Source organism: Poeciliopsis prolifica, unplaced genomic scaffold, assembly GCF_027474105.1.
Source record: "Poeciliopsis prolifica strain line A6 unplaced genomic scaffold, Auburn_PproV2 SCAFFOLD033, whole genome shotgun sequence".
NCBI lineage: Eukaryota > Metazoa > Chordata > Actinopteri > Cyprinodontiformes > Poeciliidae > Poeciliopsis > Poeciliopsis prolifica.
The window spans coordinates 4026810-4169904 of record NW_026562408.1 but is presented as its reverse complement, the minus strand read 5'-3'; the positions used below and the strand labels follow the sequence as shown (position 1 = coordinate 4169904).

The 143095-nt window shown below is 37.8% G+C and overlaps 1 protein-coding gene across 3 annotated transcripts; it reads right to left on the bottom strand.

The window, feature by feature from the left end:
* Nucleotides 1-48469: 48469 nt before the first annotated feature.
* LOC129373484 (transcription factor COE1-A-like) lies at nt 48470-141949 on the bottom strand. 3 transcript variants are annotated; one of them, XM_055051440.1, is made up of 17 exons: nt 141378-141949; nt 140650-140806; nt 139861-139924; nt 137995-138050; nt 128517-128590; nt 123650-123718; nt 77381-77462; nt 76414-76555; nt 75245-75378; nt 72848-72974; nt 62874-62962; nt 57228-57293; nt 56989-57151; nt 56337-56519; nt 55426-55623; nt 53096-53164; nt 48470-49299 (listed from the first exon to the last, which is right to left on the bottom strand). In XM_055051440.1, exons 1-16 carry the CDS (start codon nt 141503-141505, stop codon nt 53097-53099), a joined length of 1800 nt encoding a protein of 599 aa, XP_054907415.1. In that variant the 5' UTR covers nt 141506-141949; the 3' UTR covers nt 48470-49299; nt 53096. The 3 variants fall into 3 exon arrangements, with proteins under 3 accessions (XP_054907415.1, XP_054907416.1, XP_054907417.1); XM_055051441.1 differs by having other exon boundaries at nt 139861-139921; XM_055051442.1 differs by lacking the exon at nt 53096-53164.
* Between the last annotated feature and the right edge of the window lie 1146 nt (nt 141950-143095).

Sequence of the window (143095 nt, the reverse complement as noted above, 5' to 3'; positions counted from 1 at the left end):
GATATTGTTTTCCTAGGAGATCTTGCAGTAAATCTCAGCTTTCAAGTGTGTTTGCAGAGTTCGGCAGATCATCTGAAGAGTTTGATTTCATTTTATTGGGTCTTCGCTGTTGGGATATTTTGCGTATTCTTTTTGATATTTTCTATTTGTCCAGCAGCAGCTTGCTATAGAGATTCAGATCTAAGCCTATGCAGGTATTGATATTGTTGAGGTTGTGATTGCACCACACCAGTTAGTGAAATCTGCTGGTTTTACTTTGGTGACTGACCAGCTTAGTGGTTCTGGTTGTAACTGAGAATGCTCCAATGTTTATGTTTACTATAAACTGAGGTTGCTTTTTTTCTTATCTGCCTCTCTGTTGTGATTGTGGAGAGGTTGCTTGTGTTTTATTAGTGTAATAAGAAGGGAAAGTAGTAGTTTTAGCTTTGCAATTCCTACACCGACGCACCCAAAAAGTAGCAAAAAGGATGAAGAAATTTAAAGGGACTCCATTTACAGCTGAACGTCTAGTGAAAAAAACTAAACGTTGAGACCCCGGTGTTGGCCTCTCTGATCTAACTCAAGACTTTATTGCTTATTTTTAAGAGTAACAACAATGTGGCACAATCATATTTACTTGATTTGTTGCACCTTTTAAACTCCGTCCAGAGATTTTAAGGTCCACAAATCAAATGTTGTCAGACACTCCCAGATTGTGGCGCAAGAGCAGAAGTGACCGACGTTTCTCAGAGGTTGAGTCAAACCTATGGAAAAGTCTTAGTTTTACATCTGGAAAAGATAGACTTTTAATCATTTTAAGGCTCTTTTAAAGACCCACATCTACACTTTGGCTTTTAGTTCTAGTTGAACAAATTATTTTAGTTTTTATTGCTAAACGTTGTACTTATTTAATTAATTTTACTACTCTGTTTTACTGTTTTATTCTACTGATGGTTTACCCCTTGAGAAACACTTAGGTTAACTATTTTAAATGTGCTACAGCAATTGCCTTTGACTTGACTTTTCCTCTGCTGCTGAAGTAAAACATGCCCACAGCATAATGCTGCTGTCATCATTTCATTAAGGTTGAGCATGTTGTGTTTGGGTGATGTGCTATGTTAGTTTTATTTTTAAGTAAAAAAGTTTTAGCAAATATGGCAGAAACACAAACAAAATCTTTATGCTTGGTGTCCATGAGCTGAAAAACTTTGTGGTTTCATTATTTTGCTGCAAGTAACTGAGTAAAGTTCATTGATAAAGTGTTGCATGCCATAAATCATATAATTTAAGGTGCACATAAGTTTAAACAAGAAAAGTGAAATTTAACACTGAACCGATGGTAAACGTGGAGGCTCACATGAAATTACCGTAATGCCATTTTATGTCGTTTTTTAAAACTTCTTCCCTTCTTTGTTTAAAACAAACAACGTTTGCAGGGTAATGTGGCTCAGATCTCAAAATGTAATATAGCATAACTGCTAGCGTCAGTGGGAAGCATGTCTTTATTGGCCTCACAGGGTTATTTGTTTATGTTTTCAGCTGTTCTTCATGCATTGAAAAACGTTGGCTCTGTCGCAACCAGTTCTCTTTTATAAATTAGACCCCCTGATTCCCAAAGAATTTACTTGGAACAATCGAGCATATACACATCCACCAAGCTTGTGATGTACAAATGGGTCTTACATGATGCAGAAAGTTCAGCTGAGCCAAGAGCGCCATAAATGACTTTGAACACTATGTTCTCTTGCTTTCAGTAAACCGTAGCAACAACAACACAGCTTTAAAATACAGCAACGACATATGAGTCAACAAGGAGGTGCAGACAGGGAATGATATGGGATGGGAGTGGAGTGGGGACGGAGGAGGAAATGGACAGAGCATGTGTTTGTGAGTGTGTGTTCTGTTCCCTGGAGTCCACCCTGGAGATCGCTTGGGAAAAAGACCTCTAGGTCTGCCTGAGGTCTGAGCTGGTGCCAAGAAAAGCAAGACTAAAATAGAGGGGAAGGGGAGCGAAGGAGAGACTTTCTATCTGAGAATCAAACACATGTTGGAGAGAACTGGAGGGATGGAAGATGGAGAGGGCGTGAGAGGAAGAAGGAGCAGCATAGATGAGGAAATGGTGTGAACAAAGAGTTTTACATCTGAGAAGTTACGTATGGAAAATAAAAACATTCACATGCTGTCTCACACACTCTCAGATTGGAACCATATGCCGACAGAGAGAAAACTGGGAATGGTTTGATTTCTTCCTTGCACTGGGATGCAGAGTGGGCGAGATACAGAGGGGGGATGGAAAGCACCCGTGACTGTAGATGATGATCAGCCATGGGAAATTCTGGGTCCGCTGCGCTGCGTGGACAGGTCCGGTCCATTAGCAGCAAAGCGCAGGAGGGGACTTCCTCTGTGTGAAACTCACAGTTTGAGCTCTGCTTCTCCGAAAAGTCAGGCACCACAAATGTTTTAACTGATGGGCTGATTAAATTTATTATCTCTACTTATATTTTATCACAATCAAATGAGGCTGTTTCTGCAGCTCAAAATGCATCATAACTACACCCACATGATCACTAAAGGTTTTGTCACCATGGAGACATAAGAAAACTATAACTTACATCAGAGACCAGTGGATCTGCATTGTTTATGCAGATGTATTTTTAGAGATACTCTGTGTGTGTGAGAATTGAATTTTGATCAGTTTTAGACGTCACTGAGATGAGAGTTTGGAAGTGACTGTGAGAGAAAAGAGGGAGTGAGGGAGAAATGCAGCTGATCTGCTGCAGATGCTCTCCTCCGCTGGGAACAGGACATAAGGTTGATCTTTTGTGGAAAAGAGTGGTTATTCATGGGGTGTGGATTTATAAACAAGAGAGCAAATTGTTGCTTAAAACAGGGCTGAAGAAGAGCCAGCATCGGGACAAAGCAGGTATTTTCTTACATTGTGTTATAATCACTGACTTCATGGTAAATTACTGGAAATGTTTAATCCAGAAAAAACAAAACACATGATCTGTAAATCCAAAGCAGAAAAAAAAAGATTTTCAAAGGGTTTTATAAATACAAAACTGATAAGAGTGGCATGCATATATTGAATCCCTTTTTATAATCTGATAAAACCTTAACAATCATCCTCTAAAGGCAGCTAGTAGTCTACCTGTGTGTAATTTTAGCTCAGGATAAAAACAGATGTTCTGCTCAGGCCTCAGAGGTTTGTTCATGAAGACCAAGGAACACAGCAGAAAGAACCTGTCTGCTGGTTCGTCCAGCAGACAGGTTAAAAGAAGGTTTTGTTGTTAAACAAAGGAAACAAAAATCTGTGTAGACTTTTGTATCCATAGCATTAATGTAGTGCTTATTGTAAAATATGCACATTGAATGATTAATAAGTTCAGCAATGGTATATTTTTTACAGATTTCCTTCCTGAAATGTGACATAATTTCCAGAGCTTGCCTCTTGAAACTGCGTTTGGTTTGGATATATCAGAAGTTATAAAGTAGGGGTGTCCAAACCTTTTGCCCAGTGGGACAAAATGCCCAAATCAAAAACGTGAAAATAATTTTTAAATAAACAGTTAATTGTGGCTCAGAAATGAACCAAAAAGTCTATACTATACAATGAACAAAATAATTGGATCTGAAACATAAATAGATACTTAGCTGTTTTCTTTATCAGAAGAAAGGTGCACAATTTTCAAAAATACTTTTGTTTTTTATTTCTTTTTTGGTCTATTCTCCGTAAGAAGAACTGAATGTTTGTTACTCTTTCCTCCAAGATGGTAGCCAAGGTTTGTGAGTACAGTTTGCATACATTTGTTGTGCTGTTTCTAATGAAACTAACACAAAATGTGGTAAGAAAGAATGTTCAGAAACATTTTATTTGAAGGGGTATGAGTAAGACTGACATAACACTGTCATGAATATGAAGAAGTCTTCATAAATGTTTAGGATTGTTGTCATGAAATGTAATTACGTAAATAATGACACTTCTAATGCAAAGCTTACACTTTTAATGGAATTTAAATGCAAGTTTTTATGCAACTTCGCTTTAAAAGTGTATTAAATGACACAAAGTTGACACTTTTAATGCAACTTTGCATTAAAAATCTCATTATTTACCTAATGGTATGTTATAACAACAGTCATAAACATTCATGAAGACTCTTTCATGGTTGTGATTATGACATGTGAGTCTTATGCACACCCTTCAAGTAAAGTAAAGTTTTTCATTTTAAGAAGATTTCAGTAAAAAGTTTTTCTTAAAAAGTGTCCATTTGAATCAAATTCTTGCACTTTCTGGTCGTATTTGTGTGTCACACTAAATCATTTTGAGGACCTTAACTAACTTACATGCTTTACTGTGATACTCCTGTTTTTACTTTCATGTTATTCGCTTTGCCTTTCTCCCTTTAAAATCCCTGATCTATGTCTTCCTTTGTTATTGGGAAAATTTTGCTTTCATTTATTTTGCACTAGACATGATACATTTTCCATTAAACTTTAAATCTAGCACGACAATTCTGTAGAACAAAAGTACTTCAATCTCAGAGTCCATCAGTTTTATTTTGTTTTCAAAGCCAACATTGTTATTTATACAATAGCTATACCTCAACCTTAACAGGGGTATGTTAATTAAAATTCTTCATCAAGTCAACATCTCCAAGACAGAGGGAGCAGGAATTTGGCATTCGACACTCAAACAGTACAAAAGCTTCTCTGTTTTTCTTGTGACTTGGAATCATAACTCTGAGCCCTATTATGTCTCCTCTACTTTAACACTGCGCCCTAGGCCCTCAGTTGTTATTCTAAATCTTTGCTAATTGTCCAACCTTGGCTTAGCTCTTTCCATCACCTTATGAAATCCAGTTAAAGTAATTAATGTGCATAATGTGTGTGTGCAGTGTAGTTTTAGTGGCTGGCCATATCAGTGTATTTGGGGCATGGTTGTGTAAACAGAGTGAAGTCACATACGGGGATCATTTCCACTTTCCCTTACATGAACAATATTATTGTAAACTATCTGTGACCTAACCTTCTCTGCTATAACTTTCCTGCTGAACAAAAACACATGTGGCTGGTTTGCAGAAGGCTGGCTGCTTCTGCAGCCCTGGGTTGCTGATTGTTGACATCATGGCGTCCCGGTGAGAAAACGGCAGATAGGACTCACTCCGGGTGCTTGTAAAGTGTAAACTTTGAGCTGTGTTTTAGCTTCCAATCATGAAAATAATTACATAATATTCCCAGCAGGTTTCATTTAGTTTTCACAACTGATGATTATGGGTTTACTACATTTCTTCATCTTCCTCTGATGATTTTTCAGCCAAGCTGACAGTTAATGTCAGTTTTGTACATTTGTACATGTATGTGCCTGTTCCGTGTTTTTTCAAACATGCAGGGAAATGGGGAATGAGTATGTATGTGTGTGCAGTGAAGGCTGATTTTTTAGGTTGGACAGGAAATGCCTGTGCAGATGGAACAGTAATGTGGACACCATGAGAACGGCATACAGGAAACAGCCTACACTGCAGCTGCGAGTGTATCATTAACTGCAGCAGTTTGCTGTAATAGCCAGGAGAGCCAAAACATAGGATAGACTCAGTCAAATGAGATAAATGGCACTGCATGGCTGCAACATGTTATGCCTCACACCTTAATTAATCATATTTAAGAGCATTTGTGAAACAAAAAGAAGGGATCAGTCAGTTTTGTCTGTGTTAAGTGACCAATAGTTATTTTTTAAATGCAAATGTTCTTTATTTCATACGTAACTGAAGCTACCGTCGTATCTTGCCAAGCATTTTGGAAGATATGAAGATGCACGAACAATTCACGGTAGTCCCACATGTATAGAATATTAACTGTCACCTCCAGAAGCTCAGGCCAACAGGGAGACCATTTGTGGCGTCTCGCTTTCATTTAGTGCCGCATTGGAAATTAAGACACTGAATCTGATCATTGGATAATCATTGAGTACTTGTATGTCCAAAGTTTCAGGACATGACTGGGACCCAAAAAATGTCCCCATGTTTGTTTTAAAAATTAAAATAATTCAGCCCGTAACTGTGTTAAAAAAATGTCAGCTCCACTCAGAGAGATTTTTATCTTGGGAGAGAAGGCCACAGTGTCTCAATTCCCGTCTTGTGAAAGTGGATGTCACAGAAACTCTGCTAAATGTCTGCAGTCTTATGAAATATAGTGTTCATACGAATACACAACTATGCTCATGGTTGGACCATATGTCCATGTTAACTAAAGAGTTATCCAGTGCAGAAAATTTAACTTTTTGTGGCAAAGCAATGATTCACAAATATTACATAATAACAATAAAAGTAAGTTGAAAGCTAAAATGACTCTTGATGTCCCACAAAATCATTTCTTTCCACACGTTTAGACCCAAGTACACATATGTATAACAGGACAGAACAAGAAGTGACAAAAGCTTTCAGTCTTGTTTGAAGTAGTTCATGCATATTGGGACAAAAGGTCAGAGTGCCATTGCAGTGATGTCAAAGTTTTGTTTTAATGGTTCACTGACTTTCTAGGACTGATGTTTTCCTTCTGATTGCCTCCAAGCTGTCAAATAATTATTTGCCAATATGATCACATATTAGGTTAAGAGACGCACGAGTTTCAGTTTTGATTTCAAGCTTTTAGCAAGCCATTTGAGTGAATCTTCACCAGCGCAGACAGAACCTCTGCATATCGTAGCTTGAGAATATTGTTAAATCACTGCAATATGCGGCACATATATTTTTTTCACAAGGTGTTTGAAAACATTCAACTGGTCTAAACAACCCAAAGCAGTCCAGCTCTAATGCACAGGTGTCAAAAATAACACCTGACTTTTAAATATTACATTTTAAATCCAAACTCATGCTGAGTGCACATTCTCTGCTTTTTTGCACAGTTCCCAGAAGTTTTCCTTCCAGACTTACGTTACCATCTCTGAACAATTAAACGCTGTGTGCAACTCAAATTCGTCACCACTAAAGCATTCATCATGGTCACTGTTGTTGTTTATTATTAATTTTCTGCTTACTGGTTGTTTCCCATTAACCTGCTTGTTGATAAAATAAAAGTTAAACCACATATGTTATTCTTCAATGTTTATTATATCTGAGGTCTTTAAAGCAGATGTTTCTGCACAGTTTATAGCTTTTATAAATGACAACCAGCCATTTTAGCTGCGACAGATTGTGCAGTGATGTGGCTGTTCCGCTCACAGAAGGCAGAAAGTACGCAATCTGCAATCAATTTTTAGTTCAAATAGAAAATGAGCGTCTTCTTTTATCATCAGAAAAAAAATTTAGATTTAGACAGATTTTGTCCCATTTGGTCTTTCTTCTATTTTTGATCTACATATTATCATGGAGAAAACTGTTAGGCAATCATGCAAGAAACCACCGACTCCCCAAGGACTGAAAGGGGAATTCTGTCTTTCCCTGCTAAATAACTTTGAGGGGAGGCAGCAATTTCTTTTCTTTTTTTTTTAAATCACAATTTGGTATTTTCTTTTAAATCAGTTGATGACTCTGACTTTCAGAGATCACTGTTGACTAAATTTATTAAGTATTTTGATAATTATGAAGCTAAATGACCAGAAAATGCTAAAATCTCTCATATATTTAAATTTAATTGTGTTAAAACTTCCCTTTAACATGTAGGGTGGACTTATTTCAGAATGCTTATCTTTACTCTGTGTATTGTTAGTGAGTGAATCTTTTGTCAATAATACACTTAATTTGTGATTAATAGTAATTTGCTCTTGTGACTCTTCCCATTTTAAGTATTCTGTTTGCTGTTATTCAAAATTAATATAAAACCTAAAAAATAGAGTTGTATGGATTTTTCTTTTTATATGATAAATTTTGATAGATCATAGATTATTGATTCATTTATTAGTATTATATTTTATGCACATCGTCCAAGAGTTCACACATTTCTTGTTCTAAAAAAAGCTATTTGTAATGATTAAATTTGAAAATCCCAGGTTTAAGAGGGATTTCAAAGAGACACTCGCACTCGAAGAGACGCACGAACCCTCTTTGACACCAGTTTGATTGACAGACAGACAGACAGGTAAACCACAGGGCATTCCAAGGCTGCTCAGGTATGTGTGTGTGCGCGTGTGTGTTGCGGCCTCATCACTATTCATCAGGCTTCCATGTATTTGCGTCTCATCTGCATACCCGTCCAACAGGGAACATATTAGCATTAGACAGAGAAAGAGTAAGATGGAGGGAAGTAGAATCACTTTAATTTTTAACAAGATGAGATGAAGGAGACACAAAGAGCCAAGTACCGCTGGTGCTGCTGCTGCTGACATAGCCAGGAATGAATCAACAGAGAGGGTCGGCTGATGCGGGAGGTGGGAAGCAACACCGAAAGAGGAGAAGCACTGCTAGCATCAATCACAAGACAATGACTTACATTGAAATGGTAACAAACTCCAGATATCCAAATGAAAATAACATCAAAGACAATCTTATGTTAATGTTAGCTATTGATCTCAGTGTCGCTCTGGCTCACTTAGTCATCATGTGTTTGCAAGAACATTAAATGCTCATAAATAAATAAGTGTTATAAACAAAGTAGTGCAGTCACAATGGAGTCAATATCTCATTAGTGGACTGCATAGAAACAGGAACCAGAACAATTTTACACACGATACCCGCCATAAATCTGGCCAACATTGTTCAAGAGCATGATTTGTGTTCAGCTTTCTGAGTTCTTGTTTACATTTTGAATGTAGAGGGATTTAAAATAGATTTGAGTAGATTCTTCAGTGGCAATGACCCAATGATGGCAGCTGCATGAGAACCATGAAATAACATATTTTTGTGTTTGGAAATGTACTATATCTCTGTGTTTAGTCACAGTTCGGATAAAATCATATTTTAGATGTCTACTACAAATCATTATCATTGAAAAACCTTCACATAACACTAAAAACAGAAAGTCTGCTTACATATTATGTATTATGCAGTCAGAATAATGTCAAACAATAGATTTTTAAATGTTGGTGTTGATATTATGGATGACAGAGCAGATGACGAATTTCTCCTTTTATGAATAATTAAATTAATGTTTTTTCGTGGCCAATAAGATGGTCAAACAATTTTGCTGGCCATCTTTACAAAGAGAAAGCTTCGTAAAACCCTACTGACCTTTATAAAGTTTTCTCCAAGAAAAAGATACAAGACTGTTCATTGTTATGCACAGTTTTACACACATTACATGTGCTCTGCCACACCATGTAATGAGAAACAACATTATTATTCAGAGTTTCAGGCAGTCCCTGTTAGTTGTGGAAAACATTTATTTATAATCTTCGTTTTATTTTTTCTTGGAAAAAATAAAACGAAGACAACAAAAATCAAAGATAAAATTAACAAACAAAATGTTTCAACATATTTATTTACGAATGAGCCATAACTGATTCCATTTCCTGATGTCTAGGTAATTTAATCAGTTTTTAGGTAGGTTAAAAGCTCCTCTGTATTTCTGTTTCACAGTTTCTGTATTATAATGTCTTATAAATATACACAGATCATTGCAGGAACCCAAATCCAGACATCCTCCAGTACAAACACTTATCTTGAACTTCTCTTACTGCCAGATTTATTTAGCACCAGCTCTCAGAAGTCCATAGAGGGACTCAGTGTGTTCATTTCAATACCATAAAAATAATTAGTATCCTTCACACCCTCCTGGACTCTTCATCTTTTTCACCTCCATTACCCTGGTGGCCCAGACCGACCTTCATCTACCACATTTCTGTCATATTCAAACCTTTTATGCATAAAATCCTCTTCTGTCTGTATTCATTCAATGCCCTTTGCTGCTTGCACACGTTTCATCACCTTAACACTGCATTCAGTCTGGTGTCAAATGTGGAAGTTATGTCAGAAAGTTCAATTTGTTCTGATCACAAGACAAAAAAAAGGCTTTAAACATATTAACTAAACCATCAAGCTGTCAGAAGATCTCATGAATGGTTTGTTCATGCAACTTTCTTCAGGTTTTGTTATATATATGATTCTGGCTAAAGAATACAGAACAAGTGAAGAAACCTGGGTGTTGTTTTGGACTGGGCTATACATGAAGAATGTAACTAAATCAGTGTACCAACCTTTTCAATTGATCATGCAACTGCTGGCCATCCAAAATGTGAATAGAGTCCTGAATGACACAAGGAAAAAGATTATACCAGTTTCTCCTTTAATGCACTGCCAAGTTTGTTAAATAATATATTAGAGAATTCTACTTTTGTTTTTGTAATACTCTAAATGGTCTATATTTCAGATTTACTTATCAAATAAGAACCATGGATTCCTCAGGTCTTCTGCTTATTCGATGTTCCCAAGACCAGAACTAAATAAAGTGAAGTGATGTTTAGCTTCTGGGCTCCTCAGCTCTGGAGCAAACTCCCTGAAAACATGAAATGTGCAGAAACTATTGATTCCTTTATATCAGGACTGAAAACACTTTGCTTGAAGCTTTCAATTAATGGTTTGAAAACATAATAGTTTATGTTCAGTTTAGTTTATGCAATTCTTTTATGCTTATGCCTTGTTCTTTAAAAGAGGCTTTTCTTCTCTTTAAATGTCCTGTAATGGATGTTGCATTGCCCTTTGTACGAACAATGCTCTGTAAATAAACTGGCTTTGCCTTGAACTCGAGGTTGCTCGACTGCAGGGGATATTCTTGCTGCGTTTCCGACTTTGGAAAATCCTCTTTGTAAGTAAGAATAGAAAACAGCATCATATTACATACAAATGAACAGTTTACATGATGTTGGTGTTGTAGCTGCATGACCAAAGCAATGCTTTCATATTTATCAAATTGTAATGCGCTTTGGCTGGCTTGTCAGATTGAAACTATAATTTGGAAGCTACAATCTTTATGAACGTACTAAACATACTTTTCTTTGTGACCACATTTCTATAATAAAATATTTCTTCTTATTGATCAAAAGTTGTATTCTAATCTTAAATATCAGCAGAACATTATTAGAATTAACAGAAATAAAGACATAAAAACATCTCCCTTGGTGTAATTAGTTGATATAATGTGTTTCTCTTAGTGAAGTGGATACTAATAAACAGGATTTTAAAAAAAAATATTCTAATTAATTGCAAACATATGACTTTTTGCAATTGAAGATTTTCCTCAGTTTTGAAAGAAAATAAATTTTAAGATGAATAAAAACAATAAATACTTAATTTAAATCAACATAAATCAACATATGTGTAAATTTGAAACAATATATTGCTGTTTTAAGCAAATAGTTTCTTTTTCTTTCCAAATTATTGTCCATCAGTTTGGACTAATAGACAAAGAAAAGTGTGGATACAGAAACGATTTGTATTTGGGTGTATTTGTCCTTTAATTATATAACATAATCAGAATTTAGAAAATGAATGGATGGATGTTTTCTTTGCAAAATATTGAATTTAATTTATGATCTAAAGGCTTAAGTATAAAGCACAACTTAAGTAAAATAAAGACTTGAACTGAGTATTGTATTGTTAAATATTTCAAAATTTTGCCATCAATCTAAAGTTTGAATTGATTTTAAATCCCTCTAAACTAAATGTAAGTTTATTTTTGGAGTCTGATTTATGATGACACTCCTGCAGTGATACTTTGGGTACAACAATCAGCCGTTTATTAGAGATATCAAATATTCCTTTTGCTATTTAAAGCAAAATAAAAAATCATAATTTAGGAAATACATTGTGTTTACATAAGAAAGAACTTTTATGGAGTTTTTTCACACTAAATGATTTCATCCATGTCGAAGGTTTGCTGCAGACAGTGGAAAATCAGGAGAGCCAGTGTGGAACCAGGCTTTACAATGTAATGGAAAAAAGCCATTAGTGAAGCAGGAAACTGCTGGAGCACAGTCACTCTTCTAGAGTTTTGATGCAGATATGCTACATCTAGGATAATATTCTGCTGCTGTGTTTAGAAAGTAGTTTTAGAAATCCCAGTTCGGTTTTTCTAACTTATCAAGTAATGTTTAATTTGATAATGTTTTAAATCTCAAACAGGGATTACCAAAAATGTCCCTAAGGAAACAAATTCCTCTTATTCCTGGCAGTGGGGGTGATTGTGTTCTTCTAACAAGTTAATGTGCATTACAGCCGAGTGGTTCGTTTTGGTGCCTAATTGTATGCAGAGAGCTGCAATTTTTTTTAACTTATTAGTCTGCATTTAAGCAAAAGTAAAATAAGATTCTTTTTGTTCACTTCAACTATCACGTGTTTGAACATAAAACCTTGTTGCACTGTTAGCTGTTGTACATCTGAACATTGTTGTGCATGAACAGATTCAGGAGTGGAGCTCACCTGGGCGATTCTGCTTTTTACCCGATGAACTAGAAGTTTTCACACTTTTATGCCATTTGGGAATGAACAAAAAATTACTTCGGGTTTTTCCAAGGGTAAACTTTCGGTATTTCACACAAAAGAGAGATGCGACAACAACACTGTCCCTCGAGGTGAGATTTGTGGCGGGTGTGTTTGTGATAATGTGTGCCTGCATGCTGGAGTTTAGCTGTTGCGCTCATAGAGAGAGTTTTGTTTTGTTTTAAACATCAGAATGTAAACTAAAACGTCACGTCCAAACCAAAACTAGCAGCCTGAGTAGGAGTTTCTGCACCATTTTTGTTTTCTTGTTTATGGTTCATGCAGCAGACATAAGCTGAACTTTTCTAAGATTATAGAGGATTGGATGGATTTTATTGAAAAGTAACATCTTAGTGTAAGAGTTACATCATATTTAGGCCACCTAAATTTATTTAGCTTTCAGTGACTAGAATTACAAATAACGTTGCAGTTGGTTAAAGTTTCTGACCCCTTTAAAAAAAATCTAATTTCAATATCTGGCAGCTATTTATATCACTGTTTGTTTTTAAACAGTGAAATTACAGTTTGAGCTGCAAAACAAAACAAAATGCCTAGGAATGTTTCATTCAAAATGCCTGACTTGTTGAGCTTTCTGGTGACAAAAGCATGAAACACATGAATGAGAGCAGAACTGTTTAGAGTTTGGTCTGTCTAAAATACAGTTTATGTGAACAAACACAAAACAAAAGATGGGAAAAGATGCATAAAGAAAACAAATGCTGATAGAAAGTCACAAGAAGTCCAGTTAAAGTTTGACATGATCGTCTTGGACGTCATGGACAAGCATGTCAAGTGTCATTAATGTGTTTGTTAAGTCGTCATGGCTGCTCTGCATTCTAATAGTAAATTTCAGATCGACATTATCAAATTTGACAAAAGTGGAGGAATTTGCAGAACTTTAAATTCCCTGCAATGGAAGGAAGTGATCTGTGTGGACATTAAATACATGTCAGACTGTGGACAGAAAGTTCAGCCATTTCTATCGTCTTCATTTTGTTTTTGTTCCTTTCACTGATCGGATGTAAGCTAACCTAGAGTTGCTTTTTGTACCATAATAAATGAAACACTAACCAACATTTTGATATGTAATGACGACACTTTGAAAAATGCAATGTTTCAATTGTTGATCTTTGTGTTTTTCTGATGTGAAGCACTTTGAACTGCCTTGTTTCTGAAATGTGGTATACAAATAAAATTTGATTGATTTGATTGATAAACTGTATCACACTGAAACAAACAGAAGGCAACAAGCAGAAGGAACTTATTTATCCTCGTATTTCATGTTGAGCATAAATGGCCTTTCATGCTATTTGTAGCTCAGCTGAACAATCAGTCTACTCAGAGATATGCAGTTTTAGCTGCAGGCTCTTAATGTGCTAGTTTATGAACAGTTAGAGGAAGAAAATACAATAAATTAGTGATTAAAATGTAAAACAGTTTCAAGAAGGAACTGTATTTCTTGCTTGAAACCGTTTTTAGCTTCTCGCCTTTGTCCGACATTGTTTTCTAGTTGCTGTGTTTGAGGGCTTATCAGTTTGCCTTTGATTTAGCTGTGTCTTGAAAGCTTCACAGAAACCCCTTCTTCATCAAACTCTCAATCTTCTCTTCACTTGCTATATTTCATCCTCCATCCCAGTGGGCCCATCGATGATGATCTGGTCCCCTTGTACCCTTCCAATCCCCTGTAGTGCCACTTTTAAACATGTTGAGGCTCCCAGAGGATGTGGACTGTGTTGGCAGTCCCTTTGGGGCTGGCACTGATACGTTGTCATCTCCTCTCTCTCTCTCACTCACATGCACACACTTTTACTCTCCCTCTTCAAACAGCAGTGGTCTCAGTGGGGCTGCTATTGAGCATTGCTGCTCCATGCTGGGTACCTGAGCAGTCAGTGATACCGGGGGCAAGGGCAGAGTGTTAAGTAGTGCATGCGTGCATGTTTGTCACTTAAGTGGGGTTAAAATGTTAAGTGGTGGATTAATTGGTTGTAATTGTGTGTATAGTGCATTAAGGTCGGTTGATAGAAGGAAAGGAAAAAAAAAACAGCAATGGGGGCTTTTATGTGTGACCCTAAAGCAACAGAGAAGTGAAACTGGTAGAAATAGCATTTTAACTGTACCATCCTTACTCCAGCAGTCGACATCGTTTTATAAATATCTGCACTTGTTTGCTTTTCATGCCCCCCTACTCCAACCACCCCATCATCAATCTTCCTCTCTTTTTTTTTTCTTCAAGAAATTTGTCCATCTGTGCCCAAAGCTGTTGCGAAGCAGCTCTCCTACTTTTAGAAACAGGAGTTGGCGAACAACGGTCACCACTGGAAAAAACACGGCCGCTTTCCGCAATCGGCCTCGCTCCTCCAGAAATACACACACACACGCACACACACACATGCACACACACGCACGCACACGCACACACACCCGCACACACTCTCTACAGTCTACAGCTTTCCCCCAGTGATCTCTGTTGGCTGATTTGGTATTCAAGTGCTGTTGCAGGCCCAGCAGGCCTAAAGCTCTCTTTGTATTGTTTTATTACCCAGGGGCTAGGTCTTGCCACACACACACACGCAACCACCTCATACACACACACACATCCGCACACACACACGCACTTTCAAACTGCATAGATAGCATATAAAAGAAAAGCAGGATTAGCATATTAGGGTATTAACATCCTGTCTGTCAGTTGGCTACGTCTGGTTTTCCTTCTCTCTTGTGCGGCGTCAGAATTTGAGACGTAGGAAAAGGAGGAGAAATTAAGGAGATAAGGAGCCAAATGATATCGAAGAGGAGTAGCTGTTCAACTCCTGTAAAAAAGGAGACAGATGGCCGACTGACTCCTACTGAGTTGTCAACTAGCCAAAGCTGAAAGAAGGAGAGAAGGGGATTCTTAGAAAGGAGGGAGATGAACCTTTCCTCCACTTTTTCATGTCCTCTCTCAACCTCTCACTCAGTTTCGCTGCCAGCTTCAACTCTCGCTCCCCATATCTCTCTGTCTCTTTCCTTGACCTCCTATCAGTCTCTCCATTCAGGTCCCTGTTTGTGTTGCTCATCAGTCAGAGGTTACTATTCTTCATCTGTACTTTGTTTTTTTTTTCTCTGCGTGTTCAGTCATCTCTCCCACTCACCCATCCCTCGTTTTTTTCTGTCAATTAAGATCCCTCCTGCTCCAGGAGTGAGTGAGCTGGCCAAGTTTGGATACGTTTACCAAAAGAGTAAAAAAAAGGGAAGAAAGGAAAAAATGGAGAAATGTGGGGTCAGGGCAACCTTGTAGGAGACAAACTATAACTTTTAAAGAAGCATGATTAAGACTGCAGCTGCTTTTTAACAGCATGTTTGTGATAAAATTAATTGCTAAATGCAAAATATGACACTTAGGTGGTTTTGTTGAAAAGGGCAGTTCTATGTATCTTCCAGCCACATAGCACAGTCAAGTGAATAAGTTTCCTTCAGTTGTTATAAAAATGCAATGTCTATTAAACATGACTTTAAAAAAATTTCACCTCAATTTTCTCAAATTGGGCCACTGTCTCTTTAATTGCTGCTGCTGCTAGTCTGGAGGAGTTGAGGAAAGGTGCTCTGTGAGGCAGAAGCTCAATTTCTCCAAATACTCAGCAGATATAAAGTTGCCTACAGCCCTATATCTGTATTCAAATACATAGATACGTTATATCTGTTTATAAAATATACATGAACAGCAAAACAAAAGTATTGTACTGTGTAACATTTATACACTAATGTCAGAAACAGGATTTGACTCATTGTCTTGGACTTGAGTATCCTGAACGATCATTATTTTGAGCTAGAGGCCATTTTGTGGTTAGGACATTCCTTAACACCTCTCCATGAACTAAAAATAATAATAATAAAATATACTTTATTACTCAACATGGCATATCCAAGGCCTCCACACACCCTGTCCAAGCGGATAAATTTATTCTGTTTTCCAGAGTAGTGAGAACAGAATGACTTCACACAACTTTCACATCTTGTTCTCAACTTATCAACAGGGCAGATCTCTTTTTTTTAATCATTGTTCTGTCCATTGTTTTTTTTTTAATTATTGTTCTATCATACTCCTGGATCTGTTCTGGTGTATGATGCAGTGGAAAGCACACACTCACTCACTTCGTGTGGAAGAGCCGGATCCCAGTTAGAAGCTTTTTTTGGGCCAATATTAGCTGACTCAGCAACATGCTGATTCAAAGAAACTATCCAGAGTGTGCATAACTAGGTTTAGATAAAAATAGTCACTGTGATTATGCTGTTTCCACAAAGACTGCATGACACCTGCATCAGATGCAGCGCTGCAGGCGGCAGCAGCTTCAGGCGCCACCTGAATATTGCAACACCTGCAAACTGAAAGCACCATTTATATCTATTTTGGATACATTTCTGTACTTTGACTTGAGTGAGTTTTGATGTTTGACATATACTTTTAAAGAAGTGATTGTGTAATTTACAAATTATACTTCGACATTAACAATGCACTGAAGTGACTAACGGCAAAACGAAAGTATTGTTCTGTAGTTAGGATCTAAACTGAATATGTGATTGGATCTGAACAGAACTTGGACTTTATTGGGTTCCATATCATTGGTTGGAAACTGAAGTGTGTTTAGTTATCATTTGTTGTGAACTAGAGGTATATAAACTAAAATGTTTAGAAATCTGTAGGTAAATCTGTTAGACATTAAATTCCTTATTTTTCCTGACCTTAAACTTTTGTTGCATTAGGTTGATATTTGAGCTTCGATGGTGTCCTTGCATGCTTAACCCAACAGGGGGCAGTATGGGTCTGTCAATTTAGCCCTTCAGTAATGACAATATTTTAAGCACCGTGAAAGGCCTTGAAAATGTGTAAATTTTTCAAGGAATCTCCTCATTAATATTTAGAAGGTAAAAAAATTATATAAATTTAGAGTGATAAATCAAAACAATGTGAAGATATGAACAGCACAAAGCTTTAGTTTTTACCTGTTTTTGTTTGTGATATTTAGGATTTATCTCTTAGAGTGATTTGATCTAATGAAGCTTCAATTAGTCTCTAAAAGGTGATTAACTTTTTATTTAACTAACACTCATTTCCTCACTTTATATGTGCCACACTTTATTAATCCTGACAAATAAAGGTTTATAATATTTATACTGAAAATCCACCATGTCTATGTTTCCGATGCTAATATTACTCAGATTCTTTTATCCATCTTAACTTTGTTTGTATTCATTAGTGCTTTCTGTTGGAGCTTCTTCACAACTAAAAGGCTGTTTGTTTTCTGCCAATACAAGATATTTGTATCTCCCTGGTTGTGTCTTCACACTGTTTGTGTTGAAATAATTTTTTCGGCTTGCTACAGTGCAAGAACGCATTTGTGTGTGTGTGTTTGCTTGCTTCTTGAACACACTTTAGTCTCTGTGATGTTACTGATGAGGAACAATAAAACGACAGCCGTGAGCTCTGTAATGACAGTGCGAGACTTCTGTCACTTTTCAAACGCGTTCGCATGGAGTGTGTGTCTGCGTGGGATTCTTCCAAGTGTGTGTGTCCGTGTATTAAATGTGTGCGTAGCTTATTTGTCATCTGCCAAATAAGACAGAGTATCTTTCATCCGTTTCCTCTCATCTCAACGTTGATAAAAAACATAGTTGTGTCTGTGCAGACGTACATGGACTGACACACGACAGCACAGAGGCTGGTTGTTTGTCTCAAAATGAGCCCATAATTATACTGCTTGTTTACACTTTGTCTCCGAACTGAATGCAACAAAGTGTTGAATCTTGTTTTGTTTTTGCAGCACAAAAATAGTTTGCCTTGTCTCTCTGTAATGATGCTCCACATCACTGTCACCCTCTGAAAGCTCGTGTGTAACATGCATGTTATTCCAGCTGAGGTTTTGTAAGTGTGTTTATGTTGTGCGTGTGTGTGTGTGTGTGTGTGTGTGTGTGTGTGTGTGTGTGTGTGTGCTTCCAGTCGTATTACTCTGAGTGTGGGTGAAAAGACGATCATCGAGAAACTGTGGATACTCACCTCCAAGTGGGACAAATCAACTTCTTTTACTCAGCTTGTGTCCTAAGCTTGTCAGTTTCGCAACATGTGCTAAAGCTGCCACACAGATGAGAATTGGGAATAACAACAAATAAGCAAATGAAAATAACTGTGGCAATAGAAATACAGTATTGCATCACCTTTCTCTGAGTTCTTTCCAGAGATCCATCCTTCTTCTCCATGAACTTCACCTGCTCTGACAACATAAATTTTGACATAAACCACATTAAATGGCAGAGAAATAGTACTTAAAGGGGAGGTCTTGTGTATAATCATCTTTTTGAGCTTTATATTATTGTATTATGTTATTCTCACATCAAAAACATACCTTTATTGTCACTTTGATTCTTTCATGCGTATTTGTGGAATCATTCAGGGTTTCCTAAAAGCTCCTCTCACAAACAATGTCTATTTCCACAAAACTCCTCCTTGGAGGCAGCAGAGCTTCCTCACACAGATCCTCCAGACTAGTGGCAGCAGCAATTGAAAAACACCTGGTGAAACTGCTGCTTTTATCATACAAACTACTTCTGAATTCGCCGCTTCTAAAACATTTTGGAGCAGTGTTGTTGCATTGACGTGCTGAAGGTGGAGTGTTGAAAAGAGCAGGAGTTTCTGCTGAAGATGCACATAGGTTGATAAAAATATGTCTTTCCTATTAAACCAAACACACAACTTTATTTGGCCTGGGCCATTTAGGACTTTATCATGAGTACGATCGTCAATGCTCTGTTTGGACAAGTCCTCGTCCAAACAGAGCATTGACTCGTGTTTTAGTTTCAGATGAATGTTGATGTATAGCTCTTAACACTCTGGTGTTCAGACTGAGTATGTATGCATATAAACCAACCACAAACAGGCCACACAACCTCTCACATACATATTTATTAGAGGAAACAGGTAAAATGTGTCCAAATGGAAATCCATGACTTTTATAATCCAGAAAAAGCGACACTAAGTTGGCATGGTCAAATAACCAAAGTGCCTCTTTATAAAGAATGATACTGAAATCAATTTTAATGAAAGACAGGGAAAACAGAAGGTAGTTACCCAACAATGAATATGACCTCAGATGTTATGCACTTTTCTTTCTTCACTCTATTTTTTCTCTTTCTCTGTCTTCTTCCCTCCGGCTACCTTCTGGCTGTCCCCTGGGGCATCATGGGTAAATGTGTTTCAGCAGTGGAAGTGGTGGTTTGTTTGTGTATGTGGGTTTTTTTTTCAAGTTGTCAATGAGTGTGTATTGGGACTAATGAGTATTTCTACAGCTGTGGTCCTACAGACCCCAAGGACTGTTGAGAGACAGACAGACAGATAGATAGATAGATAGATAGATAGATAGATAGATAGATAGATAGATAGATAGATAGATAGATAGATAGATAGATAGATAGATAGATAGATAGATAGATAGATAGATAGATAGATAGATAGATAGATAGATAGATAGATAGATTTTTGCAATAGTCTGATCAATAACTGAAGATGGGATAACTGTGCATATATATATTCCTAAATTTGGCTGAGAATCCACCAAATTCTGGAAAGCAAGCATAAATAAAGTAACTAACAGGAATTATTACAAACTTCCCATCTGGAGAAACTACTTCCAGAACAGGAACAATTACTTTAGAAACTCAACCCAGAACAGGAATCAAACCTATTAATTAGAACAAAAAGATCCAGCGGATACTTACTCAAAGCAGAGCAGGAATTAGAACAAACGTAGAATCCAGATAAACTCCTGACAGTAGGAGAACATTGCACATTGAATTGCCTTGTTGTTGAAAATGTGATATATAAATAAAATTACCTTACCTTAGTTTTCTGTCAGTGTCAGGTCTTCTACTGTTGCCACCAGTTTATTTGATTGGTTTTCTATGTTAATTTGGATTAAAAGTGGGTATCATATGCCTCCAGTCATCATTGTTATGTTGTTTATTTCCTCATTAACAACAATATATGACACAGCAATAAACCTCTGATTTCATAGCAAGAGTTAGTCATATTAGGCAGTAAATCAGAATAGTAAGGGACTTAAAAATAAGAAGTGAATCAGGTTTGCTCAGAAAACTCAAAATTTGAAAATAGCCTCTGAATTATCTGAGTATTGATAAATAAAAACAGAACACAATGATTTTATGCTCGAATGTCGGCTGAAACACTGAAGGAAGGCTAAGATGATATAAATGGTAATGTTTTTTGTTTCTCTTGAAACAGGAAAGCGACATTGTTCTTTTTGCACTATGAATAGACCACTTCAGCTGTGCAGCCTTCTCACTCACTAATACGTAAACACATAAATGCACGCTCACATGCATTCGCTTGGCCTGGGTGGCCACAAACGGACGACTACAGCTGCCCTTACGCTTGGCCCAGTTGATGAACTGGAGCTCCAAGTTCAATGGCAGGACTTAAAACCCTTCCAGTCCACACCACAGACTGCTGAACATCATTGAAGAGACATTTAGACCAATTTGCTTAAGCCTCTGTGGTGTGTTTGCACTTAGTGGTATACTGGGAGAGCAGAGGATTAAGCCCTCTGTCTTACAGAGTATTTAATAAAGCTAACTTTATTAAACCTTTACTTAGATTATATGTATGTTCAGAGGTGAGCAGAATATCCAAAATGTACTCAAGTAAAAACAGCACTACTTCAACATATTTTTACTAAAAAAAAAGTAAAACGTAGTCATCAAAGACATAACTCATGTAAGAGTAACAAAGTATTTGATAAAATGTGTATTCAAGCACTGAGTAATCGATCAAATTGTCAGTTGTTTAATGTTTAGAAATTACATAATTAGACTCTTCAAAATATAAAGTTAAGTGTAAATTTTGGTATCTGAAGGACCAAAATGACAATAATTAATATAAGTAACGAAAATAAACTCAGGCAAAAGAATTTTGTCCAATCAGTTTCTTTCAATAAAAAACTTGAATAACTTTAACAAATCTGCTGGTCTCAGTCTGCTGAGTTTTTAGTTAAAACATGTTTCTTCTTCATTCAGTGGATAGAAAATTCTGAAACTTTACTCAAGTAAAAACAGAAATTACTCAAATAAAAGTAAAAAGTACAACATGCTAAAAATACACCTAAAAGTAATTTTTTCAAATAAATTACTCAAATAAATGTAATTGAATAAATGTAACTAGTTACTACCCAACTCTGTGTATAAGCACAATTTATTCTTCTTTAATAATTTAAATATTAAAAAGGGATCAAGGTAATGATGTGGAGTAAAGGTCTGGAGTCATAAGGCATGATAGTTAGACAACCAGCCATCATCAGCTGTGCACAAGGTCACCTAGTTATTTCATCTCACAAACGGAAATTTTCATCAAAGTAATTATTGTCCAAACATTTCTAGAATACAATGGAAAAGCTATTTGTAGTGTAGAAATTCTCAAAAAACAAAAAACATCCACATGCAGGTAAATAATAACCAATAAAAATGGAAATGCTGAAGAAACTCGATCCATTTTATAAAATCAGCTAAAAGCTGAATTTGGCAAGGTGATTATAAAATAACTTAAACAACCAATAACATACAACAGAGACCGCTGTGGCCTAGCCTTGCAGTTATTGATCTTGTGTAACTGACGTTACTAATGATGTAGTGTACAGTTTGATATGGTTTGTTTCTGCTCTGTTTTCATTATCGAGCCACATGAAGGAGAAGACAAATTAGTGAATCATGTTGCAAGCCTTGAACTGTCTATCAAAAACATTGCTACAATAAATGATTGCTACATTTAGAAACTTACATTTTTTTGGACAGCAATCTGGATCTACATCAAACCCAAACAAAACGTAATGGCTCTGAATGTCAAACTTTAACTTTTCTTGTCCTAGTTGAATATTTAGATGATGTGAAACATTACATTTTCAAATTTTTGTCCATCTGTATATTTTTGAACAGTTGCAACTTACAGCCAGAACTAAATGCATCTAGAGAGAATAATTTGCAGCTTGCTTTACAAAAATCATGTGAACTCTGCATGGAGGCCACATGGTCTCCTTATAGATAACTGGGTTCTCTCCAGGTACTCTGGCTTCCTCCCACAGTTCAACACGGTTGGGTTAATTGGTCACACTAAATTGCCTTAGGTATGAGTGTGGACATGGTTGTGAGAGTCTAAACATTTAATTTTGAAATTAAACTGTATAATCTTAATATAATAATACTCCTATGAGACTTGTAATAGAAGACTCTTTATTAATATGTGACATGGTGATAAAATAAACATTTTCGAGAGCAAACATTTAGGATTACTGACTTAAAACGATGCATTTGTGAAATCTGAATGCATGTTATAAATGTCAGCATGGTTGTTTTAAACTCCCATGCATGGTTTTGCATGTGTTTTTTAAACTACCGATATTTAGGTTTTCTTTTCAAGTGTGGCAAAACATAGGAGTCCATCTCCAATGCCTTAAACTTGGTAACTAAATTATTTATTAATTTAGTTACTAGTTACTAACTAACTTCCTGTTTACCTAAAAATGAATCTGTGCATTTAGCCCACAGGTAAGGCTGCTTGGAGACACAGTGGTTAACACTGTGGCTTTGCAGTAAAAAGCTGCCAGGTCTTTCTTATTTCCTTCAAGGATAAGTGAGTATAGATGATGGATGTCTGGACCCCAAAAGTATAACAACTAATCTAAATGCACAAAATCGGCACTGTGCTGGGATAATGGCTTGTATATGCAATTTTCTGTAAGTTTCCCTGCTGTGTTGACAACTGGCACTAAATATCATCTTCAACTTGATTTATGACTCCAAGGGGTCCTGACAACTCGCACTATGTGACACTAGCAAAGTGTGAATGGGTTTCGTCATGATCTATTAAAATATGGACTCTGTTTCCAGAGTGTAATCCTGTTGGGAGAAGATACTGCAGCAATTAGTGGAAGATAAACCAACTAACAGAAAACTACTGAAATTTGAATGACTTACTTACTGCATGTTATATTTTTTTGTTGCTATCACAATACTTTCACAGTTTCATGTTATCACTGTAACTACAGCACAGTCTGATCGCTTTTATTCAAACCAGAAAATATATAATTCCTCCTGCATGTTGAAATATTATATTGATTATATATGTAGATTTTCATACACAGTCACTGGCTTATCAAATCAAATCGACGTCTTTCAGCCAGACAGTTTGAAAACTTGAGGAATTTTTACTTTAATTAAAACAAGTTAGATAAATGTAAACTCAGAGACTGCTAACAAACAGATTGTATTTTAAATTTTTTTCACATTACTCTAGGAAAATGTAAAATCAACAGTTTTCAGAAGAATTCAGTAAATGTAATTATTGTATTTCCTGTTGCTGGTATTTGCTGGTTATCTTGTTATGATGTGTCCTTTGATGGGAAACTTGCTGTACTTTTAACAAACATTCCCTAACAGCAGTTGCTGGGACTCCTTTAGTTTCCATGTAACTACTTCCCAAATACCCAGCTTTCATTTTTAACAATTTATAGAGTCCCAAAATATGCGGCACTGCAAGATGAAACTGTAAGTCTCTCTAGAAGTTTATCTGGAATCGTTAAATTGAACTGCAGGAACAGTGTGACCTGAGCTTTTATTTTGAAACTATTTTAAAACCTTTGTATGCCTTGATTACAGTTAAAACTAATTATTTAGTTTGTGGGAAAAATAAAATCCTGAATCCCAGTTTCCTCAGTCTAGTTGAAAAAAAAAAATCTTTTGTATGATTATTTTGCTGGTTTTTGGAAGGGAGCTGTGAAAATGACCAGCTTTGGTTTTACTTTATTCACTCTGCTATTGTCTGACATTGTGTCCAGATGACTTGAATATGATCGACAACAGAAACTTTAGCGTCTATTGTATGCTAAAGGTGTCCGTTAAAGCTCAATGCTTACGATTTTCCTATTTTGTCTCTGGGTACACAGGCATTCATACCCGGTTAAAGACCTGAAGACTTTCAGACCTGAGGAGTAATAAATAACAGTCATCAAGTTGGTGGAAACGATCCAGGAAATAGGAGTTCCCCCTTTTTTCCCCATTAGGTGGTTATTGTCACTCATTACAGGCTTCATAATAAGAGCAGGAGGGCCCCTCAAGATAAGGCCATGTCCTGTAACCCCGAGACCAAACCTGGCAACCTAGATTGTTATCATAGCTGACCTTGCCACCCTGAAAATATCACAGCCATTACACACAGCTGCTGCTCGATTAGAGCTGCACGGAGACACGCGGTGGCAACACACATACACACACTCAGACGTTTAGTTGCTCTGTTGTTATCATGTACAAACAGTACATGTTGTAGTAATTTAGAGTGTTGTGTTAACCTCAGATACATTACCCACAGCAACAAGGCAGGCTGCCACCCACGAGTCAGGTGTTCTGCAGTCACCAAAAAGAGCAGAAGTGTGTGTGTGTGCGCGCGTGGGCGTGTGTGTGTGTTTCCTAACAAATACAACATTGTGGGGGACAGCAGCTCCTTACAGGCCCCAAAAGAAAAAGTGCTTTTCGCACCAATGAATCCAAGTTAGGTTTACATTAAGGGTCAGAGTTAGACAATAGAAATGAATAAAAAATTCAACTGAAGTCAATGCAAAGTCCTTGTGAAGATAGAAAGGCATATTGTGTGTTTGTGTGTGTGTGTGTGTGTATTTGGGGGGTCGTAAATTGAAGCAATTCAGACAATTACAAAATATTACTGTAAACCTGTTTCCTAGTTAGGAGTTAAGATCTCCTTGCAGCTGAACAATTCTGACTGTGTGATTTTGTTTCTGTCTGTGTTTTAAGTCTTAATCACTCCATGTGGACTTTTGCACTTTAACCCCTAGAAACCTAATTAGGTACTTCCTTCTCTTAAATGCCGTTTACGTTGAATTTTATTGGCATATTTATCTAAAGCTATATGACAACCTGTTTTACTTTTATTATGAAACATGTTTAGATTAAGTCTTGTATCCATTTATCTGCCATCCATCCATTCATGCCGACAGATGATTGAAAACATTTGAGAGTAGTAATCTAAATTCAAACTTTCTGTTATAGTGAAGCTTTTTTTGCTGCTGCTACAGGCATTAAGAGCCACATTTACTGTTATTTGGGTTACTGTGAGATTGTTTGAACCTTAAAAGGATCACAGAGACACAACAGGAAGCTGCAAAAACCTTCAGGAGGATCCAGTTACAATTAGCAAAGCAGCAAATACGTGGATCACACACAAATGCAAGTCGAGCTGCATGTGAGTAATTTTGTCAAGTGTCTAATTAACTGATTTTATTTTTATCACAACAGTTGCCGTGACCAACCCATCACCTAGCCGTTTAAATCGAGGTTTCAGGGACACACACATTCATAAACACACACAGCATTAACCTATCATCATCCGACTCTTTTTACGCTGCCCCCCTCAGGATGACCCTTCAGGTCCGCATTTCTCTGCAGCACACGTGTCTGCTGCTACTGACAAACTAGAGACAAGTGATGATGGAGACTATGCAGGGTTGTGACTGGTGAGACTGGTAGCTGGAAACCCTTTGAAGGTTGAGGATAATTATTTGTATTCACTTTCATATTGTATGTCAAACTAACCCACCATTTCCACCAATACTCATAAAATTCTACGCTGGCTATTCCAAATCATATAAAAGCTAAAAATTTTTTGCACAAACTGCTCTCACACTTTCCGCCACCTGTTTGACTTCCTGATATTTTATGTTCATTCCTCTGGCTCTGCTTTCTCCATCCAGCTCTGTTGAATGAATGAGAGCTGACAGAGCTAACCAAGGCTTTACTGCCTATTTTCTTCACACATCTTTGCTCTTTCCCTCTAGTCCCATCGAAAGCTTTCCAGAGAAAACAGAACATGATGGAGTTTACGACCTGATTACTGCCTGGGGGCACTGCTGGATATTCCCCCAAAGCGCCACAAACTCGCCCACACTGAGGCTCAGCGATGGGGCCCGGTGAGGGGGCGCGACTCAACAGGTTACCTGTCATCTCAGATTAAGAACAGCCCAGATGACGGCTCGTACCGCACCAAAAGTCTGACTACTTTGGCTTTAATCAACAGCAAGGCTGTTCTGTTTGCTGCCAAGAATGGGAATGTAATTAATGTTGGTCCAGCAAATGCGTGTTTCCTTTGCAAGAGCACCTGGCGGAAACATGAAACAAAACCACCAAGAACTACTATTTGGGAATCCATAGATGAAGAAAATACTGAACAAATTAACCACAGAGGAAGCGTCAGACATGCTAGTACTCTGCCTCATTACAAACTCATCTGCCACCTATAACAGCTAAACCCCACCCTGGGAGACCAGCTCCCCAAAGCCGACTTGTTTCATTCAGCAGCCAACGGTGGTGAGAAGAGCCAGCACAGGGGCAAACGAGCTGGCCCTTAACTTACTATCTGTTGCCTCATATTTTAGCACAACTTGGCAAATATCAGTGTAATGATCTTTATAAATTGTTTTGCATTTAGTGTTTCAATCAGACGTCCTATACTTGGGCAACTTTATGCATTTGTTCTTCAATGAAAAGTGTGTGTTTTTTAAAAAATCAAACTTCACATTTTTATTTAATACAAAAACAAAACATAGAGATATTCTCAAACTGACTGTTGCGACATGACATGCGATTGGCCACAAGGCCGAATCGTGAATTAAGAGAAAAGTCCTGGCTTGATTTGATACCAACCGGTTTCCCATGATGCTAAGAGCCTGAAATCTGATCTGCTCTGGACACCTTCCTGCTGTGTAGCTTTTTACAATTATAACTTCTGACTGATTCTTCTTCAACCAGGTCGTCAGACTTTCTGTCCTCCTTCACCTCAAATGTTCACCTCTATATGATTCTCATTGTTTGTCTGCAGTGCCTTGCAAACCAAGCAAAGCCTGTAAATAGTCTCATTTACTTTTTTCTGAGTTTTCAAAAGGGTTGCAAGATATTTTTTGGGGCAAACTAAAAGTCCAAGGCTTTTTCTGAATCCTTTTCATGTCCAAGATTTTGCTCCTGCAATTACAAAAGTTGCATTTCTTATGGTCATCTGGTAACTTTCTGGTTTTAAAAATCACCAGGCCAGAAAATCTTCAATCTTCATTTGTGGATACCAATATTTGTCTTCTATTCTTTCTTAGGATTTTCTTTGATGACCTTCAAGGTAAATGTCAATGTAATTACCACATCTGCATTTATTTTGTCCTTCCTTTCCTCACATTATTATCTTAGATTATGATATATGTTCACCAAATTTCTTGACCAGCTATTTGGCATAACATTAACACATAAGTATGTCAGAGAATCTGCATTACTCATTCAGTAATGAGTGAACTGGTACTAAAACTTTATAAACAGAAACAAATGTAATCTTTTCTCCAAAGTTTGACCCTTCTTCTACTGATCAGACATGGAAACCATTAGGAGGAATTTTGAATGACTGAATTACATCAGTATTCCTGTAGCATCTTGACTGAAAAGCCCATTTCAGGTCAGTCCACTCAGACTCATTTGAGTAAAGGTCAGAACTTTGACTTGGCCACTGGAAAACATGCATTTCTGTCTTTTTTTGGGTTTTTCTGCTCACAGAGAGGTCATATGTTCATTCCACGACCAAACCTCCACAGATTTCAGGTCATAGGTTATTGCCTTGGCCAGCTAGTGTTAAAATATTACTAACGTTTTGCATTCATTATCTTAGCAACTACAATCCATCCAGACCGGGGGTTAGTAGCCATCACATTTTTTCCATTACCATTTAGTGCAGGGATGAACATTTTGCATTTTGAGATGATTCTGCCAAGTGAATTGTTTTTCCTTAATGAGATTTTGCATGACAGTCTCATTTTGTCTCCATAGGTGTTGAACTCTTACCTGTTTCTTACTCCATGCCAGCAGCAATGACTGCGCCACACTTCGCTGTCCTGAATTTTTAACATTTGTGTAACAATAATGTTTAAAAAGTAATTTGCAGGCTTTTTATTCATTTTTTAATTTTGTTGTGAGATTCTTTATAAAACCTCTAACTGCCACTGTGACTTGAGAATAACAGACGTCCCTCGATATCCCTGGTAAACACAGAAGTAAGGCAGCTACAACACATTTGTTATGCCAGCTTCTTTCACACGCTGTAAATAGGCCTGAATTTTCTTTGCATTATAGAAACTTTAATATAGAATTTTCCAACTATGTCCAGAGGATTAAGAAAGACTGTAAATGCAAATGAATGAACCTCAATGCACTGTGAGCAAACATCTCGTTTGGTGCGTTAGGCTGCATGATGATCCCGCGCTCAGTAAGATCTCTGTGCCGTAGCGTGAATAACCAGCTCTCCCACACTGACCTGCCTGTCAGCGGAAGCGCCCTGGGAAAAGCCGATCAGATGTCCCTGGAGGCGCCGAACGCAAACCACTAAAAATATTCTCAAAGCACACAAACATGTCTGCACTTACACATGTTCACACAAAGAAACAGAGTGAGGAAATCTTTATGGATAAACAGATAAGCCGCCATTAACTGTAATATTATTATCCAGCTGTCTGAACTTTGACCTCACTCAGCCTGTGTGTTTATGTAAAGGAGAGTGATAGAAAGGTTACAAGCCTATTTTAGGAGATATTTTCTTACAGATCTTTTTTTTAAGCAACACATTATCTTTCAACCTTCTGCTAAAAGGCCTACTGCTATCATATCTTAGCACTTTGTTAACAACTTACATTCTTACATAATATGTCATAGCACTGTGAACTTGAAATCCAAAAGTTGTGATTGGGGTAATCTTTAAAATGTTTTATTTGGATAAAAAAAGAACCTCTTAGCAACAATTTGTCACATAAATGTGTTTAGTGTATCTGTGCACCATGAAAGAGAACAAAAAGCAGCTTCATGCTGTGGAAATCATTTTAAAAACAGATGACAGCGATCACTAAACAATTTGATGAAAAACAAGACAAGCTTTTCTTAAGAGGCATTTTATTAAGCAAACTTTACCTTAAAAAAATAAATTTTAATATTGGAGTCATATAATATTACCAGACGGATCAGCTAGGAGACATTACATGCGCAATTCCCAATTGTCTTCACAATAAAGCACAGCTTTCTGTTGGTCTATCAAATAAAATCCCAATAAATTACACTGTTTGTGGTTTTAAATAGGACAAAGGGTGACAAGGTTCAAGGGAAACATTTACAAGTTACTGCTAATCATTATTTTAACAACTCCTGCTGTCTGGTCACTTTAATTTTGGAAACAAAACTCTTCATTTATAACTACAGTTATCATGTTTCTAAAGTTTCATAACACCCTCGAGAGTTTTTGTTCTCAGACTGAGGAACATCTGCTGTGTTGTGGCGCTGATCCTAATTAAATCGAAGAACATGAAAATGAAGAACCCTTGCTTTAACTAAGTGCTGTGGCTGTGTGTTTTTAAGTGTGAGAAGCGGCATTGAAACAGAGAAGGTGTGTGTCGATGTAATGCTGAGAAGAGAACTAAAGGGCCATTTATAGCTGTCACACACTGACAACCATTACCCCTGCATTTACAAGGCTCTCAGCACACAGCGGCAGGAAGACACTGCATGCACCAACACACACAGAGAAACACCACCCGCTCTACCTTACTGAGCCTAATTATCGACACCTCTCTCCGTCGGATGAAACAAAAAACTGCTCTATTTTCAGCCTGATGGAGTCTGAAGTCACTCTGCTTCTTCTCCCCCTCTCAGCGTCTGTTGTCATATCTTTGCAATGCAGCGCCCGCCACCCAGCCTGTTTGATTCTCAACTTGTTAAATAAGACTCAAATTAAATCAGACAACGAGGAAAGTTCCCCCCCACAGCCACTTTCATTTGTTTTGATTGTTATTCAGAGTCATGGATGGCGGTGCTGATGTGCGTGAGTGTGTTGAGTGAAAGTGGCACCTTCTCTTTGAGGCGCGCTTCATTAGTTGTTAAGCAAAATCGCTGCGCTCAGCTCAGGCCTGTTATGAGAGTACGTGTAGCAGGTCTGGGATCAAGTGGTCCCTCTGCAGCTTTGCAGAAAATCTTTTATTGAAGGTCAGTTACACTTACGCAAGCTCTGATTTGCTATTTGTTCCTCTGGCCCAGTGCAATCAACATCATTGTCATGTTATAGAGTATGTGTAAACATTTGTGTCTGGAACAATTTTGTCTTGTTTCTTCTGTTGTAGGTGAACCAGAAAATGCCCCGAGTAAAGAGATTTAACCAGCCGCATAACCAGGAGACCGTCTGTATTGTTCTGCAGAGCTGAGCTGAATGTGTTTATGGATGTTTGTGGTTCTCTCTGTGGGGTTGATCACATTTCAGAGCTTTTTATGAAAACATTTATGAACTTATAACCAGCATAAACTCTTTGTTTTTACTACCCTTCTTACAGTAGATATGTCAGCTTCTGCCAAGGCCAAACTGCTGGAGCTATATGTTTGCTGTATTGAAGTATTTTGAAATCCAACTTTACATTTTGTCTCATTGCAACAAGAAACATTAAAGTAATCCATCTGCATATTTTTTTGTTTTACCAGCAAGTTCTTACTTTTATTTAATACTCCAAAATAAGATCCATCCATCTCTAAAATAGATTGAAGCCTGAGTTAAAAGGACAAAAAAGTGTAATGCAGAGAGGTTATAAAGGAATATCCCACAAAGCACTGTTAAATCCATCTTCTGCGCCTGGAGAAAATGTGGCACAACCTCAGACGTCTAAGACATGGCCGCCTACCTGAAACGACTGAGCAAATGTGAGTCCTCATCGGAAAGCAGAACCAGAGGAACCGCAGAGATCCACAACTTGGGTGGGAAAATCTGTCAACATATTAGAGCCGCAAGGCATTTTTTAAAAATGTTATTTTCCTGGTTTTAATCTCAAGTGTACTGAAACTCCATCTCACTTCACAGAGTGTAATGTTTTAGCGATGAATAATGAACTGTGAGATTGTGACTTATTGTCATTTTCATCATGAATCCAAATTAGTTATCATTAACATGATGAAAATATGCTTCTAAAACTTTTTAACACTAAAAGAAAATCTAAGTTTTTTATTCTTTTGAGACTCAGAACCATAATTCAATCAAAAATATCCCAAAAGCAGATTAAAAAAAAAAGATGTTTGCAGTATTTTTGGATCAACCTGAGCAACAAATAATTTCTTATTCATTTACTTTTTTAGTCTGAAGAGACAAAAGCAAATTATATTACATATTACTTTACTGGAGAACTAATGTGAACTTTGTAATAGTTACTGCCTTACAGTGTAGACTGAATCTGGCTGTATGTAACCACTTTTCTGATTAAATTATTCTAAAATTGTTCCAACTGTACATGTTTTGCATGTATCAGAGTGATTACATTTCAAATAATAAATCTCTGTGAAGGCAGAGACTGAACTGCATTTCCAGATGGACGGGAAGTTATCTCAACCGGTGTTTAGAATGGATGTTTATAACACCTTAGCGGCCTTTTCGTTGTTTTCCGGCCTTAGTGAAATACCTCTAAGGACTGAATCTTTGGATTGTTGCCGGTACATATGTTGTTCTGCATAAACTCTAATCCCTGTGGAAAGACAAGATCCTGACTTTTTAGAATCTACATACAAAAGTAAGAGTTTCAGTGCCCATTATAGTATAAAAGAGCTAATTTACTCACAATTTATTTTTATTTTACTCTATTAGATACATTCATGTCAGATTTGCTTAGTGACTACTTACATTTAATGTTACTTTTAATTGATTTTTTTTTATTATTTAAAAAGTACTTTAACTACTCTGTAATAATTTTATTATGAAGTATTTTTATTCTTATTTGAGTAAAATGTCTGGATTTTCTACCCACTGAATGAAAAACAAATATTTTTCAACCAAAAATACACCAGACACAGACACACACCTGCAGTTTTTGTTGACATTTCACAAGTTGTTTATTGAAAGAAACATTTTCTTTTGCCTGATTTTTTTTTTTAATTTATTTGAATTATTGTTATTCTGGCCCTTAAAACACCTAAATTTCCACTTACCTGTATATTTTGGTCTGTTTGATCAATTCCTAAGGACTTGAGTCGATTTTTTACCAGATACTTTTTCACTCTTGAGTAATTTCTTGGATGACTACTTTTCACTTTTTACTTAAATATTTTGAAGTAGTGCTACTTGAATAAAATGCTTGGGTGCTCTGTCCATCTCTAATTAATTTACAAAATGTAATATATATTTTGAGTTCAGTTTGATTTGAACAGGAGAATCTTTTCTTATATCTTAAGGGAAAAGCAGATTTTTTCCACAGATGTAAGGGCAGCTACATTTTTCTTAGAAATCTTTTAGGAACTGAGGTTTATGCGGCTGCAGCTCGTTTTGACCTCATCATTTTTAAACTTACCTCCTGTCCCACAAACAGGCCAATATTCAGACACATTTGCTTCTTGAAAAGCCAGAAATGGGTCAGAATAGAGGCATGCTCATGCAGAGTCCAAATGCTGCTCCTGGACCCGCGTGACTTTTTGGTCCATTCATCACCCGTTTTTTCTGGTCCCATGCTGCTTGGCTCAGCACATTAATAAACAGAGGGAGTGAGTCTTTGTGCAGAAAAATAAGGTGATAGGAAGACTATTGAAGGAGGTGTGAGCTCAATCATTCATCAACTCATGCAGCAGCCTGTACTTCCTATTTATCTCTCTCTGCAGGGTGCTGAGAGGCTGGACGCTTTTCCGTCTGAATATCCTCTTCCTTCTGGCTTAGCTTCTGTCTTGATGTTTACATCTCCATTTTTTCTTTTACTTCTTGAAGATGGATAGAGGAGAGTGGAGAGCCAGTGAGTCCGTTCATTGATCACTGTTGTATTGGCACGGTGGAAGAGTGAGGAGCTCTGTGAGACACTGGCATGATTTACACTGGACCTCCCTCAGGGAGGACAAGGCAGGTCGTTGGCTGGACTTCTCACAAAGTTTATGCTCAATTTCAGCTTTGATACAACCATCAGCTACGATTTAAGTTCAAAGTGCCGGCTTACTTACTACGGAGAAAATAACTGCTTTCTGTTTCAGGTTAACTTTGCCAATAAATTTGGACATAACATTTATAGTTGGCTTTTTAGCAGTATTGCAGGGAAATTAGAAATTTATTATTTATTTTTGCCTGCCAGTAAAATATAATTTTACCAAATATTTTTTATATATTTTCTAGTCCAAACATGTCAATATAGTTGAAGTAAGACAAAACTTTCTTCCAAGTAACTTTCCAGCAAGAAATAGGAGTTTGTTTCAAGTCAATAATTCCTTGATATTGATGAAAAACGTATCTGATCCACTGGAAAATTATTTCACTTATAATAAGATATTTTTCCCATGTTATAAGTGAAATAATCTGCCAATGGTATTTTTTCCATCAATATTAGGGACTTATTGATTTAAAACCAGCTCCTACATCTTGCTGAAAAGTTACCTTTTGATTGATTTTGTCTTATATTTGCACAAGAAACAAAACCAAAAATACTTGGTGAGGTTTTTTGCTTTTGCAGAGTATTTGCAGTTTTCTTGTCAATGCATGAATGAAACAATGAAAAGCCTTTGATGTGATCCCCTTTTTTCTCTTTGTTATGTTTTTTTCATCATTTTAACAGAATACAGCATGTAACCTAAGGTTTTTACTGCTTGTTCGATAATGATTTGAAGTTGGTCTATATACATGATATTCAAGCTGCGCTGGTAAAAAATTTCACTCCACTGAGACAACTGGCATTTTCATGCGCCTCACTCGGTGCTCTTTTTTCTTATTTGAACACCTGCCCCCCAAAATATCTGTGCACTCCATTGGATGTTCAAGTTCTGGACCACATTTCTTGCTAATATCTGTAGGAATGTATATGGACTAGTAAATCAGGAGGCCTACCTTTTAACTCAGCAGAGAAAGTCTCAATCTGTCTATCCATTTCCTGCTCCATTCCACCATCAATCAGGAATGAGACACCAAAATACTTTCTCTCAAGGGAAAAAAACAGTTCCACAAAACACATGTGGACCAGAAAACCAAATGCCCCTCAGCAGCTCCAACAGGGTCACATTGTTCCTCCTAGATCTGAGGTCTGACAGATACTTGGAGGCTCTTTTCCAAACACCCAAGAGTAAACTTGATCAGTTAGGTTGACAAGTGGGATCCTCTTTAACTGAGCCGCTTTTCCAAAAAACTGGGATCAACACCTAATTGCAGAACAAATTTGCTTTTTACAATTACAGTGTATTACATGGCTTATTTCAGATTGTTTACAAGACAAGTCAAGTCAGTCTAATTATATATTTAAGTTCAGTGTGCCAGCAGCCTTCAGTCCATTATGTGTAATTATGTAACTTATGTGTGTAATGGTGTATGGCTTTGCATGTTTTCTGGTCTGAGCTGATCTTGTCTGGACAGCTGCAGCCTGTGATTTAGATATAGATAATTATTTTGAAGGATAACAACTGTCTTTCATTAAGTCAGTGTCATTTCCCTGCACAGTTCATTTATTAAAACTTTATTTCTCTTGCATATTCTTCTTCTGTAGACTAAAAGTTGGATGCTTTTTTCTGACATATATTCACACATTCGCTTTATAGTAATTCAGAGGGGAATGCACACCAGCTTTCTCACAAATACAATACAATTACAACAGATTACAGTGCAATAGCTTCCACATGCTTCACAAAATGCTGGATTACCACAGTGTACATTTCAGTGTGGGTGGTAGGTACTTTCCTTTGAATCCCCATCTGCCACTAACTTTATACCACAGGTTTGAAATGCATTGAACTAGACAAGGATTGGAGTGGAGAAAGGGTGAAAGGGTGAGAGGTGAAGAGCTGGAACTGTAGAAATAGATAAATAGGAAGCAAAACATGGTATTAGTGGACCTGGAATGTTTTATGGAAATAAAAACATATGTTTAGTTCAGTTTTGCATTTAATGAAAGTAATGCTTGAATGTGATGCTGCTATTTGCAGGAGTTTACCAGATGGCCAAAACCAGATGGTAAAAGGACACCAGTTTATGTCAGCATGCAGAGCAGCTTCTTAAAAAGAGAAAGGCCATCACAACCAACTGCAGGCACAGCAAAGAAATGTAAATAAAAGACAGGTTGCATCTTGCAGAGGTGAAAAGTTACAGTTCAGATCCAGATCATTTATGTTTTTCATTTTCACATTAAAGCAATTTTTGAGTGATGCAACATTTACTAGGTTAGTGTTTGCACATGAGCTATTCTCAGCTTATTTGTGCAATAGCCACAGCTTAATAACATGTATAATATGTTAAAAATAATGTTTAAAAAAGTTGGTCAAAGGGCTTTAGAGAGAAACATAAACGAAATGTCAAATCAAAACCAATGTTAAGTTTGGAGGGCTGTGCAGAGAAGGACGTCTGGGACGATCAACAATGATTTCTCTCCTATACATTAAGCTATGATGACCTATTGACACACAGACTGTGTTCACTGTGACACGGTAACATAGTGTGTCTTCTGCATGCACAAGAGATGTGGTAATGCTTCTCTCAGGTGGGGGAGCATGTAGATAATAAATATTTTGTTGATCTTAAATAAAAGTGTCCTGAGAAGCCTTGAGGAATACCACATGGTTACCTGGCTCTGTTCCTGGAGGACATAATTTTTAATCCAAATCTCAGCTGAACTGCTCACTTCTCTGTGACCTTCCAGATAAATTATGTCTGTGAAGGTGTTAACGGTAAATGACGGAAAGAGTGCAAAAATCAGAAAGAAAACTGTCCGTCTGGTGATTAAAAAAACAGCAATCCTCAGCCCTTCTTTTCCATTGTATAATAAAGTGTTTTTCTTTAGGAAAGTTGCAACATTTATTGGAATATATGTAAAATATCTCATGTAAACAGCTTAGGCAGGTCTGTAAATTAATACTGCATAACTCAAGCACTTATCCACCACTCCAATTAATCTTTTAAGGTTTATTTTTGAGCACATTGAGACACATCTGGAGAACCTCAGAGGAAAATAAAAGAGGGTTAATCATGAGGTTGAATGTCTTACTTACACCTGGACAGGTGAATGATAGATTGACCTTTCAACCAACCGCAGGACAGAAGGCTTGAACAATCCATCAGCAAGCTCCACTAACCACCAATCACACTGCAGGGTGGAGACAGGATCCACCCTCACACTGGCTGAAAATCTACAGAAACAGGCCGACAGATGCACTCTGCATAAAGCATGCAGACGTGGGGTAAAGAGACACACATCTCTCTCCTGAGATGAACTTGCTTGGTTTTATGCTCCTTTGTCTTGTCCACAGCAGACAAACAGACATTTCTCAGCTCATTTTTTCTGGTTTTTCCCTGCCACATTCCCAGGCTGTCCCACAGCACAGCTAATGTTTTCAATAGAGTAACATATCAGACATAACCTAAGCCAGAACCTGACACTGTGTCAGTAACCACAGGAGAAAAACAATGTGAGACTTCAGGGACCCCCACAGGTCCAGGAGGCATATGACCCCTTCGTTTCTGCCAGATTTTTGCTCTGTTTTGTCCTTCTGTAACTCTGTCTTTCTTTACCCCCCGCTTCTCTCTGGTGGTGATGTGTGGTAGACCTCAGACTATTGTGTTGCAAATGTGAAAGTTTTCCTAAATAGGCCCCAGTGTGTTCTATTTATGTGAGACAGGCTGGCCACAGAATGATTTTTCTAAGTTTTTCTTGCAAGTAAATTTCCATCCTTCATCTTCTGAACAAGTGTCTCAAAATAGGGCTTACTGTATTATAATTTTATGTCAGCATAAGTCCAAAAGATTTCAGACAAAATCTATTTCTGTTTACAAACTATTTCTGTCCTTCGGTTCTGTGTGATGTTTATGTTTTGCTGTATTTTACCACTAAAATTTAGCTAACATCAGTCATTTGGACTCAAATACCTACAATCTGTCTTAGTTAATTTTTGTCCCTCTGGACTCATTAGCTGAGCTGAAACTATGCAGTTGAATCTCTGCTTGCAGAACATTTTCAGATATAAGGAGAAAACAGTGCAACAATGGCTGAGACACTCAACTTTAAAAGTGAGAATTGTCAGGATAACATGTCAGCCATAATGTATTACAGGTTGTGCTTTTAGCAACAGACACAAGCAGAGGCTGTCAGCATGAATTTGATTTCGGGAGTTTGTCAGATGCAAGCACATCTGGAACTGACTTCTGTCCCCTAAGGTACCCAAATATTGGTAGTTGCTTCCAAATACATCATAAAATGAAGAGAAAACATAAACTAAGTCATATTGCATAATTTATTACATTGTAGTTTTGGAGAAATGTGTCAGACAGGCACGGCAAGTTTATTTGTATAGCATATTTTAGCAACAAGGCAAATCTAAACATTAGGGGGAAGTTTCATGGTTTACTTCTGATTAGAGCTAGAATTGTGATAACTGCAATAATCCACTGGTTCGCAATCTTTTTGTTTTACCTTCACTATAAACATTACATTTTCAAAGTATCAACATATTTATATGCATTTTAAAATCCAACAGGACGGCTTGATCTGTTAATTCATAAAAAAGAAGTCAAAAAGAAAAACATCAGTAGAGATTAGATGAATAGTTTTTAGTGTTTTTACTTTTTATATTCCCATATTTAAATATTAACAGAAAAGAAACAGAAAAAGTTAGAAGTTAATATTCTGACCATGTTTGCAGAATATTTACATACAGTATCTATAAGAAAGAAAAGATGAGACTATATGGTGTTCATTTGTTCATTAGAGAGTCAGAAACTGTTCTGTGGTGGCTTTTGCAAGTAGAGCTTTGTAGCACTGACCTGAAGGTAACAGTTGAAACAGTTTGTGTCCAGGATGTGTGGGGTCTGTAGAGATGTTTGCTGCTCTTTTCCTGATGGATGGAAGGTTCTGATGATTGTCTGCAGACCTGATTGTTCATTTCAGTCTGGACTTCTCCTGTTTTGAGGATGAGCCATAAAATACAGTGATGGACGAACACTGGACAGACCGAATGTTTGCCTTGTAGAAGACGACCAGAAGTTCCCCGGTATTGTCACCTGGGCCTTCTTCTGAACAGTCTGTGTAAGGACCAGCATGTGAGCTTCCTCAAAGACAGCTCTATATATCTCCACGCTTTGTTGTCATTGTTTTTTTTTTATTTCAGCGGTGACTCCAGGGTTTGTGCAGGATTGAGGTCAGCGACAGGCTGGCTTCTCAGGTTTCTGTTGTCATATTTCTGGGAATTTGATGCAATGTTTGGTAACCGGTCTGTAGTCAGCGAGGGTGGATTATTTGTGTGTGTGTGTGTGTGTGTGTGTGTGTGTGTGTGTGTGTGTGTGTGAGATGCAGTTCATGTGCAGTTTTTGGCCAGAAATGATTGTGTCATTGCAGAACACATGGGTGTGAGAGGCCACTCTGCTGTCCTGAACTCTTTCAGTCATCCTTCTCTCCATTTTTCTGATGTCATGTGAGAGATGAGTGCTGGGCGGAGGGTGCTGTGTGAAAGCCTCTCTCACACACACAATCTGGATGGATGTTTGTAATGAATTATGGGTTTTTAATGTCTTTTTACTGCTAATGTGTGTGGCTGTGCAATTCGTTCATAATTGATGTGTCATTGGAAGAAGCATCTCTTGTACACACTTTAGCTCCAATTCAAGCAATCTAAACACAAATGGCATGTAGGAAACCAAAAGAAATCAAACTACCAGAAAACAAATGAGGATAAAGTCACAGGATGAGAAAGAGCTTAAAGATAAATAGAGAACGAGAGTGATATAGGTAATGGCTTCCATATGAGAATGTCAGAGAATTTTCCTGCTTGCTTCTTGGTGTAATCATATCAGCAGTCAGCAGCGCTTCCAACTTTCATAAATGTAAGGTATGCAGCAAGTTTCAGGATCCAACTTCCTCTGCATAAACACCCCTTAGAAAAACAGCCCAGTTGGAGAGGACTGTGTGAGAGCGGTGTGTAAAAGCGCATATGTGAGTGTGCTATACATTCATTACTGTACAGCATTATGTGAACAAGCTGCATATTTTGGGAATACTGGTTTTGATTTCAGTTAGATGAAGCCATCATGTCAGCATGTCAAGTGAGTTCAGCTGTTGGTTTAAACAGGATGATTGGATTTCAACCTTCCTCACAATAAGCAACAGTGCTTATGTACAATGTTATTTATTTTCATGCTGAAGGAAATAGGAGAATATCTGCCTCTGAGGGTGAAAAATCAAACTCCATTGAAAAGAGGCTGCAGCCCTCCTCAGATGCGGTGCAGGACACCTGATGAACCTTGGCTATCTCTCCATTCCCCAGTGATCTGGTCTGTTTACAGCAGCAGGAGAGCAACAGGAGATTTAACCTCGATGTTACACACTCGAACAGCAGCTCTCTGAAACATCCTCCCAGTGGTCGCTGCAGGGGTCAACAGAGGCTGCAGACCTCCTGCGCGCTCTCAGCTGGCAGCAGAGACCTCAACAGGACTACACAGGGGATGTGTTGAGAAACCGTAAAAACACTGGGGATGTGTTTGTGCGCTACGAGCTCTGAATGCTCAAACATTCACAAGTTGGCTAATATCTGGAGTTAAGTTGCACACAAACTGCACAAACACCCACACTGCTTACTTTGACTGAGCTGGAGCATTATTAATCTGGCTCAGGCTCAACACCACCTCTCAGATAGTTTCCTGGAGAAGTGAGCTCTGCACAGAGAGGTTAAAGTTACACTTTTTCTTTTTTAGTGTGTTTTTATGCTTTTTCTGGAACTAACTAAAACAACAGAGTAACAATTCATGCTAGTTTAGTGTTTACCTAACTTTAAGCTACTTTTGGTTAGTTCGCAGTTGCTGAAATTCACATTTTCTCTTTGTTTTGGATTTTATGGATAAAAACAACATTTATATAATGGTTTGCAATGCTACAATTCAAATTACAAAAGTGGGAGATTAAGAAAAAAAAGAATTTATTGTTATGTAAATATTGAACTGACATGCTATGGAGAAATGCATCTGCAAAAAACAAACATAAATCAGTCGTTTAATGTTCTTTGAGTGAAATATTTGCTAATTAAAAAAAAATCACCTCTGTTTGCACCTTTGTTATTAATTCTTTGCAGAACTAATTGTCTAGAGACATTTGTCTTCTGTTTTCAGTTTTTTCCCCCAATTTCTTTTAAGGATTTTGATCTGGGGTCTGAGATGACGGTGGAAGAATGTTGATTTGGTATTTGGTGAATCAAATATGTAGTTCATGATGAGTTTAATAGGAGTTTGACATTATAATGTGAACAGAAACTCAAGACTTATATTGATTTTAATTACTAACCTGTGACCAAGGGCTTTAATTGTGCTATTCCCAACAATAAGCATTGATATAATAAACATTTTCCTGCATCCATGACATCATAATCAGTCACTCAGTCTCAGCTTCCTGGCAGTGGGTGATGAGGTTATTAGATTAGTAGCAGTGATGCCACATTTTCAGATTAAAATCTTAAACGAAGCAAGAAAAAAGGAAAGAAAAACTCAACAATTTCACTTTCTCTAGATTTTCTACTCTGCGGCGGATTTCACAGAACAAAGACGAAAAAGAAAGAAAAAAAATTGATGAGTTAATGATGATCCAACAGAGACTAAAACTGCATAGTGTCGTCTGCTGAGCTGAAGCAAAGCCAAATGTGAACAACAGAACCTGTGGAGGAACGACTGAAGATGCTTTAATGTTGGTGTGATTTCTAAAGCTGTGATGGAAGCAGATGAAGTCTAAATACTGATTGCTTTTTGTTTTATTACTTTTTTTGTCCACCACAAAGTAAATTTGAAAAGTAGACACATCAATTTGTGTTTTGGAGCTAAATCCTGTTTGTGCTACTTGCAGATGGTTGTTGTATTTTTCTGGTTCTTGACCTAAGATGAGAAATGAAACTGACAGAGGATAAATGAGGCAAGAGAAAAACCGTAGAGACTGACGAGAATATATTCATGGTGAATGGATTACCGGGTGAAGGAGGGAAAGATAATTGTTTGGAGTATTCAAATCAAGTCCCAGCTCAATTTTGAATCCTCCACTTAAGTGAGTTTGTGTGATTGTGCGTAATTGTATTTCACTATGTGTGAAACTGCATCTCACAAGTGGTTTTAGAGTGGCATTAGTAAATGGTGTCATCCCCTGTACTTAACTTAAGAGCGTCTTCTAAATTCATAAGCTGAACCTTTAAATTCAGCTGTTATTCATCAGCTGCTCTTTCTGCTGTTTGTCCTCATTTTAATCTTTTGTATACATTTCTTTCTCTAAGTTGTTCTTTTTTCTTCTTTTTCTAAATGATGTATCTTCTGATCACAGTAATCTGATCTTTCCTTCACAGATTTCACTCTTAGTTACCCAAAGATTTGCATAATTTTCTCAAGAGTAAAACATAAGAATACTTGACATTAAGAACTAGAAATTTGAAATCAAAATTTTATATTTGTTATCATTTCTAGTAGGTTCTCTTGATATTATCCTCAATTTTCATGATGTCCTCTGCAACAACACCTTTTATTCTACATTCATGTGATTATCTGTATTATAATATCTATTTTTAATGCTTGATGCTAATCTTTTTACTATTACAAAGCTCATTTATGCTTCCTGTATTAAAGAGCTTTTCAAAAAGCAGAAGTGCTCACTCAGGGTGCTTCTTTGTCTCCAGGGGATTTCGGAGCTGGATCTTGGCGTGGGCCACGCCCCCTTGGTTTCCCTGAGGGTGGTCTGACGGGACGTGGTGCCCATCCGCTCATTAGTCCTTCTAGGTTCAAGACACGTCCAAATTTCATTCTGCAACCTGCCTACTTCGATGCCAGGGGCAATCCTGATTTAATAAAGTCAATCGTACTTAGGATACCATCCCCAGATATGGTACCTGTAGAAAAAGAAATGCTCTGGGAAATGTAGGCAACCATTTTCTTTTTAGAGAAAATCTCTGGAATGTGGGGAAAAATCCAAAATACACATAGACGTCTAAAATTTTTGATCAGAAATCTTTTACACTGAGAGGAAGAAGCTCAGAGTTTACAAGTTGAGTCACAGTCTTGTCTCCCTCTGCACCTCCTGCTGCTTTTCAAATCATTGCAGCCGCATTATGTGGTTAAATAATCTTACGAATCTTTCCTCAACGTATATTTACTCCCTGGTTCAATTCAATTTCACCCTACATTGATTATTTACATATAAATGATATTTAAGAACACTTTCTATGACAAACAGATTTGATTTACATGTAGAAATATAAGATCAAATCAATACAGAAATGTTTACATTTTTGTCTATATGATTATCTTCAATTACAGAAACATTCGAATAAAGTTCAGTTTGTGATGCCAATATCTGACCTCCCTTTAAGCAAGCATATGGTGACAGTAGGAGTGAAAGGCTCCATTTTAACAGGAAGAAACAAAGCTCAGTGTGAGTAGCAACTTGTATGAGAACTTCCCCTGGTCAAGGAAAAGTAGTTAACATTATCATTATCATTTAATTGCTTTATCTAGAAGAGAAACAGCTCAATAGGTGAGACATTAGCCAGTACTACAATCTACAGAATTAAAAACAGCATCATAATCTGTAAGATAAAGTAATATTCCAGCTAAGACCTACAAAATTCAGCTGATGACCTTTACATGTGACCAAATTACCCTCTTACATCAGCTTTTTAAAAATAATTTAAAAATGTCAATATGTTTTTTTTTATCCTGATTTAGTGCAACATAGAATCCCACAGCTCTTTGTTCACATATCTGAGATAATCAAACTATCAAACAAAATGAATATAAACACTAATTATTCAACTTTGTTGTTTTTTTCTGGCTAAGATGAACAGTGATGTGAGTCAGGTTTTTTATAAATGGATGAACAAAAAAGAAATTAGAAACAAAATCTGAGCGAGAACCCTGTTCAGCTTTACTCCCAGTTTGAATTGCATGTTGAAAGGATTTGAATTCAGCTGAAAGAGGTTTAGAAAGGGAACCGAACGGAAGAGGTTAGGGTGTGTGTGTGTGTGTTTCTCGCTGATGTTAAGTGCTCCGGCAGCAAGACGCAGGGCTGGACAGAGGATGAGGGGGATAAAAGGAGGAAAGATCCATTAGCTAATGGATGTCTTCAGACCTGTTTTGTCAGACTTGATATCATACAGACATTTGCACAACAGTATATTCTTTGTGAAATGCAATGAACGAACACTTAGCAGACAAATTTTTAAATTATACTTAAGATATGGTCACAGGTAATCCATAAGAAATAAAAAAAATCAATTCACGCTGAGCTTCAAATTTAAAATGTGGATTTATGATCGTCATCTAAAGACTGCTGTGTGTGTGTTTGAAGAGAGAGCCTAATTGGTATCAATAGGACATCTGTGTCTCCTCCCTGATGAGGCCTTTAGGCCAGGAACATGACTGCAGCTCCTCACACTTTTCCCCCAGCCCCATATTTACAGCCCGCAGTCTTGCTGATGGCAAATTGCAGCAAAATGCCCGTCTGTCTCTTTGCAGAAATGGGCTTCATTGCAGCATTTGTATTGTTTATGAACCTCCCCACACACACTCAAGAACATGCAGTTTGTGCAGCCACATTGTTGGCAGTACTGGCGCAGTTGCTCACAAATTTAAGCTGCTGGAGACAGAAAAAGCCTAAAGTGACCAGAAATAAGATGAAGAAAAATAACGAAAACAAGAAACAATAAATCAGTCCCCTTGTCTCTATGCGAACTTCACAACAGGTCTCTAACCCTGGAAGACCTCTCCAGCAACATGCGTTCACAGAAATTGAGCCAAACATTTAAAAGTAAAAGCTTATATTTCACAAGTGACTTTTGTGGCTTTGCCACTCACAGTGGAAGTGAAAACACACATGGTGAGATCATCATTGTGTCAAAATTATCATTGTGTAACTAGATTACAATAAATCAGGGAATCCTTTCTTCAAGTCCAAATCAAATCTATCCAACACATCCAAGATGCACTGCTGAGTTATGAATTCAACTCAAGTATTAAAACAAACAGCAAATAGAATGTATTTTCTCTCAGAAGTTTAATTGGACACAAAAAGAAACTGATGTGAAATGTTGTGAAATATTTTCTGCAATGTAATGTCTTGCTGGATACTTTGGATCCAAACATTTTGAAAATGCTGAGATGGGACTTTCAAACTGAACCACAGTATAATTTTGAACATCAGTTGTTTTTCCTCCTCACATTATATACATTTGCATGAGCATAAATGTTTGGATTAAATGGCTGATTGGAATAAAAATGTGTAAAAGTCAAAATATTGTGATCTGTTTCAACTTGAGCGGAACAAAGTTGTAATCTGCAGTACTGGGGTGGTTCATGCATATAAACACTTATTCTGAGAATGCTATTCTGAATGTGGCAAACTGGTCTGACTCTGCATGTTTACAGATGGAATTGCAGCGGTTGAATGGTGTTTATTTCCTCCTGCTCTCTCATCTGAACACAGGAAGCTCAACAGCATGTGTTGCTTAGCTTGTAGCTTAATTAGGGGGTGCAGTAACATCTCAGCCACTATTAGAACCTGGCACAGGTCCATTCTGGGTAATGAGAAGATGGAGCCACTGTGTGTTTTTTTATGTTCAGCACAGATGTGCAACTTCTTCTTCTGTGTTTTTTAGGAAACGTTTGTGCCCAAATAAATGATACGGATTATTTAGTCTGAATACATTTTCCTCATGTTGCACATACAATGACAAAAATATCACTGCTACAAAGTTCAGGGAGGGATGCTACCACCTTCTTTAAAATAAGAAAAAAAAATCTTATGTAACTCTGTTATTTTATTAATTTAATTATGTATTAGTAATCTAGTTATTCAATGTCCCATTTGAAATGTCTGATAAATAATTGATCTAATCTTAACTTTTAACAATTTACTCTAGTTTTTACCTAAATATTACTGTCCATATTCAGCTCTAAGGATGAAAGTGTTACTAAACTGAATAAAACCGTACTGGGCTTGTTTAAATCATGATTTATATCAGAAGTGGTTCACAGGTTGAATCGTTTCATGCATTAGTTAAGCCTGGAGTTCCACAAGGTTTTATGCTTGGACCAATTCTTCAAGTAGTGATCTGGGAATATTATTAAAAACTCAGATTTCTACTGCTATGCAGACGAGGATTCTCTGTTCTGAAAGTAGGCTGATAAAGCCTCCCTCTAGTCTTTTGTTTTTGAACTTCTAAAATACTTTTATTGTGTCTGTAGATTCTAAAATATTTTCTTTATCTGGATTTAACTGTTTCACGGTTTGTCTGGTTCTTTAGTGGGATTAACCACTGCAAAGCCGCAGGTGAACAATTGATTTCTCAATTTGTGCACGGGACTAATCTGGAGTTATTTTAAGTTCTGATTAGATTGGAGATTTGAAGAACATGAACAAAAACTGTTTTGAAGAGATGAAAGACCTTTAATTAAATATAGTGAAAGTCAAAAAGTTATTTTACACTCCAAGTTTCAAAATAATACAAAATCAACTTCATCATCTTTACAGTAGTTTCCTCTATACTATTCCTCCCCACTCTGATACTGCTGATAATTTTAGGCTCACAAACACAAGCCTGAATGCAGACAAGCCCAGATAAATCATATTAATGTTGACAGACAAGTGCTCTGGATCTTACTTGTTTAGGCAAAACCCTTTACATATATTTATTTATGTAGGCAACAACAGAAAAAAAAGATCCTTCTGCTTTTAAGCATCACATTTCAGAAAGAAAAAATCTGTTCTCTCATACATTTACACACCCACACAGTCACTCACATTTAACATGACGAGTGGTCTCTAGGCCCATGATTGAGATTAAATAAATAGGTTGGCTCATTTCTTTTAAAGAGAAAGTCAAGGAAAGCAAAAACAAAGTCTTACTAGGACAGCAAAGTGAAATAATAAAGTTTGTAAAAGCCTGAACAGCAAGAGAAAAGAAAGACAAGATAACATTTTTCCTTCATTTCTTTCAGGCCTTCAATAAGAAACGTTGATCCTAATTAAACTCAGTATCATTAAAGACAAGCAGAATTATAACAACATATTAAAAACGCTACATCTAAATAACACAACAAATTATGATAAACTGAACAAAAACAATACAGATGACAAATTCAAAAATATCCTAATGTCTTCATAATAAAAAGTTATGCCATGGCTTATGTTAGCTTGATTGAAATTAGCAGTGGAAATATGGCTTTTACCAAACAGACACTGTTAGACAAAAACAAATAAATTCAAATGATAAGACAGTTTTTTGGGTTTAAACCAGAACAGGTTCTCTCAAACCTTTTAAATACTTTGCTTTTATCCATATTTCTGATGACTTCAATATAGGAAAGGGGTGCTTCTGGTCTCAGAACATTTTATTACAAACAATTTTGCAAGTTACAAAAACAGTATAATCATATATAAGCTGTGCATTTTTGAGTTTTATGTCCAAGTAATAATTTAACCAAGTTTTGGTGCCAAAAATCACCAGCCTGGGGGATAAACAGACCAGATTTCATGTGCATTCAATGCTCCAGGCTTAAAAAAGAAATGTTGACATTAATCCAACTGTGAGATAAAGTTCATAAGTAGCATCAGATATTTGTGTCAATCTGTGAAAAGTTAACCATCCAACACATCAGATAAGACTGCTCAGTCAGATAAAACTTAAAAAAAAGATTTTGGCAAAATGGTGTAATTCAGTTAAGACTGTTTTAGCAGCACACACTACCGGGTTACAAATAGTTATTTTATTTTTTAAAAAGCAGCTGCGTGTGAAATTTCTTTAAGACATCTCACTGATAGTTTCCTGCACTGCAAAAAATGTCTTCCTTTATTCTAAGAAATGAAAAGTAAATGTAAGTGCTTTGTAAACATGTGCAGAAAAAAGAGAAAAGTCATTAAATTATCCCAAAAAGTTGAATCTAAATAGCATATCTTATCACTGGTGTATGAAACGTTAGACTTCTATGTTTTTAGAGACACAAGATTTCAGTTTTGATAAAAGGCCAAGCTCAAGAAAACTTAGTTGTTTATATCAAATCAGTTGTTGCAGAATAGAACAATCTTTTTATGCGTCAAAGTTTTATGTATCTGTGTTGTACTTTGACAAGGCTATGCTTAAAATAACATCTCAATTTTAAAGTTAAGCCTAAAACTACTCATACCTAGGGCAGATTTAGATTTTAAATATTTCTTTGGTTTGACCAACTCATATCTTTTGACCAGACAAAGTTCTGGTAACCTCAGCAACTTGAAGTGCATCACCAAATATAAGTCATCCAATTTATATAACAGAAACATGCAGAAAGCTGTTATATTTCATTGCTGTAGTGCTAAAGATTTTTAAAATTAATTATTTAAAAAAAGTTATTCATAATTTTCTACAAGCAACTTCTAATACAATCTCAATCTAATCAAGGCTGTCAAAACATTTGTTAATATTTTTTGAATATGCTGGAAAATTCTGCGTTAGACACATTAACAGCTTGACAAACAGAAACAGAAACTATTTAGTAGAAGTAAAGACAGCTTTGCCAACAGGTGGAACACTAATCATTAACTCAGGTCATTTGTCTCTGAACATTAGCACTTATACCTTAACTTTATTCACTAGATGTATGGCACCATAACAGTGAGATTAATTAAAATGATGCAACATACCTTATAATCATCTTAAAATAGAAATGTTTCCATGGTACACAACTTGTTAAAATCACACATGCAGTTTTGAAGGAATGGAAGATTTATTTTATGTTTTCACTTCAGTGGTGGGAGTTTAAAACTAAAACATAAAACAACAAACCAGCAGGCTTTTTAAATCTGAAAGGCATTTTTTGCAGTGCAGCATGTTTAGTAAGTCAAACCATTGGCTTAATGTTCTCCTTTGGCCAATTAAACGTGTCAGACGACAAGGACCAAAGACAGAAAAATTAAGTGTTTCATCCTGTGTAAAAACAACACAGCAATGCAAAACGACTTAAAAAGCAATACAAAAACAAACCTAATTCACACAAAACACTTAATAATGAATGTGTCTGAATTTAAAACTGAATTAGATCAATTAGTAATTGGCAAATCATGATCACACCTGATGGAGCTACATTCATTTGAAGTCTTTTCTCCTTAACTTTTTTTATTTAAAGAAAATGTATCACAAGAGAACCACAGAGAAGATGCATGAGACGAAAGCTAAAAGTAAACGTTTGAATTTTTCTGAATGGCTGATACCTCAGCAGAACAATCAAAGTCCGTCAACTCAAACAGTTCAGTCGGCCGAGTGATGAATGAGTAGTTTTGGCAAAAAACAGAAGAGAAGGTGTGTCTGTGAAGGTTTGGCTTGTCTGTGTTGGCTGCATCAGGCCTGTATGAAAGCATCCTCATCACCATCAGGTCCTTTTCACATTATAATCCTTCATTGAAGACAAAACTCCATAAATAGAAAATCGCTCCTGTAGGTTACATTGAAAAGAAGGTCATCACATGTAGCACAAAAAAGAAGAAGAAAATCAATCTCTGAAGAGAGGAAGTGGATTGTGTCCAAAATAAATTTTTTGTGACCATGGAGAGTCATAATCTTGGATGTGGCAGTTCTCCTATAAAAGCATGACATTGTACAAAGATTTCTACAAACAGTTTTGCTGTTCTCCTTGTATTTTTGTGTTAGAAAGGGCCTGAGTTGGTTTTGTTCCTTCAGATCTGGATGGACACCTCCATCCCCAGCCGGAGTCCGTCTCGGAGCAAATCCTCCAGCGGGATCAGCGAGAGTGTGCTTGACTCATCTTACACCAACAAACACACACACAGAATCACACGCTCACACCTTTACATGGGTGGGACGATCATTCCTGGGATTGCTGCAGGGTGGAGAGAAAAGTGGAAAGAAAGAGAAAGAGAGGGATGGAGGGGTGGACAGGGTAGAGGGAAAAACAGATTTCTCTTTTTTAATTTTCCATTTCCACATTTGCATCAATATGTTTAACCATCTGTGCAGCTGTGTGACTGAAGTGACATTTTAACAACATCAATGGAAAAATAAATCAGCAAAATCAAGTATGAGAGCATCACATACAAAGAGCGCTGTTTGTCACGCGCGCACACACACACACACAACCCCACACACACACGCCCACACACACACACATTTAATTATGTGCAGTTGCCCTTATTTAACTGCATGTTTGGATGTCTGCCTGACATATTGCATCATTGCACGTGTTGTCCTAAAAGCTAGCGGACAGATGTTGATGCGCGGGAACAGAGCCCTGCCCAAAATGACACACTGTCATGTTTGCTTTAACGTTCATTACACTTTATGAGACTGAAAAATAAATAAATGTCATATATTGTCTGAAAAGTAGTGTGTTAAAATCTGAACATGTGTGTAATATCTAAAATTATTATTTTATACACACTAAAGAAAACTGGATGAATTTATTTTCAGCTTATTTTACTTGGAGGCCCCTTGATAAAAAAATCAGTGTAACCTTCAGAAGTTAAGACTCTAATTTAGCAAATAGAGTCGACATGTCTGAGTGAAGGTGAAAACAAATGGATGCCAGACTCTTCAGGCCTTTTTAAACAATGAAACATTTGTTTTAGCACATTAAATCTGAATAAAATCTATTTATTGTGATTATAATGGAACAAAACGCTTGTTATATCTATTTGCACTATGGGTTTCTCGACTCTGTAGCCAGGTGTTTTCTATTGTTGAGCATCCACTGCCCTGCATGTTTTAGGTGCATCCCTAAAATAAAAAAACAACTAAAAAACAACATTTGCCTGAAGTTTGTCATCAGCTCTGCTGAAACTTTAAGGCACAATTATGCTAAGGAATGGAGATCATGGCAGGGAACCACCATGAGAAATTTGAAGGAAAAAAAAGAAACATTTTTTCAAAATAATTTTTCACACTGAGACTAAATCAGAGACTTTGTTACCAAATAATCTGTGGGGCAAAAAATCGAGCTTGTCTAAATAGAAACCAGGAGCCAGGAGACGGGTTTCTATGCTGTCAATCACCCTTCGTGTGGTGCTGCTCATTGCGTCTTTTCCTCCTTGTTCTCTGCTGTGCTGTAGCTTTTTATGAATGCTCAGGCTAGTTAGCCTAGCCACTGATGATGGCGGATAAATGTTTTTTCTGTAATGGTAAGTTGTTTTACCGCCATTAGCACATTGAGCCACGAGTACAGGAGGTTAATTTACAGCGCTAAGACACGCCTCCTGGCTCTGATTGGTGCATTTCTTCAGACGGCAATAGTAGCTCAAGGAGGATGTGGATGAAGTCCATTTTTTCAAAGATTATCTATCTCATAAAATACTGTCACACCATGGTGACAGTTTGAACAAATATGTAAAAAATCAAAACAGAATTTTAAAAAAATTAGACTGCAGCTTTAAAAGATTGGGAACACATAAAGTGACTGTTTGAAAACAAACTTTAGCTGTCCAGAGTTATACATTTTAGGGGAAGCATGAAGAAAAACAAATAAAAACCACAGGAGGTGATTTCAGAAACCAATCAGAAACATTGGTGGGTTTTTATTCAAGACGGAAACTGCTGATGGACAAACTTCCCAGTGACACAGAAGTTGACTTTTCCATTTGAAATAGTTTAGTAAATTGTGTGCACATGTTTGTGGTAACAATGGTGTTTCTACCATCCCTACAGAAGTAGAATTTTGATTCTACTGATAAGCAAAACACTAATTGTGAAAAAATTCTAACATTTAGCTACGATAAACATTTTTTAATATATTGAATTAGCATAGACTATTTATTGAATTAGACTTTAGCAGTTCTACAAGTGAAATCTTCTACAGATTTCCAACTTCACAAACCAAAATCAAGCCTATTATCTACTCTGTAAGTATGATTTCCTAAGATGATGGAAACAAAAATATTGCTGATCTGTTTTTTCTTCCAGAATCACCTGACAGGTGTCATAGATAAGGAGCAACTTCACATATTAGTTGCAGTTTGTTGCTAGAAAGTGTCTGGTTTGTATTTGATGCAGGTGGTGTCAGATGTAAATATTTGCAAAACGCACAACAATCACCTTATGCAACAAAATTTATCCCCTTAAGTTATTCTTGTTAAAATAAAACGGCCTCATGAAAGCAACTCCAACACCAGCAGGGCAAAACTCATCTCAATGTCTTGACTAAGTGTCGAGTTACTGTTGCAGTCATTGAGCGAGGCAGGTACACTGACAACACAAACTGTGGAGACTGTCGAACAGCTGTCATTGCTGATCACTTCCCTGTGAGCTGAACGTGTGAGATCACCCAGAGTGTGACAGAGGAAGAAGTGTGTGAGTGTGTGTGTGTGTGTGTGTTGCAGTAAGTGGGGTGTATTTCTTTTTTTTTTTTTTTTCAGATGCGCTTTGAGGCTTCGCTTTGAGTTCCCACACCCCCACACATGCTCGCTCCACACGCACAGCTAAACAAAGTCAGCGATGTTGAGAAATAAATTCCCTGTGCCAAATGTCTGTTTCTGTCTTTGTAAATAACCAACTTCCTGCCTCTCTTCCCAGTGAGAGGAGAGGAAGGAGTTATGAGACAGATGGTTAGATGTGTAATATGAGCTGAGGAGTAAAGAGAGAGAATAAGGATGGAGGAAATTATTACGTACACAGCATGAGTGCAGCGGCGTGCAAAACTGTTCAAACGCCACATCTTACATTGCATTTTAATAAGATTTTATTGAGGGATGCAAGATATAACATTATATATTATATTTAATGTTATATCTTAACAAATAGTCACATCGTGTCTCCATATCATTCCAAATATTAATATCTGTGCATCCCTAATTGAACACATTAAAAATAGTGCAGGAATTATGAAGTAGAAGGAAAGGTATGCTGACAATATTTTTCACAAACAAATAATTTTGATGTGCATTTGTATTCAGCTCCCTAAAACAATCCTTTGCAGAAGGAGGCCAAATGATTCAAATTTGGTCTCATCTAACCAGAATATGGCCTGTCAAATTTTGACTGAATCCCTACATGAAAGGAAACTACAAACAGGACTTCTGGCCTGATGATATCAATGCCTTTTTCTTCTTGCCACTGTTTCAGGAAAGTCTGATTAGTGGAGTGCATGAAGAGTAGCTTTGCTAACCGAGCTCTGAGTCTCTGATGCTCGTCTCCAATGAGCCTTTTGGCTGATTTATCTTCTATTTATCAACTTAGGGAAACAGTCATGTCTTGGTAGGTTGTTGCAGTTATGCAATAATCTATTTCTGGAAGGTGAATTGAATAGTCTCCTATAATTTGCTCAACGTTTGGAATATTGTTGTATAACTTAACTTCATCACAGTTTTATCTCAGACCTATCTCATGTATCTTAATGAAGCTGATTGTTCAAAAATGTTATCCAACAAACACATTTTGAATACAAATGCGATTCTAACTTCTTGGATTTTTACCTTTGAAAAAATAAATTGAACAATGTGCATACTTTCCTTTCCACTTCAAACTTATGTGTTACTTTGTGTTGCATAAAATCCCAATGAAATGCTTTAGCAACTTGTTGAAATATTTGAAGCTCAGAAGCAAGAAACAAGAGTGGAAACTCAGTGAGTTAGTCAGAAATTGCAGATGCATTAAGTCAACAGAGGGGACAGAAAGGCTGAGGAACATACTTCAGGTGAAGGCCAGGCCTTGTAGAGAGCCGGCTGATGAGTACTTGCTAGAGTCCACAAATGTTTGATCTGGTAGAAAAAGGCGGAGATGGAAGAATGGGAAGAAAGGGATGGTGAGAAAGGATAAACAAGAAATAAGAAATAACAAGATGAAAAGTTCGATAGTATCAATCACTGTAATCCAGTTGTTAATCACAAAAGGAGTAACAAATTACCTGAAAGAGGAAAAGTCTTTTCAAATTACCATTAAGAGTACAGAACATGTGATCTGCTAAACATTGCTGTCCATCTGATTTGAATGTTGTCTAATGTTTGTGCATTACAGTAGAAGACCCACTGCTGTTCAGACTTGCTTTAAATAATCTGGATACTGTTGTTGGTTACTGAACCAGGTTGGTTTTAGTGACGCGGGCGAGTCCCAAGGATGTTGTTTTACATATAGTAAAAAAAGGAACCTATAAAACATTTTCCAGCTTTTCCTGTCCAGAATCAAACATTATAGCTGTGCATGTCAAAAATGATTCTCAGCTGACAAAAAAACAGCCTGGGAAACAAATATGGATGCCAGATGATGCTTTAATATTATTGTCAGATAAATCCCATGACGAAGGTGGGGGGGTGATTTATTGGACTTTTGAAGCACATGTACTATGTGCTGTGTGGGAAAGTCCAAAGAATTCATATTTTAACAAGAACAGACAGAATGCAAAAAGCACTCCTATTAATCATATTTTCCATGTTTAAAAAGTGTGAAAAGTTATTTTCTGAAAGCACTACAAACACAGATTCTTCAAATAAATTATCATCAACTTGCTAACCCATTAAATCCAATGTTCAAGTCAAAAATACATTCCATTAGTAGTGGCTCAGCAAATGCCTCGTCGTAAATGACTCCAAATGGTAACGGGGTAACAGTCTTGATGAGGGCAGTCCTACTGCAAAGCATGAACAAACCATGCAGCCTCAACTCCTCAATACTCCACAGACAAAACTGGAGAGCCAACAGGACAACGTAACACAATACGGAGAGATGGGCATAACTAACGCTTATCCATGCCAGCAGCTTTTAAGTTATCCCTGTCTTGTGATTAGCTAACCTGCAATGCAGATCCATGCTCAACCTATCAGAATATCTTTGAAAAAAATATACTTTCAGTGTTTCATTCAAAATTTAAACTGCCTTGTTGATTCTGAGACGTCTGACTGACTGATAACGAAAATCCAGAATTTATGTTGTAGCTGGACGGCTACTAAAATGCACCATCCATCAAAAATCCATAAAGAATGTGAAACCTCCAGCACTTCCTCCTGTGAAAAGTGGTGAATTCATACATATACATGGGAAATTTATTGGAAGGAGAATCTGTAGTAAAAAAAATGGTAGAAAGTGTATGGATGACAGAAAACAATAAATCAGATTATATTTTCTAATTTGCACTTTTGAGTGGTTCACAACATTATCCCAGTTGGGTGTGTTAAGTAACTCTAGAAGCAGAGGGAATATTAAAAAAACCGGACTGTTTTTTTTTATTTTATTTTTTCATTTGAATATTAAACTTCCAGAGTCAACCACAATCAGAGCCACTGTGGTAAATTTTCTTTGCCTTTGATTCAGCTGAATCAAATGTGCTAAGTAGCATTTTTATAAGTACTTTTGATTTTTTTAAATGTTTAAATAATAATGAAAAAAAAAAAAAATAAAAAAAAAAAAAAAAAAAAAAATATATATATATATATATATATATATATATATATATATATATATATATATATATATATATATATATATATATATTTTTTTTTTTTCAAACCTTATAGAAACCTTATTTTAAAAATGATTTCCCTTATTTTTAAAATAAAGGAAACCATCCAACTCTTAAATAAAAAAGAATTAATACATTTTCTTCAGGTTCAATTATTATAGAAAATGAAAAAAGTAAAAAAACAAGTAATTTTTAACCATTACAAATTTTTTAAAAAGAGGTTATTCCTAACACTGTGCTTTAACAGAAACAACTTGTATTAACTTTACATTTTAAAATAAAACTTCATTATTTTACTTTTTGGCTAAAGTTATTTGGCCATAAAGACAACTCATCTGGAGAAACTAGAAAGCCACAAAATTTAAGCAGAACCAACAGTTCTTGAATTGAATTCCTGAAATAATTCATTTAGATGATTTTCTAATTTATCGAGACACGAGAACTGAGTTGTTTTAAATGAATCTTTCATCTAAACATCCAGGAATAATTGTTTTTAGAAGGAAAAGCATGCAAACATATTATGTGTAAAACATTTTCACATCGTATCGGTGCAGCGCGGTCAGTTACCTGGAAGTCCATTGCCATTGGCACTAGTGCAGGAAGGGGGAGGAGAGGACGACGGCCTCACCACCGGGGCAAAGGCGGACTTCTGTTTAACGGCCGCCGACACCATGTTGGCCGGGGAGAAGGAGAAAACCCCAGAAGAAGAAGAACAGTTGGAGGGAAGAGATGTGGATGAGGCCATAGTGGGACTGGATGGAACAACTGATGGAGAAAAAAAAGGCAAAAAAGGAGAAGAACCAATGAGAAAAAAAAGTTTTTGATTGCTACATAAATCTGAACATATTTTGCGGTTAAAATAAAAAGATTATATGACTTAAGAGACAAACAATGTATTGATGTGAGTTTTTTCTCTGATAGTTTATAATCTGTTAAGCGTCCTCCCATGAGATTCATTAAAGCCCTCTGAACAGCTTGTCATTTTTTGTTATTTAGAAACATGTTTCATTACAACACTTGAGCTTAATGTTCTGCCTGAGTTTTACATGTATCTCAACAGATGTATCCAATTACAGCTTCATAATACAATATTTACAACATTCTCAAGTTATCATCATCTGTGAGTTGAACAGACATAAAGATCTGACATAAATAAACCTGTTAGTTCAGCCTCTTCTCATCGCAATCATCTATTTTTATACCAGTTAAACATTTAAAGCCACATTTCTTTGAGACACTCCTTCCTCTTTGCATTACTCTTATTTATCAAATCATTCTCTCCTCGTTCTTCCAGTCTATTAAATAGGAATATGGTAAAATGAAACAACAAAAAGAGAGAATGCTTGACTTTCAGATAAAATAGAGCATTAAATCCCATCGGGAATCTATATTTTTTACTTGTGTCGGGACGTGTGTATCCACAATAGTTTGTGTATTTATCATAATGTGCTGAGTGGACAATGCATGTGTGCACTAACTAGCATAAGGCGAGTTGGCGGCGGAGCCGTTGAGGAAAGTGGGCGAGCCTCCGAGGTTGGTCATGCCACCGTTGTTAGCGTAGCCGTTCATGGTGCTGCTGACTGAGGTGTAGCTGGTCTGCTGAGGTGTAGAGCTGGGCACATAACCGTGAGGTGACACGCTACTGCTGCTGCGCACAAACCCTGCAATAAATACCAACATAATGAGGACAGTCAAAAAAAGTGTTGTTGATGAGGTGAAACTTCCTGCTTGCAGAGATTAAACAACCAGATTTAGATTCATTCCAATTTGATCCTAATTAAGTCAATCAATTATTTACTCCTAATTAGTAAAAGGTTATCTTTCTAAGAAAAACTGACTGCAGTTTGAGGGCACTAACATTGCAGAAAACCTGTTTTTATAGCATCTATATACATACTGATATATTGATTATTATTATTTCTGTGTTTACTGTTTCTTTACTGTCATTGTAGATTATTTCATTAACCTTTCAAAAGAAGGAGCATTGTATCTCTGCTAATTTCCAACTACATAATCTGCAATCAAGCTTGATTTAGCAAATTATGAATTGGTGAAAAGCCAGTATAAAAATGAATCACATTTTTGTCTCCATGTTTTGAATTGTGCCATGTGAAAAGAGTAAAGATGTACCCTGATTGGCTTGTGACGGTTCCGAGACGTTGACGGACAGCTGTCCGGTGAAGGAGTTCACTCCCATCATGCCTGTGTGCGTCGAGCCGGAAAGCTGGGTGTGTGTTCGTGGAACGCTGTAGAGAGCTTCTGCGATGTCCGCTGCTCGTTTCAGGATGATCTCCTGGGAAAAATGCAACCATGACCCCAGTTTCAGAACCTGTTTCCAAGCGGACAGCTGGATGCGTTAGGGTATGTACCTGGTTGTTATGAGGCAAACCGTAGAGGGCTTCCACCAGATCCGCTGCTCTCTTCAGAATAACCTCCTGTGAAAAACAGAAAAAAAATGATAAAATATCTGAATTATAATTATTTGCCTGAAGCTCAATCTTATTTAAAACGTTGAGTGCCATTTGCTTTTTTCTTCCCTTTCTTAATCCATCTCTTCATGATAAACAAATTGCACTTCACTCCTTTTAAAATGTAGATGATCGCCTGCCAACTTGAGTGCCTTTATGCAGCTTAACAACATCTTAAAGTGACAGGTATTTAAAATGAAATCTAAAGTCAATCTAGACTGCAAAAAGTTTCTTGGAAGCTTATCTGCAAATTCAGTTAAGCCCTTAGAGATCCCATAAAAGGCCATTTGATCATAAAATGCTCTGTCTTTTTTACTCATCCCTTTAAAAGCAGGTTGAGTCCTTGATCTCTTTTCTCTTTTACCAAGCAGTTAGTGAAAAATAAAAAGAACCCTAAACCAATCGAATATACAAATATGTTAAATTTTTTGTGCCAGCCTTGTAATCGCCACAGCTTTTTAATAAGCTTTTGTGATGCCTTTCACCTTTTCCTCCATCCAAAGTTGAAGTTCTGCTGTTCTCGTCCTCCATGGTTGTTACCTTTATTATCTCTCCTCTCCTCACCTCCGACGGCCCGCCCCGAGGTCGAAGGTGTCTTGTTTAACAGTTAATGTGTTGTCGTTTTCACAGCATGAGGTGACAGAGAGAAAATTACTCTGTACTTCGCAGAGTTAACCTGCACTGTGTGACACTCTCACACATGCTTCGCCGCATGTATGCTCTCCTGTGAGTTTGTGGCGGTGGAACATATTGCCTTTCCATCAGGGCGTGCACATGTGTGTGTGTGTGTGTGTGTGAGGATATGAAAGGTCTAACAGCCAGTCAGCAGATCTTATGTGCCTGTCAACTGAGCTAAATTCAATCTTTTACAGATTATTATGTTCTTGCTGCCTCTCTGTTAACCTCTCATTATTAGGCGAGCTGGACCACTCACAAACACACACACACACACACACACACACACACACACACACACACACACACACACACACACACACACACACACACACACACACACACACACACACACACACACGCACACGCATACGTATACACACACAGAAACCCGATCCCGGGCGTTGAAGTGGTTCCGGTAAAGCCAGTCACTGATAAACGGGAAGGAAAGATGATCCTCTGGTAACATCATCATCATCATCAGGTCTGCAGTTTTGTGGAGCTGCATCGTTCAAATCTTTTTACTGCCTAATGCATTGCACTTTGACTTTTTTTCATTTTTATCTTTCATTTAAAGAGAAAATCCATCAGCTAATTAATCTCTTACATGTGTGTATTTGTAAATAAGAAGCATTTTTGAGAAGGAAATGTCTGGTTTTAGTTTCACATTTAGGATATTGTAGTCTTTATAATCCCTTAATTAATGCAGATGAAGTTGCTCCCAGTAGCATTGTGTTTATGCAGCTTTGAATGGAAAAAAAGATTACATTCTCACCTGTAATTAGTTTTAGAGTTGATTAAATTGAAGAATATCTGCAGCAAACAAGAACCCATACATTGCAAAACCTATAACTGAACAAATGTGATTCAGACCAGATTTTTTTTCCTTTGAATTGGAAAAATTTTACCACAAAAATGTAGCATTATTCAACTATTATTCCAGACATTTATTTAAAAAAACAAATGAAACAATTATTCTATAGCTTTAATCTCTGCTTTTTATATATATTTTTTTAATTTAGCAGATGTTTACCTGTCTTTTACAACTTTTATCTCAATGTGCTAATTTACCTAACTATTTCAGTCAATAACCTTTCTTTCCCTTGCCAACTCCTGGGATCTGTCTCAGGAAAATATGGAGAAAACTGAGTCAGACAGAAAAGACATTTTATTGGAAGAGGGAAAAGACTCACAGGAGCTGTCAAGGTGCTTTTAATGTCTGATTTATGAGCTGTGCTAAAATGATAGCCATTCAGTATCCACGCACACATGTTGTATGCATTATGACTAGGAAATGTTGGGCTGAGTATCTGTCGGGGTCACATGTGTGTGTAACGTGCATGTGCCTAACAAGCACATATATGACACATATGTGACTTATTTCTTGCTAATGCTGGTACATTAGCAGCTTGATCCGCATCTAATGGGCCATTAGGGATGCCGTACATGGAGGGTCACCCTTCCCATAGATATGATGTCATGCTTTTCACATGGGACACAATTGCACACATAGGAAGTGGTATCGACATGTGTCCACAAATTTTCTTTGGTCATCATCTCTGTTGTTAGATGGTGGTTCAGATTTCATTGCCTCTCCCTGGTGGTGAAGTCGATTTAAGTGCATGAGAGTCACACACTTATACATCTCAGCACTGCATGTATGTTGGAAAGTTTCACGTTCAGTATATCTTCACGCATCACCTGCATTACTCACACTCATCCAGGATTACTCATCTTGGTGCTGCCAATGATGTGACCTCGTGAAGGTATGACATCAGTAAAATGAGGTGCATAGCGATGTCAGCAGCGTGAGTCACATAAAGAAACCACCCATCTCTAACCAGACCACTTTTTTCTGCTGATGCTACTTTGTTGAGACATCACTCTTCAGTGTCTACCTGTAGTGAGTTTATTGGTTAAAAAGTTATATATTAGACTTTAGCCCCAGTTTGGTCTCTGTATGTTCAGTGACAGCGCCTCAGTGTTCTTCCACATCAGGACAGAGTAAATTACTTTGGTTGTGATGTATTATTTCAATGTTTCCAAGTTCTCAAAGAAAACCTTACAGTTGGTTGAAATTAATGTTAATTGCTCCTGACATCCTATTCCCCGCCCTTGATGAGTCCTTTGCATAAACTTTGTGTAAAATAGTGATTGAGTCAAAATTTTGTTTATCACTGCAGATTTGGAGCTTTTGGATACCGGGAACTTTTTCTTTTGAACTTGTTTTTTTTTTTTTTTTTTTAAATAATTATTTTATTTGTGAGTTTATTTCACTGTTGGTAACTGTGTGTGCTGCACAGATTGAACAGAAATCTACCAAATACTACAAAAATCTGTTTTTCTAAATTTGAAATAAGTTGTGGAAATTCTCACTTTTATTGCTGTGGTATTGAGCTGACAGAAATAAAATCCCTGTAGCCCTAGAAGAGGAAACGTTTTGTCTGATTTATACCGTAGTTTCAACAACTAAATGAACCAAGAGTCGAACCAGAGGGTCAGATGAGTAGTTTTTCAAAATGTCACTTTGTCCCAGTATGAAACAGAGAGTAGCACAGGGTAAGGTGCAAACTGTATGTGTCAGATAGATGCTGAGGAGATCACAATGACACAAACTGGCAGCTGAACGAGTGCCTGCCTGTGTGTGTTGCCAGTAAAATCCCCTGAATGTTCATTGAACAATTATAGAATCGGCTGTTCACTGGTAATCCTCTCTCACACTCCACTGCTCCGTCTGTCTGTCGTCTGTGTGGTTCCGCCAACACACTCTTAGAAATTATACATTGACTGGTTGATACTCGACAAGCAGCCAACACTGCATTCGATGCCAGTGAACAGAATTGCATATTTTTCACATTCAACAAAACAAGAAGAAAAAAAAAAACGGGAATCAAAATACTGTTGCAATACTGCTATAATAGTTACAGTTCTCCTTTCTAATACCTTCACAGAACTTGGATCAAAATCTTTCAGGAGGAAAAACAACATCTAAAAGCAATACTGTGTTTGGGTCCAGTTATAGTCATCATTCATCATTCAGGGATCAGGAAAACCTGATCCCTGATCGATTTGTGTATTTACAGCAGCATAACTATTCTCTTTGTGGCTTTTCCTGGAAATATCTTGGGTGACATCATGTTGCTCAAAATAAAACTTACAATGGGAGGGAAAAAACATGAACCAGAAGGATATTTCACAAATATAAGAAACTGCTAGCTTCAACTGCAAGATTAGGATTTTATTCTGTCGTCTTTTGTATTGAACCCCTAAAGTTCAAAACCTGAAACCATTTTCTGCAATGAACAAGGATGTAATTAATACACAACTGACCTGTGGAATCAACAAACCACTTAAATAGAACCTGCATGATAACATAAGGTGAAAGGTTCAAATATCTGGAGATATTTGGCACTAGTGGATTGATAAGAAAAATGGGAATATTTTAGAAAGTGTTGCTACATCCGACATAAAAAAATACACAGCATTACAAAAAAAAGAGGACATCATGGATCAATACAACAAATAAATATCCTGGTACCAGTATGATGATCTGGTCCAGGGACCTAAATGACTTACCTTAATTTATGGAATGATGAATAAGGTTCCCTACTTTGAGGAATAAATGAACTCACTTCATTGTACATTAGTTGTGACTTTAAATTGTCCGATCATAGTTAAACACACTGCATTTTGGGTGAATCTAAACAATATACACATTTATTTATTTGCCTTGTTGCTGCTGCTGAAACATGCAGTCATAAAGTTTTATGGGGCAATTACTTTTTTAAATTGGAATATGTTGGTTTGGATTATGTTTATTTCTCAGTAAGGGGCCAGTCTGATAACTTGACTGGAAAGTATGATCATGTTTTCTAACTCTGTGCAGAACAATGGCGTTGCTTCTTCTCTCTAACTACTTACATATAAACATTTAAACGCAAGAAAAATTGGCAGAACTGGTAGAGATGTTTTACTTTTTCTGACCTGAGTTTTAATTTCACACCCAGAAGGAAAGGAGAGTCCCATCAGAAAAACAAACCCTGGCCACGTATATATAAATAAAAAAATCAGTAAGAACATAGGGCTTGCATTTGCAGATGCAGAAACATTTACAGTATTGTTTTTACAGACCGTTTTGGTGTGTTCAGTGTTGCACACATTCCCACAATCATGATGTACACTGTGTGCAATTGATAACACATGTGGACGAACGCAGGGTGTTGGCATGACTGTGTTGACATCAGAGCATCAACACATCATCACATCATGACCAGCGCCCATTATTTCATGATGTCACACCAAAGACAGCCTTTCTTGGTCCAGCTCCAAAACAAAGAGGAGTCATTCAGCAGCAGCTGTTTCAGGAGACCGCCAAATCCCCCCCACCTCTCCCAAAAATTCAAATTTCAATCAGGTTGCCGAGCCCTCACATGAAAACAGCCACACCACGAGGAGAGTCCTCCTGCATGTACAGATCACGATAACAGAGTTTGGTATCAAAGCACAGCTCATCGTTTGTTGTTAATTATTTACATCTGCTGATCTTCTCAACACTTTGTTTGAATTTCAGCCAACGAACAAATAATCAAATATGACTCTCTGATCTGGAAAAGAATCAATCGCTCTGTTTTTATGAAGCTCATACGATGAGAGTTCATCGAGAGGTAAACGTACAACCCACTTGAGATTTCAAAACACATATTTTGCTTGGCAGAGTAAAAAGAAACACAAACATATCTTTGCATTCTGTCCTATATGTTAATGCAAAGCTTTCGAACTCAAATATTACCTTTTTGTATTTCCTTTCTTTTCTTAAGAAGTTTTTTTTTTATCTTAACTTTGGAAAAAGATCAAGCTAAAAGCTTTTGCTACCTTTGGAAGCCTTTCGGGGTCTCCAGGGTGCCGAGGGATAACCTTCTGAAGCCTCTGAAAACCATAGTCAATGGTTGGTTCGTTCAGTGCTGCAGAAAAGAGAGGAATAGAAAGACGATGAGTAAAATAAACTTAACAGAGATTACACTAAACAGTCCATGCTTTTCTCTGATACTATATTTCATGTAAGGGCAGATATCTTTCAAACTGACTCCAGCAGTTTGAAAATTAAAAGTATTTTGTTTAACAAGCGGACTTATCAGGTTCTGCTGCAGAAAAAAAAGTCAAGATCTCTGCAGAATAAAGGTCACTCAAAGTATGTATCATATCAGTACTGTCAATTTGCCAGTTTCAGGGTCAAATTATTTTTGCAGAAATAAAAACAAGTAACTTAAAGTGTTGCAAGAAAGTGCAGCACAATAAATATTAAATACAAAAAAACAGCAATAAAATAACTTCTAAAGCAATAAACCAGAATCTGAGAAATAGAATAACTGGAAAGTTGCTTGAAATAGACAACAAAAGCAGTGACATTACTTAAAATACAAAATAAAATGCAAGACAGAGACAATAAAAATAATATAAAACTAAAATAAAAGAGAGCTTTATAAAGTTGTGTACAACCTGCTACCAACCGTTCTCGGGACGTTTTGCCAAGAAATGTGTAAATAATCTGAACGTGATGAAAGTATGAATAATTATTTACAGTTCAGGATGTGAGACAAAGGATCTCAGTTTGGCAATATTTGTTAAATGAGAAAAACAGGAATTTGACTTTTGCATCCAAAGTGAAACTTGAGTTATAAGTTAAGCCAAGATTCCTAACAAGATTTTGCCAAAGTACACAGAGTTACAAGATGCTCATTTGTCATCGTTCCAGCGAAATGTTAAGTATTTTAGTTTGTTCTTCATTTAATAGAAGAAAACTGTCTCCCATCCAGTGTTTAACTGTGTCTAAACTCTTTGCCAAAGTGTGGAGTTTAGAAATTTCACTCGCTCAAAGAGACATGTAGAGCTTCGTATCATCTGCCCAACAGTGATTAGAGAGAGATGTCTTCAAAAGCTGACACAATGAACCCAAAGAGCAATACAAACACAAAGAGTCACTGAAGGCCATTTTAAAGCTTCACATTTCCACATGCATTACTGATTGGATTTGGACAGCATTCAAAACAACCACCTGTCAGGGAACACATACATTGCATATATAGATTTTTGCTTTCCAAATATAGCTTCCTGATGCAACTGTAAATAATAGCACTGAGTGTGAAATGTATATGCCCAGAGAGTAAAGCAGAGGACATGTAACAATGTATCCCCATCAAGTAACTAAAAACCTTTTTGCATGGATCAAAGTCCTTTTCCAAAAACATGATAGCTTTCAAGTGGTTCATTAAAAGCTCTTCATTCTCTCTGCTTGTCAGAATAAAATAATGTCCATTATGTGTCCACCACTGGCCCTTATTCTGTTGCAAAACTTTGCACCAATTTTGAGAGGATAAAAATTTCACAGCACAGTGTTTCACAAATAGCCTTTGTGTGTTATACACAGTAAAATATGGAAATTAAATTTAGCTGGTTAAACATCAGTCATAAGTGTGATTATAAAGCTTTCTGATCTTACTTTCAAAATGTTACATGTTGCACTTTTAACACTGTTCTTGCTGGTGTTTAGCCCAGCTGTGCAAATCTAATTAACACACACACACAATCCACACATCTGCAGGAATCAGCAGGAGGGAATCAGACTAGTGAGGAGAAACAATCACTTCTCTTTTTGTTTCAAAATACCCCACTGACAGGAGGTGTTTATATTTCTGGGCTGAACTTTGTTAATATATTTATGTATATCTTCTAAGTTATAGAAGAAGTGGGTTAGAGAAGTGGGCATGTGCTTTTATATTTAAATCTGCGAGTCATTTGCTGAGGAAAAGACATCTAAAAATGATTAATCATGTTGTTAAAGCAGGTTGAGGCAGGTTTTTTATTTTGGATGAAATAATTTCCTGTTTTCCTCCAGTTGAGCATTAAGGCATAGAAATAAACGTCATACAATGGTATCTTTGATCAAGATATTCTTCCAACAACATCAAAACAAAATGGCTCAACAATAAAGTCCAGTTTTCCCTTCTCACCATCTCCAACTCTTACCCTTCACAGTAAGAGTCTTTACTCTGGTGTGAAACGTCTGTGTGCGCCACACAAGTGAATAAACCGAAAGATGCTTTCAAATCATCAACAATTTCATAGTGAGATCCTTTCAGTCTTTTTACACGCTTGTTTCAAACTGGCAAGAAATTAAGAAACTTACCACTCACTGACAAACTAATTAATTTCATTTAAAAATGTTTTTTAAAATATAAAAGTAATGGGAATAATTTTTACCCAATGCTATACTTAATATAGCAGCGTGTATTTCTTAGCTTATTTTTTAATCCAAGTCTCAGATAAAACACAAAGAAAAAACATCCAGCCAGAAAAAAACTGTACTGCTCAAAAGAACAAGCAAAAAAATAATAAAAAAAATAAAAATAATAATGATACTACAACAAAAATCAAGAAATATTTAGTTTTTGGCCCCTTTCCCATCTGGTTACAGTCAATCTTTGGTCTGCAGGATTTCCAGGACATTTTGAGAGACACTGGACAAAGAAAAAGTTTCTGTCTTTTCAACTAATACTCAGGGGATTTTTTTCAGGGATGCAAAGCTGGACGTTTGTAAATCATGTTTTGAGATATTTTTTATTGCGTTGCGTCAAAATTACAATATATGTGGTAACTTCAAGTGGTTGAGTCGGGGTGAAGCTACTTCCTTAGTGCTGCACCAAGAATATATTATATTAAGGTATTTTCCACCTAAATGACACCACAAAGGTTTTGTTACATAATAATGATAATGAACAGAACAAAGCTTCCAAAAAAATGTCATCTTCTTAGATGACTTCAAAATCAGCTGTGATTCAGTGCAAGCAACTAAATACATTTTATATATACATATAGATATATGTATCCTAAAAAGCTTCAAACTGGTAGTGTCAAAAACATCTGCATGATAATAGCAGTACAGATACAATCAGAAGAGGTTTTAAAGAACACTTAAGGGCCCCTTTAATGCTCCAATTACCATCATCCAAAGTCTTTATCCAATCAAAATGTCAATCAAGGAAAGCTCTGAAAGCTCTGTCTATCAGGATAGCATCAAAACGTTTGAGCAGTATTTCTGTACTTTTTTTAGTTATTGACAAATGCTGACTTATGTCATCATCACATTGTTGAACCCTGAAAGTTCAACAACTTTCAGCAATAGGCGAGGTGGAGGTAGGAAGTTATGCTGGATTAACATGGACTTGTGGGAACCAAAGGGGTGTGTTTGCATTCATGAAGTCCAAGAGTGCAGCTGCGGCGGTGATGTTTGGTACTTTCCACAGCAAGCACTGATAAATTACTTGCAGATGAATGTCCTTTGCTTGTTGTGCAACTTCTTTTAGCATGTGTGTTTTAGATATGTCTGTGCTATTCACACATCACACCCAAGTCTCTGGTTTCTGTTACGTTCTCAACCACCTAATTTGTTCGCAACATTACTTTATAAATCATGTGCTTTGGTCCAGATGTTGAGCTGTTGTGGACAGCATTTCTACGTGCTTAAAGGAGGCCCTTTGGGCACATTAGGATTCTGTGATTTATTGATGGTAATTATGTGGACATGAATTAGAGGTAGAAAAGGGCGGGTCTGCGTAGGAAGAAAAAAGACTAACACAAGAAAAAAAAGAACAGAAAATGCAGATTTAACCAAGAGGAACAATCTTCTAATTTAATCTTAATATAGAAACCTTAAGATAATGCAGTATCTGTCTTGGTATGAAGTTGTCACTTAATTTGAAAGCATTTTTTCAGAATGAGGAGCCAGAATTAAGTAATTACTCTATTGAACTAGGTTTTGAATGGTAGAGCAGGTGCACAGTGTGCATATCAGTTCTGGGATTTAAGGCTTTCCTGTTCCTTTCATGTCAAATTAGTGTAATTTGTTGAACCCAAAACACCTTAGAGTTTCAGTGACATTCCAACAATTAATAAAATGCTGATACTGTCTTCATCTTTTCTCTTCTTTTTATTTTCTTGTTTTAGTTCACTAAGTAGTTTTCTGACATGTTGCGTCCTAAAACATTATAGTATTTTCGTTAATTTTGTCATTCTCTTGGTTTTAATGAACTGCATGACATGTGAACACCTTGACTTATTTAGATACATCAAACCCTGCAAAAACTTTGTCTTATTGCACTGAATGTTGGTTGTTTTAAACCATCCAGATTGTTTTGTTTTAATTAAAGACAGCAGTGTTTCTGACAGAAACAGACCAAAAGGGAGTGATGCGAGTTAGAGAAGAAGGGTGTGGAAAGGAGTAAAGAGGAAGAACTTTGGGAGACAGACAAAAACAAAACAGAAAAAGAGCATGCAGTCATGGTTGAGGGAAAACAAAAAAATTAGAAAAACAGCTGCCTAACAGTCGGCGGGATATCAACTGTCAGAACCAACTGCCAGTGTCAGATCCTCTCTCTGAGCATCTCTGGAGACGTTTAACCGATGCCAGCACTAATATGGCACACAGAAACACACAGACACAGAGATAAGCGCATTCATCACATCACAGCGCAGCTTAGATTAGTTGTGATGATTTAAGCATCTCAGACTGTCTCATTAATAATGGAACAATGTTTATTTAAGAACAAAATGATGTGTGAATGTTTGCCTGTGTGAATTTAAAATTAATCCACAACTTTTCACACAAACTTTAATGTTTTTGATTAGGATTTTATGCGGTAGAGCAACAAGAATTGTGAAGTGGAGGGAAAAGACGTGTGTGCTATGCCTTTATATTTAACCCTCTTTATTTTGATACCCCAAAATAAAATCCGTCACTCTTCTTAATTACAAAGCAGACTCCACCTGTGTGCTATTTAATCTCAATACACAGATTATCTGAAGGTCTCAGAGGTTTTCTGGAGAACATTCAGGAGCAAACAGTATCATGGAGACCAAGAGACACTGAGGACAGGCCAAGGAGAAATTTGGGGAGAAAGTTTAAATCACGGTTAGTTTACAAAACAATATTTATAACATGTTGAACAAACCAACACGTGGCAATCCAACTAATTTTATTACACAATAAGACCAATAATCAGCAGCCAAGAGGCCCATAGTTAAAAAACAAAACAAAAACAAAAACAAAAAAACCACCAAAATCACATAAAATCACAGCTGTAACTGTAGTTAAAGGTGGTTCTGCAAAATATTAACTCATGAGGGCTGGCGACACATGTACACCACACTTTTCAGATATTCATCTCTGAGAAAATGCCTTATTTGTGCTTGTATATGACATAAATTATGATCAAGGTATGAGTGCTCATGCAAAGCACCGACTGCAGACTTAAGGTCATACTCCACCCAAGGATTTGTACAAAAACAGAATCAGTATCAGATCAGCAGAAGTTGTCGAGTTCATTAAGTATCAGTTTAAAAAGTGCAAGTAAAACCACCAAAGGCATTCTGTCCATTAAAATCCTAAACACTTATTGTACTCCCCCCAAATCCCCCAGTGCTTACTTTCCAGATTTGGACAAACGAAAAGCAGATGTTTTTCAGAGTAAAATTTATTGTTTTGTTTAGCAAGAACTGCTCCGGCAGAACACATAAAATCAGCCATAAATATGTTGTCGTGGCACATTGTTCACAAAACACAACATAAACACTTCATCAGAGCGAATGACACTGAAACCTGAACCTGTCTCATCTCACTAATTCTGCCTCCCTGCTGCTCCCCTGAAACCTTCTCAGCACGAATCCCTCCAACTCTGCTTTACCACCCCCATCATCCCTGTCTTCTGCTTCATCTCCTCACTCCTCCTCCTCCTCACTAACTACACCTTCTGCCACTTTCACCCACCCGTCCGCTCAGCCATCACTCCTCCACGTCCTCCTCCTTCAGCCTTGTTCTTTCCCTCAGAGTCCAGAGCCGCCATCAGATCAATACTCATAGAAGTTTCATGAGGACAGACCATCCAGTGTTGCTCCACCATGAAATGTGAATGGAGGAGAGAGAGAAAATAAAGAAAAGAGGGGAATAATAGCAAAAAAAGGTGAAATCTGAAATATTACACAATCAGCTTCAATACAATTGTGTTTTTTTTCCATCATCTTTTGGGAGAACTGAGACAAAGGAATCCACAGATGGGGGAACAGGGGGGGCGGAAGGCAAAAGCTAAAACTGGGTGGGTGAAAGGACAAAGAGGACTGATGTAAAAAGAGCAGGAGGAGGAGGAGGAAACGAAGAGGAGGTGTGGTGATATTGATTCTCTGGCCAGCCAGCAGTTCAATACCACTGAATTATTGCTTCATTCTTCCCCTTATGAGATGAGATCTCTTTCTCCTGAGCTCACCGTCTCTCCGCAGTTGTACATGTGTGTATCTGCATGTGTGTACCACTGTACTGTATGTGTGATCTACTTATGAGGGGATCAATACTTTACAATCTGGTTTTTAAAAGTCCGTCTGTCTTTCTGGTGCTGTATCTCTTTTACTACACTTCAACTTCTTATTGTCTCCCTTTGAGACAACAAAAGTGAGACTCAAATGTTTGAAAAAGAGAGAAAGTCCATTTTTTTCCCAAAGTTTGATATGCTTTGCTGAAGGTTTCCTGTCCACGACCTGGCTGTAGATTTCCTATCACTGCTCTGTTTCCTTTATCTGTGTTAATGTTGGCAAGTGTAAGCATTTATTGATTGTCACTTTGCACCGTTGAGTGTGTTTACAGCAGTGTGTGATGTGGAGAATGTTAATTTTTCCCATCAGGCGGATGAAGCAGCCATACGGCACCATATTTACTTGTGTGTGTGGACTGTTTCAATGTGGCAGACCATCTGTTAACCAGACTACTCACCATCTTTCTCTCATATCAGTCTGATTTACAATTACTTTCAACTCCTGCCCCTGTTTGAAAGTGTGTGTGGTAAGTTGTGTAAGACATGACCCTGCTAGTGTGGCGTTCAGGGTTGCTTTTCGCATGTGTGTGAGACCGTGAGCATGTTAAATCGCGCAGCCCTCACACCCAGAGGGAACCACAGCAAGAGGACTGAAAAACCACAAGTAGCCAATCAGCTTTCACTGCCAGGACCTTCCTGAGACAAGTCAACCTTGAGGCGGGGTCATGCAACCGTAGTAACGGATCGTGTTTCCTGGGTCGCATGTTGAAGCGATCAGCCAATCGCCAGGTCACCAGGGGTCACCACCGTCCAATAGGAAAAGGAGTTGGATGCCAGACAGACCAATTACCTGCTGGTTAGCCCCAGGGTTGGTCTAAAAATGTTTTAGAAGAATAACACTAAAACAGGCACACATGCAAGTTTTGAGAAAGCGCCGATTAAAACCAAAAGAAAAATTACAGCATCATCCAACTGAAACATTGTTTCAGTTCTGCTCCATGTCTGGTATTTAGGATCGACAAGTGGTGGTGGGTCTCCAGAACCCTCTACAAAAACACAACCCTTAGAGAAGACAATACAAACAACTATCTACAAAAACATGGGAATAAATGGCTCTTTATGCTACTCAATGATTTTCTTATCATTTTCCTCACTTCTTAGTGGTAAGATCCTGACTTATGAGGAAAGAGAAACAATCTCTATTCCCGAAGGGTACAATGTCTTGTCTTTCCCTTTTTGTAGAGCAGCTAAGATAAATTAGCCTCTATTGTTTGTCCCATAGTTATACCTCCAAAAAACAAAAGGTAAAGATACATTTAAGCCCAAAATTTGGCAGATTTTGATTTAAGATTATATTCAAGAACCAAGAACTTTGTTTCCTCTATGAAATGACTCAGTTATAATGAAACAAGTTTAGGAACAACTGTCATTTATAAATACATAAATAATCTTTTTCAACATGACATTAGTCAAACCTAATAAAATTCACAGCATTTTGCATTTTTTCCAATGCAAAGCCGTAGAACCTTCTTCCTTTAAATGTGTTATTTATACACATTTGTATTTAAACAAGTTTTATCACAAGTATTTGGCCTCATCATAAGCACAATTGTTTCAGTATGTAAAGCTTTCTCAATCAAGTCGTGGGGTAAATTTTAAACAAACCTTCAATATGTTTCCAGAAACTCAACTGGATGTTAGCAAGGTCAAGAGCTGCAGGAGATTTATACTGCAGGAAATGAAATGGCAACAGCATTTGTGGGACAGAGCTTTAAAACCTTAGCTTGGTATAAAAAATATTTTAGAACCACAATAGTTCAAGTCCATGCAGTTTTTAAGAGGGACAATGTATCAAACTGCATCACTGTATGCAATACAGCAATCCCATAAGACTGCCTACATTTAATATTTGGCTGTCTATAATATATTACATACCATGCATTAATATTATGTGTGCAGGTAATATATTTAGCCAGTTAAATGGAATTTCACTGCCCCAATGCCAAAATCCAGTATAAGTTTTACTGAAATGTCAAAAAAGGACTGGAAGTTTGACAACAAATCTGGGTCAATCACAAATCAGATTGTCTTTGCAACATTAAGTCAGAAAATTCCATCTGAATGTTTTCCAAATGTTACATATCCCTATAGTCTCATTGTTAATTTGATTTGTTTAAAGTTGTAAAGTTTAAAACCACTGAATTTGTGACTTAGGTCTTGGTTTTCTAAAAAAAAAATATCTGCATTACAAAGTTTAACAGGTCTCTCATGATTTGTTTTTTGTCATACTTTTGTCTGTCAGTTTTTTTCTACTGTTGCGACATGAATTACTTGCTAAGTGTTTTAAGAATGCATGTTATCTATATCATGATCACTGGATATTATAGCTAAACCAAACCAAGACAATCAATTTAAAATACGCTGAGAAATTGGCCTCAGACTGGAACGATCCCTCACAGCAGGAAGGCTAATAAAAATGACTTACTCAGTGCTGTTCTGATGATTTCTTATAATATAGTTCTTAAACTAAGAACAGAACAGGATAAAATGTGGATCAGCAGGACAGAACTTTGCAAAAACAAAAGATCGGAAATCAGCCACAACGTTGAGCTCAGTTAAACTTTATAATCAACAGAAAAAATAAACAATGAAAACGAGAATGTCAGGAATATAGTTTGTAAAGAAATATTATTTCTTCCACGTTTTACACAAGAAAGCAGACTATTTATTGTGGAACTAATGCCATTACTACTTAACACGTCATCCTTATTGATCAGGTTTAAATCCTTATCTTCAGCTAATAGATGGAGTCATTAAATTTCCACTGCCTCAAAGTGTTTATACAGCAGCAAATACTTCCTTTCTCCTCGCTGTTTGACGTCATCATTATAGTGTGTTGGAGCCATGTTGAGCAGCGGATCAATACCAGACATAACATCACCTCCACTCATTTCCAGGTATACGTTTAAAAAAGTCCAACACACACACACGCTTTCTTCCTCTCCTTTGCTCAGTTCAGCAGGAAAACACTCATTCACAGTGAACAATCCGCTCAGAAGTCACACACTCCTTTTCAACATTGTGTAGTTTGTGGATGCTGTATGTGTGTGTTTGTGTGTGAGTTTGTGTGTGTGTTTGTGTGTGTTAGTAAACTGGGTGTTCTGGATGATTTCACTAATAGTTTCAGCATGCAGGCATATAAAGAGCAGACTGTTTAATTGTAGCTGTTTTTTAACGAGCCTCTGATTATGGCAACATTCTAACGAGTGTGGGTCGTTAATGTTGACTAATCTGCAGTCATTAGTTCAACACTGTCTGGCCTGAGAGTGAACTGCAGCTCAGAGATGGCATTCAGACACACACATACGAAGGCATTTTCTCAAATACAAATGCAAGCTGGCGTTTCCAAAAAGCAACATTGGACCTAGAAGTTAAACGTCACTCAGTCAGCAGCCTTTGCAAAAGTGCTTCTACTGTCTTCTTTGGACTTACCGGTGTATATGAACCTTCCTGGTGTGCCTTTGCAGAACTGTTTGGACTTGTAAGATAGAGTGACCTCTACGACCCCAGGGATGTGTCTGGGAGGTGTCTGCACCCGAATGGCATGTGGCGTAATCAGCTGCAGGACAAGGAAAAAAAGAGTCAGTGAACAAAGACCAAATTTGAACATCGACATTTCAAATCTCGAGTTTTAAGTGTCTGAGTCATGAACGACTAAAGCGAACAGACAAATTTGTTTAAATGGCTCCTTTGCAATGTTACCACTATGCTTATCAAAGCTTCACTGGGATGTTTCCAGTTAACAGAATATCCCTATTTACACTGGAGGTTTCTGAACCATCAGCTTCAGCCTGGCCTTAACCATTAGTGTTTTCATGGGCTTATCAGCGGCATTAGAGGATGGAGGTATGAACACTGCTGAGTCTGCCATCTTGCACAGGAAACAAGAGCACAGGTTTTGATGAGCATCTTAGGGGGAAATCTTTTGGGAATCCAAAATCTCGTTCCATCTTTGCCAATGATGCATAAGTTTTCTTTTTGGTAGAGTAAAAACTACATCTAGCATTTAATCAGCTATGTGAATAACTTAACTTCCCCCAGTCTGTAAGCAACCACCCCATATGTGCAATTTGGAGGTGTAAACATTTCTACTGATGTGGGAGCTTTGTTTACAAGGGTTCCAGTTCACACTGTTCTCTGTGTAATGGGAATGACTGTGACTTTGTTTTACTGATGATGTTGGATCTTTTGAGTGGCTTTGTGAAATTCTTTCAGTTGTTGCCAGAATAAGGGAGCACAGGATGTCCAGCTGCTTTGCTTCCAAGACTGTTACAATCATTTGTTGGGGATACTGCAAGCCTGGTCTAAGTGTAAGAACTTTGTCGTGTGGGCAGCCCTGCTGTAAAGTCTCAGATGACACCAAATGCATGAGCCACAAATCATTTACTATTTACAACTAATTTATAAGCAGGCAGGTGCCAGGACCCTGATATTCTGCTATAAGTTCACCACCAAAATGCCTGCTGGCAGCCAGGTTTTCACTAAACTAATGATTTTGTTGCATCCTAAAAACTAACTTACAAAAAAAAGGCAAGAAAATGTGGCAGGTGGGCCTTTTACAGAATAATTTTCTTGAGCATCAAGTGTTAATTAATGTAATAATGGTAGAAATATGGAGATTTTTTTTGAAGTGGTCTTTATTATTTTAGATCAAGATGTCACTGACAAAAGTAAAACTTCTTAAAATAAAGTGTTTGGCACAAAAAAGGTATTTATTTTTAAATAACCATGGTTTTAGCATTCATTTTGATTTGATTGTAGATTGGCAGGTGCATTTATTAACTTTTGAGGCACTTGAAACTGAACACCAAACAAATAATTTCAGGCCTAATGCAGAAGAATTATGCAAATGTGGTTGACAATTGTTTCCTTTTTTACTATTTTAGTTTTAATCAATAGAGGCAAAACAGACAAAAAGGGCATAAAGACATACAGATTTGATGTAAAAGTATTTTCAGTGAAACTTCCAGCTTGAAGATTTTTGCTCATGTGACAAAAACAAAAATTTTCAAAAGGGAACAGAAAAGTTGAGTGCAATCACAAACTCAGAGAAATCTACAGGTAGGAAACAGATGAATAAAAACTGGCAAATGTGCAATAATATCTCACACACTGATGTAGCTCAACTGTGTTTTCCTGCCTCGCAATCAATAACCAGGTTGAGTGCAAATGAAACATTCATCTGCCAAAAATCCCTTTGAATGCCGCCTGAGGAACGCTCAGAGAGCTGAGTCAGTTTGAACTGAGACTCTGTACACATGTTAGTGTGCGTAAGTGCAGCTCTCAACACTGTAAACAAACCCCTTAGCCCTTAATAGACACACACATATGCACACACACACACCCATTCCTGTATGTACACACACACACAACTATACAGAGACACTGTTGTTGTTGGACGGCAGCCACGGTCACTCGGCGCACACCGTGAGTGGAGTCAGAAGACAAATAAACATTTTGTAGAGGAGTGCAGAAAACTGTGATAGTGAGCTCTATGTATGTGTGTGTGAGTATTCAGCCGATGGCTATCAGCATGTACTGATTTGATCAGTGCTCTGAAATAAAGAGGGAGAGGGAGCACGGGTGAGGAAGGTAGAGAGGGGTGGTGGTCTCTGGTTGGTAGGTACTCATTAGAGAGGTAAACATCATTTAAAGAAACATTAACACAAACACACTTCCTTTCTCTCTCTCTCTCTCTCTCTGTCACACATAATTAAGAGCCAGACGGTGGAGAAAAGCATGTATTCACATTAAATAACTTCCAACAGAGCAATGACTGGAGCTCAAAGCTAAAAGGCTGAAACAACGCGGACAGACTGACGAACTGACCTCGCTCCAAACCAGCATGGTACCAAAGATAACTTGGAGGCCATCAAAGAAGTTGTCTCCTATGATGATGACTGTAGCGCCCCCTGTAGTCCACCCCTCGCTGGGACTGATGGCCTTAATGCAGGGAGCTGCTCCTGGAGGGAAAACATTTTAAACAATGACACATCACTTTGATCTAACAAGCTTCTGAAAATAAATAGTTGTGAAATTGTTTCACTTTTATGAAAAAATGTTACTCCTCCTTACAGAGCATAATGCATAAAAATTAAGAGATAGAAAACTTTTGAACAACATTTAATTTTAACACAGCAAGCAATTATCATTTTTTTATGTTTTCATCTACCAATACAGATTTACGCCAATTCTGAATCCACTTTAAGAACTATATTGTAAGAAGTTGCTCTATATATAAGTCTCAGTGTTAAAAAATCTGCTCAACCAGAATGTTTAATTAAATCATTCTTTAATTATCTGTTTTGTCATCAATCATGTGGATTCATTTGGATAAAAGGTGAACATTTTATAAATGTCTAAGGTGGTGTGGACAAGACCTGAGTGTGTTTATCCAAAGTTTGACTGACGTGAGATTTTAGCTGATATAAAAACACTCACAGATGGTTTAATGTGCTTCATATTACTTAAAACAGAACAGATTCAGTCAGCTTTGTGTAGCTTTAATTCTGACTATTGTTAATTCAAGCATATTTGATCTAATCCCAAAGGATAACAGCAAAAATCTGCCTGTCAGTCAAAAACCAGCTCTCACTCTGATGTAAGTGTGCGATTATCAACATTCAGCTGAAATACAACAGCTCTGAGTCTGGGTTTGGTCATGAGAAAAAGTGTATAATGATATTAGACTAGAAACACACACATGCACAGCAGCACACCATGCACTGTGTGTGCTGTAAGTTGGATTAGCCAGATGGAGGGGCAGGAATCACCTGATAGGATTAAACCATCAACCATCTGGCAGCCATGCTGCTCAAACACACACACACACACACACACACACACACACACACACACACACACACACACCACACACACACACACACACCCCCCACACACACACACACACACACACACACACCACACACACACACACACACACACACACACACACACACACACACACACACACACACACACACACAGGCTGGTGTTACCGTGTTCTAGGTAAGATGGGGTTCCCTCCACGGGGTCGAGTCTGCGAGCCCGCCGGCCGTGTTTTGAGTTGTTGTGGACAAACATATTGTCAGAGACTGCCAGGACATGTCCCTCCACACTCACCGTAGTTGACACAACCACCTAAGGAGAAGCAGGGGGTGGGATGAGGTGATAAAAGAGCAGGGAATCATAAAAGGAGAAAGGAAAAAGATATAGGAAAGAGGAAAGAGGTGACAAGTGAGGAGAGGACAAAAAGAAGAGAACATCGAAAGTCAACAGATTGTCGCAAAGAAGAGTTTAAAGCATTAAGCTGTGAAAAGCTCCTTAAATGTAACCAGTTATCACTGCTATTACCATCACCCTCAGTGCAGCCCCTGTGGCTGCAGGTTTGTGTATGTGTGTCCATGATGAATCCAGCCTTTAATTATCTCCCAGGGAAACAGAGCTGTCTTTTTCTGGTTCCACTACAATAGAGCTGCACAATTAGAGGTGCAGATATGGTCACACACTTGCTACTGTTTGACTCTGCCTGGTCTGTCTCAGTCCCCTACACACACATAAAACCTCCCTCTCACACACACAAACGTACATGGTAATAAATCTATCAGTATCTTCTGGGCATCGCATATATCCACTCAAGCCCAAGTGGTGTCTTCCTGATTGTGTTGCAGCCATGAAGATAAGGAAATAATAATGACTGCACTGTCTTAAATCTTACACACAACCCCTCACCTCATTTCTTTATCCTACTCCCCATCCCCCTCCAGTCTGTCTCCCTGATTTGTGGGTATATTTATGTTATGACTAGTCAGAGGTCAGGAACTCAAGCTTCCTGTAAAGGCACTGATAGCTTATTTACTTACACACATTCCTGTGCTAAATTTATGTTTATTATTATGTGTTATGTCCATTGTAAACAAGGCAGGGAAGGCAAAAAAGCCAGACAAAGACAAAGAAGGCTTGTACCTGGAACCTTCTCATGTCTCTTGGGTTCCCAGCGTTCTTTAAGCAGTTCTGGTTGCACTTGAGGAAAAATTTAAGGAAAAATCTGTGGAGACAAAAAAGGTAAAAGCGCAAAATTTGCTTAACAGTGTAGAAAAACAAAGCTATTTTTTCCTTAAGGATCACAGTCTCAAACATGTACAAAGAAGGAAAAAGAGAATGAAATAAATTTTTTAGAGTTCCTGGAACTGAGAATGAATCTTCTTGTGAAATTTATTTTGTTTTAGTTCTTATATCTATAGGAGCTACTTTGAGATGGCAAATAAAGACATTGGATGATGGCTTAAAAGAAAATGAAAAGGAGTAAATCTGAGGAAAATCTAGAAAAAATACATGACATGAAAAAGTTCAAGTTTGAGAACATCTTACATTCAAGTTTTGAGTGTAAAAGCACAAAAACAGTTTAATAAGTCTTGTTTCACTAAAAAAAGCTTCCTGCTCTCCTTACTTTTTATTGTATTTATATATGTAAGCCAAAGTTGTTGACTAATTCTGAGTATGACCACAGTCTCCTAAGCTAAACTCTCTTACATTTTGTTAATCACGTCCACCATTATTTTATTTGGATTTGTAGATGAGAGACAAATTTTAGATTTTTTGTGAAAAGCAAATTAATAACTGGTTTCCCAGTTTTTATTTTCTCACATATATAAATCTAAAAAGCGTGTTGTGCATATAGACTGTTGAAGATGTTACTTACATTACGAACCTCTCTCTTGAGAGGTTTATTTTGTTTCACTGTTTGTTTCGATGGATTTTTAATTCACTATTACATCAGCAGGGACAAAGATCTCATGACATATCTCACAGTTTTTATTCTGCAGGTGATCCCTACATATTCACTCTGGTGTACAGACATGGAACATGTACACTCGGGTAACTTTGGCCATTTAAAACAGAACCACATGTTTATGAATCTGTTTTACAGAGTAAATCAAACTCACAGATGGCGGTGGACAATGTGAACCAGCTGGCCACCTTGGCAGAAGCATCAACACACACATCTCCATGTTCAAGCAACACGAATCACAGAAATATTTACACTGAATTCAGACATATGTATAGTCAGTCTTTACCATGCATCACAATTAGGTATTTTCTACCATCTATGGAGGATATTAAAGAATGACCCACAACAAAAGCATAAGAAGACGTCAAGCAAAAACTGAATATGACTGATGAAACAATAAATTAATATGTTAGGCTTCACTGCAGTAAGGATTGCACTTTTACTCTATTTGGGGTTCCACAACATTTTTTTCAACTTTTAAGATTTTGATATTTCTGTAACATCTCCATTCCCTCGTGACCAAGCCCAGTGCTTCAACGTTATAAATATGACAGCCTTTTGTGTTGGACCGGCAGGATAAAGCAGAGGTGTGCGATCATGTGCATGTGCAAACATGCACTCGGCTTGTATGTGTGTGACGGTGCAGCGAAGCTCAGTGGCAGGTCCGGGTGTAAAACTCTGCATTAACGAGCTCAGGCTTCGTTAGAACAGCAGCGCTGGGATCCTGAATGCTTAATTATACTGACCCCTCACCCCTGGGTGACAGCCTATCACAGTGGAGGACAGCCACGATGACCCCAGCTGACCTCTCACTGTCTAGTCCTCCTCACAACACTAGCATAGCGTTAACACAGCCACCTCGGCTGACCCTTCTATTGTAGATCTGTGTGTAAAAGAAGGCGACTGGGAAGATCGCACACTCACTAGTTCATGTTTCTAATACATGCTAGAATAGGAGCAGCAGGAAAAGTTCAGCTCTAGGAGAAAGTCTTGAGGTGGTTACAGTAAATGTGAACTTAAATGTTGAACATAGTAGTAAAACATAGAAGTAAAAAAAATGATAACATAATAAAAAAAAAAACATTTCCATGTTTATCTATAAAAGCAATTTCAGCACTGGTTTTGGTATCACTTTGGTTTTTAAATAACTGGTGAAACTGACAGTATCAGGATGTATGAAAACCCCAGAAAGTCAAACAATTTGATGACTGTTTACAGCAAAGTGTTCTTCATGCAGCCTTTAATTTGCCAAAAAACCAGAGCACCCTCTTTCAAATATGTCAACTTTTACACATGTCTTTTTTTTTGAATGAGAAAGTCACTGTTTTCACTTTTCCATAAAGGCCAGATATGTGAACTGTGAGACCAATAATTTCCCTGTTTACACAGCGTTCCACCTGAGCTGTGAAAATCTTCAGCTACTACAGAAATAACGCTGGGCTCTTGGCTGCTTCTCTAAACAACAATCTGTTTGTCTCAGCTTAGGCGGATGGCCATGTCTTGATTTGTTTCTTTCTGTGTTAAGACAATAAATTGCATTGTTTTTCATGAGCTGTTTCAAGCTTGAGATGTCATTTTAAAACTTAGCCATGTGTTATTCTCGTTCCCAACTTTATCCCTGACGTGTCTACCGTGTTCCTTGACCTCATGATGCAGTTTGTTTAATAATGTTCTCTAATGAACTTCTATGCCTTATCTGCAAGAGCCGTAATGGTGCTGTTATGTTGATATGCTATATGCCAACATAACTATATAATATGGTTATGTTGTAACGTTTCAGTGTCTTTTTCCTTGGTATATTTGCCTTTTGTGCATCAAAAGGTAAATTACTTTTTCAGAATGGTAGAGATATGCTTATTGCTGAAATAATGTGCGATCATGTGAAATTTCTATTGCTAAACAAATTCATAATCCAAATTATTTATCATTGGTTACCAATCTACTCAACTGCTCATGAGTGTTTTCTCTCATTGATATTAGACTATGTCCTTTAGATCTTAATGCATTGTAAGGGTATCCCTTTTCCTTATCCACTTGACCCCCGATGGCCCAATCAACTGTGCTATAAAAAGGCCATACAGTGACATCCATTCAGACACACACAGACACTTTGTGTGAATTGATTAGCTGGTCCAGTCCCTGGTCGTTAAGAGGCTCCCAATTAAAAGAGGCAATTATGAGAGTCTGGCTGATGAAGGGGGAGGGGAGTTCAGTCCCCATTTATTCCCTGGCTCACTCCTCCACCCCGTCGCCCCATCATGTTCAAGTGATAACAGCGCTGTTGACCTTTGGTATATTGTGAGTGCCACACTCTGAGAGCTGACCCAGGACCAGTCTAACTGGACAAAAACACACACAGCCCATCTGTTCAGAACCGAGTGAAGTACAGACATCTATGATCCAAGAAAAAAGAATCATTTGGCTCTCATTAATGTTGTGATTTTAAGTTAAACAATTGTTTAATTGTAAGAAAAAACGGACAAAAGAAGGAAAAAATACCAAATACATTCAATACATGAACAAACTTTGCATAACAGCATCATTTTCAGATTTATTGTAGAACATATGCATGCCCAAGATATCTAAGAAATCAATTGCTTATTGATCCTTTCACAAAATGCAGGTTACTTTTGAGGTCTGGTAACCACTCCTTTGTCGGCTGTACCCATTTTGTCCTGATAATAAAATCACCTGTGCTGCTGTCATAGAGTCCGTTAGCTGTAGAAATGTAGCAAACAACAACTGGATGCTGTTTTCTCATCCTGTTAGCCTTGGTGCATCGGTGCACAGCACAGAAACATCCATTATTCAGAGGCTGAGATGGCAATTATGGCTCAGAGCACAACTGACATTAATATTTAATATGTAGGACTAACACAAACCTGAGAGAGAGAAAGAGACAGAGAGAGGGATGCACAGTAAGGAGGAAGTGTAAGAATATATGGAGTGTGTGAAGGAGAAACAAGGATTATGGAAGTTTGTTTTGACCATGCTGCTGTCTTTTAAGCAGTTACAATACCAAGAAGGCAGCGGTGAAATGCAGGGGGAATTCCAGCTCAGTTATTTAAAAAAAAAAGAGAAAAAAGGTGTGAGTGTCTAAGACTGAATGTGTATGTCCGCTTAATTCCCTAAAGACCTGCTACTTTACTGAGCCAGGAATAACAATCCTGCTTTGGAAGAGAAAAATCTCTCGATAACCGACACACACACACACACACACACACACACGCACGCACGCATGCACGCACGCACGCACACGCACACACGCACACACGCACAGAGGCGGCATTCTGGTGAGCTGCTGCTGACAGGTGGAGAAATAGCAGAGAGTCAGTTTGTGCAGACAAACTGAACAACAGATCAGTGCTTTAGCTGTTCCTCCCTCCTCTGTCTCTCTGCTGTCTCCCTGTTTTTTTTTAAATGTCATTTTTCACCTGCCTGCCAAGTTTCTTGGCAAATCTTTCAGACAGAATGATGATGTTGTCTTCCACGAGGTGTTTGTGTGATACAACCTCCTAGTTTCTTTGTATCTGTAGTAGCTGCCAGGATTAAAGGCTGATTAAACCTTTTAAAACAAAGTTGAAACAATCCCACTGAATGCATATCATTGTGATATTTCATACTTCTTCTCATTTGTCATCTCAAGTAGCAAATTCATCTAAAGCGTGTACTCCGTGTTTTCCTCTCCGTTTGTTGATCCATCGGAGATTAACTTCCTGTTTCCTGTTTACACTGAAAGTTTGTTGTTGTATAAGCCTTGTGTCTCCTAGCCAACTACGCTAAAATAAAAACAGGGTTATGAAATGCCATTATGACTTGTGTTTACAAGTAAATAATGTATTGCTTCCTGTGGGAGAGGTACTTTTTCTTTGCTCTTTAACTGTGTTGTTTAAAAGAATTGTGTTTTTGCCAGTTAAATATATGAATATGTTATTGTTGTTGTTTTGGACACTTCAGGCATGATTTAATAAAAATGACAACTGCTGATAGAAAAGAAAAGTAACACTAATTCAGAGAAAGAGGTTGGTCCTCTCACTTTTGGAAATAAAATGCTCTTTTAAGAAACTAAATAGTTAATTTTTGTTAAGTTTGGGTTTGAAACTGGGTTTGATTTTCTTTTCATGCTTAAAATAATGAAAGAAAAAAAAAAGGTCTTTTTTTTAAACATTTCATGACAACCAAATTTTCCCAAAATTATGTAAATTTATTGAGAACAAGTAAATGAAATACTGAAAATATTCATCATATCAAACATATATATTATGCTTACTTTATCATATTAAAATGTATATTTAACATGATAAAAATTACAATATTGATTCATATATTTATTAACATACTAGTAATAATGCATGACATAAATAAAAACTAAATAAAGACTAAACCTCAAGTCAATTTTCTTTTCTCTTCACTGGTGATTTTTAGTTTTTGTTATTTTGGATATTTAAAATAAAATGAATATAAATATTTATTCCATTTTTGACCATAGACAAGAAAAATATTTTAGAATTTAAAACAAACAAGAACAACTCACAAGTTTTTTTGTTTTTATTTCTACATTTCAAAGATACCATCCAATTATGGTCTCTGTGGAGAGACAAGATGAATTAATTGTACTTCTGTTTTTGATGCTTCACACAAACTGTGGAAACAAAGGTGATCCATCCTACAACCTAAATGCTGTGATGATGATGATCTGACTTGTGATGAATGAGTGAATATTTGGTTCCTGTGACAGAAAACAGTTTGATGCCTGGCTTCAATGAAAATTTTGGCTTTAGCAACACTTCTCCCTTTTAAAAGCTTTTCTGCTTCTCTGACAAAAGCCTCACTAAATATATTATTGGCTTATGCAGACCTTTATTATAATTATCTAATGTCTGTTGTCCAAGTATTTCTTTTTGATCTTTTATTGATTTTCATGTTCAGAGATCTTAAAATGAGCTCCTTATATGTGATAAAGGTTAACATTTTTTGTTCAGTTCAGTAAAACCCAATATTTCCAGAGTAAAATGAACAAAAAGTCGCAGAAGATTAACATTGTAAAACAAAATATAAATGTATATATATATCAAAAAGGATTTAAATAAAAAATCTTTCACACTGTGAAGCAATTACAACTCCATTTTTCAATTAAATTTATGCATCAGTAACCTCAAAAACTTGAGCAAGAGAGCACGAAGGCCTGGTTTCACTTGGATTCCAACTCTGCTGACTAAGCTCAACATGTAATTTTTAGATAGCGTCATGAAAAAGTAATTTCCTCTTTCAGATATTCTTTGTTTTTGCTTTTTGTCACGCTTAAATATTTCAGACTATCATTTTCAAATAAACATATTCTCCTCAAATGCAAAACTTTGATTTTGCTTAATTAGGGTAAAAGGTACTGACTTGAGATATATTTTTCTGGTTGAACTTCAACCTGACCAATCAGCAAACAGATGGAGGAGTTGACATAAATTTTCTGCGCTGTTTTAGAATTGGAGTCTGTCCATGGATGTATTTCAGCAGAGGAAATGAACACAGCGTGTGCTTCCAAATATTGAGTAATTAAAGTTTGACTGCTGGGAATATATAAGACATTTTGTTGCCGGCAAAGATGTCATTGCCGTACTTGAGAGTGTGCAGTCTTACTACTGCTGCAGGATTATTACGGGATCAGATAAGGTTGAGAGAGTTTTGCAACTTTTAATCACTTCGACTAGTGAAATGTTACATAATTTCAAAACTTTGTCACTACAGAGGTAATTTATTTAGCTTGATGATGACATCGCATGGATTATTCTTTTAGTTTGTTGAATATTAAACTAAATTAAATGTGATCAAATGTCATTATTAGCATTTTAACAATTGCATGATGTTACCACTTATATCTGAGTCGATCCTGAGAAGGTTTGACACCACTCTGTGTTTTTTCCACTTATGGACGATGGATCGCACTGAGGTTCACTGGAGTCACAAAGCCTTATGAAAAGCTTTATGAACCTTTTCAAAGGATTGATTGGTAAATGTCAATGACTTTGTTTCTCATCAGTTCTACAATTTAATTAAATTGGGTGACAAAATTGTATTTTCTTGATTCTGCAAGTCTGGCAGTATGAGTGTAAAGTAAAATTTCTCTTTACTTTGTGAATTGTTTTTTTTTTTTTTTTTATTTGAATCATATGGAAAAAAAAACGTTCTTCCTCCCTCTCTGTCAGAGGGCAAACACTTTACTGGTCTTCACATAATATATTGTAACTTTAATGTTGTAAAAAAGTCCATATAAACATCTTTAAATGGGAAAATAAACTCTGCAGAAAATGAATTAACTTATATTTGGATGAGCCAAAAGAATAAGGCAAAAAATAAGAGGTGGAGGGAAAAGTGGTCGAGACACGAATGGAGAGAGGAAGAAAGAGAAAAGGCAGCGGAGGAAGAGTGGGGGCTGGGTGAGTTATGTGAAGGAACAAGACTTAAGAGAACGGAGGAGTCAAGTGAAGCAAAGTTATTTTACATAATGATGGTTGATATGCACAAAGGTAATTGATAGCTGAGCTGCAGTCCCAAAAAGCACCCAGCTTAGCTGTCAATCACAGCTCATCTCTCCAGAGATATGCTAATGGTGATGATGATGGTGATGATGATGAGGGTTTAGCTTCATATTGCCATCATTACTATTAATGCTGTCATTGTTGTCAGCTCTGCATATTTAAATGACATCATAGGGCAGAGAAGTGTTAGCCTGAGTGTGTGATTTCAGTGAGCAGTCCCGCACCTTGCACCCAGGCTGGGAGACATTCAGGGAAAACATCTTGAGCTGGTTAAGATGTTCAGCTCTGCTCCAGACCCGCACAATGTCGTCTCATTGCATCATTGTTACAAGTAATGGTGTCTGTGATAGCGATTGTTTGACAAGAGAGCACATGCAGCAACTATTTCACTGAGTAATTCAGTTCAATTCATGTATTTCTACAGCACTATTCCCTACAAATATTGTCTCAAGGTTATTTACAAATCCTGTTTATTTACAATAATATATAGTCCATTCAAATGTAAGGCAATGACGTCTAGCTTGTAATGTCAAAATATAACCAAGTAAATACATGTGATAGTGCATAGCTGATTGCTTCCAGCTAATGACTTTGTAGCATCATCTGCTGAGGGCTTGAGAAGACAGAGCAGAGAGAAAAGCTTAAAAGAACTGGTTGAGAAGTACTGACTATGTTCAAGAAAAAGTCAAGAGTTAATGGCAGCAGTAACTTTTTAATGGCCCCATCTAGAAGAGAAACACAGCTAAACAAATAAGGTTTGAGCCAGTAGCAAAATCCATGCCAAGAAAAATCGGGTTCATATCATTAGCTCTTCAGTTGCTTTGTCATTTATAGAGTGAACATGAAGGTATTAGAAGCAATGGCTCAGTCAAAACCTAAACAGAAAGGCTGGGCTAGGAGCAACTTTTAATCGCTGCTACAAATAGAAATATAACCTCTATTAATGTGTAAACATTTAGTTAAGTAAGTCTGTGTGCAACTAAGTTTGACGGTTTGTAATTTTGGTCTGATTTTAATTGATATTGACAAAAAACATGAATTTTCAGACAGCTTAAAAACCAGCAATATAGGATGTTCAAAGATATTTTATAAAAAGCCAAACAGCAATTGATATTAATCACCAACAGCGACTGTCCATCAGGCTGTTCAGATATATTATTGGACAACAGAGCATGAATGTACACTTGAAAGGGAGGTTCAAGTAAAAAGTAGCAAATACTGCAGCCATGTCGTGATTTTGCACAATGACTTTGTCAATATATTGTGCAGTGAAATGAACCAAAATCTGAGGAATGTTTAAGATACCTCACTAAAAACAGAGAATGAATTCGTGAGGCAAAAGATGCTCCAACCAGGTACCAGCAAAGTACCTAAGAAAGTGGCCAAACAGTGTCAATTGTTTTTTTCATGAGAACATCACTTTCTGAACTGACAAAGTCATTATCAGAGTTTCTTGCATGATTCTTAGGGAATCACTGCTCTTTATTAAAATGGTCTAAACAAGAGAGTTGAAAAGCAATGCCAACTAATTCAGTGACCCTTGGTTATAAATTAACAAACACTCTGTCTGTGAAGATGCCTTGCAATAAACTAATCTTCAAAAATGATCTAACTGACCAGAGGATCAGCAGAATGAGGAAGGGGCAGAAAAGAAGGGGGGAAGGCAGAGATGAGGTGCAGGATAGACAGAAGGAGGAGGTCACTGTGGTGTATATTTTAAGGGCTGAAGGCAAACTGTTGAATTATAGATGAGTGAGATTGATTTGGGGAGAGCAGCAGAAAAAAAGAGAGGAAAGGTAGAAGGAAGGACAGAGGAGGAAGGATGGAGGGAGCATCGCTTACTCCTGGCCAAACACGAACAGCATCTATGTACTTAAACTGACACACACACACACACACACACACACACACACACACACACACACACACACACACACACACACACACACACACACACACACACACACACACACACACACACACACACACACACACGCGTGCTTCCGATCAATATGAAGCACTGGCTCCTGCATCTTTTTCTTTCTTTTTACTTGGTTTATCTGCACAAATTTGGGCAACATCAAACAAACAACCAAACCCAAAAGAAGCACCGTTCCAAAATACCTGTACACTGGTGAACTTACAAGCCTGAAGAAGCATCAACAGCCGAATCTTACAAGACAAACACGACTCACAGAGCTGTCTGTTAAACGCGTGTGTCTCTGTGTGTGTGTTCCTTTGTCATCGGTCATAGAAATAATTCATGGAGTGAGAGGGTAAGTAAAGGAACAGAAGCAAGGAGGAGAGGGATGAAGGAAGTGATATTGACAGGAACCCTCTTCCTCTTTTCCCCTCCTGTCTCATCCTCTCTCCATCACTCATTCACCCAAACACACACTTAAGCACGCTGCCTGTAAGATGGCATTTTCACTCAACCACACAGACGTACACGCACATAAACACTGACAGTCTGGGAAAATTTCTCAGTTAAAGTGAAGCTGATTGAGAAAACCGTTGGTAAAGCTCTTCCCCTCTGAGAGATGGACATGCATTGACTTTTCTTGAAACTCTTTCATCTTGCTCTTTTCTATTTCAACTGTGTCTCCTTCAAGTAAAAAAAACATTCTAGCTCAGGTTATTTTGTGCTTATTCTGATCAGGCACACTGTGGGGCCATACTGCTCAGAGCCCAGGGCGGCACGGCCGTGGGGGCCCTGCAAGCAGTCGGGAAAGTTATCTGTCAGTTGCCAAACAGGTTTTCTATTGCTCGTTTACATATCCAGTCAACGGGATTGGGATTCCTGTGTGTTTGTACACCATATACAGAGTAAGAGTATATTGATCCACAATACAGCACTTCAGTGGCCAAATACACTGCAGTTTGTCTCACAACTTCCAATGCAGCACAAGATTTTCCAGCATTTTATCAGTTGTAGTTGAAAATCTGAAACAATCTGTGTAGAAAAAACTTTAAAACCTACTGAAAATTAATATGATAAACAAAAGACAAATGTTAAACTCAGCTAATTTGTTTGTTTCTAAAAAGTCTTATAGTTAAAGTTACTGTTAATGGCAGAAGGGGCTTTGTTGGACATCAGTTCCTCTTTGTTTGGCTTCAGGCTGTAAATGAACCTCGAATATAAGGAGCTTGTGGCTGAATGTTAATGTGACATCCTAAAACAAAACCTTGACTTTTATTTGTCTCTTTTTCTGCCATTAAGAATGTTACTGAAGACTATACAAATGGTAGAAAAACAATATTTATTATGATTTCTTTGTTGACTTCTAAGAAGACCCATAAGGACAAAAAATAAAAAAATAGCTAAGGCTAAGTGAGGGTGTATTCACACCACAGAAGTCTGCTTATTTGGTCCAGACAAAAAGCTGACTTTATTTTTTTTTCCATTGGTGTGATTTGCCTTTACATTATGCTTTTTTGAAAGCAGACTTTAATTTATAAACAATGTGGGTGACGATCATTGCTCCCACTGGACAGGAATAACGGGGGGCAGGACATTCAGAAAAAGTTTTTTTAGAAGCAGAGACCATCTCAAAAAGTTGGTCTTGGTCCGGTTGTTTGGTCAGCGAAACAAACTCTGGTCTGTTTACAGGACTCCATGTGGTGCCCTGGTCTATAACCAGATGGCCTGGTTACAGATCAGGTATCTGTAAGTTATGGCGTCCGTTCTGGTGTCATAACTGTACACCATAACTGTCTGTACAGATATGATGAAGTCAGTTATAACTTGCAGCTATAGAGTTGTAAGTCTATAAATTAACTTGAAATGAGAAAGGCTAGATGTGTGACAATACAAGACACAAAAAAAAACTGTGGTATTTTTTTCTACACTACATTATTCTGGCTTCCTCATAGCATCCTGACGGCCATCCTGAATGTCTTGCACACGAGGTGAAGACATTCTTTAGGAACGGCTTTTGCTTTTAGGACAGCAAAAGCAGTTAGCAAGAACATAAGTGAAGCCTGTGGCATAAACTCACTGTCACTGGATGCACAGAGTAGCTTCTAAAACATGATAATTACTAGAGATATTTTAAGAGAAGAAATATAAGTTTTCTGCTTTTTATTTGTTTTGTAAAACTGAAAGCTGCAGCTTAGATAATCCAGGCACAACAACTGTTTGATGGAGGGTTGAACACGATTGAAATGTTGCCAACACTACAGTGTAATGCATATTATAGTGCAAATGTATCCTGAATACAGCTCTATTTGAGTCTTATTAATTAAAGGGTGGATTTATATATAGTTACTGAACTTCTTTTTGTACAGTTAGGTTAAAATACATTATAATGTTCTGATGTTGTAAGAAATAATAAGAAAAGGAAAAGAAGATGCTATGAAAGCATCCAATTGATCACCGCTACTGGGCAAATTTCCTTCCAGGTGCAACACATTATTGGCATTCATTTAGACACCAGGCTCATTTAAAGTGGTGACATTTTATTCAGTAACTACATCTTGGTGGCATAAAATATTTACACCCACTACCCAGAAGTCAGTGTAAATGTTCAGTTCACTTCCTTATCTGATTGTTTTCACCTTCACAATTGGTTTTAACTTCTAATCAAAGGTTCAAGCAGGAACATTTTCAATCTTATACAACGGTGGATCAAAAAAGTGAAAGCAGACCCAATTAAAAAGACAGCAACATGTTCTGCAAGTATTCTCTTTAGCTCAGTCTGAGAGCAGCTGATGGAAAATCTGTGCTTTTACTGAAGGAGGATGCGATCTTTAAGGTTAATTTGTGGTCTGAATGTGAACAGATGAGGAAGAAAGGAGTGAGCCAGAAAGAAGATAAGGGGAGGTGAGGGAGAAGTTCGAGGCAGGTTGGAACATTTAACTCCTGCAACGTTTGTCAAACAAATTAAACGCTGTCGAGGTTCCTCACCTGCATGCGCAACACACATATAAACTGCCCGTGTGGTGCGCATATGGCTCACGCAGCCCAAATAAGGAAAGACGAATACATTACCATAGCTAATGCGAGAAGCACTCCATTTAATATGCTAATTCACTGAAATATTACTGAGCGCCGTCTGTTGTGAATGAATAAATTTGAATTGCAATTAGAATAATCCTTTATAATTAATGAAAACTGTCAATTTTGGTTCAGAAGTAATTTGATTAACGGGTTGATGGGCCACCAATTAAGCAGACGATGAGGAGGGGAGGAGAGAAGGAGGAGGAGAAGAAAGATGACAAGCTCTTCACATAATCAGCTCTTTTTTCAAGTGTAATGGGAGATTAAGTCAGAAATGATGTAATGCTCCTTTAAAAAAGTGTGATAATGAAAACAAATTTCTCTTAAACATAAAGAGAAAGAAAGAATAATAATTAGAAAGCAGTCTCAACAAACCCAGAGCAACAAGATTCTGCATTCGAAACTTTCCTATTTCGTCAAGTAACAACCTTGACCTTTAGCGTAGAAGGGGAATTATGGTAATAATCTTCCATATATAAAAATAAAAAATACACTGCGTGAAAAGAGCTCCATGGAGTCAATATTGAGCGGACCAACCTTTTGCAGCAGTTAGAACTGCAAATCGTTCCATGTATTTTTCTGTCAGGTACAAGCATCAAAAGAGTGACAATTTTTACCTTTTTTTCTGTAAAACCGCTCAAACTCAGTCTGACTGGATGGTGAGCATAAGAGAACACCGTTTTCAAGAATTCCCGTAGATTCTCAATAGATTTTGGGATTCATTGGTCCATTGTGACGCTTTCTAAACCGCTCTATTGCAGCGACTTAGCAAGATGCTTGTCTTGCGAGAAGAAAGACAAGAGTCTTGTTTTGCTTCTGATAAAAAGTCTCAAGATTTTTCATAGATTTTCTTCCAGGATCATTTGGCTGCAGTCATCCTGATAACTCTGATAAAGTTTTTCAACACAAATACCAGTTTGCATGTAAGTCAAAACAGTTGAATTTTGATCTCATCGGACGGGATTACCTTTTTTCTCATGTTTCCTTCATTTCTTTCGCGGCTTCTTTGCAAATGAAACTTCTTACTTTCTGAAAATGATTATCTTCTTCTTATCATTCTTCCAAAATAGCTTGTGAAGGGCATGACTATTTGCTAACTGGAGCTCCAGGATCACTTCAGCTCATCGAGAGTTACCATGAGCCTCTTGGCTTCTTCACTAATAAATGCTGTTTCCTAACCAACAGACAGCCACATCATAATCTCAATTTCCACATGATGGATTAAGGTTAAGGAATATATTTAAGAATTAAATGAACTCTTGAGTTAATTGGTTGAACAGGGAAATCAGAGAAGTCTGTGCAACTTCACACACACTTGATTTCTTTCTGGAAAAATGGAAGTATGTGGTTACAATGAGACAAAATGTGCAAGTTTTGCAGGGCTTTGTACATTGAACCATCCTCCTTCTTCTTAGTTTGAAAATGCTTTTAGCCCGTTGTTTTGTCAGAACAGTAATTGCGTTGTTGGCTTTCTAATTCACAGGCACCTCCTACCACTAATTAACCACATCCATGTTGCTGTTATTAGCTAATTACAAGACTGGACACATGCCCGGCTAATTAAGGCTATTAGGTTTGTATGTGCGTGTGCGTGGGTGTGTGTGTCTGTGTGAGTGAACGTAAGGGAGGATCTATATTAAGGGGCATGAATGTTTTAACAACAGAATTTAACTGCATTGCAACAAACCCCCACCACCCTGCAAACGGCATGAAAAACGCCGCTGCTCCCTCAATTCCCAAATCAATAGCCAAGGTCATTATGTGCAGCTGAATCATATGTTTCACTAAAGTTGCTGCGTGTTAATAATATTTCAACAGAGTTGCAGGAAAAAAAAAGCTTCTAATTTAGCTCGTTTAGTCAACACTGTCATCCATCATTGTGGGAACACAAAAGACCCCTCTGACTCTCTGATGTTTCTCTCTTTGGCTTTTCTCTCTAACACCAACGCGTTTTCCTCAGCTCATTTTCTCTCCTCTTCTCCTCATTCATTATCACTCTCCTTCCTTTTCCTCCCCCAATCCTCCCTTCAGTTCTTCCTCTTACATTTTTTCTTTCATTAGAGGAGCATGGGCTCTTTTTCCTCATTTGGACTATCTAATCCTCTCTTTAGACATCTGAATATTCATACGATTGTTTTGTTTTGAATATTCAGGAACCAATTAATGTGTCGCATATGAATAATTAATGCCTATTATTTTCCTCACTTATACATTTTTAATAATTAAAACCTATAAATCTGAAAACAAAGCGTCTCTGTTTCACTTTCAGCGTGCTTTGTGTGTGTCACACGTGCTGAAAGACTTTTTTAACAACAGCTCAGGAACTCTTTCTTTCATCTGCCACCAAACCAAGGTGTATGCCAGTGTGTGAGCGTGTTTATATCACGTTCATGAATAAATGAACTTGTTAAAAGAGATGAAGGGGAAGCAGTAGACAGGTTCTGCTGTCCTGCTCAAAACTGCCTTCCCAGGCACAATGCTTAGCATGCAGGAACACACATGTCAACACAAGCCCCTGATTCAGTCGGCTGCATCCAGGTAAACCACACAGGAATGTGAGCATTTAAAGATATCATTCACTGCTGTTGTTTTTTTCTTTGCACACTAAGGTATTCTAAACTAAAACAACCGACTGCAGGATTAAAATATACACATAGTTTATAAAAAGAGCATGCAGGGAAATTGATCCCTGATCAGATGGTGTTAGTAATCACTTGGAAAATAAGTGACTGATTTTTGATAAATACTGAAGCATTTGGACCAAAACAGTCAAGTTGAATGCACTCATGGGCCACAAAAATAACTATATAAACATGTAACACATCTATATATTTCTACTTTTAATTCAAAACTTTTTTGTTCTGATATTTTTATTACTACATGATTATCAATAAACCACATGACATTTTAAAAATTTTAAGGATGCAGCAGCTTTTCCTCAATGGTACAAAAACAAAACAAGTGTGTTATTTGCCCATGATGTGATCCATTACAGATGATATTATAATGATAATTTTATCCTTTTCTCTGGCTGTCTGATTCTACTCTTTAATTCAGTGGCGCACAATAAATTCAAATCAAAATGATGGTGGAGATTTGAATAAAACAAGGGAACGAGGAAGTTTAAATGTTGTATTAAATTATATTTCCTTTCTCAGGAAAGGGATGTACCACATTTATCTTGCAAATAAAGACAGAACACCTTGAAGCAAAGCAGAATAGTGAACATAAAACTGGACAACTGTTGTTAAGAGCCAAACAGAGTCATAAAACTCTGTTCTCTGCCTCTGAATTGGCTCCCATATAAATTATAGTCCATGACTTTGACTGAAAGCAGCAACAACACAGATATGAAAAGAGGGAGAGAAAATGTTTTTGGAATTGTTTTGTGCACCAGTGTGATCAAAGGAAGAAAGTGGAAAGACTTGAGAGATTTTTAGTTGTATATGCAGTTAAACTTTGCCTGTGTGCGAAAATTAGACAAAAAACAAAATTAAACACAAAGGGATACACATAAAAAGCATTCTAGTTTTGAGAGACATTTTTGAATATTAATTAAATAAAAAATATAGAACATAGTGATAATGACCAAACAGAAAATAATAACCATTTTTATAGGCAGTAATATATATCTTGAGTGAGTTAGATTCATTTTACAGAAAATCCAGGTTTAAAGTTTCTTTAAAGCAGAAAATACCAAAGGAAAACAATAAGACAGAAGAAAATGAGGTGGGTATAAATTGCAAGAGCAATAAGAAAAAAAGATACACCCTTGTCCTCCTTTAGTCTTATAAATACAGCTGCCTTCACGACAAGCATCATTCCTTTTAATCAGCGTCTCTGCTGTGATCAAAGAAATACCACCTCCACTGAAGAGACAGCAAGAGATGGTGTAAAACGGGAGACTCCTCACTGTGTTAATGTGTGTGTGTGTGTGTGTGTGTATCGCAGCGACAGCAACATCGCCTAATGCCTGAACAACAGCAAAGCCATCGTGTCTACATGCTGTCACATAAGCGAGGGCTTGCAGTACAGTCAGACTTACTTACTCCTTCTCTCCTCTTGCTTCCTTCTTCTCTTCCCACCAACATCCACACACACTCGCACACACACAGCGCTGACAACTGTCAAACTCTCACCTCCCGACTCCTGTGCAGGTAATTAACCAGACAAAACAACTCGCAACACCTCAAGGATCAAGAACACAGAAGAAGGAATACAAGGAAGACACACACGACAAAAACACAAAAAAAGAGGCGAGAAGAAAAAACGAGACTCTGACAAGAAAACAAGCTTGTGCTCCTAAACGAGGAGCTTCAGTCAGGAGGAGTAAAGAGGGCTGAATAATGATGAAAATAGAAGCAAGGCTCCACTCCTGATTGTCTCACTTTTGTTTTTTATATTATCCTCATGTTGGCACTAAGAGACAAGATGTTTTATAAAATGTCTACAAATGATTTGTACACTAAGCATCTTTAATTGAATCTTGCACTGGCTGTGCCAAACAAGTTGGCCTCAGCTTTGGTCTTAGTGGCAATTTGTACACAATCACAGATTAATTTAAATTCCATTAGGACAAAAATCAGGCCTGAATTCAAGCCTTAACATCCTTTCTTACTGGAACTGACTTCTTTTCTGCAGCATTTTCTCCTCTCCATCCTCATTCAAATGGGATTTTTACCGTTTCACCCTTTATTTGAAGCGAAGTTATAAAACCTACTTGTGACAGTTTGTTCCAATAAAATAAATTTTGTCTAGCTGTAATAAAGTCTTGAGGTTTTCTTGGTAATTGGGCACTTGATTAACTCTCTTCAGATATAACTGATATGTTTCAAAGTGTCACAGCTGCTCCCAACAGCTGCATCTGAAGAGCCATACAGTAATTAGGGCTAATGAAAACTATATGTGGCAAAATTATGCCTGCATTTTACTGTTGTAGAAAAATTGCCCTTGAAGTTCAGTAAGTTTTACTAGATTTAGAAAAATATTGATAAATTATTTATACATTGATTGTATATAACGTTATGGCAAGTATGCAGCCGCCTTTTAATTTGGGTTCCTTTCTTTCTAAATTAGCTTGAATTTCTTCATTGTGAGCAGCAGAAGCTCATCTATTGGACTGAACTACATGAATCACATTTTGTGCGTTTGGAGCAGCGAGTTGTGATCCAGCCATTGGTTTCTTCTTTGGATCTCTTTTGACACTACAGGAAGGGGACGTCCCACAAGAACCACAGTTCACCATGAAATGTAAGTCTATGAAAAATGTTTAATGAAAATATGACTTACCAAAATCACAGGGAGCACAGGGAACCAGAGCAGAACAAAAAACATAAACCAATAAAAACGCAAGCAGGGAACACGGAAGAAATGGAGAAAATATGGGCTGATGAGATAACTGAGAGCAGAAGACAGTCTGAGAAAAAATGAGAGAAAATGGCACCAGGGCGAGGGAGAGTGCACAAGAGACCAGGAAATGAGTCTAACACGAAAGAATAACGAGAGCTAACAAACAAAATTAAATCAGGATAATAAGGAATAACTAGAGACAAAAGATAAAAATAACCAAGGACTGAACTAACGTAAAAAAAAAGACTGATCTAATCAAAGAAAAACACTAAAGAACACAGAATAATAAAACCTCAAAAACAATTGAAAACAACCCAGGACATAACACAGATGGACAATTTGACCCTCACTAACTTGCTGAAATCCATAAGTTTCCCCAAATTTTCAAGATAAATCTTTAGGACAGAATGTTCAGTTTCTGTTTAGTGCGTCCCGCCCACTAACCCGCTGTCTGTGGTCATAATGATCCGTCTGTTAGGCTGTAAAAATCTGCTCCAACAGATTTCTGCTTCTTTTAAAAAAACAGAAAAAAAACAACAATCAAGCTTGATCAAACATTTTGATATGAAAGCCGGAGTAATAAATTAAAATATACTTACCTGATTGAACACACTTTTTGCAATAATAGCAAAGGTTTACACAGTGTCCTATCTATGAACTGATACAGTAAATAATTTAAAACCAGGGAGATTTTTTCTTCTCTTACACTGCTGTATGTTGTTACAGCGAACCACTGTAAAGCCATACAGTTGATGTATGAGGTCTCTGTCTTCGTATGTCTGACTCTAACTTGTGCCAGTACAACTTCCTGTTGTGCCAAGTCTTTCAATTTTAAGAATGGCAGAGCATAAACCTCTAATTAGCTTCCACTCAGACAAACCAAGACTGTACAGGCAGCATGCATACACTTTCTTCTCTTCCTCTCTGTTTAATCTCCCTGTTGTTTCCTATTTGTTGACTCATTATGTGATCAAAGCCATTAACTTGTTTATGGAGCAGCTCTTTCATGTTGCAATAAAACACTGAAACAACTCACAGACACTCATAAGGTGGGGAAATATGAATCCAGAAGCCCTAATGATCAGGATAAAATGTATGTTTCTCTGTGTGTTTTATAGTTTTAACCTGATGAAACTCTAACAAAAAAATAAAATAAAAAATTGATGAGAAGGACAGGGGAGGGTTTTTTTTTTGAGTCTTTGAGCCCTTTCAGCACACTCACACACACTACTGTACACACAGATTCACATATGGAAATACATACACAGAAGCGGTAACTGTTAAATAATTCAGCATACACAAACACACACTGGAGGCAAGGTGAGAGCAAAGCAAAGCTAACAGGCATGCCGAGCGGCCGCAGTGTCAACAACCAATCAGGATGGAGCATGGTGGCCAGAGATCGAGACGCGACCCGTGGTGACCCCCAGACTCTAATGATTTATAAACAACACCGGGAAGTGTGTGCGTTTATGTGCGAATGCAGGTCCCACAAAGCCTGAAGCTATTTAAATGTGGAGATGAATTCTTATTTATTCACACAGAAAAAGACTGAATGAGAGGACCCCAAGGGTAAGGTTCAAAACAATACTGGGAGAGAAAGAAAGAGAAACAGATGAATACAGATACACAAGAGAAAGTGGAAAAAGAGAAAAGGGAATACGAAGAAATAAGGATGAGCGAGAGGAAAGGAAAGGAAGTTTAAAGGGGAAAAAACTGCACTCAGATCACGTAGGGTAAGGAGGTTAGAGGGGTGTAAACGACCCTCTTTTACGATCCTAAGGGGCGCACACACACGCGCACACATCACACATATTCCTTCCCCCCACCCCCAGCTCTGTGTGTGTGTGTGTGTTCTCATGCAATTTTAAATAGTCAGAATGTGTGAGTATAAAGAGCGGAGGGGCTGGGAGGCAGTGAATTATATATCACTATTGATTTGCACACACACACACATAAACACGCGCGCGCGCATACCCGTCTTTACAAGCACACACACCCCCCCCCCACCACCCCACCCCCCCACACACACACACACCCACGCACACACACACACACACACACACACACACACACACACACACACACACACACACACACACACACACACACACACACACACACACACCCGTGTGCTTTATTAGATTAGAGCTCAAACCTAAGAAACAGATAACAGTCTTTCTTTCCGATACTAAACCAAAGACTGTGTGCTTGAAGTACAGCCATCAAGGTGGAGCTACTTTTTCACCAAAAGTTCAAATTTTCTTACACAAAAATCACTTCACAAAGGAGATTTTAGCATCTACTGAAGTTTAATGAGGTCAGTGTGGACCCTTCAACTGACAGAGGAAACAATGTTTAAGAACATTTGTGTAAAGATTGTACCATAAGGATGAACATGATTATTTCTTTACGTTTTCAGAATTTTGTTGTTTCAGAAGTTTTATTTCATAGTTATGTCAGTCATTATTCCAGCAGAAAAACTCAAATAAAATGTCCATTAGCTATTGATATAGTTCTGCCCGATTGACCCATATCTTTTAAAAAAAACATTGTATAAATCCTCATCTTTTCAAGGACTCACATGGAGATGAAAGCCATTGAGGTTAAAAATGTACAAAATCTATAGTTGAGATAAAAAAGGCAAAAATGAATTGGATCCTGGAATATACACCAATCACTGTTTTCTATTTTGGCTTACTGGTTATCATTACACTACATTTATTCTACGCTCATCAGTAGAATAATTGCAGTTTGTCTTTTTCTTCTCTGAAATTTGCTCAACACCAAAAGTTCTGCACCATGACAATGCAAATTCTACTTAAATAAATAAAAATAAAAATGTAGTTTTCCCTAAATACATACACAGTAACTCATTAATGCGGCTCGACTCTGTCAACACATCAAGGCTCTTTGCTTGGAGTCATTTCAGGAGCATATCTGACTCCGTCATATTTCAGGCTGGAAAACATTTAGCACCAACAAATTGTTTTAGAAACTTTCCAGTCAGCGTATTGTGCTGCTTGTTATTGTGCCTGGAGGGGTTACCCTGTGAAAACACACCTTTCTGAAATAAAATTTAAAAAACGATCAGTCAAAATATTGATGCTGGGTCTTGGCGTGGTATTTGCAATGATTTTTTAAGTGTATGCAACTTATCAGTGGGTTGTAAATAGGCACAAATCTTGGGTACAGTTTGAGGAAATATGATGATCAGTGGTGTAGAGCCAGCACATAATGTCATATTGATAGTCAGGATTTTAAAGCAGAGGCGCTGACGTAATGTGTCATGGTTATTGTGTAGTGAATGGCTGCATTCTGACGCAATTTAAGACCAAGTCCAATACCGTTTCCGTTTCTCTGAGGTCTTACCTGCTGAATTTCTTTCTTTGTTCCTGAAAGATTAAACACAAATAAAGAGAAAAAATGTGCTGATTTGATAGAGGTATTAGTGCTGAACCCAGCAGAAAATGAAAGAAGTTACAAGATTATCCTCATTTATAAATTCCCTTTATGAATAACAAGCTACAACTGAATTAAGCTGCATACACCTCAACCTTTGTCTGACTTATAAACACATTTTTTTAGTTTATGTGTTTAATTTTGATGCAATCACCAACAAAGGTGGAAGAAAACCTGACTTTTGTTGTATTTGATCAGAGCAGATCAAGAAGACACTGCCTGGCTCTGATCTTTAGCCAGATTATTGCATTTTGAATTAAAATGTCTGAAATATATTTTATTTTGGATTTCATTGACCTGAGGGGTTAGAAGTGAGGTGCATATTGACACAAAAAGAAAGTTAAATAGTGTTAAAATGAGATTTCCTCTTCATAAGCTCTAAATCAAACATGAGGAATAGACTGCAGTGATGATGATACAGTCACTCACACATACACATCAGGCTCCTCCCTCCACTTCCCCTGGCTCCTAAACCCCCAACTATCTAGCATTTTAATGCATCTATAGTCATGCTAATGGTCCCCTGAATTCAAAATAATTTCTCCTTTGTGTTGCTCTGCCGCTAAGCGCTGATAGAGGAGTGGTATCTCTCTTTCCCCCCTTCATACCGACAGAATATGATTCTGACAGAGTCCTGTCAGTCTCTCAGTGTGTCTTTCTATCACACTCATTCTGGGTGTCAGATGAAAGGAGAAAAGCAGCTCAGAGTGCTGACAGGGCATGTAGAAAGAAGAGGAAAGTGATGGAGAAGAAGGAAGAGAGGAGGAGGAAAAGGAGAAGAGAAGGGCACGCATTTCACATTATGAGTGGTTCCAACCTTTCTATTCATGCCGGTTGACCCCTCCATCAGCAGGTGATCGAGAGGAGAACGTCCTTTACTATAAAGTCGGGATGTTAAGTCACGCTCCGGGCAGAAAGGGGAGCACCTGATGTCACCACTGATGTCAGCCCGACTCAGGGTGAGATTGGGAAGGAGACGGAGGTGAAAGCAAGGCTAGTCGCCGAGTTGAGGGGTGTATATATTGGACGGATATTACACGGAGGAGGCAGTCATGGAAGGGGCAATCCACGTATGTGTGAGTGAGAGTATTAGTGAGCGGCGGGACGGGAGGGGGACAATATTGCTCTGCCAGTGCAGGTCATTGTAGAGAAAACATAAAACATAATCATCCATTAAAATGCAGCTTCACACCCTCCATCACATCCACGATGGGGCTGCCGCTATAAACGCTGTGTGACTGTGAGCACACATTCACACGTGTGCTACACAACTATGATAAATCCAGCTTTAAAAAGCCAGAAGAGAGAGGAGGAAGGAGAGGCTTCTGTGGGGTTTGTGGCAGGTCACTTTATTTCTACAAGGATTTGTGAGTTCTGGCAACAAGCGTGGATTAAGAGGGCTTCAGATTGCTCAGATTGTCATCTTTCTCAACAAATTTCTATTTTTTGATTAAATTAAACGCGGCATGAATGATGCATATTTACTTTACATGATTAAACAGTCCATAAGATACATCAGAAATAATTGAAAACTACCAAAACAAACTAATCAAGATGAATGATGATTAATTACATTCATTTCCATTTACTTCTATATTTAACTACACAGACATGACTGAGAAGCCATTTATGTTCTGCAGCTTAAATTTGGTTCATTTAAGTTTATATAAATGGTTATTGTCACAAGAATTTAACAGTTCGGATTGTACAAAGAAGCCAAAAAAAAAAAAAAAAAAAAAAAAACAAATGATAAGAAAGATGTAATGAAATGACACCACGTCAATTTAACTTCAGTCTAATTTTCAAAAAAACTTGACAATCTGCAACAACAAAACAAAAACTTGGCTGAATCTGCAAGGCTAAATCTGAATATTTGTTCAGTGTTCAGTTCGCTTCATTATTTTCCATTGTCTATTGCCATTGAAATCTCAGCCACTTAACATCTCAGTTAAGAGATTTGGATTCAGAACCAAATTCATGGTTCTGAATTTTTTTTCTAAATCAATGGTGAAGTAAAGGAGATCAAACATTTTGGTGTCTGGTTCAAAATATCTCAGGAAGTAGTGAAAGATGGAGAGAGTGACTGAGGCCTCGCCTGCTGAAATGCAGGCACTGCTGCAGCCTGTTGGGGGTCATGTGCTCTAAATCACATCTGAATGTTTGAATGCTGAAATGAACAACCACATAAAGCCAGGAAGACTCATCCATAGAGCTCAATCAATTAGGGGATTCTTGGAGAAGAGTCAGTCTTCAAATGCTATTTTGTCAAAAAGTTTCTAGGGTTGTGGGATTTGGAGAGTCAGAGGTGGAGAAGATCCAACAGTGAGAAACATGGAGTCAAACAGGCATCTCGCATTTTACAACCACAGAATCTGGACTGTGCTATTGTATGCCTGTTATAGATTCCTTCAAATAGAATGTGATTTTTTAAAACTATTACTCTTTGTGAAAACAATGATTCCTTCTTGCCTCATTTTGAGAACTCAGTATCGAGAATCATTTTGTCAATGAATGACGAAACAAGTGGATTGTACACTCACAAAAAAGTCAAAATATCTGGGTTTCAAACTCGATTTACTGTCAACCATTTAGGCCCAGTAGGTCTATTAATAAGAAACACAATGACAAAGTTACATAAGTCAAATAACACAATTGATAAATTAGCAACTACCAGCTGCTAGCAAATACAAAATACAGTAGAAGTATGTATTTAAAACTTATCAATGTTTTAAATACATTAATAAGTTTTGATGTATTTAAAACAAGATGACCGTGTATGAAACATTTGTGTTTCATACTTTTTTCCATTATTTTCTCGTCTTTGAGTCGTCAGAGCTACAGCTGACTCCTGAACGCCTGGTGGATAAAATAGTTCATAACTTGCTGGCGCTAAAAACCATCATGGATTTACATCATCTTCTTTAAGTGTCAGATGAAAACTGAAGCAAACTGCTCTTTGTTTCTGCAGACATGAGTGATGAGCTCTCCCCGCTTGTAAAGACTTTAACCATCATTATCAGTTCTGAATGGCAAGGCACTGAGGCCACGACTATATTTCATACTCATAACCACAATAGTGTCACAAAAAACACAAAACCACGCAAAGACTCATCTCCCCAATACACTTATGCGCACACACAACGCTCTCTGACACATCGTTGCGCCATAAATCTCCACTTATTGAGGGTAAGTGAGCTTCAGACGGTTCTGTGTATAACTAGGCCCAGCCCGGTGGATCAGAATGGCTGGCAGCGAGCTTACATGTTTGTCATCTAAAAACTATTCACCCTCCACTTAGCCAAGAAAACAACACAAACAATAGACAGCCCGTTAACAATGTACTATTATCTGGAGCGTGATGGGAGGAGGGGTGAGCACCAAAAAACATGGAGCGAGAAAAAGAGCGACGGCAAGCGGCAAGAAGGAAAGAATAAAGGCAGAGAGATGAGAGGGAAGATTGCAGAAAGACCAAACTATTATTTAAACCAGGCGGCCACAAAAACATCACAATAAATAACTCGGCTGTTTAGTCTCCACCTCAGACACCGAAGGGGGGGAGATGGAGTAGAAACACGCGGGACAACGGAAGGAGGGAGGTGTACGGGCAGAATTAAAAGCATTTGGGAGGGATGGAGTGGAGGATGAGGAGCGGGAGGATAGAAAAAGGGATAAAAACACATTAAAGGATCACTGTGTGTTGTCAGACTCAAAGGAATAGCCAGTATCTGCTCTCCTCTTGACTAATGAAAGGAGCAGTCAAGCACCGAGAGGCGGCCTGGAAACGCACATGCACACACTCACAAACAAATTCAGCTCACTTCACATGACTGAGAGGATTTTGTGCAGCTTCTGAGCATTTCACTGACAAAGCCCCACCTTTCCTACATGTTAACATCCTACTTAATCACACAGAAGCCTTTTCCTCGTCCTCAGAGGAAGAAACAGCATGGAAACACCACCTTTTACAGCTCAGAGTGCTATCTCACCAGCCAAAGCAGTTGATGAGAGGAAAATAGTGCTAATGCAGCAAGGAAGCTGTTCTTTCCCAATTAAGCTAATAAAACACATGCTCCCTCCTTTCTCTAAATGCCTAATAAGCCATAAACACAGCTGAACATTCATAATTCGGCCTAGTCCATAAAAAAACACTTCCCATGCTGTGCAAGAGGGTGAGGTGCTGGGAAGAGGGTGCAGCGGCAGCCTCAGTGAGATGTGGAGAGGAGGCACTTTCTCAACTAACAGAAATATTTAGTACATCTTGTGAAGGAGCAGAAGGTGGTGGATAAGAGGAGAAAGATGTTAAGAGGAAGATAAGGAGGGTTCAGAGCTGTCCTACAAAAAAAAAGAACATGCAGCATTTTTTCCCTCCTTGTTCAATCTTCCCCCTCTTTGGAGGAGAGGCTGCGCATGCCGAATCCCTCCACATACAACACCGTGCAAGGAACCACTTTTGTCACATTACAACAGCAAACTTCAAAGTGTTTTATTGGGATTTTATGTGATGGAACAACACAAAGTAGTCCTTGATTATGAAGTGGAAAGAAAAAGATAAATGGTTTTAAAATTGAATCCCCCCTGTGTGCAATTTAACCTCAGTATAAATCCAGCTGTTCTTTGAAGACCTCATAGGGTTGTTAGAGAACATTAGTGAACAAACAGCATCATGAAGACTAAAGAACACAGCTGTATATAAAACATCAGTCCCTAGATGTGGAAAGCTGGTTGAGCCATGCTGCAATTGTAACTGCAGTAAAAAATGGTTAACAAAGTCTTAACTCAACAGGCTGAGTTAAAATGTTTGGCACTCTTTTCACATTTTAATTAGCAAATCCTTTTTTTTATTTCCTACCATTTTTCACAATGATGCAAGTCTTTGTGTTGGTCTTTCACAGGGTCAGCATTCTGTGCAATATAAAGGCTCATTTTTACCCAATCTACTAACTAAGGATTTTTTAAAACAGAATTATAAATAACTACTATAAAATTTCTTGTTTTAAATTGATTAAATTAACTATAATTGTTCTACTGTTTCAACATTTGGAACAAAAAAAAATAAAAAATCATTACAATAAGAGAATAGATGCCTAACAACAGCAAAAAATCTTTTTTTGCTGTTGTTAGGCATGTTGTGGAAATTTTGTGCTGTATCATTTTAGGCCAAAGTTGTAAATAGTAACTCTGAAGTGTCAAAAGGTCAAGTTCCAGAACTACCTGCTGCAACTGTCACATGACATCACAACAAAAGACGATGATCTATTTTGATCGTTGCAACGTCGCAAAACGGGAAAGGAGGCAAACAAAGGAGGAGAGACTTTCTTCTCCAGAAACATCAACAGTGAAAAGATGACTCAGGTTGCGAAAAAGAGTTAGATGAATGAAATTTGATGGAGTGAGTGAACGTATGTTCTAGAAATGAGGAAGATGAAAGTGTCTTCACTTCCGTATGTTTTCGTGTGAGTTTTGCAGCTTCTTGGATCAGTTCGCAGGTTTCTCTCTGGGCTGGCTCTGATTTTCTCCTCCTGGGCAAGAGCAGTCGTAAACACAGCGTGGGATTTCTGTCAAGCACTTCTTAAAAAACACACTCACAGTTTTATTGACTAAATACTGGAGCACCGCTCTGGTGGGAGACAGAAAATTGGACTCGATGAAGAGTACCAAGCAACAGATTCAATGCATCTATTATCACCTTTGGTTGAATGAATAAACAGCATTGTTGAGGTTAAATGGTTTTCACATTTTTCATCTCTGACTAATCTGTCCGTCTGGTTTCGATAAAGAAAACAAAAAACACTTTATGAATAACCAAAGACTCTTTTTCCCTTTCTAATAACATAAATCAAGATATAGGATAAGCAACACACATCCAGCTGTGAGCAAAAAAAAAAAAAAAAAAAAAAAACACAAAGTAACAGTAGTTTAGTACAGCAGAGTTAGTAATTTGTTCTTTAGGGAGATAGACCTTTTTCTGTGTGTGTTCACTTCTATTGCTGACATAAATGCAAAAAAGATACAGGACAGTTTTTGCATCAAACACATCAAAATGTGAATTTTTATGTTATATTCAGTGCCTTCCATAATTACTGACATCTACAAAAGCCTTAAAACTGTTGTTAAGAAGACATTTATCAACAGTTCTCTATCAGTGAGAATTTTGGGAAATTATGGGGGAAATTATAGCCTTGCTTGTCATAGATATCATCAGGTTTAGGTGTAGCTATTATTGTAGCCTTTTTCTGGCTTTTGAGGGATAACTTACTTCATTTGCATGTTTTCTTTTCTTTTGAAGAATATCAGGACTGATTTTTCTGATCCCAGAAAAACAAGAAATTCTGGAATTACTGAATTATGATTCTGCACTAAAAGATTGTGTTCAGGGTTTGTTCAAAAAGTGTTGGCTGAAAATGCATTCAGCGTCCAGCCATGATGCTAAATCATCATGGAGAAAGCATAACTTTATTATGTCTTTAATTGTTGACCAATTGATGGTTAAATAATTTAAATAATCAGTTATCAACTGCAGATCCATATTTTTTTTAGGAATCAAATTATTGAAAGAGCCTTTATTTCATTCCTGTCTTCCTTTAAGAGGCACTTAACGGTTAAATAACTGAGGCACATTTAGGATTTATTAATCTAATGTATCCTGGAAGTTATTACTGTATCCTTCAGGTGTATTACATAATGGAACAGAAATAAGTAGAGAACACCTAATTGATATAATTAATGCAAAATAGTACAGCAAAGGTGGAAATGTTTAATAATTCAGATGCCTAACAGTGCACATCTCATGTGTGAATAGCAAGAAAACTGATGTTGAGGAAACTTTATGAATCATCTTTGCAGCACTATAATGTTACTGTATGCTTTGTTAAAAAGCTTTACAATTTAATATGTGATACCTGTGAGTTGAAATAATAGTTGTATTGTGTAAAGATTGTTCTTTTATAAATGTATAAAATTATTCTCACCTGAAGCAGAAATGGAGTGATGGATGGAATCAAAATAGTTTCTACAAAATGAGTGACCATGTTATTGACGTCAGTTTGTCTTTTTTGGAAGTGAGGATGAGAAACAAGCCACTCAAGTAAACTATCGTAATTTCTGATTATGGAGAGCACCTGAAAATAAGACGCAGCCAGTAACTTTAGACACAGAAATATTTGTTTAACTTTTAACTAAATAAGTACCTATAACACAAACATGTGGCATAAATACGAACAGCACCTGTGAAACAGTATTACTGTATCCTGTATTGGCAAAAAAGTAAGTGGTTGCTATCTTCATCTTTCTCCTGCACATTAAAACCACACAAGTCATCTTAAGAATCAGAATTTAACAGCCTCACACACACTTCCTCGTCTTGAGACAAATTCACCCTTGTGCTTCTGCTTTCCTCCTCACCATGCAGCAGTCCAGGCTTTTGAAATCCGCATTGCATTCAAAACATGTAAAAAATGTAGCAAAGAATAGTCTGGAAATTACAGTATTTAAAATCTTGGTATATCTTAGTATCAGGGCCATAACTAGTCATATGCTGGATGTTGTTTCCTAGGTCTTCGTTTAAAAAGGTATGGACTGACAGATGGATTTTTGTATTTTCAGAAACAGAACTCTGGGCCCGATAGTAGTGAGTGAAGGACGATAGTAGACAATCATGCTTTTTGTGATTCTGTAATTAAGTTCAGAATGAAAAAGTCTAAAAAGGATTTTTATTTACTTCCAGAGTATCATGAATTATTCAAATTAACTTAGGCTGCATCAAAGTTGATTTTGTTACACTGCGTTTTAATCCCTGTTTGCATAAGTGCAGCATGACTGCTCTGTGAGCATATTAAAATGTTTATTCAAACGCAGACACAATTCAGAGTTGTCTGTTATGCTGAAGATGGAATGTGAAAATAAATAAATCTAACAACTGCATTCTTGGGACAATGAGTTTCTTTAAATGTAGATGCACATTAGCGTCTCCCAAGTATGCAGCACTTTTTATGGTATTCTTGTACAACATACACACACACACACACACACACACACACACACACGCACACACACGGGAGGAATGAAGTGTGTGTGTTTGTCTTTCCTGCTATTGTCAGACGGAGATTGATACCGCCTCTTTTTACTGACAGACGATTGTCGAAGCTTCCCGAACTAATTATAAAAAGCAACAACAATATCTCACACACCCTGTCTGCCCGCCTGTGTGTGAGTCCGTTTCTCCGTCGGCTCTGCAGTTGGATGTAAAGTAAATCCTAAGAAAAATCTCTAAGATGCTGATTCATATTTTACTTTGCATATATATTGTCCAAAGTGACATTTTGTGTTAAATGAAGAAGAATTCATATTGCAGAAATACATATTTACTTAGAGACAACAAAGTAATACAATTTTCTTCAAATCAAGAAGGAAGGAGTAAAGACCAGAAAGACAAAAAGATGGAGAGGGAAAAGGCCAGACAGTGAACATCTACACACACCAGTATGAACTCACCTCCTATTGTCTGAGTTTCTGGAAATAGGAAATGTTGCGCTGCACTTACACATACACAGACATAAAAGCTGTGAGTGTTATAAATCAGCATGCTAAATGCACACTTGTTGTCAGGCTTTTAGGCGCTGCAGCAGCTGTGTGTTTGTGTGAGATGAAAAAGTATTCATGGGCTGAATGTTTTTGAACAGGAAGTGGCAATGATCCACTTCCTGTTCGGATGGAAATCTCATCTGTTTCAAGAGCTGCCCAGGGTGTTACCACATGCAAACGCACACAAACAGGATCCCAAATATATGGAAGAACAAACACACACAGCAAAGACCACCACCCAGTCTATTTCAGTATGTCCATTATTGTCACCTCTGCAGAGCCTCAAACTTTTTATCTTCAGGGAAGTTTGCGTTCTTTTCATAAATCACTGATAAATCGTATAAGAGATTATTATCTTGTTCAGATAATCAAGCATAACTCAATCTGTACTTATCTTTTAAACTGTCAAATCTTCAGTTAAACTTGTATATATTATGTATATATCTTTTTCTTAAAATAATCTTGACTTCATAGAGGTGATGAGGCTATAATTGCATCCAATACTAGATCAAAATACCAAACCAGCTTTAAAAAAAAACTTCCTTGGACCACAAATATTGTTGTGAAATAGACTGTAAATACAAAGCTAGTGGCCAAGTATGAGGATTTAAAAAAGTTATTCTTTAAATAGAAAGTAATTTTTAAAATAAAAATAATTTGGAAAAGAAAAAGTAAAATAACTAAAATAAATGACTGGAAACTATAAATTCATGAGCAACATGATATAATAGCAGAAAAGAAAAACCATCATCACACAACCAGTTCAGAAATCCATTCACTCTCATATTACTCAACAATTATGATCAATATAAGCTGACATGACTTGCAAAAGTCATTGTACAAGTCAGCTTTTAGCAGACTTCAGCAAAGCCATAACTCCCAATTACTTTGAAACTGTTGCTCTCATATACCTATAAAACAACTGAACTGATAAAAAAGATAAAATTAGAACAAAAATGGAGCAAGGAGTTCATTACAACTGCTATTAAAATTAGCCTTGAGCTCTATGGATGGCATTATGCAAGATTTCTCCCTTTTATAAGAGAAATTTAATGTTTTTGTTGAACTTAAAGAAAAAAGGACAACCTGTGTTTACCACGACCGCTACACTACAGCTACTCATGAGTCCCTGACACAGCCTGCTTACATTAATTTGTATGAAAAAAGTTTATGTCCTCATAAGTTCTTCTTTGGTATAAAAATTATACTTTTTGATGGTTAGATTCAGATTGGCACTAAAACTGAACTTAAAATTGCTTTGTGAAGAAAAGGTTTCCTCCTTAAGGCTACATATTTTTACATGATTTGTCTTAAAATACATCATATTTCAGGGTAGAACTGCACTTGAAATAGCAAAGCAAACAGAAAAAGTCAAAGCAGAGCTTTATGAAGCCCTGGGACAGAAACGGGCCGAGCGGAGCAGTGCATGGGAGGTGAAAAATGGCGTCGTGCCCATTCCCAAATTAAATGCAGATACTTGAAATGATTTTGAGTTGCACAATGATGCATCCACCACAAACACAGTTACAAAAGTTCATAGTTGAAGCCATGATGATGAAACAGTGGTGTCTGTGCAAATCATCTCCGATTAGCACAGACACCACTTTACATGGACATTCGACTTGAATTATTGCAAAGAAAGCTGCATATCTCTATCAAGCCTCTGTTATTTACAAATTCTCAGTCTGAAGCTCAGGAACTCATCTGCTATTCAAAGCCCTTATTCAAACTGCCACTTCCCTCCACCTCTGTACCATCTAACTCCTCCTCTCCTCCTGCTCAGATCATCTTTGTCAACTCTTTTCTGCAGGTTTCCTCCACCTTTCCCTCGCTGTTATTCCTTCCCTGATGCTCTTCCTCCTGCACTCTTCTCATTAGTCAGTCATAAATCTCCAGAACGAACCCGGTAATTTAACCAATTAGCATCTGAGACATGAAGGTGGTGCCTAAATTATGACGGTACAGAATGGTGGCGCATGTAGCCCCAGATAGGCAAATTTACAACTTCTCGTTACATATTCAGGCAGCATAAATCAAGCGTTCCTGGCTGACACCCAGCCTTATGGGTAGGCACGGGCCGGGCTGCAAGGAACAGTGTGAGGAGGAGAGTTAGTTAATCATCTGAAAATAAGACACATTACCCACATTCACATGGACACTCACACACTGGCAGAGCAAATACACACAGTTTATGCACTGCTGTAAAAAAAGACAACTATTTGCTCTTTACAGATTTCTTTTTTCTTTTGATCACAGTTAAAAGTTTCAGATTGTGAACTAGTTTTAACAGCAGCTGAGTGAAAATAAAATACATCTTAAAATTGGTAAAAAATCTCATTTATTAAGGAAAACATACTCAAGCATCTTGTTCACTTCAATATCAGTAGCTGCATTTTGGTCTGCTACACCTGAAGAAACCCCTTGAAAAAAGGGATTTCTTTTTTCAAAGGATCAAGGGATCCTTTCTAATAACATGAAGTTGGCTAAAAATCTCACATAGTAACATCAAGAACAATAAAGGAGAAACAAAACCACTGGCATCAACCGGTCTGGAAAGCTATTGAGCCACTTCTAGGGTTTTAGGACTCGCTCAGTCAGACTCTAAACAGGATGTTTAGGCTTGAACATTTAGGCAACTTTATTACCTTAATTGATTAAATAATTAGTTGATTTTTGTTTTTGCCCCGGTTTTCTTTTTGCTAGATGAGCTAAAGCATTAAAGTTGCAACCACAAAAACAGAAACAGAAGAAACCTTTACTTTGTGTAACTTTTTTTTCAACAGTTCATGCATTAAACTGAATGTTTAACAAAATACTGTACACAAAATTATTCAGACAGTTCCAAATGCCACCCATGATTTAAAACGACACGTGATAAAGTAAACCCAAATCTAAAAACAATGCCACAGTTGTTTAGTTCTGCCACCTCCTTCACCCCCCCGTCTCTTCCTCTAACTCCTCAAAACACACACTCCTGCCTAAATGAGTGTTTCCGTGTGTTGATGGGCGAAACAAAGCACCCAGACAGCCACCGCTGTGTCCGTGTGTGTTTGTGTGTGACTGCTTGTGTGTTATCTCAGCGCGTGGTTCCAGTGTCGGCAGCGACAAACGAGTGAGTGATAACTGTAGTAAAAGTGTAGTAAACAGCCTGAGTGATGGCGGCTGTCTGCGGGGCCAATTGAGCGTGTGACATCAGCCGCAGCACATCAGCAGAGAAGCACAACGGTAATGACAGCATCACCACGCAGCACGCTCAGGCTATCTGTTACCACTTAACAGCCGCTCCGCACACACAGAAAATGAGCATATTGTCAGAGATGGGTATAAATCTGACTTTCAGCTGCAGTTACTACTTGCAATTTCTCCAAAATCGCTCACAAGTCGTGAAGGAAAATCAGTCTGCTTCAATGTGGGGGGAAGGTGAGATGAGTCTCCAGTCTGAAGAATTTCAAGCACTTGGATTTGGGTGTAGTTAGGAAGGTGAAAGGTCATAAGCTGCAATCCCCGGAGGGAGACAACAGAAACTGCTGTGCCTACAGGGAGAGACACATACGAAATGCTATAACACACACGCCCACACGCGCGCACCCACAATGAACAGACTCAATAAACCACAAATCATTATAACATGGAGTCTGATAATGAGGTGGTCACCTTCCAAACACCAATCCTCTCATGTCTCCCAGTCTCACCTACCAGCCTCCCATTAGACACGCTGACTGTGGGGGTCTCGTAATTAGACACAGGATGAGACACAAATACCAGACATGGATACTCATCTATCAATCTGGATGCAGAACGCAACTCAGACTAATATAGGTTAAATTTCTAGTTCTACAAATCTCATTAAGGCTCAAACACACTGCAGAAAGAGAGCAGCACTGTCCGACTGTTTGCTTTTACTGTAAGAAAACAATGTTTCTGCTATATGCTGATATTAATAATATGCTTTTGTTTGAGTTTGTTCAGTAAATTAAACATTTAAATGTTTAACTATCTTTACATTTTTTCAATATTGCAGAAGAAAAGCAAACGTTTTGGCAAAATCTGGTTAAAATGAATTGCACTAAAAGAGTCTATTAACTATAATCGGATCATTTTCAATTTAATCTCCCCGAACCAGATATCATCTGGCTAGATTTGCAAAACTCTGATCTTCTGATAAGAAAAAAAAGAGCAAAACTTTCCGCAGACGACATCAAGGCCGAAGGGAATTACAGCAAAGTTGCTATGAAACATGTACAATTTTAACATTTGTCATTCTTTTAGAAATATTAGATTTAAGGTAGGAGTTTATGACCTCAAGAAAATACGCATAGAAACTGATGTTTTGTGCATCCTAACCCTGCTAACTTCTGACATAAAATGCTAATGACAATTTAAAATACCAGTTCTGTAAAAATTCTGTTTATATTCAAATACCAGGAAGCAATTTTTACAGCAACCGCTCTCTAATAGTGTGAGGGTTCTTTGTCTTTTGCAGGACTAAAACATATTTCCAAGGTTAAGGTTTTTGTCCTCTTATAAAAGGCAGATTATAGCATTAAAACTACTAGATGTGCACAAAAGAATCAATAAGGGCAAAAAACATATTTTTCTTTCTTATCTGAAAATCTTTCTCTCAAGACACAAGAAGAAATTGGATGATGCTGCTGTCACCATATGGCTTTCTGGGCAGACTCTTTTAAAAGCGAGTGTATAAATAACCACAGAAGATCAAATGTGTTTATTCTAAAGACACAGGGCACAAAGAGAAGAAATGCAGATTTTCTGAAACTGTCTTTTATTTTAAACAGACACCCAGATGACTGCTGCAAGTCTGACACTTGAGCTGGCTAACACCTACACAGCGTGACCCAAGTTCAAGTGTTTCTAGCTTGCTTTCTCAGCTCGGAGAAAGATACAAGAAGAGATGGAGAATGAGAGGAAGAGGGGGAGAGAGGCATTTAACCTCAAAGGGTCAGACCAAAAACAAAAAATAGAAAAAAAAAATTCAACAGGAACCCTTCGTCAGAGAAAACACACATGCACCCACACAGAGTTACACGAAGGGAGTCATACACACACACGCACACACACACACACACACACACACACACACACACACACACACACACACACACACACACACACACACACACACACACACGCACACACACACGCACACACACACATGCACACTCACCACACACGAGCTTGAAACCATAAACACTTAAGCTTAAAACACACACATAGATGTAAGAAAGCTGGCCACAGCTGTGCTCTCCTCTCGGGTGCTGCACTAACTGACGGCTAATCGATTAGTGCTTGGTGACCTCTGACCCTGCTGGCTTCCTGTCTGACAGATTACACCTCCGCAGTTCCACCATCCAGCGTTCTACTGCCTCTAACTCTTGGGGTGTGTTGCATAGTTCAACATCACAAAAATACACACATATAGCCATTATTTTTATTCAAAACACCATATCCATGGGTACTTAATGCATGTCATGTTATAAAGTGATGTGAAAATGTGCCTCTGTATGGATTTCTTCTATTTTTGCTTCTTTGTCACACTGAAAGTTTTCAAATTATCAAAAAAATGTAATATTAGCCAAAAATAAGCTGTGTAAAAACGTAAGCCAGTTTTCAAATGATAATTTCTTAAGATGATATAAATCTGTTCAACCTAATCTGGCCTGATGGACAAAAACTAATTGGACTCTTAATCCAATTTAATGGTCGTATCACCCTGTGGCAACAGATAGTGTTTTAAATAACTGCCAGTGAGTCCGTTAAATCACTCTGAAGAGATTTTGAGCCATTCTTCTTTGCCAAATTGTTTTAATTCAGCCACGTTGAAGAGTTTTCAAGCATGGATTGACTTTTAAAGCCATGACACAACATTTCAATTGGCTTTTCAGCCATTCGGAGATGTACTTCCTGTTACGCTTGGATTATTGACATCCTGCAGAACAGTAGTGTGTTTGAGCTTGGGGTCACAAACTGATGACCAGAGAGCATTTTCCTTTAGAGAGAAAAATTCATGAAGTTGTCCAGTTCCTTTAGCAGCCCAGCCCATCACACTACTACCACCATGTTAGTATGACAGGTTTTTTAAATGGTTTAAATGATTTTTTTTTTGTGAATGTAAACAAAGTTCCACAGTATATTTTCTTGTTAATATTAAGATGTCTTTAGGTAAAAGTGAAATGGTCCTTTGTGTTTGTTTTAGTCTACAGTGGTTTCAGCCTTGCAACTGCCCCATTTCTTCTTTTTCTCATTTTTAAACCATGAAGTCCTGCAATGCTCTAAATGTGATTTTAGATTCTTTTCTGACTTCCTTTTCCTTTTCGAATAATGTTTATCGCCTGGGCATTTCTGTGAAGGTTCTCTATTGTTTTTGCGCTTGTGGGTTTTGGTTCTCAGTGTGAGTCACTGACGTCCTGAAAACCTCAAAATGACTTTTCTAGTTCCAGATAAATAGATCTCAATGACTTTCCTATTTTTATACTTTTTTAGTCTATATGTTGTTAGACAGATTCTATTGTTAAGCAAATTATTGATTTCTCAAGTCTGAAAACAATCAAATGTAGGTAAAATTGAATTCAGCTTCCCAAAAAATATGATTATTTCCAATTATTCCTCTAGTAAACAAAGAGTGCAATTTATTTTCACAAATGAAATCATCACAAAACAATGTCATGTTTGTTCCGGTTATCGAAGCACCACATAAGTGAGCAGTGAGAGCTTTTGATTTCTTTTCTCTTTTTTTCCCCAAATTGTTTGTTGTTGTTTGGGCGTGTGCTACATGTTGCTGTGGCGACACAGACAGTGTGCAGATCAGGCTGCTCGTTCTGGGAGGGGTGATGCAGTTGTGTGTGTTCGGAGGTCTCTAACAATGCCCCTCTCTGTAGGACGCTGGCGCTTTCTTCCTGGTGCGCTCCACAGAGGAAACACTGCCACAACACACACACACAGATATTTTTACCTGTGTAGGTTGCAATGACTTCACCAGTTCACCCTACCAGGTCTAACAAAGGGAAATGAGACCCTGCTGCGGACTAATGCCCCCACCACCACTAACACACACACTTGCACGCACACACACACATTGTGGAGAGCGCAGCAGTTGCAGACTCAGTCCGTTGGAACAGACAAGGTTAGCATTTTTATTCCGACATGGCTATTAATAATGAAATGATGCATGGCTGGCACATTTTTACTCGGCTCCCCTCCCCTCTCCGCTCCACCGCTCTACTCTCCACTCCGCAACAAATTCCTCTTTACAGTTGCACAAACTTTCGTACAGTAAGTAAACACACTCTCGCTCGGCCTCCTCAACCACCGGCTCACTTTGCGGTATGGGGAAACATTCCCTCTCACGCTCTTGTTAGTGTGTCTGTCGAGGTGCGTGCGTGTGTGGTGTGTGTGTGTGTGTGTGTGTGTGTGTGCGTGTGTGTGTTGTGTGTGTGGTGGGTGTGTGTGTGTGGGTGTGTGTGTGCGTGTGTGTGTGTGTGTGTGTGTTGTGTGTGTGTGTGTGTGTGGGGTGTGTGTGTGTGTGTGTGTGTGTGTGTGTGTGGGGGGGGGGGGGTGTGTGTGTGCGTGTGGGGGTGTGTGTGTGCAGAGTTTTTCCAGGTAAACCAAATCTGTTTGCCTTTTAATGACAGCGCTTAAGATATTCACACACACCATCGGCAACAACCTATCATGAATGAGCCACTGTGCTACTGTAGTGTAAGTAAGTGTGTTTAAGGGTGAGGGTGTAATGGCTGTCGAGTAAAGAGAGTATTGTAGGAGGACTGACTGCAGCCCTAATCCACACCAGGAGGTTATCTATCCATCAAATTAATGAACACATGCATGTGCCAAATGGTTTTTTTCACTATTTATTGAGGTAAGTTTAACAACTGATTACATATTCACTCTGTGACCTAGTTTGTCTGTAGTTGTGCTGATTAATCACTGAAATCACTCACTAAGTAGCTTAGCTAAATAGCTTAGCTGACAACATAAAAAAGTCTTAGTCTTTCATACTGTACAAAAGGTACTCATGAGCATTTTCAACTTTATTTACTTTGCAATCAGAAAATGCTATTTTATTTAGATTTTACATAAAAGATTGTGTAACATTTTAAAGCAGGAGTGTAACATGCATTGATATCTGGCTCCTCTCAGTGAATCTTTTGTTATTTTTACTTGAATTACAGCTGCGAGTCTCCTGAGGTGTTGGTTAGAGTTTGTCTCCCAGCTGAGTGGTGAATTTTTACAACTCCTTCTGAATTACAATGGGTCACTTGGCAGCTTCTCTGATTAATGAACCAGTGAACCAAGTTTATTGATTAGGTGACTTCTGGTGACAATTGATTGGTTTTATTTAGAGGTATCATAGTAGTCATGTAATTTTCCTTCTACAGACATTTACACATAACTTTGTGTTGGTTTATCAAATAAAATCCCCAGGAAACATTGTGATTGTATTCTGACCAAATACTGAAAGTTTGATATTTTGTTTCTGTCAGACTAGGACAGATATCACCAGTCCTACGTTTATTTTTTTCCCTGGCATTATCTGGATGAAATTTCCTAGCAGTAAGCCAGAAACATTTGATAAGCAACATGCATGTGTCTTATTTCACTGATGCCAGTATCGCCCATCATCCAGCTCCTCAGAAATGTTTAGTTCAGCCTGAATTTTGGAAGAATGGACTTGAAATGAGTATCAGGTTTCTCTTTATACGCATATAAATAAGGGAGAAAGTCAAGAAGATGCTTGCAGATGTGCATAAAAGTCCCAGACCTTTGCAGTCTGTTTTAAAATGAATTTCCTTCATATTTCAAACATAAAATAAACTAGATATTTTAAATCACTGTGGTCATAATGCTTACATAGTTAGTGTCAAAGTTGATGTAGCAGTCAACTAAATGCCATCTCACCCAGAGTGCAGAACAGTGATACCCATCTTCTTGATAGATAGAGAGAAGCACAAGGCTTTACTGGCAGTGAGACTCTTGCTGGCGTTTTGCACATTTAAGAATTACCAGCAAGCTAAATGATGATTAAAATGTCTTTTTGGAACTCTGCTGCATCAGATGCTGCATTTACACACATACCTGCTTTTTTCCAATTGTATTTTTTTTAACCATTTTTTTTTTTACTTCACTACTTCTTTATTACTTCCTTCTTCTACATTACTTACATTATGTTCTTGTTATTTTGACATGCCACTTTCAAATATAACAAATAATATAGTAGCTAAAAATGCATAAATGAAGCAATAAAAATTATTTGTCTAAATGAAGCTGTAGAAATTAATTACTGGCTGAAAGGATTTATTTTTGCACAAGCAGAGATAAAAACAAAAACAAAAACAAAAAAATAAACTCGACAGTCCCCAGATATTGATGCAACTAAAATTTATGCTCTGAGCTTTTCACATCTTTTCATGTTTGAGGCAAAACATTCAGTGCTGTGGTTCAGCAGCATACCACACAAATACGGCGTTGCTTTATAGGTGGACAGAAGCATAATGTTTATGTCCAGTGCTAGATGCACAGAGCTCCTTCCAATGTGCAACTTTAAACAAAAGATACCAAAACAAAGTGGGTGGACTCCCCACTATCGCTAAAGGCTGCTATCTTTTCACGTTCTGGTGCGGGATAGTATGTCCTGCATGAACATAAAGAAATCTTCAACTGAACAGTTAAATGGTTAAATGTGCATCATACCTCATGTCCAACTGCAGCTTTTAACACCCTGCAATGCTCTAAAATAATGGTGGTATTGCTACAGATTCAGCAGACATATGGGAAAATGTTAGGCTGTCAGTTAGTGTTTTGTAGCTATTAGAGTAACATGATCCTGGCCAAAGGATGTGTGTGTGCGTGTGTGTGTGTGTCATGGCACACAGGAGGAGGAAACAGAGGAAGGAGAGGATGAGATGGGTGAAAGAGGGGGAAACAAGGAGAACAGAAAAAGGAAAAGGCTAAGTCAGTGTTTGTGTGGGAGAGGCAGTAGCAGGACCAACATTATACATCTGTTTGGACCCTCTTCATTCAAACCCTGTCTGTGTTTTTTTTAAACAGATTTCCTGTCTCATTGTACAAAGACATATGTAATATATAAAGACTTGTTATTTTCAGCTCCGTGACCTTTTCTATCAATAACTGCTAATAGTAAACATTTCTATTATTGAATATTATCAGATTACAACCCTGGCTACTACATATTTGCTGTGAGAATAAAAATGTGAAAAAATGAAATGTTTAAAAAGAAACAAAGGCAACACATTTATGCACAAAGCAAAACCACAGACACCTAGAGAAGAAAAAACAGAAAGCCATACATTTTTGCAGCTCTGTGTGTGTGATCATGAAAACAGGCAGTTAGACTAAATCAGCCAGTGAACTGAATGTTGAGCCTTTAACTGTTGGGACAGGTGCGTATAAAGAAGCTAAATGAGAGAAATGAATAAAACATCCCTTTCTTTCTCTTCTCCGCCTCACATTGCCACACAGTCACACACACCAACACAAAAAACTGACCGAGATGAAGGCTGCCATTAAAGCCCTGGTATGAATAATTCCCATCGGGCCTCATCTTTAAGCAAACACTGACCTTCAACACAGGAAGTGGTCCTGAAACATTAGAAAGCAAGTGAGAAAGGAATACTCTGGAAATAACTCAAATACAAAGTTTTTAAAATGCTGGAAGAAAAAACGTCCCATAATTGAAATAGGTCAATGTTTATAATTCCTTATATATATAGTATTTAAAGGATATAAAGCTAAACTATCATTTCTAGAACAGTGCACTTAATTTTGCAAAGTAACAAACTCTGAACAAAAAAAATCAATGCATGTAATGGAGCTACACTATTGGGATGTAGGAAGGGCTGTGATTAATACATACAACCATTTTCACAACGTCTCCTTCCTACAGAAACGTTCCTAATGATGGCCTAAGTCATGACAGAAAATGCATGCCAAACTCAACAATAACAATCATACCTAAATGTAATTTACAGAGACATTGATGTTTCTTCTATTATGGGGTTTTTCCAGAACAAATGCATGGAAATGATGGAAGTTCGAACCAGCAACTTTCCTGTTGTCTAGAAAGGGATATATTATTAAATTTTTTCACAAATAAAATAGAAGAATTATTGATTCAAAGCTTTCAAACAACACCAACTTCTCCTCAACATTATTCCTGATCAGTTTCCTGGGTTCCTGTCTTTATTTTCTCATCAAGGTTCTTGAAAAGTATCTGAAGCTTTATAGCTGGATTAATACTGAGATTACATTACACATATCTACTTATACATGAGGTGACTTCTGTATCAATTCTGCTGGATTGTATTTAGGGGTAACAAAGTGGGAGCCTTTTCCACCTCACTGGTTTGATTTAAAAAATGTGCAAATCAATTTCTCAGAGAATCAGTTTTATTTGACATGTTTAAGCAAGTAGCCACGTTAAATTGCAAATTATTTGTTCTGTTTTGTACAATATAACACATAAAATCAAAGAACTGCGGTCATATAAAGTGAAGCAAAGCAAATCTATATTTAGGAGGGTGGAAGGTGTGATAGAAAAGAGGGCAACACAGTAAAAGAGCAATGAGAACAGGTCAAGAAAGGAGGAAAATTATCTCACGTTCTATTTTAGATGTGTGTGTGTGTGTGTGTGGGGTGTGTGTGTGTGTGTGTGTGTGTGTGTGGGGGGTGTGTGTGTGTGTGTGTGTGTCAGACAGTGACAGTAGAGCGAACAGTAACAGTGACGTACCAGGCTGGCAGAGATATTTTAGTAACTGGGACAAGCCAGAAAAGAGGTAGTGAGGAAGACAAAGGAAGAAAAGATGAAGAGATCGTTTAGAAGATCCCATTCGCTCCCTCTGTCTTCTCACCTCCCCTCCTCCCCCGCCTACCCTACCTCTCACCCTCCTCCTCCAGTTGATTGACAGCACCCCCACCTCCCCTACCCCCTGCTCTTTGATTGACAGGGCTCCCCAGACGGAGGCTCTTATCCCCTGAAACAAATCTTGATCTGCTCCTCCTCCTCTTCTTTTCTCCTGTGTCTGCTTCTATGAGCCTCCCCATCCTCCTCTTTCCCCTGTAAATGCTGCCTCATCACCATCACCTCCTCGTTCTACCGTTCCTCCATCCTTTCCTCTTTCCCATCATCTCCACCTCAAGCTGTGACCCCTCTTAACCCTGCAGATTGCACACACACACGCACACATGCAGACACATGGGGAACCCCCTTAAACCCTCAGGCTTATGCAGGCCCCTTTACAACCCGAGACAACACACTCTGGCTCACAGAACAGACACCCACAAACTGCCTTCCTTAAGTCCTGACACTGATCTAAGCTCTGAACACACTGCCTGAGACTATAACCCAGACTACACACACACACACTCTCTCTGACACACAGCCTGGGCTTATTAAGCCAATTGTGGGTGTCTAAACATGCAGCAAGCTGAGCAGTGAGGTAGGTAACCCCCGAGGGCCACGGAGAGACCAAAACAGTCAGAGAGGGAGAAAAAGGAGGGGAGTGAAGACGAAGGATGCTGTGAATGAGTTGGAGGAAGGCCAGGAGTGAGGAGGGGAAAATGACACATGCAGCAGAGGGAAACAGACGTGTTGGAGAAGAAAGGAGCGAGAGCTGATGAGGATGCTGTCGGAGGAGACAGTAAAAGACGCGAGAAACCAGCTGAAAGGAAGCCACACACACACACGCACACACACGCAGAGAGGAGCTCAGAGTGAATGTGGCTCTTTAGGAGTCAAGCAGGCGTATGATAGGATATCGTTGCATGTCGTTAACCCTATATTAACCCTGAGACACAGCGAGACACTCGCTGTCCCACAACAGGGATTTACAGGGCCATACACACTCTTTCACACACACCTATGCATGGAGTGATGGGCTACTTGTCACTCAGACATGCTCACTGGCACAAAGCAATGAGCTGCCAGTCATTCGGTTTCCCAGTTTGCTATCTCTTCATCCCCAGTGTTAAAGGCAGATGCATGATGAACAAATGGAGCACTTTTAGGTTAAATGTCAAACAATCTGTTCATCATTTCTTTGCTTTAATTACATGTATTTCCTGTTAAGTATTGGTGATTTAAATGCATCAGTTCCACTTGAAAATAAACTGGGTTTATATGAACTCGATGCATAGGGATACATCAAACCCCCAAATTACTGTCACCTCTACTAAAGATTGAAATAAAACTCTTAGTAAATATATAAAATGTTGTTGTGATGACCTGCTAACCTCAAAAAGCTTCTCCATATCGATCTTTCCTGACAGCTTTGGAGTCATTTTACTTCCCATACTCTCACCCTCTGTGCATTTTAGAAAAATCAATACTTGTATAAGTTTGTTTAAGTTTTTAATCAGGGTGTTTTTCACTTAATGGCAGTGGTTCCCAAACTTTGTAATTTTTCATCAACAAAATAAGAATGTAAGAGGATCATGACCCCAACTCTTGGTTTAGTTAAAGTATTTTTTACCAAGTCAGATACACTGGTACACAGACAACACAATCAGACACAAGCTAATAATGTTAGCTACCACTGTTATGGTACAAATTCAAAGCATGAAAAAATTATTTTACATTTTGTGTGCATACATTTAAGATTATGGCTAAGGTATTTGAATAAAAAAATGTTCATTTGGTTTATTCAAGCTTGAAAAAGTTAAATTCCAGTCAGATGTATTTACAGTAAGTGACTCACTTAAAGATATTATTCTGTCCTTCTTTCCTCGTGTTTTTGTCAGTTCCAGATGTTGCAACAAGATGCTGCGAGGGGAGGGGGGCTGACAGGAAGTATCCCACGGTATCCACAGTAACCTTGACATTCCTTCCTGACCAAGTTCCCTGACATCTCTTAGAAATCACTTTACTGCTTCTCTCTTTCAGCCACGTCAAATGACGCACAACCACACCAGCAGTCCCACAAACACCGCTGCTCCAAACGGTCCAGTTCCTCACACATAATGGGTTATGTACCCATTATTATGTCAAGTTGTGTCTAATGTGTCAGCTATTCTTTCATAACCCACACTCACACAGTCACACACAGATCTGGACGTTAACTTCCACACCTTCCAGGCAAATATATAATGGGAGGTAAGATGAGAAGTCTGAGAGAGCCGACAGAAACAAAACAAAATCAGGGCTGCGCTTTAAAGTTAGGACAACGTTCTGCACAAACATGCAAACAGAGGCAATACACACATTTATACCCTTTAAATCTCCATGAAGTCAAATTTACTTTGAGTGTAACTTTATGAACTATGATGCAGTTAAGTCCTACAGTTTTCTTCCCCCTGCCAACTACATACTTACTGCAGTCTTTTAATTTTACCAACATGTAAAATTACGTATCCCAGCCAGAGTCCCAATTCGAAGCCTGTACAGAATCTAACAATTAGGATGATGATTAAAGAAAATGAAAGGTGAAATAAAAGGTCAGACTCAGACTGTCCTCCTGTAGGAGCCACTTCTTCATGCCAACGGGAGTGAATACAGAGTGTCTGCATAGCGTAGCATGAGATCCAGTAACATCATTAACAGCTCATTGGTGCAAATTTGGAAGAGCGCCTGCAGTTTTGTAGCATTGGTATGAAACTGCAAGGATAAGATATGAAGTTATGTGCGGATGAGCTATGAAAATCCTGATCAATGAATTTAAATGTCTAAAACATCAGAGAGCAGGCTAGCTTAGCTAGAGATCATAACAGAAATCTACTCAATTATCAAGGAGTCAAAAAAATCAGTCTTTGAATGTTTAGTACTTAAAGTCACTTATACTCTCAAAATACATGGGAACTAAACAACTTTTTTTACACAATTGACTCCAGATACAGGAAGCCAGATACATTGCCAGAGTCTCTGCTAGGCATTTTTAGTAAAAGTTATTTTTTCCAAATCTACATTTCTTTTTAATGTTGCATGAAGATAAGTGGCTTTTAGTGAAGAAAAGAAGCACACCATAGTTACATCTGCAAAAGTCTCATTTTAAAGGTTATTTCATTAGACTACCAGGTAAGCCAAGCTTTGATGTCAAAAACTGTTTCATCCAAAGCACCACTACTTAGTCATTTACTGCACACATATGGAAAAATGTAAGTGCTATGAAAACCCCATAGCAATAACCTGATAATAAAGTTACCCAATCTTATATGCTACAACACACCATGCAACTGCTGTTTGCACTGTGGAAGACCGACTCACCTCTGCATACTGAACGCTTGATTACTTTAACTAATATTAATTTAATCACTTAGGGGAACTTGTAGACTTAATAAAGCATCGAAAGGTAAGAACAAAATTAGCATGAAATATATATTTGTTTTTTTATCTTTATTATGATTCACAATTTTCTTGCTGTAGGCCTCCAATTGGTTGAATTTACATTGATTTCCTTGAATTTAAAATTCAACAGCCTTTTAAAGGACACACTGGGATCATCTAAATATGAAGTTGCAATAGAAATAAAGCTGTGAAAAACTGAAAAAGGTAGAAGTGATGGAGACTTTATATTCCCCGAATCTCAACTTACCAGCTTGACTGACAGGTATAAGTTGAAGCACTCAAGAAATGCTGAAGAATCAACTTTGGATACAATAACATCCAGTCAGTGGTGTCACTTGTATATGCTCTACACTGAAAATATGGCAAGTATTTTCCCCAAATTTGGTCACACTGCCAAAAAAACATGCACTCATTTTCCACCCAAACATACATGAAGTCAAAATGCTGGACATTCAGGCCTAATCACAAACAGAAAAGCAACATTGATGAGAAAATATCACTCCTCTCCCTCTCTCTCTGTGCTCATGCAGGGTTAAAACAACAACCAAGACAAAAAAAAATCTGATTAAAATAATGTTGGATCTCATTTCAGCTTTTCTCAGTCACTTTCTCTTTCTCCTTTTTTGTGCTCCTACAGGAGTGATTGGAAGCGATGTGGGCGGCTGGTGAGGGATACATAGCTTTATTCCTCCTCTTTGACAGAAAGTTGTATATTTTTGCATCAGATAACCAAAAACACACTTGCTTATATTTAAAGGTGCAGTTTAGTTCAGGATATTAGGCAGCAACACATCGGCTGTTGTGCATTTATGTCCTTGCTCATCCACATGTTTCCTGAATCACTCACACAGGAACTCTCAGTTAAAAAAAGCGTGTGTGTGTAGGTAAGGTTCTTTTTTATGGGTTGCTTCTAACACCAGTGCTCATCATTCCTGCTGTTAAATGCAAAGCTTGTGTCTCAAATGTTTCACTCAGTTTCACATCAGAAGGCACTGATTCAGTCTGAGGAGCATCTATTTCAGTAGCGACAGCAGATCGTCTAAAAAACACAAACATCCTGTCCCACGCTGCCATTCAAACGGGTCAGAGCAGTGTGCCAGTATGTGTCTGGTCTGCGCGTGTGCATGTGTGTGTGTTTAGGTGGCAGAAGTAGAGAGAGAGAAATAGACACAGGCTGAGAACAACGGGGCAAAGAGAAAGTCAGTACCTGTCGATGATAACAGGGTCTGAGGGCGTCTCATTACGATTTCCACAGCTCTTCTTGTCACAGCACCGACTGAGAAAAGAGACAAGAGTTAAAGAAGAAGACACGGAGCAAAGTGAGCTTGACGCACAGAACATTCGCTGCATTATATGAAAGTTTCCTATTAGAAGTTTAAATTGGAGATTTCCTACACATAATGCACTCTGACAGCAGCAATAGAGAGGTTATTACCAAATTCACATTTGATCAAGTCAGCCGAAAACAGGCCAACAGAAGTTTTACCGAAAGTCTGTCAGGGAGAACATTGCTGGGAGCTCAATTTAAAAATAGGCTTCTATGACACAGAAAGAGCATGCATCGCTTCATCTCAAAGAATTACACCAGATTTCAGAGGATCTAGTCAGCTTATAATCACAAGGTATAAATGAAAGACTGATACATAAATTAATTTGTAATTTAACAATGCACTTGTGGAGGAGAAAGTATAATAACAGTTGCGTAAAACGTTTATCCCACTAAAATTGAGTAAACATGGCAGTAACAGAATCATGATGTGGGATGCTTTTCTTCAGGGAAGCTGGTCATAGTGGATGTGAAAATGAATGGAGCTGAATACAAGAGAACACCAGAGGAATCCAGTTAGAGATTACAAAAGACTGGGGCAGAGGTTCAGGTTACAGCGGGACAGCAACTGTGTTGTGTCATGGGAAAATGTGTAAAAGTTCAAGGAGTCTGAACACTTTTGCAATGCATCATAAATTAGATTACCCATCCTAAACTGGAGACGTTTTGGGTTTAATTTGAGTATTCCATCATCGATTAGGCAAAACACATTCAAAATTGCTTAATATGTGACTTTCAATCAACCTCTTGTCATTAGTAAATAAATGCAGTTGCTACAAACTCTGGTCTGCAGCCTCTGTGATACTAGAGAAGAATGACATCTGAAAAACAATGCTCACTGCAAACTGCAAAGTACATGGCTGGTGGAACTTAAGTAAGAAGTTTCAGGGTGCTGACTTGGCCTTTAAAGTCTTCGGATCAATCCCTTACAGCATTTATGGGTTGTAAAGGAAGAGAAACTTAGATCTCTTGATCCCTGTGACAGCTTGCAGGATGTAAAGGAAATACTCCTCATGTCTGGCTGCCTGATGTCTCAGGTCATCTTCAGAGGTCATATAAAGTCTACAGAGGTGTTTTAGAGGCATAAGAAAAAGGATTTAAAGTAAAAAAATATCAAAAGTTATCTACAGTTCTTGTTGAATATAGATATACTTGTTTGTAAGATAAAAGAGGTTTTGCTCCTCCTGCCAAGAGAGCCTGATTAGAGAAACGTTTCAACTTTATGTGTTTCTATTACTAACTCTGGCTGTAAAAACACAACTAGTTAATAAAGTGTACATTTTAGAAACAAAACTTCACCAAATAACGTGTTTCTAAAAAGCACAGTAACAAAGTGTTTTGTTAATCAGCAGAACACGGTCCAGACGACCAGGTGAGGTGGAAGGTGGACGACACAGAAGCTCATATAAGGTCTGGGACAGAAACATAAGCAAAAGAAAAACCTGGCAAGCTCACAAAAACTCACACACGTGTACTACAAGAGTGTCAAAGAGGTTTTCTTTGCCTGTATTAATTATGAATAAAGGTGGAAGTCAGGAGGAGGGGAATAAAGCCATGGGGGAATCGGCAATAAAGAGTGAAAGAGTAGGCGTGGGAGGCATAGAAGAGGAGGGGAGACGAGGGGTTTGGGTGGGAAGAAGAGGAAGGGGAGATGTCTCAGGTTTCCCACTGTCACAGATGGCAGAGGTGGGGTAAAAAGGGACTGACATGTTACACCTTCCTTATTGTCTCCACTATCTGCTGCTCTGCCGCTCTTTCAGCTCTCCACCTCCATTCACTTTCCGCCGTGCCATGAACTGGGTCACCGCACGGAAACTTTTGGGGAATGGCGTCTCGTCGGTGAAGGGTTGAAGATGAAGGAAAGCAGAGAGATAAGGAAGTGGGAAAACGGGGGAGATGAAGAGACCAAAGAGGGAGGGAGGAAGGAAGCATAGGAGTGAACTGGTGAAGGTGGATGAAGTGATGAAGATTAAGGCTTAGAATCATTTCTTACCCTCTTGTATGCATTTCTATTGAATTCATTTTATTTCTATTTTGATGTAACTCTTACTTCAGGTCTAAGGTTGATATATTTTTAATATCTAACTCCAAGTTCTGCTGAGTAGAAAAGACCAGAATAAGAAATAAATACAGGGAAAAAAATATATATTTTTATTAAGCCAAGCCTAAAATAAGACATTGTCTTCTTATTTACTGAGGTACAATAAAGTTTTAAACATTTAAAGATTCAAAACCGCAAAACATGTACATTTCACCATTCCTAAAGTCTGAAATCTCTATTAAAAAATGCCAGAGAAAGAGTTGGAGTAACAAGCCGATTTAGTAGCAGATTCCTCCACTTTTCACTCATAGATACATCATGTTCTGTTTTTCAAAATATTTCTTCACAAAAAACATAAACAATGATGGTGTGGAAACCTTAAGAGCACCACTAGTCACACTAAAGTAATTCTGTTTTAAAATTACAGCTGGCAAGCTAAGATTATTAATGAAATCAATGCAAATGTGTTAGAAATAACATTATATTTTCTGTAATAATCAAAGTGATTCATTTCAACAGCAGTAATAATTGTAGTTTTTTCTGTTCTAAACAAAAGTAGTTGGATCATGTGATACATTTTCTTTGTAAATATCAAAATTCTGTATTATTTTTAATAACGTTATTTCACTGCAAGAATCTTATACCTAGTCTGTAAAGCCTTTTGCCAGTGTTATCCTATTTCCTTTAAGTCACTTTTGCCACATGCATCCAACCGAGTGACTGTTTAGTAATGTAGCAGCAAGGACACATGTATGTCTTGATTTTTAGCATTTTGTTTGAATTAAAAATATTTTTAAGATTTCAAGTTCTGTGCCAAATCTTACAGCAGTGATGTGGTGCTTTGTGATGTGGCAGGTTGGGCTGAGAGCATGTGGCTAATAGCTGCCCCATGATAAAAAGCCACACTGATTAATGGTCGCCCCAGGCTCTTTGTCTGAGCGCACATTCAGCGTTGTGTGGAGCTCCTATTGCAGATTCAGCACAAGAGAAGTTGAGACAACAACTATAGCTTTGACCTCAGCTGTTACTGAAGAAGGGAGTGAACGTACAGTGAATAAATGTTTTTGTTTCTGGACTGTTGCTCCTTCAGAGAAAAGAGTTACACCTGCTAGCCTGCATGCACAAATGTCTCTGGTGACATCACAAAAGCCGTAGACCAACCAAGCTGAGTTATGTTGAATTTGTACAACTGTAATTTTTGTTTGCTTTTCTTTATTCATATTTTATTTTACATTAAATATCTTTTTTAATGGTGTTGGCCCATATTTTGTGAGGTTACAGTAAAATATTTGAGCTGGATTAAGAGCACTGCATGGATTTTAGGAAGATTTGGACAGGAGACAAACAGGAGTATTTGGACCAGTTTCGGTTCTGAAAAACATGTTCATCATCACCATTTGATTCAGTACAGCAGTATCCATGCTGGTCATCAGCATAAATTCTAGCCCAAGTATGTAACTCAAATGCAATTTAAATGCCTGAGAATATATGTTGAAATCTGTCAAAGCTATCTAATTAGCATAATATTAACCAGTGCCATCTCAGTTCTTGACCCTCTTATGATGTCATCAACCCAAATACACAAAAAGCTGAATTATGTTTATTCAGAACACTTTTTAAAATCTTTGGATTTAATATAATCCTGCTGAAGGAATTTTAATTTTACTATACTGCTGTGTTTTTATCAATGTAATTTTTAGTGAAAAAATAATCTTTTAGAATATTAAAGAACTATAATAAGCATAGTAGAGTAGTATTTTAAACACTATAAATTCACATCCCTTATTTATTCCAGACATGCTTGACAACAATAACGCATTGCTAAATCTATTGCTTTTTAAATGTTGCTGAATAACTTTTGAATTTCAATAGGTGTTTTAATTAGGCTTTGCAGCTTAGCAGGTCAACAAATATTCAGCGATCTATAGAATAAAATATTAGTGTGGCTGATTTCACTGCTAAAGTCCCTGCTTGCGCATATAGATGAACCCCAATTTATATTGTTATAGTTAAAAATTGCTCAGTGACAAGGTCAGGGAACAGGAACAACTTAATTCATGGGCTAAATTTGAATTTTTATAACTGCGGTGTGCAGGCCTGTGCGTGCATATGCATGCTTCCTTTGTGGCTTTATGTGTGTGTTTGTGAGAAAGAGAGAAAGAGAGAGTGTGAGAGAGTTCCTGCTTATATTTTATAGTCAAGTTGTGGAAGGAGACCCATTTGTTAGCCATGAAGCAACAGAAGGGTTCAGATTGACTAATGAGTTTCTCTGTGTCCTAATTAACCAGGCATCATAAAGGCACATACACACCAACAAAACACTTGTGTTTCCACACACACACACTTCTTTTTGTATAGGATAGGATGGTAAAATGCCTCTATAAATAGACCTCTTTCCCCTCAACCTACTTCTGCAGAAATTCATCTTAAACTATAATTAAAGCAACGACCATGCAAGCCCAAACTCTTGTTCTTTAACATAAATCTTTATGCATCTTGGAGAGAGTGTGCGAGTGTGGGAGTGTGTGTCTGTGTGTGTGTAGAGAGGGTGGAGTTGGGGCTGTAATAAGGGCCACAGAAGAATACAGGTACAAAATGTGAGAGGTGAGAATTTTCTCGGGTTAACAAAGTGAAGTAATGAGGAGTACAGGGTGCAGAGGAAACAAACTGTGAAATGCTGAAGAGAAGTAAGGACAGGTGTCTCACCTGCACATGATCTCATGTGTCAGCAGCACTCTGCACATCTCCGGGTTCTTGTCTTGGCCTTCATAAACAATCGGCTAAACAGAGAGATAAAAGACGTAGAGAAATGTTACATTTTGTCTAACACATTATCACAGCGTTCACACATCTTAAGCTTTTTCACATTTTGCTGCCTCACTGCAACTTTCATTCTTTAACAAGTAGATTATGTGGTGGATCATCACAGAGTAGTGCATAATTTTGACACAAAAGGAGAATGTTAGATGGTTTTCAACATGTTTTACTCATAAAAATTTGAAAAGTGTCTTGTGCCTAAATACAAATGATGATAACACCCAGCTTGGTGGACCACAATAACATCATGCATAATTTTCCTCCCACTTCGCAATTATATAATTGTTTTAAGTCCCTTTAAAATGGATCACAATGTGTGATTTTAGCCTAGCAAAATATAGGAAGCAGTTCTGGGGTATGAATATTTTTGCAATGCACTGTGAATATCATGTTAAGTGTTTTGGCTAAAAGCAGTATAAATTTAGTCAGAAAAACTGTGAGAAAATTTCTTGACATGATCTATAAAATGCCACATAATCATCCAGGAAGTGAAGCTCCACTGTCACTCAGACTTGCCGAGAGATGCCAGTCACTGTCTGCACCACTGTATGGATGCATAAAGATGCATTAGCATTTTTTTCTTCCATACTGCACTCTAACAAACTGCAGGGAAGTGATGACAACATTTTGTGTGAGAACCGAATGTCAAACTGAGACAATTGAATTACTTCCAATGCAGAAATACATTCACACACCATCACATCACGAAATAAACCTGTGGGAATGTGTTGTTGGGTTAGCAGGTAAAGTTCCCACCTCACATGAGGAGCACACTGTTGATCAGTCACGCCTTTGCACCCTCACACTCTGTGTGTCGACACGGGCCGTCTGTTACTCCCCCCACAACACAAACACACACACACTTGGTTTGTTTCAGAGCATCTGCACGAAAACAATCACATCATCTCAGCTGACATGCGGTGCAGGTGAGTTTTTACCTAAAATTAAGTTGTATTTTTTTCCTGATGCCCACACTTTCTGCTTCTGAAAATAAGCTCCAGCTGAGGCGTCAACTGCTTTCATTATGCAGTCTTCCAGTTTGTGTAAGGAAGCTCAGAATAAAGTCGTACACCACTAAGCTATCCATCAATCAGGAGGTACGCCCTGTCTATCTTTGGTCTATTCCAGTCCGTTTGATCTGTCATTCTGAACTGCAGCAAATCTCACCGAGTGACAAGCTCACTTTTCTCAGGAAGTAGAAGGGAACTTTCTCCGTCCTCTGCAATAATCTTCAACTCAGGTTGAGACTAGTTGCTGGCATCAAGCAGTCGTTAGTAAATTAAGTACCTGTGGCGAAAAATCACTTGTTCTAAACAACTCTGCATGAGGCTACGCTTGGAAACATGTCAAACAATACATATCAAACTGTGGATTAAAGATGATACGTAATAAGTAAATCAATCAATCATTGAAATGAATATTTACATACATAAATTCATGTATTTAAAAGTAAAAAAAAAGAATAATTTACATATTTCATAAAAAGACGAAAAAACTACACAAAATATTAGAACATTAAGTAAATACAAAATGTTATTTTAAAATAGATAAATGATGTTCTAAGGTTAAAGATAAATACATACAAAATTATTTAATAAACAAAAAACCTCATAAACGAATAACATATTATTTCACCTATTGAAGTTAACTAGATATACAAATATATCCTAAAATAAATAAATGCATTTATGACAATAATTAACTCAATAAAGGTTACAACTCACTAACACTCATCTTCTCATCTCTCACCGTCATATTACTAAAGAAGAATGCATGTAAGCCATGCTTATGCCTTTTTGAAATTTCTTTACTTTTCTTTATGTTTAATAAAGTCAAAGTCAAAATTTGCTGTTCTTTAGTTCTGCCTTAGGGACGACTATTCAAGAACAACCCTTAATCGAACCAGCAGCTTAATTTTGAGTTGTTGTCTTTTCTAATCACTTCCATAAAACAGAGTCCTTTGGAGTAATTGATAATAATTTAGGTGGAGATTTTTTTCCAAGAATGTTTAAAAAGGGTCTGTGTTGTTTTACCCCTAAATGTCCTCCAGGAGCCTTCAGGCCTGTGTGTTTGTAGCTGGGGCCCAGCCTGCGTACAGACTGCAGACAGAGCCCCTCATTTGTAGAAACTAGTCTCTTAAATCCCCAGAAGCTAGCTTGGATGGCTGCAGCATTAATGCAGAGCAGCCGTATGGTTTAGGAACCAACTCACTTTAGCCTAAAGCCCTTTATACTAATAGCTGGCTGTCTCTGGGACCATTTGTATTTTCTGGAATTGGAGACCCGATATGCTTCAGGACCCAGAGTCCTTCTCAGTTATGATTTTCCGTGCATGCACACGCTGATGAAAATGTATTGACACACAAACCCAGAGCTTGAGCAGGACTTGGTGGTCCAAGGCTCAGGGGATGTGCACACCCAGGCCATTCAAGCATGATGTGTAACATGAAACAAAAATAATATGAGCCTGAAGCAGAAAGTGTGACAACATGCAGACTCAGCCGATGCTGACGTTTCCATAGTGAGTCTCACTAGAACACAAACTAAAAAAATACCTTCAAAAAATATTTGAAATGATCTGAGGCCAAGCTGAAAGTTCCCGTTGACACATTGCTGAGGCTGATCCAGCAACCAAGACGTTGGAGATATTTCAGTACATCATGTCAGTCTACACTCTAAGTGCAAAGTACACCACCTTGAAAAAGTATTCATGCCTGTTGAACTGTTTTTATAACACATTTGGTCATGTTGCAATTTCAGTGTATTGTATTTTAATTCAATTTGACAGACGCATAATAGAAAATTTCTGATATTAGTCTGGCGCTCCAAAATCTGGCACTTGGCTTAGACGCACAAGTCATGTAGGCAAGACGGCAAACTTTTGAAAGAAGGTCCTCTAGTCAGATGAGACCAAAATAAAATGTTCTGACCGAGATCCAAAACAAAACATTTCATGAACAACAATTAATGGTGGCAGCAGGAGCTGCAGAGATCCAAAGCTTAGGCAAGAGAATCTGCTGGCAGAATCTGCTCTTCGTCAAACGAGCCTTCATGGAAAATTGGCAAAGGAGGTTTCATTTGTAATTTGCATTTAGAAGACACAGCAAACATATAAACATTAAACTCCAGGTAAAACTTTATGTGGTTGAAAACCAAGGGCCATAAGTAACACATTGCATTTGCTCAGTTACTGTTACTTTTTGAAAAAGCAAAGAAGTACTTCTAGAAATAGTTTCACTATATTGTACTTTTACTTTTAGTGGAATTATTATAAAAACATGTTTTAACCAAAAGTGAACTTGACAGAAAAACACATCTAAAGTTTGACTTCTCGTCTAACAAGATGGAATAAATAGGATATAATGTTACTAGAAACACTTTGCCCTCTTCTGACATATATTCACTGCTTACTGTACATACTTGTTTTGTAAATTTGATGCTATTTGTCTGATTATGTCACTATTATATATTAAATCAGTTATTAAATACTTGAGTAGGCTTTTTACTAAATGGTCAATTCAGTCTTTTTATATTTTGATTGTAATTGACTGGTACAAATTGTAGCAGTATTTAAAAGGTATAAATAAATTTTCAAGGCACTACATTACTTCCAAAACTGTCTTTGATGTCACATTGTGTAACCCCGAACTTTTTAAGACATCAACTCTGAAATAGGAATCCTGTTTAAATATGTGAGGCTCAAATGTGTGTTCAAGGAGAGGAACAATTTCCCTTATTATTCTGGGGAAACTAAAGAACAACGTGTACGAAACCGAGGTCTAAATTTTCCAGTAAGTCTTTCTTCACACACACAAAAAAACCACTAAAATTTTTTACTTGTCGTTTCTTTCTGAATCTCCTTAACAGATTTACTTCTGGTCAAGACTTTGTCACCTCTCGCTTCCACTGCTCTTCCCCTGCGGTTTTTCCTTCTTCTCTTTCTCTCTACTTCACCAGGACCTTTTCACTGCATTTCAGCTGCTCGTCAGAAGTAGTTTTGCATATGTGGTTTTTAAACAGGGATCCATTAGGCAGGGAAACACACTTCTTCCTGTGTTATTGTCAGCATGATCCATAAGTCAGCGATCCAGCAGGGCCTGCAGTGACAGACGCTGTATTCTTAGGGACAAGGCGGTAATCAACGAGCATGACGCTTTTAAACATGAAGAGGACTGCCTATCATCAATTTAAAGCAATCTGTTCCCGACTTCAGCACTAAAACACAAAGCAGGTAGGCATCCAGAAAAAATAGTTTAATTTAAGTGCCAAGCATTAGAGTTGGCTTTACTCTTCTGGTATGTCAAAACTAAAAAACTCAAAGTGACTTACAAGAATTTTAATGAACGACAGCGTCAAGTAACATCTGAAAGCAAAAATCTAAAATTAAACCACAAACCTCAACAAGTTTTCTTGGGATTTTATAAAGTACAGAACACAAACCTGTGCATAAATGCTATTAGAAAGAAAAGGAAAAACTGTCTTGAACATTAAATCTTTTTTCAGTCTGTTAAACACGGATTTATCCCTGAATGAAATCTAATACAACCAGATGCCTGTCGAAATCAAGACATTTGTTGTAAACAGAGTCCACCTGTGCGTAATTTAATCACAGTATAAATACAGCTGCTCTGAAGGTTTGCTAAGAGAACATAAGTGAACAAAAAGCATCATGGAGACCAGGAAATGCAGCAGACAAGTCATGGGAAAAACTTCCAGAAGTTTAAAACAGGGTCAGATAACAAGAGATCATCTCAAGCTTCAAGCATCTCACTGAGCGTTGTGCAAATCAAATCAAGCTCATTCAGGTCGGATGGCGAATATCTGTAAATATGAACATTCAGCTCTTGGACTCTGACTATTTTAACACAAGAATCTTTTTCTAAATTTTGTGTTTTGCAAGTTTTGTGTGATCTGACCAGACGATAACATTTATTTTCACTTTCTTTGAACATTATCTTCTTTTTGACTCTCTCTCTCAACCGGGTTTGGAGATTGAACAAATAATCATCATCGTGTCAAGAGGTTCTTCATTTTATATAAAAGCATTTAGTTGCACTGGTTGATCTCGGGAGTATCAGAGTAAAAGTGGCTGAATACAACTTGACACCACACTTTTCAGATTTTTATTCACAAAAATTTCAGATAAAAATCTGAAATTTGCGAAAATTGGTTATTCATTTTACAACTATCTGTTACTTTTTCTATAAAATGCATTAAAGGCTGTGGTTATAAAGTTGAACAGTTCAGGCGATATGAATACTTTTTGCAAGTCTCTATAAGATTTCACCATAGTAGCATCTCGATGCATAGCAGCCGCTTTCTATGATTAAGTGTCATCTTTCACTCAGACTCTCCTCTTTTACGCCATATAAAAAGATGTCCCAAAGGTTCACTCTCCAATTCAAAGTAAGTAATATTTCCAGCACTTGCCCTCAGCATTTAAATCCCTACTGATCTATGCCGTTCATCCAGCGCTGCAGGGAGCGTATTATGTCTCGTTGCAACTGTTTCCTTCTTATCCTCGCTCATCTCTGGCTATTTCTAGACGTTAATGCTGTTTAAAATATGCAAGAGATATGCTACTACTGTAGCCATGTCTAGACCACAGAGATTAACAGGTCCTCTCTGAAAAGCTATCACAACAGACAGTGGGATGGAGGCATTGAACCTGTGATGCTTGTCTCAGAAATGAGGCTGGATTTTGCTTCCCTTTCTCATTACTACAATTGTTAGTGTCTGCCTTGTTTCTAATATGTAAAATTCTGTGTAACACTTTATTTTCTATGCTGTTTCTCAGCATAGAAAGTGGAAAATAAAGTGGTATATACATTCAGTACAATTAAAAGGATCCACATAAATGCAGACTGTAAAAGTTTTTAGGTTACTGTTGTCGAAACTGACTGGTATTGGAATTTTTTATTTTGGGGTTTTAACTTCACTTCAGTGCAATTTATTTTGTTAATGCTAATTAAAAGGATAAGTAATCCAGGAGATATAAGCAGAAGTGTCCAAATCAAATCCCAACTGAACTGACTTTTCTGCTTCAAAAGTTTGAAACAACCAAATTTGGCTTGTTTTCCTCTTGCATTGTGAAAATCCAGATAAAAAGTGTGAAAAAAGAATCTGTAAATAATTGTGACAAGCGAGGCGACGTTTTGCCTTTAATGTTGCTTCAGTGAGAAGATCAACCACTCTTGGCTTCATTTTTCTCTGCTTGGCAGGACAACAGTGCTGAGGAACAACTGTGTATGTGACTAGAAAGACAGCAGCCATGACATCACTAAGCAACTAAGCCAACCACACGGCTGTTTTGGTTCCACCACCTGTTATCGTCCTATTCATCTAACGCTGGGAATTTAACGCACCCAAACAGAGAGACGCACACGCACGACTGAAACAATACACTGACTCCTGTTCACTGTGAAAAGCCAAAAACTAATGTCAAATAAATCCACAGCTCGCCCATTGAAAAGAAAAACTTCCTTTAACAAGTTTCTTAGGCCCACAGCATGACACAGCCTAAATCTTACTTAAAAGTGGACAGAAGGTGCTCTTCCAAATATTTTGTTGCATAATCAAACATTTGTTTCAGAACATTCATTCAGTGAGAAAACCAAATCCAACAAAACAAAATAATTGCTTTTAAAAGCTAACTGGTTGCACGTTTGAAATAAGTTTCAACATTATTTAATTTATACCTAAATTTCAAGCTTACCAGAGTTTCTAGGAACTTCACTCAAAGTACCATTTCCTTGCTTACTTAATGCAATTTCTACATAGACTTAACGTAGCAATATAGACATTACATTTTGGCTACGTTCACACTGCAGGCCTTAATGTTGAATCCCTCTTTTTTTTTCTGCACGGCCGTTCATCCTTCCAAATATATGCGACTTGTATTTGAAACGCAAACCACCAAAAATTGTCCCGCATTGGAGGTAGGGGGCGCAATAGCGTCACACTTCGAAGCGTTATCGGTGTTTTATCATACAAAGAAGAAGAAATACTCAGTATTTGCCGAGGTAAACGTGGATGTTGATAGCGGAGCGCATCTTATGATACTGAAGTTGTTGTCATTACAGTCCGCTATGGTTGTTGTTTTTCTTCCTGCTTGCGCGTGTCAGGACGCAGAATAGTGACGTTTGTCAAGGATCAGTGACGTTCAGTGATGAATGGGATGAAGGCAACCTGGCCATTAAGACTCAGGGCACATTTTAAAAGGTCAGATACATATCAGATTTTGAACCACATATGTAAGTGTACTGGGTCGAAGAAATTCGATCTGTGTTGTTCAGACTGTTGTGAAAAACTCAGATACATATCCCATTAAGGCAAAAAAGAAACAAAAATTAATTTGGGTCACTTAAGGCCGCAATGTGAACTGAGTCAAAGAAACTCCATTTCTTTTATACACGGTGAGAAGGATTGTAAACGAGGTTAAAGAAACTTTCAAAACTTACAGTTCAACTACATTGCAGCAACAAGTGGTCTCTTTACACCAATAAGTCTCAATAAGCAAAATTAATGTCCAAACTGGCTGTTTTGGGACGCGCCCAGTAAAAAGCCATCTGTCCTACCATCACACATGAAAATATGTGATCTTTATCAAAACTCTTCTGGGATTTTACCTGGATTTTATCAATCTTAAATGTTTTCTTTTAAGATTGTCAAAAATGTTGAAGATTGTCAGGCATCACTGCATGTGGGATGGTTACGTGAATGAGCACCTCAAAACCACTGTTCTGTTCTAATAGAGGATCTTTAATGAGCTTTAAAAAGCCCTTAATATTTCTCCTCCACTTTCAAAGGAATAGTTTTTTGTGAGCCCTTGAAATGGTTCAAACTGCTGTTCCCTCTTCAGAAGGGAATCCTCCCTGTTATGGGCAGGGAAGTCTAAGAAATGTGCTGCCTTTCCCCTCCACTAACACCAATTAGCCACAGGAGACACTAGCAGGGACCAGAAGCATCAGCAACACCTTCACCACATGAAGGCAGCGATGATTCTACAAAGGAGGAGATAATTGAGATAATCTAATCTCGATGACTCCTCAGAGCCTCAGTTTCTATGCACACCTACATTATGCAACATTTCTTGAGGTGGTACTTCTTATTATAAAAACTGCACATTCTTTGTATTTATTAATAGTTTTTAGCAAATCACTATAGGTGGCACTGAAGTACAATTTTAACAGTCTTGTTTAGGGAGTGCTGCATAAAACCAGAGAATCCAGAGAGAACCCACACATCCATGGGGAGGAACTGTAAGCGCCATGCAAGAAGACTCCATGCAGGGATTCAAACCCAGGACTTTCTTGCTGCAAGGCAAAATTCCAACATGTAGCCCCCAAATCTAACTCCTTAGAAGCAAAATATGTTTAAAAAAACGAAGACAAGACTTTTAAACAGCACAGTACTCTATGATGTATTGCAACGTTGAACTAGTTAAAACTATTTCTTTGTCTCTAATTCGAAGCACTGATATCTATTGTTCTCACATGTTCACGTTGCTGACCATGTGTTTGTGTGGGAAGCGGCTCCCACTGAGTGTAACTGGTGATCACCCCACAGAGATTGAGGTTGAGGTAAAGTATGTTATTGTTGAAGCCGTGTGGTCCTGCGGGCCTTCCAGTCTCTCTCACACACACACACACACACACACACACACACACACACACACACACACACACACACACACACACACACACACACACACACGGTATGCAGTGTAGTGTGGCAGCAGTAACGTGAGACTCTGTCAGAGCCTGGAGCCACATTAACGAGTATTCAGTGCATGGCATCGGCTCTCGGCTCCGCACACAACTAACGGCCAACTCTCACTTTCAGCTTCACCAAAAACAATGCGTGAGTTGAACGATTTAAATAACATAATTTAAGTAAGTTGAGACATTTTGCACTTTATGTATACAATGTCTTTTCTAACTCATTAATATACATAAACAAAAACATGAAGCACAAATTGCATCCGATCAGACGATGCTTGCCACCAGGTAGACCAAATCCCAGAGGTGCCGTTACATCTTCCCACTTCCCACTGTGAGCAGCAGACTCCCGTTCCTGTTCCTCAACACCCGCTTGCTGCCTCTTTGCTCTAATCACAGCGAGAGAAGCACAGGCAAAGAAAAAAACGCCTGGAGCCATGCAGCGTGTGTTGCGTGTGCGCGTGTGTGTGCCACCATCTCTCACATTCACATTGTGGAAACACCCAACCGTTGAATCTCGCACACCCAAACGCTCATCAGTCTGTGTGTGCAGCGACAATGCGTGAGGGCGGTGGATCTGTGGAGCGGCTTAATGTCAGCGAAGTAACAGGAGAGGTGACAGACTGCTGGGAGTGTGAGAGTGTTTACCTGTTTAGTCATGGAGTCTATAAGTCGGACGTAGAAGTCCTGCTCTGTTCTGATGCCTGCCAGGAAGCAGAGGAGAGAGAACATAGATCAGAAGGTTTACATCGATTCTAAATAAAAGCATGTCCATTAGATAAATCTTCAAATTAAATAAATAGCAAGAGAAATGTTTTTTCCCCAACTTTTTGTTTTATTTACAAGTAGTTGTGTAAATTATTATGTCTTTTCTCCTTCTAAAGGAACTGAGCTGCAACAATGAGCTACGAATGACCTTGTTTTATTACAAAACGTCCCTGTTCATTGGAACATGTAGAATGTTTTGGCACTTTAAAATTAATTTACAAACATTTACTGAAACTAAAATTTGAGAAAAATCTAACCTTTTTTTTTTAGGAAAAATAATTCAGAGGAGAAAAATGTCCTGTTTGGAACTTTTTAAAAAACAAATTCAGCAGTTACCGGTGTGTTTCATTAAAAGACCGATCTTCCCAGTCAAACAGTCAGCTCCACATGGACAGAGCATTTAAAGAGGGAGACTTTGACTGTTCACATGCGGATAATGTCTGGATTATCCAAAGTCATGGGTGTGCTCTCGTCTCTTCAGGTCAGTCATTATATTTTTTATTATATTTAGGTTTGATTTAGGCTCACAGCATCACAAATCCTCTGATATCCATTTGGATATCAGAGGATTTTTAGCTGTTCATCCTTTTTTCTCCAAGTGACACAACAAATATTCCAAAAACTTGGAATGTCTGTTCCTCAGACTTATTCCCACCTAATAAGCATTCCTGTAGCAAACTCTACATTTGTGATGGTAGGACAGCATGCCTCCAATATCACCTGTTGGCATCTAACCAGCAGCTAATGGTTGCTATGAGACTCGTTGGTCCCAAGAGCGCTTTGGAGATTTCTTTCTATCCTCCCTGTGAAACTACCTGATGCACCTCTGTCACATCATATCTGTTCCAGGTAAGCAACGTATGGATCACTGATTGGTAGTTTGATACATTAAAAAATAAGATAAACTAAAGAGACAAAGCAATACTTAAAAGCTCTTTGCACAGCATATCTATACGTTAAACAGTCACTATTAAAATACAATTTATTAAAAATAAAATTCATTCATTCTAAAAATCTTCTGGTGCTTCTGTTCTATATATTTTATTATGACAGTTACCATTAATTGTGCCACAGGTGCATTTAATAAAAACATTTTTTTTCTCAACACAACATAATTTTCTCCCTTGAAAGGATGTACTTAAATTAAGATTTGGATTATTATTTTTACTTTATGCGTGAGAATATTAGATCAGTTAATAAAATTAGCAGTAAATGTATTTGAGGTCCTTTCAAAAGACTCAGTCAGACTAGTTTGGTTCAGCTCTCAACTTCCAACATTTTGGCCCATAAATCTTCACATCACTCTGCCATAAATACATAAAAATATAAAACAATGAACAACGGGGATAAATTAGCAGACCACTACTTCTTAACATCTGATTTCAAGCTGTCAACAAGTGCAGGCCTCACATTGCAGCCGCGCTTTTGTTACAGTGTAAAATAGTCCTACTGGAACTCAAACAGGCTCCAAACTGGAAAGCCTAATTTAGGGACAGTGACAGTGATAAAGCCACAAAGCTGCTCCAAATCGCCCGCAACAGCTGCACTGAAATTTGACTAATAGATCTCATGAAACTCCTGAAAGTCTCCTGAGTCTGTGTGACAGAAACAAGCTGCGGCCGCCTGATGCTCCTGTGCAGCGTGGAAACAGTTCAAAACAACGGGGGAAAAACGCCTGTGTGCGCATTGGATAGAGGCTGTGATGCTGATTTGCTCAAACTGATCGAAAATGATGCGACCACTCACCGTTACTGTAGAGAAGCTGAAGTCGGTAATGAATCCCGTTATTGGTCTTCTCCCCGCTCGACTCCTTAAACACACAACAAACTCTAAGACTCCACTGAGACTCAGAGAGCTTTTATTTCAAATAAATAAATAAAAAGAAAAGCTTTACGCATGTAAGACCAGACCGAGGGAGTTCAGCCACATATATTACATAACAGAGAGAATTATGTATGTATTGATGTATTAAAGGAGCGCAGCCTTGTAATTTAGCTCGCTGTGTTATTGTGGATTTTTAATTCCTCTGTAATTACCGGTTATGTTTGGAGGGGGGACAATAAACCCGACACTTGGTTCGCCCGCTGCATTGCGATGGCATAATTGATGAGGCGCTCGCTGCGCTCTTGTTTATATAAAACAAGTGGTTATGTTCAACAGAACCATAAATTAAAAATAATTTCAAACGAACACCGAGTTGGAAATTTAATGGAAACATTCAAAAATCTTTTTTTTTGTTTTTGTTTTTACAACGTGTTTGTGTCGTTTATTTCGGCCTTTTTCAAAATCAAATTCTGATTTTTGTCGGCGTTAATAATAATAACAATAATAGCAATGATAATACTAAAAATATTGTTATTAATTATTATTACTTTAATAATAATAATAATAATAATAATAATAATAATAATAATAATAATAATAATAATAATAATAATAATTCTTAAACTCTTAAGCTGAAATAAGTCAGGCCTGTGGGAAATCTGAACCATGTTTCATTTGATGCGACTGTTTTCCACGAGTGTTGCCACTCACCTTCTCTTTCTCGATGAAGTCCACGAAGTTGGTCCTCTCGATCTCCACCGGCTGGCCCTGCCGGTCGTACAGAGCCAGGACGAAGTGGAAGAAGTTGGACTTCCGCAGGTTGGAGGGCGGCTGCTTCTCAAAGTGAGCCCGGGCCAGACCCACTCCACTGCGGACACACAGGCAAGACAGAGGCGGGCGTTTGATTTCGTTTGGTTGTTTGCCTTTATTAATGGCTAAGAAGCTTACTGTGCAAAGGGAAAAAAAAATTGTAAAGGAAAAAAAAAGACTAAAATAATAGCAATGAATAAGAAATACCAAAAGACGCTCCAAAGCAGCTGTTGTGCGTTTAAAAAATATATTAATTATAAGTATATATTGAATAAATCTCCCATAAACATATATATGTTTATATATAAACCTTTATGATATTTCTGATTATGTTGTTTATATCTCCTGGTTCCATGATGATTTTACGCTCACTGGACTTGAACTAGAAGTGAGTAAAAATCAACATTAGCACGTGTTGCCGCTGGTTTAGAAAAGTGAGGCTGTGCTGCAGCCCAACGTCAATCTGAGTAAGTATCTTCATCCCCAATAGTGTCTCCGCTGTCTGGAAATCCAGCAGCCTCTCTCCGGAGACCATCATCACGGAGAAAACACGCGTGATTTCCATCCCTCCGGAGCCGGTCCTCGGACCGAGGCGTGGAAGCGCCCTCCTTCAGCGGGGCAGAGCTCACCTTTGAGCGGCCGTGTTGGCGTCCAGCACGCCGCCTCCCTGCATCCAGCTCCGGACGTTCATGCCTCCCAGCGGCTCTTCCTTCAGACTGCTGCCGCTTCTCTGGATGCTCTCCTGGATCCCGAACATGAACAAAACCTCGGAAAGCCCGTTCCACTGCGCACTTGTTCTGCAGTGGATCCGTCACTCGGACAACGTGGTGCGCTCCCGGCTGCTCTTTATTCCCTTTGCCTCCTGTTCTGAGCAGGGCTTTGGAAACTAAAGCTGAGCGCAAATCTTACAAGAATACTGAGATCCAACTTGTCCCAACATTTATGAAGAGGTATTAAATCGCTTCAAAGAATGACGGGGACCGGATTGACCCGAAAGAAGTCAATCCAGGCTCGCAGAGATCCACAGTGTGAGCTGTCAGGGAGGAAGAAAAGAAGATCAGATGTCATCATTGTCTGACACTTCTTTCTTCATCTTTAAGTCTCTTCTTTCCTCTCTGCCTGCAGCTCTGCGGTCCGCGGGACGTGCCGTGGCGCGGGTGATGTCCGGATCAGGGCTTACTCCTGCGCTCTCGCAACTCCTCACTCGCTCTGAGGAAATCGCTCTGACTCTTCCCAAAGGACCCCTCTCTCTGAGAACCAAACAGGGGGGGCGCTTCTACCGCCCCAGAAGAGAGAGAGAGAGAGAGAGGTGGTGGGAGTGGAATAGGAAGGGAAGGGAATACCAGAGGAGGGGAACAGGAGGACAGGAGACGCCCCCAAGCAAAGAGTCAAGTCTGCATCATGCAGCCACACGGAGCTCCCCTGTCTTCCTCTAATGGCCAGAAACTCTGTCTTTAATCTGATAAAGAAAAAAAATAAGTGATTATGAAGTGAAACCCACGCCTGCACCACAATCTCCAAAATTGCCCACACAAGAATATTTTTTCATCATAAGGGAGCTGTGTCTGCTGGAGCAAAGCAAAGACCTCAGCAGCTCTTCAGGAGGGAGCATCTCCCATTCAGATATTAAATATCAATTCCCCAGGAATCTTTGCATTAATAAATACTGAATCTTACAATAAAATATAAGCAACCGAACGCAAGCAACGACCTTAACAAAATGAGAAGTTCAAACTCTTCTCAGTTGTTATTACAACTTGACAATATCTGAAAGTATTTAATTAAGAAAGAAAATCTATCAAAAACCTAACACAGGACATGAGAGATGCATTATCCTTTATGCTCTCATGTCTTTATTGGTACTCTGAATAACTTTTTTTAGCATTGATCATTTGCGATGTAAATATGAAGCAAGTTAACAGATATATCTGAGCTCTTAAGCACTCACAGCCACAAAGAGGATCCTTACTGACTACTCACATGTGTCAACCTCTAAGGTTGAAACTTGGATCTGGAAATGACATCACACCCAATTTAACAATATTCCAGCTGCAAGTTGAAAACTCATGGGAATTGGCAGTTGTTATGGTTACTTAGCAGGATAACGAGCGATAAACAATGTTTTATGCACTGAAACACTGCAGTGTGTTGTCAGACCTGATCAAATACAAGCCAAAACTTTAATAAATTGTAAGTAAATAATTGGTCACATGGTAGCTATGTTCTTATTGATGATAAACGTCTAACTTTGAGGGTCTTTCTTGGTCATGTTTGCAGCTCTGAACTTTGAACGTTGCAAGTTTTAAGAACATCTGAATTTCACAGTTAAATTGATGTCTAAACATAA

Coding starts and splice junctions, on each gene's coding strand:
- LOC129373484 (XM_055051440.1), bottom strand. CDS start 141,505: ATGTTCGGGATCCAGGAGAGCATCCAGAGAAGCGGCAGCAGTCTGAAG. Junction 76,556..77,380: donor GAGACATGAGAAGGTTCCAG/GTACAAGCCTTC, acceptor GCTTCTCCTTAG/GTGGTTGTGTCAACTACGGT. Junction 55,624..56,336: donor CGCCAACTCGCCTTATGCTA/GTTAGTGCACAC, acceptor TTTCTCCATCAG/TTGTTCCATCCAGTCCCACT.